The sequence below is a fragment of the Marmota flaviventris genome, chromosome 2 (genome assembly GCF_047511675.1).
Source record: "Marmota flaviventris isolate mMarFla1 chromosome 2, mMarFla1.hap1, whole genome shotgun sequence".
In the NCBI taxonomy this organism is placed as follows: Eukaryota; Metazoa; Chordata; class Mammalia; order Rodentia; family Sciuridae; genus Marmota; species Marmota flaviventris.
In genome coordinates this window covers 135,027,344-135,158,086 of record NC_092499.1, presented here as the reverse complement: position 1 = coordinate 135,158,086, position 130,743 = coordinate 135,027,344, and the positions used below count along the sequence as shown (strand labels likewise).

Sequence of the window (130,743 nt, the reverse complement as noted above, 5' to 3'; positions counted from 1 at the left end):
TGGATTTTTTTTTTTAAATAAAAGGAGATTACAAAAAATTTGAATTACCTACCTAGTAAGCTCTAGCAAACACTAGGCATGTCTATGTCATAGGATGCAATTTATTTCTTTGATCTTCTCTGCAATGCTGTTATGTATCAGTTTCCTTTTGACTAAATGCAATTTAATTCAATTCAACACTCATTGCAAGGTACTAGAGGTGAGACTACAAAGAAGACTGAAGAAGCCTATACTTCAGCAGGAGGGGGAAGCCTGTTGAGGCCTGCTCAGCTAGAAATAAAACTTGTTTTGCTATCTGCTGGATTTCTTTAAAAAAAAGACAGCAATTTCCCATACCCTAGACTAAATTCAGCTTTCTTATTGAACTCTTCTTTCTTTGCTTGTCATTGCTTCCTGGAATCCAGCCTAGGAAAGTAATATATGTCACCATGTGTGCTAGTTTATAATTAGAACAAATGTGAGGACTTATAAGAAAAAGATCTATTGGCAAAAAAAAAAAAAAAAATTAGTAAAACTCTAGAAAAGGAAGTTAGGAGAAAGGAGGAAGAGAAGATCTATTTTGGAAAATAATTCAGTGCCAAAAAAGAGAAGACATTTCAAAAGCAATTTTTAAGCCCTTATGATTTTTATATTTCAGGGAGTGCCTCAAAATATAGCTGCTATTGGATTACCCTCTCTTTGAAAGGATGAGTATCGTAGGTATAAATAGAAGCTAAGGTCAAGAAGCTAAAGGCAGAAAAAGACTCACGTGTTAGCTTGTGAAATAATACCCTCTACTCTTAAGGCTGCAATTATGCCTGTGACCCCAGTTGTGGCTCCAGAGAAGAGAGAGATAAAAGTGACAAGGGCCCAAGATTGCTCTTCCTTATAATCTTAAAGCAGTCCCAGCCTCCACCAAACTTCACGGTGATAACACAGAGGAGAGTTTTATTTCTAAGATCTCTGAGCCCATAGGGTCATTTTCTCTCACCTTTCACCTTTTTCTGAGAAGTAACACTTTGAGCTAGGCCCTGAAAAATCTACATTTCTCCATCTCCAGGGTCAAGAGTTTCTGAGAAGTCTTTTCCAGAGGCATGGCCCCAGGAATTAAAAACTTAAGAGGGTCACTCCATGCCCCCACTACACTGACCTCCCCCAACTCCCGCTCTGCTTCAGGGCTCAAGCAAAACTGAACTGCTCCATTTTCCTCTTCCCCCTTCCTTTCAGTTTTCCCATCTCCTCAGGCCACAGCCAGATGTGCTTCCTGAGAACCTCTCAGCCACTCCTGTCTGGACTATCCCCTGGACCACACCTGGATGCTCAGTGAACCTACTGCTTCTTCTTTGTCCTTCTCTGAAGGATTTTCTTCTCTCCATGTTACTCCCATCACTAGATAGTCAGAAGTTTCTTTAAGAAGAGGAGAAAGGAGGACCTCTTAGTAGACCATGTCCAGTGGAGTGCTCTCAGCCCATTAGCTCTTCTGAAATGTGCCTTATTTCCATGTTAGAATCTCTCTTCTGGCTCACTCAGAAGCCACTCTTTTGGGCTTGAATGAGAATTTATTTAACAATTAATTGATAAATAATTTTTGTCTGTGACCCATCAAAGTGTTGCAAATAGATTTCTGGAACCTTTTCTATGATGCATTTTAACTAGTGGGCAGGACCAGGAGGTACAGTCTATCTGTGCCTTTTACCTTTTTGGACTGGGGAAGCAAAAAATCCCTTATCTCATAGGTTCCCTCAGGCAAACAAGAATATTCCATCTGATCCCACTTTCTAGGGATGAATGGAGAAAGCTTCCAAACAGCCTTGGTTTCTTTCTTTCTTTTTTCTTTTAAATATTTACTTTTTAGTTGTAGTTGGACACAACATCTTTATTTTATTTATTTTTATGTGTTGTTGAGGATTGAACCCAGGGCCTCTCACGTGCTAAGCAAGAGCTCTACCGCTGAGCCACAATTCCAGCCCCCAGCCTTGGTTTCTTAACCCAAGTGTCTGTTGCACTGTCTGGCTCCAGGGCCCTGGCCATTGTTTACCTTTATTTCCCTCCCACTGTTTTTCTTGCAAACTCCAGATCCTACAAAATTGTCCTAGGATCCAGCAAATCTCCAACTTTCTTCTGATTCTATAAGAGTATGCATTCTTTTGAGCCAATAGAACTGAACTAAATGTTAGATTATTTAACTAGACCAAAGTATGTCCAGGGGCTTGTCAAATAAACAGAAGTGTGCAGGGGAGGCAGATTTGTTAATTAATTAGAAATAGGAGTCAGGGAACTCTGAGGACAGTTGATGATTCAGATGCCAGGATAATACCAATAAGCATAATCACTGAAGTACTGAAGTTATTATCTTTATCCATCACTTTCCTGCTCCTTCATTCTCTTTTCTCCTCCTCCTGCTCCTCTTCTTCCCATCAACTCATCATTTATTTTTGACAACTTCCTCATTCAAAAATTTCATTTTTAATTCACCTTGGTTTCACCTGACAAATTGCAGAGGCAGAATAACACACAGGACAAGATCACATGCTGTGAAGCCATGTTAATTAAGTTTGAATCCTGGTTCCACCCCTTATTGGTTGTGTGACTTTTGGCAAGTTGCTTGGCTTCCTCTTATGCCTCAGTTTTCTTATCTGTAAAATACAGATATGACATCTCCTTTATAGTGTTGTTATAAAGATGAAATACGATAGTATCGTAAAACCCTTAGAACAGTACCAGGCACACAGTAAGAACTTTAGCAAGGTGTTTTTAAAAAAATAGAGTATATGACTCAGAGATGTTAAAATGGGAACAAATTTATAGTTAGAACTGATGAACTATATTACATGTAAAGCATCATCCTTACCATAGGAGTTAAGGGATTTTTCTTGTTTTACTGTATATTTTTGGTAGGGTTTTCTCATGCACACAACATAATAATAATTTGAAGTCAAATTAGAAGTTTTATTAAGCAAGTTTTCTTGACTTTGCAGACCTAAAAATGTTTTGGCATGACTTCATTCTATGGATGTCAGCTTTGCTGAGACAATAGCCCTCTTCTGCCACCAAACCTTGTAGATGTTGTCCCATTGCCCCTGGGCTTCAATGGGTCCTGAGAAGAAGTAAGGGCAATTCTGATTTGGATTCTTAAAAGTAATCTGCTATTCCTGGTGGGAAACAGCAAAATGTTTGCAATTTGAAAAGATCAAGGTGTCAATCTCTGACTTAACTTTTTTTATTTGCTTTTTTTGAGACAGGGTCTCCCTATGTTGTCCAGGCTGGTCTCTGATTCCTGGACTCAAGAGGTCCTCCCACCTCAGCCTCCCAAGTAATTGAGACTACAGGCATGCACCATGGTGCCCAGTACTGATTTAAAGTCTTTGGTTTTACTTTTTTAGGGCATGGGGGATTGAGCCCAGGGGTACTTTACCACTGACCTAGTCCTTTTTATTTTTTATTTTGAGACAGGATCTTGCTAAGTTGCTAGGGCCTCCCTAAATTGCTGAGGTTGGTTTTGAACTTTTGATCCTCCTGCCTCAGCCTCCCAAGTAGCTGAGATTATTGGCATGTGCCACCAGTACTGGCTTGTTTTTACTTTTTATTGTGCAAAATTTCAAAATTAATTTAAAAAGGGGAGGATTTCCTTTAAATTAACAAAGTCTTAATTTATAGACCCATTTTCCCCCTCAACTTTTGTTATACCTTTAGTTAGGGACTGTTGAAAGTTGGGACAATGTTGAGAGCCACAGCGGAAGGGGCCACTGTGAGCCAATCATCAGCTGGCCGCTGGAAGTTTGCTGGGGCCCCTTCAGCTCTCAACAGGACAACCTGAGATCCAGAGTTCAGAGGCAGCACATATTGTGTAAGATCTCTGTTCTCCCCCGTAGTATGGTAAATGTGAAGAAGCCTGGGCTTGGATTCTGGCTTAATTATATTCTGGTTATGATTTTATTCATTTCTCTAAACGTGTTTCCTCATTTTTCAAACAAAGACAGTAATGTTCTCCTTTTTAGATAATTGTGTAGGTTAAATCATAAAATTTAGGACATCATTAAAAGATGTATCAATATTTTATATACCTGAGTGGTCAGGGACAAAAACAGACTTCCAAATAAACTAATATACAAAGCTTTTTAAAAGTGACCCAGGATTTTAATTTTATACTTACTGAAAGGATATTTTCAGATTTGTTTGTGTGTGCATGCATTTTTTTTCCCCAGTACTGGCAACTGAACTCAGGGACACTCTACCATTGAGCTACATAGCCTTTTTACTTTTTATATTGAGATAGGATCTCGCTAAATTGTCAAGACTGGCCTTGAATTTGGAGTCCCCCTGACTCAGCCTTCCACATGGCTGGGATTACAAGCCTGTGCCACTATGCCTGGCTAGAAATATATTTTCATCATCTATCCCTTTTGTAGAATTTCATTATTATTTTCCATCTTATTACTATAGCTATAGTTTTGCTCCTACCCCCACCCCCCCGTTGAATCACACATATCAATTGTAAGATGCATTTTGATTTCAGAGATGTTAAAATGGGAACAAACATACAGTTAAAATTGATGAAATTTACTATATTTAACTCAAGGCCTTACAGTAAGAAGTACAAGATTTTTCTCCTATTTTTCTTGTTTTACCACAAAGTTTTGGTTAGATTTTCTCATGCTCAGCATGTTTCTTGAGTTCAATCTGTTTTGCTGATTGATTTTCTACCATGCCAATTTTGATTTCCACTGCTTCTAGTGATGACATTAATTTCTTATGGATTTTTTTAATAAAACTTTAAAATCTTAAAGGCCTTGTATATACATCCCCTTTTATCTTTTTATAAGTGGTAAGCCTCAGAGGAAAGAAATCCATTCCAAATCTAAATGTAAAAGGTATTTTAAAAAATCTTAGAACATATTGGAGTAGGCAAAATTTTCTTTAAAAGAAAACATAAGCTTTAACTATAAAACAAAAAATGTTACATTAGGTGGCATTAAAATGAAGAATCTGTTATTAAAAGATGCCAACTAAGAAAAGGAAAAGAAAAACCATAGATTGGGCAAAGATACCAAAGATACTTGCAATGCATATTTAGGACAAAGGTCTAGCAGTCAGAATTTGAAAACTGATATAAAGGAAGCCAACCCACTAGAAAATGGACAAGAGACCTTGAACAGACACTTCATTAAAGAGATTGTACAAATGGCCAATAAGTGCACAAAAAGAAGTTCAATGTAATGAGTCATCAAGAAAATGCAAATTAAGATCAGAATTAGATAACACTATGACAGAATCACAAGGGATATCACTAGGGATATTCCTAATAGGAATATGTACAAGTGTTCACCAAAACACATCTGGGAATATTCATAATAATACTATTTGTAATAAACAAAAAAGTAGAAATTATTGAAGTGTTCATCCTTAGTCAAATAAAAATAGAAATCATTGTAGATTCACTCAATAGAATACCACTCAGACATGAAAAAAGAACTACTACAAAATAAATGGCTGACAATAACAAGTGCTGGCAAGGATGCAGAACAAGAAGAATGTTCATACTCTCTTGGTGGGAATGTAAATTGATGTAACCCTTTTGGAAAATTGCTTTTCATTATTGTCTAAAGATGAACATACATGGGCTGTGGCAGAATACTTGCCTAGATGTGTGAGGCACTGGGTTTGATCCTCAGCATCACACAAAAAATAAATAAAGGCATGCTGTCCATCTACAACTATAATTTTTTTTTTAAAAGATGAACATACACATAATCCATGACTTATAGATTCTACTACTAGGGATATTCCTAATAGGAATATGTACAAGTATTCACCAAAATACATCTGGGAATGTTCATAATAATACTATTTGTAATAAACAAAAAAGTAGAAACTATTGAAGTGTTCGTCCTCAGTAAAATAAAAATAGAAATCATTGTAGATTCACTCAATGGAATACCACTCAGCAATGAAAAAAGAACTACTACTTGGAACAGAATAGATGAATCTCACAAACATAATATTGAATAAAAGAAGCATAATTAAAAAGAATATGCACTATATAATTTCACATATTTAAAGTTCAAAAACAGAACTAGGGGTGTAGCTCAGTGGTAGAGCGCATGTTTAGCCTCTATAAACCAAAGCCCTGGTTTCAATGCCCAGCTCCAGAACAAACAAGCCAATCTAATCTATGTTAGAAATCAAGGTATGGAAATAATAAGAGGTGGGCTTCTGGACATGGTTAATGTTCTGTTTCTGGGTCTGGGTTTGCTGCTGGGGTGATGCCTCTCTATGTTGAACATCTTTGTGTACTTTTAAAAGCTATCTACTTCTTTAAAAGTTCACTGAACTATGTATTTAGGGTCCATTCACCCTTCTGTGTGTATGGATGAAGTCTAAAATATTAAATAATCCACAAAATAATGTTGGATATTTGTTCTCCAAATTCTTGCATTTTTTTTTCTGAATGATTTAGTCAAGAGGTTTTCCTTTGTTGCTTTTTACCATCATTGTCCTTAGATTATTTTTTGCTTGTTTGGGTAATGATGATAATAATTTTGTACATGATTAAACTAATGTATTTTATTTCCTTCTTAATGTTCCCTTGCAGGCTTCCCTCTTTAAGTTAGAAGGCTTGTCTTCCCAGAGCAAGAGGGAGTGAACATTTGGCCTCCTTCTCAAGGTGATTGGTATAAAATCAGGGTGACCAGGGTGGCACTCACTCCTGAGCCTCTTTTAGCTCCCAGGAATGCAGAATTGAGAGCTAGCAGCCCTGCCATGGATCTATTGGCTGGGGTAAGGTGATCCCATTGCCTGAACCTTCTAGTTAGGGGCCAGATGGACAATGTGGCAGTGATTCATTGGGGCTCCTGGGGTCAGTGAAAGCCAAAGTGAGGATGAGCCAGCTGGAGAGAAGCCCTCAGGCTCTGACTGAGAGAAATAAAACTGGGCTGCAGGTTAGACCAACTACAGAGGTCATCTGTGGACACCAGAGCACCAGGGACAGGAACAGTTGCGCCTCAGCCATCACCAGCCTGGATGTACCATGAGGACAAGGTATCCATCTTGTAGGACCATTTATCTCCTACCATTCCTGAGGTCACATGGGGCTCTCCCCAGCGTACCCAGCTGCCAACTGAGAGAGAAACTTGGGAAGAAAGGTGAACTCTGAGAGATTGGGCATTTTGTCCATGAAATAGCCTTGTTCAAAGGAATCAGTTACCTTCCTACCACACACTTACTGTACTAGAACAGATTAAAATACGTTTTTCCATATCGCCTAATGGATGGGACCATTTAAGGAAAAATAAAGGAGCTACATTTCTTCAGTATTTCTGAATATTTTGTGACCACGTTTATAGCTCTCTTTTGCCCTTTTGTTCCCCCTCGATTTTACCAAATTGTAGACCTCTATTGCTGTTTTTTGAAAGTAGTTCACTTAATGAGTTTTTCTAGATATTCTAATAGAGTTAAAAAGTATTTTTAGTTGTAGATGGACAAAATACCTTTACTTAATTTATTTATTTTTATGTGGTGCTGAGGATGGAACCCAGTGCCTCACGTTTGCTAAGCAAGTGCTCTACCACTGAGCCTCAACCCCAGCCCCTTCTAATGGAATTTGAGAAGAAAGCTCCTGGGATTGCCACTGTCCATGCTCCCCTTTGAATTATTAGTAAATCAGTTTGATCACTTTATGTTCGATTTCTCATCCAATCATCTATTCACCCACCCAAACAATCGTCATTTTGTTGAAACCATGTGCCAAGTATTGAGATAGAATATCAATAAGACATTCCTTGGCATCATGTTTCTATACCAAAAAAACCCAAACACTGCTCCATCTGCTCCATATTCATCTTCCCCACATCCACATGGGCTTGTGCTGACTCAGTGTCTAGGCATTTTAATTGCTAGACATTGTTCTAGGCCCTTGGTTTTTGAGTCTTTTGATACAATGACTGTTTGTCAGATTTCTGTCATTATAACAAATATCTGAGATAATCAACTTATGAAGAGAAAAAGTTTAATTTAGCTCACAGTCTTAGAGGTTCCAGTTCATGATCAATTGACCCTGTTGCTTTGGGACTGTGATGAAGCAGCATGTCATGGTGGAAGTGTGCGGTGGAGAAAATTACTCACCTCACGGTTAGGAAAAGAAAGAGAGGAAGAGGAAGGGGCCACAGTCCCACAGTCCCCTTCAAGGTTAATCCCACCATGATCTACCCTTTTAAATCTCACCTTTTAAATCCTCTATCACCTCCCAACAACATCCCTCTGAGGAGCAGTCCTGTTGCACATGAACATCTGGGCGACACTTTAGACCCAAACTATAGCATTTCTAGTCTTTGAGAGCTTCCTTGTTTTGTTCAAGAGGTATACCTTTCTGTCCCAGACTTAGAATAACCCTTTGTCTAGAAGCTTAGTTCCCTTATTGGGAAATGTATTTAGAATCCAGAAATTGGCCTTTAGAGAAATAAATTTCTTCCTCATTCACTATTGTTTCTAGGACTTTCCAATAGATAGAATGGAGGTAAAAAATATTAGGGGAAGAGCATATTTGGAGAAGTAAAGGAAAAACCAGCTTTTCATAATCATTTTTCCACTACTGCCAGTAGCAGTGTCCCCTTCTTTTCAGCAATCTGACCACTGCACCTGGCTGGGAAGGTGAGTCAGGGATCTCCTCTTCCCTTAGGCGGGCTGCTCAAGCCATGATGATGGTTGAACCCCAAGGGTATTGCAACCTTCATGCCAGCAAATGATAAGTACCTAGATTGTATCTGGTGGGAGGTTTGCCCCAAGAGTTATCTCCTGAATTGCTGCCTTGGCATTGGCTGTGTGGGGTGGGGTTGGCTGCCACCTTGCCTTCCCCTCAGTCACCATGGGGATGCACATGCCCAGTTCTGATCCTTCCCATGTCTATACCAAGGCCCACATCAAGAATAGAAGGTGACATTGATTGCTGACCTCAAGGAGGATTGGGAAAGGCAGGTGAAGCCCAAGGCATGGCAGGGAGGCAGGCAGGCAGCGAGTGGCTTGACTTTGCCCACCCCCCCACCCCACCCCCGCCAGGAGGTAGGGAAGCAGCAGGAGGTGGGATAGTTCCTGCCTTCTTGTCTCATTGGATTTTCTTACAAAACACACATTCAGTGATAAAATTATTAAGAATTTCAAAATGGGCAACCCAAGACCATTAAACCCCAAATATGGCTCCTTACAGCAGTGGGCCCTGTGTGACCATATTTGTCACATGTTCATGGAGCAGTTCCTGCTATGTAGTATATAGCAGAAGTTTTAAAACACGTTCAGAGCCTCTACAGTTCAAAGAGGCCCTTCAGGTAATGTGTGAGTTCAAAACTATGTTTATGTAACACCAAGACATTATTTGTCTTTTTTTTTCTCATTCTCTCAGGAATTTGTAGTGGGGTTTTCCAAAGGGTAGATTAGTTGTGATATTGCAGTGAATTGAATGCAAAAGCAAAGAATCCTGCTGTCTTCTATTGATCATCTTTTCATATGCTTATTGGTCATTTTAATATTTTCTTTGGAGAAATGTCTATTCAAGTCATTTGCTCATTTTTAAATTGGGTTGTTTGTCTTTTTATTGTGGAGTTGTAAGAGTTCTTTATATATTCTAGATACTAGAACCTTATCAGGCATATGATTTGTAAATATTTTCTCCCATCCTACAGGTTGTTTTCCTGCTTTTTTGTTAGTATCATTGACACATAGAAGTTTTTAATTTTGATGATGTTAATTGGTCTAGTGGAACTTTTTGTCAGTTAACTTTTGACATCCTTTTCATGAATCTCTTGCCAAAATCAAAGTCATAAAGATTTACCCTTGGCTGGGACTGTAGCTCAATGGTAGAGCACCTGCCTCACATGTGTGAGGCACTGGGTTCAATCCTTAGCACTACATAAAAATAAATAAAGATTTGTGTCCATCTACAACTAAAAAAAAATAAAAATAAAAAAGATTTACCCTTGTGTTTTTTTCCAAGAGTTTAATAGCTTTAGCTCTTAGATTTATGTCAATGATTCATTTTCAGGTAGTTTTTATATATAGTATGAGGCAGAGATTTTCATTCTTTTACAAATGGATATCTAGTTGTCCAGAACCATTTGTTTATTTTCCCCATTGAATGGTTGGGGCACCCTTGTTGAAAATCAATTGACCACAGATGTTTGGGTTAATTTCTGGACTTCTAATTCTATTCTATTGATCTATATGTTTATTTTTATGCCAGTACCACACTGGCTTGATTATTTTTTTAAAATTTACAGAATACTTTATTAATTTCTGTAATCAGACCCATGTAGGTAAGACCTTACATAATTAATATCATGTGTTATCCCTGTACAAATGGGAAAAAATTTGTTTAATGTTTCTAGACCTATGTGGCTATTGATTTCTGCATAATACCATCCTAATATGGTAAACTGGGACACTTTTTCCAAGGAGTGGAACAGCTAAAGTTTTCACAAATTCAAAGTTTATATAGATATGCATGTGTGTATACACACACACACACACACACACATAGACACACAAATTTATCTGCCTTGATTCTTAACTTCTATAGTTTCAAAATTGGGGAACGTGAATCCTCCAATGTTATTTTTCTTTTTCAAGATTGTTGCCTAAACAGGGCCGCTTGCCAATTCTAATCAATTTTACAATCAGCTTTTCAATTTCTGCAAAACATATCATTGGGATTTGTGAAGGAATTGCATTGAGGCTGTGGCTCATATTGAGTAGTATTGCCATCTGGACAATATTAATTCTTCCCATACATGAACCTAGGATATCTTTCCATTTATTTAGATATTTATTTTATCAATGTTTTATAGTTTTGTAAAAATGCTTTTATCAGTGCATTATATGTAACAGTGGGGCTCATTTTGACAGAATCATACATTCATGGAATTTAATTTGCTTCATTTCAGTCCCCGTGTTTCCTCTTTCTCTTCTGATTCATAATTTTCAGTGTATAAATTTTATGCCTCCTTCCCTAACTTTATTCTTAAGTATTTTATTCTCTTGATGCTACTTACAAATGGATTAAAAAATATTTTTAGATTGCTTACATTTCTGTACATGGACCTTATCTTCCAATTTTGCTGAATTCATTAATTACCTCTGATAGTTTCTTTGCATTCATTCTTTGGATTTTCTATATGTAGAATCATAACTGACCATAAAGATAATTTTACTTCCTTCTTTTCAACTTAGATGACTGATTTTCTCTTTGTCTTTTTTCTTTCTTTTCTTTTCCTCTAATTACCTTAGTCAGGAGTCCTAGTTAAGTGGTGGTGAAAGTAGATTTGTTTGGAAGCTGTAGCAGGGGAGTGCAGGACTCATATGACCTTGATGGAAGAATGGTCCTCCTCTCTCTCTGGGAAGTCCTCTTCAGCTAAGCCTGCAGATTTGGGAGGGACCCACATAGAATGATGAGGGAGAAAGGGGACACCAGCCTAGCCAGTCAGATCCCCTGAATCAACCCGGGTGATAATGGGACCACAGATGCTGTAGCCATATCACCCTCATTCTTATGTTCCTGACTTAAGGGGGAATTTTTTTGACTTTCATCATTATGTTGGCTCTGTTTTTTTAAAAAATGTTTTTATCATGTTGAGGATAGTTCCTTTCTATTTCTAGTTTGTTGAGTGATTGAGACCAGTTTGAGACTTGCTGGTAGAGAATTAGTTAAGAGAAAGGGCTTTGAAGTTAGTCTGCCTGGTTTTGAATTGCAACTGGGACATTAATTTGCTTCATGACCTTGACCAATTGACTTAACCTTTTCATGCCCTAGTTTCCTTATTTGGAAAATGAGGATGAGAATAATAACATGATCTATCTCAGAAGGTTAAATAAAAATTAGATTAATATATATCAGAAATGTAGAATAAATGCTCAATAAATTTTAGCAGTTACTCAAAAAACTAAACCGTATAGTTTAAGGTCTTAAACCAACTTAAATATTTTTAAAAAATTTTTTTTAGTTGTAGTTGGACACAATATCTTTATTTTATTTATTGTTATGTGGTGCTGAGGATTGAACCCAGCACCTCGCACGTGCTAGGCGAGTGCTCTACCGCTGAGCCACAACCCCAGCCCCCAACTTAAATATTAACTGGCAATTTTTGTATTACCATATTCCTAAGTTTTACCATATGTGGATTCAACAATTTGACTTTGCTTTTAATTATACAATATGGTGCCTCATTTTTCAAATTGATATTTCTGCAATTTCTGTTGTTCAAACTTTTGTCATTATTGTGATTTTTTCATTTTTAATCTATTTTAATTATTCAGTTGTTCGTTTGTTGTTAACTGTTGCATGATCTTGATGCAGTCAAATCTAAGATAAATAACTAAAATTAGTTCAATATACGTCACATTACAAAGCTGTTTTTGTGTTAGTAAAAATAATATTAGGGCTCCAAGGACATTAAGGAGCTGGAATTATCTGTTCCACATGTTCTAAATCTTTTAAATAAGCCATGCAGACTGAGCACAGTTGCTGGGATTCTGCTGCAGTGATATAAATATGACCTTCCACGAAAAACATGTCATGGCCAGAAACGAAATTCAAAGCATCAGACTGGGTTTCAGAAACTACATCATTAGAATATGCAACCTCTCTGGTTACAGGGAAGTAAATATAGACCAGGCCTGATTATGTGAACTCATTTCATTTAACTTTGTCCATCTCTACTCATTTCCCAGCCAACAGGAACTAGATCAGCTCAGCTATAAGTAGGTCTGCTTATCCTTCTCCTGCCAGCCTCAGAAACTCCCTTTTCTTTTCAAGGCTAGTTTTTCCACCTTTAGTCTATGAGTTTAGTTCCCTTGTTGTCTGACCATTTTCTTTCTAGTAATTTTTTTTTGTGTGTGTGTGGTGCTGGTATTGGGAATTAAACCCAGGGGTGCTCTATCACCAAGCTACACCCCAGCCTTTTTTGTTTTTTATTTTGAGTCAGGATCTCTCCAAGCTGCTTAGGGCCTAGCTAAGTTGCTGAGGCTGGCCTCCAACTTGTGATCCTCCTGCCTTAGCCTCCCAAGTCTCTGATGTTACAGGCCTGTGCCACCGCACCCAACAACATATGAGGTCTTTAAGTGATGCATGCAGGACATCATTTCTACAAAGGGATCAGGAAACACTTTTATATTACTCCAGTAATGACTAGCTGACATTAATGCTTTCCAATGGACTAGGTCCCTTAAACGCATACATTCCAGGTATGTTTACATTAATTATTTAAACAGACTGACTTAGAAAATGCTGTTTATAGAAAAGGACTTTTTGTTACTTTTCTTATCATAAATGCCATTAAGAAGTATTTAGGAGATTGACCTTGGTCTTCCTTTTTTTCTTTTTGTCTCTTCTCCTTGGATGTTACAGAGGTTGGGAATATGACTAATAAACATCACCTGACAGTTATTTCTTCTCATTTCTTAGTGTTTAGAACCTAATTTTATTTGGGAAGCAACATGCACAAGGAAGAAAGACCTCTCCCCACTTTCAAAGAAAAGCCTCAATTGGTCTAAGTCAATCCTGCTGCTCTGCTAGTGATTGGTTTTAAACTGAGTATGTGATCAGTTGTGGCCAATGAAATCTAAGAGTCTGGGAGTTGGCTTTTGGGAAAGATTTTGTAGTCCAGTTAAAGATAAAAGCCCAGAGAGGGGGAAAAAAAAAACTTTGTGTTAACAAATTTAAGGGTGAAAAACCAACATGCTCAAGATGGGGATTAGGAAAGTAGAAAGAGGCCATGTTCTTAATGACATCCTTGACTCGCTGCAGTTAAAAAGGAATCCTTCTCTAGGATTTTTTTTATGTCAGATTTTTAAAATGTCTTCTTGCTTAAAACAGCATGAGTTATGCATTCAGCTACTTGTTGTTCCCAGTGATGCAGCCATTACTTAACTCTGTGTGTTCTCAATTGAAACAGAACCTTGTAGAGTTGTTTGAGGATCAAGAGAAACATGGATTGTAATATTTTATCATCTTTATCTTACTACTGTCACTCAAAATTTTTTCTCCTTACCTTCATAGTTCATAAAACCTGCTTTTATTTGGGTAGCAACAAGCACAAGGAAGGAGGTCCCTGCTCCAGGTCTCAGAGAAAAACCCTAATACGTTTCCGTATATCTCAGATCTTGGTCCCTTTAGTTCGGGTTCCTGTTCTCTCTTCCAGCCAACTGTCATTCCTAAATTCTCTGCTCCATGGCTTGCACATTCAATTAATTAATCACCAAACTCTTGGATTCTGTTTCTTAACTGGCCTCTTCCACTCTCACTTAGCTACACTAGTTAAAGAGCCCTTCATTTTTTGCTTAGATGACTGTTCTTCTCATTGTTGTCTATTTCTTTCCTGCTTACTCATTCTCTGCACACCTGCCAGGGTAAGCTACTAAAATGGCCAATGGCCAACATGAATATGGCCCTCCTCTGCTTAAAGTTTTTACCAGCCTCCCTTCCTCAGGTGGGTGGCTGGAAGGTCCTAGGTTGTGATATAGTATTTTAACTTCTCTGTCATTTCATGTGGCCCTCTCTACTCTGGTCCTTCAGGGGTCACCTTCTCTGACTTGTTTGCCTTTCCAAGGGTTCAGGACATGCGATCTCCCTCAGATAGCATCTTGACATTTGAGGAAACAACAGAAGCAGGAAAGTCATTCTCATCTCCCCCTCACCCTGTTCCCCTGAAGCAGGTCATAAAAGCTTCATTCTAGAGATGCCCTCCCTGTAATAAGAGGAAATGAATGTCTTTGTTTTTAAAGACACAGAACTGCTGAGAAGAATCTGAGCAAACAAGTTCTGTTAAGTTCCTGCCAGCTGGTTACCACCAGATCATACTCCTTTTGTCCATTTATAGTTTCCCACAACTGCCCAATTTAAAAAATCAAATTTAGCATAAAACACATGAGTTTCCCTATTTTCTTGAGCCTTCATTTCTAAATACTCCCATGCTATGTAAAGCTTATGTTGAATAAATCCATATGCTTTTCTCTTGTTACTTTGTCTTTTGTTTTAGGTGCTTTGGCCATGAACCTAATAATGGGTGAGGAAAGATATTCCCTGACACACACTCCCCTGTACACATTGAATCTTATTCACACTTGCTTGTACTTTTCAGGTAAAACTGTGATTGTGATCATTTATCTACATGTCTGACTTCCTCTCCTGTAGATTGTGAATGAGTCAGTAACTTATTCATGCTTTCCTATTTTATATCCATCCTTCTTAGTACAGGAGGTAGCACATTGTATTTGCTCAATAAATAAATATCTGTGGAATGAATGAATTTTAAATTTGATGATTTGGGTGTGGATTCAGTTAGCTCTCCAGCACTTGGAGGCTGGTTAGGGTATATAGCTTATTTAATCCTCATCCTATGTCTCCTTTCCCACTTCTCTTTTCTACTTCCTGCTGTTAGGCCATATTGTGCCCACACTAGAGTCAAGGAAGTGGTGAACCAGCGAGAGAGGCACGGAGGTGACAGTCAATATTCTAATACACAAAACACTTTTTTGTCCATATTTTTATTGGTGCATTATAGTTATACATAATGGTGGGCTTTGTTATGTGTACATATAGGCACACAATATAACAGTATAATTTGGCCAACATTACTCCCCAGTATTTCCCCTTTCTCTTCCTACCCCCATCCTCCAGATCTCTTTACTCTGCTCTACTGATCTCCCTTCGATTTTCATGAGTTCTCCCCACCTTTCCTTTCATTTTTTCCTTTTGAGCTTCCACATATGACAGTAAACACATGGCCCTGTCCTTCTGAGTTTGACTTATTTCACTTCACATAATGTTCTCCAATTCCATAATTTCATTTTTCTTTATGGCTGAATAAAATTCCATTGCCATACATAGAATTCTTATTGTCTGATAACTCATTATTCAAGAGCCCACAGTTTAAGAAAAGTAAACTGATACAAAAAATAGCCACAGTCATCAACCCTCCAAAATAGAAGCTAATAAACTGGTCAATGATGAAATTAGTCCCCCTGGATCAGGCCCAAAGTCCATCCTGGCCCATTGATCTTTTTATATATAACTAGTATTATATATATATATATATATATTATATATATATATAATATATATAACTAATATATATTTATATTACAATGTTAATATATATATATATTTATATTTATTTGTCGATAGATATTTATTTTATTTATTTATATGTGGTACTGAGAATTGAACCCAGTGTCCCACACATGCCAGGCAAGTGAACTACCACTGAGCCACAGCCTCAGTCCCCAATGATCCATTGATATCAAATCATCCTCTTTGAAGCACTTATCATGTCTATGTCCTTGTCACTTTTCTCTTTATTTGTTATTTGGTTTGACAATCAAATTCTTTTTTTGTAAATAAGGCATTCTTTGATATCACTTTAGTCAACTTTATGAAATTCTGCCATTCAACAATGTAGGAAAGACTGACAATAAAGAAAAGAAGTCATTGACTCAATGGGTAGGTATGGACTCTGGAATTAGAGTGATTTGAGACAGAAAATATTAACAAATGTAAATTGTTATGTCATTTAAGTTGTTGGTCCAAAAAGATCCTTCCAGCATCCTAATATAATGAATCCTCTGAATTTTTTGTTGGATTCTTTCACTTTAGGAGAGGGATTGCAGTGTCTTATATCCCATGTTGTCTTCTTTCTTGGACCTTTTTAAAATTTTTGCTGGAAAATAAATGTGACTACTTTTATTTTCTGCTATAGAGCATGGATAATTAACATCCTGAGTTCTAGTATATCTGAAAATGCCCTATTATTACATTCATAAATAACTGGTAGTTTGGCAAGATTTAGAATTCTAGTTCCAAGATTTGTTTCTTTGTTAACTATGAAGATGTTTCTCTTAGTTTCCAGGATCCAATATTGCTAATGTTGGGTGTGACTATTCTGTATCTTGTTTTCTTTAATAGGAAATAGGAAAGACTTGAGGATTTCCTGTTTATGATTGGAATTTTGAAATTTTGCCAGGATGTGTCTAGATTTTAAATACAATTTGGAAAATATTTACTGATGATTACTGGGTACCAGGCACTGTTCAAAGTACTGGGTTTCAGCTGGGCACAGAGGTGAACACCTATAATCCCAGCGACTTCGGGGTCTGAGATAGGAGGATCACAAGTTTGAGGCCAGCCTTAGCAGTTTAGCAAGGCTTTAAGCAACTTAGTGATACCCTGTCTCAAAATAAAAAATAAAAAGGGATGGGGATGTCACTTAATGGTAAACTGCCCCTAGGTTCAATCCCCAGTACCCAAAACCAAAAAAAAAAAAAAAAAGTACTGGGCTTCATTAGTGAACAAATCAGACAAAGATTCCTGCCCTCATGGAGCTTACAGCATAGCAGAGATGACAGGTTATAATTAATATGCATAATACATAAAAAAATTATTAGTATGCTAGCAGGAGAAAAATGCTATGAAATAAAGAAATTAGTAGACTAAGGCAAGGGGAACTAGAAATGCTGGTTATCAAATTTTGAATTTTTTCTTTAATTATGTTCATTGGACCTTTTCAGTCTTGAAGATTCAAATTTCTTCAAATTTACAAAAATGTTGTTGCTGGGTGTGGTGGCGCATGCCTATAATCCTAGTGGCTTGGGAGGCTAAGGCGGGAGGATCATGAGTTCAAGGCTAGTCTCAGCAATTTAGTGAGGCCCTAAGCAACTCAATGAGACCCTGTCTCTAAATAAAATATAAAAAAGGGCTGGGGATGTGGCTAAGTGATTGAGTACCCCTGTGTTCAATCGCCAGTACAAAAAAAAAATCCTGTTATTTTCTTGGGTATTTTCTCTGTTTTTCCTAATGAGACAGATGCCATATTTCTGAGTCTCCCCACCGCCCCACTCTTTTATGTTTTCTACCTGTTAATTTTTTCATTTTATTTGTCTGTTTATTTATTTATTTATTTATTTATTGGTACTGGGGATTGAACCTAGGGGCACTTCACTGACTGAGCTATATCCCCAACCCCTTTCCTTTTTTTTTTTTTTTTTTTGAGATAGGATCTTGCTAAATTGCCCAGGCTGACTTCAAGCTTATGATCCTCAGCTTCCCTAGTCTCTAGGATTACAAGGGTGTGACACCAGGAAGCTTTTTTTGCTTCATGTGGTGTTAAGTGTTGGGATTTCTGGGAGGTTCAAAATAACCTCCCCTTATGGTTGATTATTGATGCTGGTGAATAGCTGGGAACTTCACTGAGGCTGTCAATGAGGCTGTTCTCCATATTGGTTTCTCTACATGGCTGCTTGAGCTTCCTCACGGCAGGAGCATTCCAAGAGAACAAACCCAAATGCACAAACACTTATAAGTTTCTGTTTAAATTTGGTAATATCTCATTGGTAAAAAACAAGTTATATGCCAAGTCTAAAGTCAAGTGATTGGGGAGGCATGGTTCCTTTGGGCTAACCAAAGTAAAACAGTTATCACAATATTCTGGATATCCTTCAAACTTTTTGGTCAACTAACAGTACCCTTTTCTTTTTCAATTATCATATTGTTTCTTCTTGAAGAGAAGGGGTGGGTAGAGAGAAAGTGTGTGTGTGTGTGTGTGTGTGTGTGTGTGTAGGAAGCCCTCACTCTGTCCTCTAATTTTTCTGTCTAATTCATCTGAATATATGAAATCCTCTTTTTTGTATGCCTCAGAGGCAATTTGAACATTATGGCAACCTTGGATTTTGATTTAATCCTTGTCCCAGCTCACACTTTTCATACAGAATGTGAAATTATTCTCCCATCTGTCTACTTCTCACATTATAATGTCTGTCCTTACTTATCAACATAGAACATTTCTTCTTTCTTGTCATCTGTCATAACCTCAAATTCTCTATTATCTCATTTGTATTGAAACTTTCTAACATGAAATAATATTCATAGAGCATTGCTTGAAGGATATTCATCAATTCCCTTTTATCAGAGTTGGCAGATAGGTTTAAGTTGGCATGTGAAAAGAAAATTTTTAGTGTTCCCTGTCAGAAAGGACTAGGAGATGATGCCTCAACAGGAGAAAGCCAGAATCACTTGGTGATGCTGCCCTGGGCTTGGACTGGAAGTGATGGTATGAGTGCCCAGAAGGTATCTTCCATTCCTGTCCAGATCTTATAAAATCACTGAACAAAGCCATATCTTCAGGGAGTTCTTTTCTCCATGAAACTATTTTGAGGAAGTGAGTGTACTGAGTGGCATTTGGCAATATGCCAGTCACCTGCATTGAAGATGTACTGGAGGACAACTGTTCAGAATTTAATTCTATATTTATGTAGGAATGTTGCTGAGGAAAGACTTTATGACACGGTGTTCCCTGTAAGAGGAGCCAGAGGAGAGTTTTCCCGAGCAACTGCTCTGTTTTTAATCTTATGGACACTATAAATGCTATAACTGATTATGTTTTCCTTCTAGCTTTGGTTGCTAGGTAACTCAGGACAAAATTGCAGACCTCCTCTGGCAACTGCACAGGACCTCTGAAAAACATTTTACGCATTAACTTTACTTTTTCTTTTGTTTTATTCTCTTATTACTCTTTTTTCCTGTAGCACTCCTTTCTTCCCCCTCCTTATTTTTCTTTCCCTCCTTTCTCCTTCTACTTGGTTTCCTCCTCTCTCGTTTTTCCCCCTGCAGTTAATATTAATTGCACATATCTTCTATGCCTGCATTGTGTTGGAGCTGCACACATAGTACATTTACCCCCCTACCCGCCCCCCCCCCCGCCCCCAGTATAAAATCTATGTTTATAATTGCAGCACAGGCTGGGGTTGTAGCTCAGTGGCAGGCTGCTTGCCTAGCATGTGTGAGGCACTGAGTTTGATTCTCAGCATTGTGTATCAATAAATAAAATAAAGGTCCATTGACAACTAAAAAATGTTTAAAAAAAAATAATTGCAGCCCATTCATGGTTAGTGAAAAGAGTCAGGAAGACCCATGCATGGAGAGATTCTTCCAGTAGCATTATTATTATTATTTTTGGTGGAGTGGGCTGGCCCTTCCCTGCTCCCTTCTCCAGACATGATACTAGTGACATACCATCAGTCATCCTTGGCCTGGTCACTCTCAAGTCATTTGTTTTGTCCCTATATACCCCCTTAGAACAGTCTGATTGCCTCTAGAACATTCATCCATAACATGTGGGCTTTCATATGAACACAGAACTTCTATCAGAAGGATAAAAAGTAGAAATGAATCATGTGAAGACAGGAAGAGAGAGAAGGCTCTAAGGCTGAGGGTATTAAAGAGGAAAAAGTGGGCTGACTTTTATTTTCCAGAAGACCACGCATCTGAGCTACTTTGTCCATACCCAGCAACACACTTTGTTAGTTCCTATTTCTCATATAACCAAGTTCTTCAAAGTTCTGCTTTCACTTTCCCTCCATGGAAGAAACAGGCACAGTGTGAGGGGGTTCTTTATAATTTAATTCCTCACTAATCAATTATTTTGAATTGATGCTACAGAAATGGTGGTGGGCAGTATACAGTTTCCTATGTTTCTGATTTTGCTTGGAGTTAAATTTGATGATTGTTTATGTTATAATATTAGACTTAATGGCATGTGAGATTGCTGTGCACACACACAAAAAAATCAAAAACCAAACATCTTCATTGTCTGAATGTCTTTATAAAAAAACATATATAAGCAGACCTCCAGACCTCCTGAGCAATGAGTCAAATAGGCAAATCTAAGACGTGAACCCATGGTCTTGTGCGTGCAAAGCAAGCACTCCACAACAAAGTCACATCCCCAGCCCCCACCCGCCATTTCCTAAGGTGCCAAGCACAGCAGTTGCTGGTCACAGTGGTACCATGAGTACAAGTGATTCCAAGTCAGGAGACTTGGATTCAAGTATTCCTTTTTTTTTTTTTTCTTAGCTCTTTGACCTTGAGCAAGTCAGTCAACTTCTTTTTTTAAAAAATATTTTTTATTTTTTTTAGTTGTAGGATGCAATACCTTTATTTTATTTATTTATTTTAGTGTGGTGCTGAGGCTAGAACCCAGGGCCTCTCACATGCTAGGCGAGCGCTCTACTGCTGAGCCACAGCCCCAGCCCCCCAGTCAACTTCTTTGAACACCAATTTCTTCATTCATTAAGGGGTCAGTATTCCTCAGGTGTTGTGAGGATTATAGGAGATAATGTCAATGGAATTGCTTTTTAATCTATAGTGTACTATACTGTTGTAGAAGGAGTTTATATTCACTGGATTTATGACCTATCCACAAACCCAAGGAACATTCCTATGAAACACTTTTCCCAATAACTACAAGGATTCTGGCCACTCATATTTTTAGCACTAAGAGAAGCCATCCAAAACAAAAGTCTCATAATTTCAATATGTATATCACAATATATGAAAAATTTGGGTCTCTAATAGGCTCTTAGGGAGCAACCCCAAGTGCTGGGATGTTGGATGTTTCTATCAGATACCGAGGGGCTACTTTACTGGTGGCAATGCTCACCAACCCCTCTCAAATGACTCCTGTTCATTCTCTTTGATCTATTTCTTTAAATCAAATCAAAGAAATGGGTAGATGTTGATCCCAAAACCTGTATCTGCAGCCTATGCCTCTCTTGGCGCCACAAACTAACACTCCCAATTGCCCATGGGACAGCTCCTCCTTGGAAGCTCCACGGATACTGAAAATTCAACATGTTCAAAACCAAACTCATCTCTAATGTCTTCTTCCCAATTTTCTCCAGTTCCTTTCAGATATTTCACATCTGTCTCCTTTCTTCTTACTCATTGCCATTGCTTTGGTTTAGGTCCTATCATATCTTCCAAGAACAACTGTAGTGGCTTCCTAATTTTTTTTCCTGCTTCTTGTCTTTCTTCCTTGTAGGCCATGGTTCATACCAGCTGCTCTAAAGGCAGAACTTGAAAGATGCTACTTTGATAAAATCAGCCTCTCGTCGCTCTTAGAAAATCTAAAATGGTTTCCTAAACTTAAGGTTCTCTGAGATGGAGCTCCTAATTGCCTCTCCATCCTCACCTCCTATCCCTTCCCACCCTATATGTCAGTATTTCCAACCAGACCAAACTACTTGCAGTCACAATGTGATTTGTTCTCTTGCACATTTTTTCTGCCTTTAACATATGCTGTCTCCATTGTCTGGAAAACCCATCTCTTCCTCATCTACTTGGCCAGCTTCTGCTTATTCTTCAAGTCTGGTTTTAAAAAGTCTCACCTCTTCTTTGAAGCTTTTCTGGGCTCATCCAGACAGAATTGGTTAATTCCTTTAGTAATCTGTACCTGTCTTTTGCTTTATTGTATGGCGAATATTCACATGTCTTTCTCTCACACTAGACTGTTATTTTCTTAGGCAATTTATAACTCATCTTTGTGTGTCCTCTTAGAACAGTGGAAACAGGATAGACTCTCAGAAGATGTCTGTTGAACAAATAAATTGATTAGTGATTTTTATCACTCCCACTTTTTTTGTACTGGGGATTGAACACAGGGGCCCCTTACCACTGAGCCACATCCCAGGCCCTTTTTTGTTTTGAGACAGAGTCTAAGTTGCTTAGGGCTTCACTAAGTTGCTGAGACTGTCCGTGAACTTATGATCATCTTGCCTCAGCTCCCTGAGTTGCTGGGTAATCAGGTGAATACCACCTTGCCCAGCTTGCATTCATTTAAAAAAAAAACTTTTTTAAAGTTATTGATGGACCTTTATTTTATTCATTTATTTATATGTGTTGCCGAATATTGAACCCAGTGCCTTACACATGTGAGGCAAATGCTCTATCACTGAGCCACAACCCCATCCCTCACACTTATCCTTACAGTAGCAGAGAGCATGATTAAAGTCAGGTCAATATGTTAGGAGGACATCTAGAACTGCAATGTCTAATAAAAAAGCCACTAGCCACTTGGTTGAGTACTTGAAATGTGGCTAGTCTGAACTGAGATGTGCTGTGTCAAATACACCAAGGAGTTCAAAGACATAGAATGAAAAAAATCTCATTAATCTCAATATATTTCATATTGATGACTTGTTGAAATGATCTTTTTGGATACATTGAGCAAAATAAAATATATTACTAAAATGGAATTCCATCTGATTCTTTTTATCTTTTTAATGTGGCTATTAGAGAATTTAAAGTATACATGGGGTTCACAGTTATGGCGTATATTTTCATTAGACAATGATGATCTAAAAAGATCATTCACTGAGGGTGATGTCCAGGTTACAGGTAAGGATATCTCTTGAAGAAAATGTGGATATGTCACAGTTTGGGCCAAGATTTTATCATTATGTGCTCAGAGTCGGAGAAGACTTTAAAAGGAGCTAAGTCGGGGGATGAGGAGAGCTGGCTTTTGAAAAGTTGAATAGCCCTGGAGTAGGTCATAACCTCTTTGTGACTCATTTTCCTCATGTCTAAAAAGAGCCAATTGGCCTCTTGAGTTCTCTATCAATTTTAAGGACATAAGACCTGCCATTATATCCTTCCATGGCTGAGATGTTCTCCCTCTAAAACTTGGTTCTTAACCCTTCCCCAGCCTCGGGTCAATCCAGGGTTAGCCCCTGGAGGCTTTCTGACCTACCACCATCTGCAGAAAGCAGTCAGTCAGAACAAAAGTATTCATTATTCTCCTTAATCAGTATATGTACTGATTAAGTACATATACTGATATACAGTATATGACAATATTCTGAGGAGAGACGTTGTCTTCCAGTCTTTATACCATGCAGGGCCTAGTGAAGGCTAGTTGGTCCTAACCTGGCTTCCAGGGACACTTACTAGATATATGCTGATCTAGTCTCTTACATTTTTTACAGGGTCAATTTTAATTAAAAAAAAAAAAAGGTGGTGGTGGGCGGGGGCAGGGGATTGCAGGAGAAGGGAGCACGCTGAGCAGTGCAGGGTAAGCACTTTACACATTTAACTCCGTTATTCCAAAAATCAAACCATGGAGCAGGTTATCGACATTTCACAGATAGGAAAAAGACACAGAGAGGTTAAGTAACTTGATAAAGGTCAACAGCTGATGAGTGGGCAGCCAGGATTTAAAGCAGGGATTCCACTCTGCACAGGAGCTGTGCTTGTGGCCGGCTGAAAGCTGTCGGGCAGAGTAGTTCCACGATTCTAGAGTATTTGCACCTCCGGGTCTCTGGGCCGTGGGCTTCCCCGTGGACTATCTCGCGGGCCCTGCCCTCTCTGACACCCTGGGGCCTGGCTCCACCCACCGCTGGCCCCCAGCTCAGTCCAGCGTCTCTCCAACTCGTAGATGACCAGCTCCCGCTGTGCACAGGGCTGGGGAAAGCGCCCCTAGCCCGGTCCGCTGCCTTCTCGCAGAGTGAGTGGCCCCACCAGGGTCACCTGTCCCCGGCGGCGGGTGTCGCTGCCCTCAACGCGGTCCCACTAGCCGCTGAGCCCTGGCAGGAGCATAGCGAAGACGCCTCCCCAGACTGCGCCGCAGCCCAGCACATCCCGGCCGGCGCTTCTGGGCGCCGGGTACACTGCAGGTCCGCGGAGGGGACCGCTGAGGGTGCGGTGGGGCAGGGCGCGGCGCCTGGCGCGGGGCGGGCGTCTACAAGGGCCGACGCCGAGGGGCGCGGGCGCCGCCGGAAGCCGGGGCGGGGCGCCTGGAGGGATGCGGTGAAGGGCGAGCGGCTCGGCGGCGGCGATGAGTGCCTCTGCGGCCACCGGGGTGTTCGTGCTGTCCCTCTCAGCCATCCCGGTCACCTACATCTTCAACCACCTGGCGGCCCACCAGGAGTAAGTGAGCGGACGCGGCTGGGGGCGCGTCGGGGGCGGCGAGAGTCAGGTACTTACGCGGGAGACTCGGCAACTTTTCGGATGGGTCTTGGACCACAGGCTGCTGGGCAGAGTTGCGCCCGCCCCAGGGGTTCTGCCCTCCGGAGTAGAGCGGGAGAAACCCCGCACTGGCGGGGCCCTTGCCCAGACCTGTGCAATTAGGGACCAAGTGCTGGGCGCCCGCTCCGTGTCACACCGTGCTGGGGTTATAGAGGTCAGTTGGGCAATTCTCCTGCCCTTAAGGAGCTCAGGGCCAGTGGTCAGCAGAACAAACACGGAAACTACGAGCTTGGCCATGGTATCTTGCGTGTGTCTTATTCCGTTCCCATTTCACAAAAATGTTTCCATGTAAGGACTTTCACATACTTACCATTTCTTAATTTTAGAAGCTGTTGTAAATGACTAGCAGAAATAGCCCTAGTTCTAGGACTGGCCTTGCCACTAATGGGGTAGCCTGGCCTCAGTGCTCTGGTCTGTCAAATGGACTAAATTTGCATCCTGTTGAGATCCGGTGAGAACTGTGAAGGGGCATTATGAATGGCAGATAAGATGGGGGCGGGGAGTAGAGGCAGGGCAGATCAATGCTAAGGATATGGGTGGGACTGAAGGAGGCAGCACAAGCTTTGGATCAAAGCTCTGCCTCCCACTTCTCTGAAGGGATTACTGACTAACCAACACCTTCCCCCATGGGCAGCTGAAGGCCTGGGAGGGCAATGGAAAGGAGCCAGCCTTCGTGCCTGATGGTTTTGGTTGCTGTGGGGAGGGGGGAGGAGGAAGTAACCTGCTCTATTTCTCACAGCAGTTGGTGCTAAGGAAATTGCATCAGTCTATACCCTGCGAACCCCCTCCAGACTTCCAGGTAGCAGACAAGTGTTTGCACACAGGGTAGTGACTTCTCTCTCGCTTCTGTGGGTACTGGTGGTGTCTGCCCTTGATTTGACCCAAGGCATCTTCTGGAAGAAGCAGCTCTGGGTTATGTGCCTCTCCATATAGTACACAGGGACCCTGTGCTTCTGAAATAGCCTATGGACAGTTCCAGTGCAGTGAATACCTGTGTGCTTTGTGCTGGGGACATAGCTATGAATAGGCAAGAAAAAGTTGGGTGGCATGTATTGAAAGAGACATCAACAAATACATAAACAGTAACATGTTATCATGACACTAAACTAGAATGGTTAAGAAGGGGGCTGCTGGTTAGGGAAGGCTTCTTGGAGAAGGTGACACTTTAGCTACAGCAAGATGTGGGGATAAATCCTTGCAGGCAGGGGAACAATGAGCAAAGTTGGGAAAGGAAGTGAATGGGTGTGGTGGAAATTCAGAGGGAGAGCTGCCTGCTGCAGAAGGATTGCATAGAAGTAAAGAGAGGATTTGAGGACAACCCTGAGGTTTGGGCCTCAGCCACAGGGAAAATGGAAATGGCACTTACTGAATACAGACTGAAACCACTGTGCATTATTGATCACATTGTTAAGTCCTACAGTGTTTTCAATAATAAGTTCCAACTATCCTTCTTTTCCTCTTGCAGGTTAAAATCCCATGGCCTTTGACCCCTGGCTCTTCTTTCTCCAATCCCTTTCTTCTATCTCCTTCCCCACAAGTTCAGGGCTAGTCTAGTGTTCATTCCCTCCTTTCAGTTCTCCTTGGGGCTGGCCGTCTATTACTGGACTGTGGCAAAGGCATCCTCCCCTCCCCCCAGCCCTCTGTATATCTCTGAGGCTCAGCCTTCACCTCCAGCTCACCTAGCTAGTGCTTCAGCCTCACCAGACTGTCTTTGCCCCTTGAACACCCTTATAACTTGCCCCTGCTCACGCTGTACCCTCTCTTTCCTCTCTATTGTTGAATGTTGAAGCACACCTGGGCTCTGTGGCCCAGAGTAAGATTCTGCTTCCTTTTGTAGTAGACCCTTCTTCCAAATGAAAGATTTTTCTCTGCTTTGAGCCCACCTGGTCCCTTAACTGCACCTTTCCCATAAGTGTTTCTTTCTTGTGGTCAGAGTTTACCTTCCCAGGGTACAGTTCACCTTAGTGTTGTCCTGCCCAGCTCAGCGTCTTGTGCACAGGAGCTTTACAGTGATGCTTGACTTCGTTAACTCGAGCTTCCTTCATTTCTGGTGGGAATGAAAGTCTGAGAAATAGAAAAAGGAAATAGTGAAGGTTCAGGAAAGAATTGGGGTCTCTCTCTTTCTCTCACACACACACTTTGCTCATTCTCATCCATACATCCCCCTCTCTGTAGACATCTATTCATAGATGGGTGTCATTGATCATCCTACCCTCAAGACTAACAACCCTTTCACCTTTGGGTTAGTTGCAGCTCTTAACCATCCCCCAGAGTTCCTTTTGGATCTGTTTCTGTCTGTTTTGAGCAGATACTGCATTTAGCTGTCAGAAGAGGGTCTTTGGGGACAGTGCTGCTAGGCAGAGATGATCTGCTGCCCCAGTTTCCTTTATTCTTTCCTCCTCCTCTAGAGGTGGAGAGTATGAGAGGATGCTGTGAACCAGTTACACTGCTTCTCATTCTCCAGAAGAGCACCAGCCATGTGATTATGCAGGCATTGAGTTTGGGCCCTTGGTCAGATCAGGGAAGAGGGTTGTCTGCTAATCACCTGCCTCAGGCTGCTCATTGTTAAAACACTTTGCAGCTTATATAGCACACCAGCCTTTTCCCTCTTCACTATCCAGCATCATGTTCTTGACCCACATCAGCTTCCTCCTCCTTCAACTCATACCTTTTGGAGGAACTTGGAGTATCCACTGATGTGCACCATCAGAAACCTCCTGTTTTTGTTTTTCACATGCATACTGGCACAGTCATCATTTTCTTTTCATAAAACTGTTATCTATTCATCCTTCAGTCTATCCATCCATTTCCCTCCCCTCTCTTCATAATCTTCTTCCTCTTTCCCAGGGGTATATGGTGAACGTTATCCGAAGGTTCTAATGTTGGGCTGTGGTGGTGTGGAGGGGTGTCAGCTGAGGAGTGGAGCTTGTAGCAGCTCTAAGGGATTGTAAGAGGGTTCTGGTGTAGCAGGCTATTGGAGTGGCTAGGTAGTTCTTTATCTATAACTGGAAGCACTGTCAGTGCTGGGGATGTAGGAGGGAGAGTGTCTCCTTAGAACTAGAGGTGACCTTGTTGGTCATGACTCAGATTCTATTGAGATGGGTCCCTGCACATAGATTAGGGCTTCTTTTGTTTTTATCCAGTACCCCCAGGACTGCAGCAGTACCTGCCACAAAGGAGTGCACAATATGCCTTGTCCCCCTGAAAGGTGTGTGTAGTCATAATGCCTGTATATTCCCTGGAGGTCAGTCTGAGGATTTCTGGCTGGCCCTGAGGGAGGTGGCTGATTTAGTGGTTAGGCCTGTCAGATGCCAGGGGAAAGGGTGGGAAGAATAGGAATCAGGGCAATAGCCATCTCAGGGACAGGGTAGAGTAGGGCAGAGGCAGCTCCAGATACATCTTGTGAAAGTGAGACAGGTGGGAAGAAAGGAGAATGAGGGCCTATGGGCTGTGTTCCCTGGAAGTCATAGGGCTTTGGCCCAGAGGCAAATAAACTCCATAGGGCCTGAGCTGTAGGCAGAGGCAGAATTATGTATGAATTATGTAGTGCTGGGAGCAATGCATTCAATGGGCAGGAAATTCCAGGCACAATTGTGTTTATTTTGATAAGTGACCACCTCCCTGTTCTGGTTGTTGCAGTTCCTGGACAATTGTAGGGGTTGCTGCCCTTATCCTGCTCCTGGTAGCCCTGTTGTCTCGTGTTCTCGTCAAAAGAAAACCGCCCCGGGACCCGCTGTTCTATGGTATGTCTCCATTGTGTCCACTTGATAATAATACTTTGCTCTCAAGTTACATGTTCTTCATTGGTTGTGAAAACTCTGGGCCTACTGGTAACAGTGGCTTAAAGTGCAAGGGTGTTTTAGGACAGACAGTGTCACCTTGCCTTTAAGCTATGGCCTCTCCCATAAGCTATGGCCTCCCTGGTAGAAAGATACTGCCAGGGCCAGACTTGCCTCTGTTCTTTACCCTCTGACCCCTCAATATGCTCCTACCTCTCACCTTGCTGGACCTTCTTCCTATCTTCAACCTGGTTCTTGTAGTCCCCTTTGCCTGGCGTGGAACTTAGCTATTCAGTGCCTCAGTCTGTACATTTGTATGAAAAAGAAAATAATAATACCTACCATGGGGGTATGTAAAACATTAAATAAGGTAATATTTGTAATGTGCTTAGATCAATGCCTGACAAACATACACATGTTAAATAAACAAAAATGCTATTGATTGAGCACCTACAGCATACCTGGGAAGGCTCAGAGCACAGTAGCAGTATTATTTTATTTAATCCTTACAACAAACATCCTTCCACTTGCAAATGAAGATGCTAGCTCAGAGATGTTTAGAAATATGGTCAGGGTCACATAGGCTAGTGAGAACTGCACTAACCCCAAAGCCCAGGCTCTTTCATTGTGGATGCTGCCTCAAGCAAAGCTGTTAGTGGCCTCTGAGTGCTTCCTGTGCTTGGCATCTTATTTGTTTAGTTTCTGCTTCAGTAATGCTGATATCAAACACTTCAGTCATGCTGATATCAAAACCAAATATCAGTGTCATACAACAACAAACCTTTTTTTTTCCTTGGTTACATGTCTGTGAGTTGGCTGGGGCCATTATGCTTCAGGCTGTGGGTTGAATTCAGGGTTTTTCCATGTGTCTCCTTTTTCTTGGATCAGTAGCTCCCCAGGCCGTGCCAGCCTCATGGCAGATATGGAGGCTGAGGGGGCTAGTAGAAAGAAAGTGATGTCCCTTAAGGCCTTGGCTTGGAGGTGACTACTGTCACTTCCATCCATATTCTGCTGGCCTAAGCAGGCCATATGGCTGAGCCCATCATCATAGGCATGGGGAGCATTCTCTGTCCACAGCAGGCCTTGGCAAAGGTGGGTCAGAAGAATTGTGAGTGATTTGTTTTCCCCAATTCATATATAAAAAACTCTGATGCTTAGAGAAATTATGTTAGTTGCCTAAGGTTTTATGGCTGGTTGGTAGATGAGCTAGGCCAGTCTGATATCAAAGTCCATGGCCTTTCCCTTGCACTGCTCCACTTGCTCTGATCTGTTCCCAGAGCTTCCCTTCCCAGACTAGACTCCTGCTGCTGTCTCCTCTCCATTCACACCCCATGGAGCCCACACTTAACTTACTGATATCTCCCCCATTCTCCTGTACTCTCTGCCTTCTCTTCTTGGCTCTTTACAGCTTGCAAGTTGGAGGCCAGCCTGTGCAACTTAGTGGGACCCTGTCTGAAAATGCAAATGATGTTAGGTGGTAGAGCACCCCTGGATTCCATCCCCAGTATTGAGGGAGGCAGCTTTTTTGACAGACTAAAACATGCTGCATTTGTCTCCTACTGTTTAAGAAGTACTATTCCTTGGCTTATTTGTTGCTTGTAGTTTTAAACCCATTTGGGAGTTTCATACAACTCATTATTAATAAGATTCTCTAAGATATGACAGCTCTCCTTCTTTCATGTTCAATTATACTGTCTCATAAGTATTCATTTTTTGAAATCACTGGCCTATTTTCTTAAAGATATTGTTATTTGCACATCAGCCACCTATCTCCTTGGCATCGCCATTATGAAATAGGCAAACACCTGGGACACACTGTGAGTTAGCCTGTGTGGTAATCATTGAGATGATTCACCTCTTCTGTTATTATCTTAAATCTGGCGGTCACTGGTTTGCTTCTTTAGCCACTCTGTTATTGCCTTTGTTCCTGCTGCATAGGTGGGATGAGTCAGTGGTAGCTTTGTCATTCTTCATCCCAATGACTCGTGCTCTGTCAGTGAGAGTTCTTGGGCGGGCATGGGGAGGTCATGAAAATAGACAGGTGTGGTCTGCTGGTCTGTGTTGACAAGTGTCCCCAGCATTTTCTGGAAAACATCAGAAACATTCCATTTATTCTTAGCAAATGCCAAGCTCTTAGTAATTATTTTCTGCACTACTGCTTTTTAAACTGCTGCTTTCTTTGACCTAGTGTATGCAGTTTTTGGATTTACCAGCGTGGTGAACCTCATCATAGGACTGGAACAAGATGGCATCATTGACGGGTTCATGACACATTACCTGCGAGAGGTACGGAATTGCTTAGTGATTGTGAGGCTTAAACCAAATGGTCAGCAACCTGGGCCACATCATTCAGTCCTCTCATTTACTGTAAACAGGTCTGATACATTGCATCATTTCCTATCATAGATTTAGGCTTTGCTCACACGGTAAGTGAAGCTGAAGGATAAGTTGAGATCATGGGAATTGGGAAGCAATTTCTTCAAATGTTCTGCTCTCATAACTCTTCCCTCATTCCTGACCCACCACATGACTTATCTTTTCCCTTTAAAAGAGGAACTGTAGATGAATTTAGTTTTTGTGTGTCTGTTAATATATTAATCTCAGAAAGTGCAAACTGGTCTCAAATTTGCAAGGTACCAAACACTGAGGCACTTAAGTGATTTGATTATGATGATTTACCCCACCTCCAACCAAATCATGGCACTTGAGGGAGCTAGTCCTATTTTATTTTATGGTGGATTAGATCCAGCCCCAGAGAGGGTAAGTGACTAACTCAAGGTCACACAGGAAATAAGCAGGGCCAAAAGCATAGTCTTCATCTGTTTCAAATAATGGGGGGCTTTGTATGCCACCTAAGGGGGTTTGGGTGTTATCCTGTTCATGAGGTGAAATTTTAAATTAGGGAAGAAGGCAGTCAGCTTTGGGAAGGATGGGATTATGGGGGGAAGGGTCAATGTTATGAGCTGGAACACCAGTAAGGTTTCTTTTGAGGCAACAAGACATGAAGGTGGTCAAACAAAGGCAGCACCTGGGAAATAGGGAGGGGGTGAGCTTCAGAGCATTTGGCTGGAATGAATAGGACTTGGTGACAAGTTGGGGGTGAAGTGGGGGTAAGGCCCAAGATGACTTCCTGGTTCCTGCTTTAGAATTTGGAAGAATGCTGGTGTTAGAAAATCAGAGGCATCTGTTGAAGTAGACTTGGGTCACAAGATCTGCTTCCTACTGTCCAGGGGCTCATTGGGTGGTGGGGATTGTCCTAGGTGCAGTGATAGAGGCTCATCTGAGGCACAGAGGACCTAACCATGGAAATAGCCAGGGAAGGCCTTATCAAGTTGGTGACATTGTTATACCTATTTTTAAAATGTCCATGGGAGAGGATGAGAAACTTCTGGATGGCCCAGAGAGATGGGAAGGCATTCCAAGGAGAAAGGACTACTTGGGTAAAGGCTTAGAGAGAAATACCATGTGTCTTCTCCTGGGTACAGGTTTGCAGGGATGGTGCTGAATTCATTGAGGACATGTGGAGTTTCAGGTACTTGAGGGACATCTTGGCAGATGTTCCAGTTAATAGAACTTTGTAAATTTTGAGCTCCAAGGAATGGTCCTGGCAGATTTGGGGGCTATCTGAATATAGTTGGTACCAGCAGATCTGAAAGGAGAGGAACTTATTTGGGAGATGTGGAGAGAAGGCAGCTAAGGTCAGAACTTTGGAAACTGGGGCCAGGAGAGGAGGAGCCTCTAAAGTGAATTGTGACAGGTAGAAAGAGACATAAGAGAAACCCAGAGAGCCAGGCCACTAAGTCCAGAAGAGGAAGGCTTCAGGAGGGAGGTGGCTGACCAAAAGGCTAGAGGTCAAGCTGATGAGGGTGGTAAGCATTGGGGCAGATGGGGCATGAGAAGAGGAATTTGGATGGAATAGTAGTAAGGTCATAGGCCAGATTCTGGAGACGTGGAAGCTGTATAGAGGGGATGGGGCTTTTCCTGTAGGCAGTAACACGCTTTGAACAGTTTTAGAGCAGAGTGACATGCCAAGAGTCAGGCTACATGACTCTTCATCCAACAGCAGTGTTGGCTGAGAAGGAGGGGAGAGACAGGGAGATCATTTGGAAATGTAGCAGTGGTTCAGGAAGGGACACTGAGGCTTGACTGGGCTGAAATGAAGAGAAAGGATTGCGTGGGATGACACCAGAGAGAGAAAACTGATAGGATTTGCCAAAAGACTGTAGGAGAGCAAGGAATTAGGAAAAGAAAAGATGGGGGGGGGAGGGGGGAGGGAGGGAGAGAATGAATGAATGAATGAATGAATGAATATTGAGATCCTGTTGTTTTGACCTGGGAACTTGAGTGGCATTGCTGTTAACATAGAGGTGAGGTGGGGTGCTGGTTGAGGGGAGAAGCTGATGAATTGGAGGAGTTCCAATGAATTTGAAGGGCTCATGAACCATTCTGCTAAAGATGTCCATCTAGCCACCAGGATAGGCCTGCACTGTCTCTGGGAGCCAGGTATGTATGTGTGAATGATTGAAACCATGAAATGAAATGGTATTAGTTATCTAGTCAGGGCATGATATAGAGAGAAATGATGTGGGCCAGGCAGTGGTGCAGAAGTATAATTTTGGTGATGTTTCCTCCTCTGATACGATTTTGATTTGTGGGGAAAGATGATAGAGCATTCCTTTGTCCCAGGGAAGCGTGAAGCTTGAGAGAATGCCTGGCTTGGTAGCTGACTGATCTGCACTCTTCTTATTGTAGAAAGGACTTAAGGTTCAGTGGCAGAACACTTGTCTGGCTTGTGTGAGATCCTGGGTTCAATTCCCAGCACCGCAAAAAAAATAAATAAATAAATAAATAAAATTATGAAAGACTTAAGGCATATTAGGGAAACATGAAACAAGCCATGAGAACATGCACATGGGAGAAGAAAGGAAAAAAAAGAAAGTGGAGGCAGAAAGACAGTAAAAACCAGGCATATTTGACAGTGATATTGTAGTAGCCACCTGGACAAGGGAAATGTGGTTTATTATATAATCTCATCTTTGTAAAATTCCTAAAATTAAAAATTTCTCAGAAGTATGAGTCTTCTTGAGAGTACAGTTTCTGCTGTATACTCACTTCATGACTATAGGCAAGTCTTGTAACCTCTTAAAGCCTGTTTCCCCCCTGTGAAATGGAATTAGTTGTGTCCATACCATAGGGCTCATGGGAGGGTTGAATGAAAGGTTGGTGGGAAGCTATGAGTTCAGTGTTGTCTCGCTGGAAGTAAGAGGGGCATGAGTTTCTCTATGACCATCCCAGCCAGCCATGGGATCAGTATGATAATGCCAGCCAGTAAGCAGGGTCTTGGCTACCCCTCTGGCCATAGTCAAATACCTCTGGCTTCAGTGAGTTGGCCATGCAGCCAGGATGGCTCACACTGCCATCTGCCTTTGTATTGATGTATGTTCATCTGTCATAGAACCTTTTTTTTTTTTTTAACTCTTGTGGCAGTCCCTAGTTTTGGCAGCTACAGGATAAAGTTATATTTTCAAGTTCCTACCAATTGAGTAGGAATAGTTTCATTCTAGAAGACTAATACCAAGTAGTTCTGCTGTTTTATTTTACTTGCAAAATAGGTCTGGGGTTCAGCATTTAACTGAGTATTTAAAATGGACTTTTTAATGTTTTCTTTAGGGTGAACCATATCTGAATACTGCCTATGGGCACATGATCTGCTACTGGGATGGATCTGCTCATTATCTGATGTACCTAGTGATGGTGGCAGCCATAGCTTGGGAGTAAGTCTGTTTGCCTGCTGTGTGTGCCTTTGCTCTCTTAGCAAAGATAAATAGGTATGTAAGGAACATGTATTTAGAGAGGCAAATACAGTCAGGTACATTTGGACCTGAATATAAGTTCTGCAGGTACATGTCCAATGTGGCTTTATTTTTCTTGCACCACTGCCTTTTTTAATGTGTCCTGGGATTGCTTCCCCACCCTAGTGAAGCTCAGGCAGTCTGACTTTTAGCTTTCTGATCATGTTTTCTAATAATAACAAGTCTCATTTTCAGGAATTCAAGCTCAGCACATTCTGATTCAAAACTTCAATCTCATTTTAAAGCTTTTCCCCATTGCCAGGTGTAGTTCTGTGATTTGGGGACCTTCACCCAGCCTTGGGAGAGTCTGTCATAGTCCTTTTCAACTCTCTATGGCCGTCTACTCTGGGAGTGTATGGATTAAAGTGTAGGATTAAAGAAAGAGGGGAAGTCTTATGTGACAGTTGCTGTTTTCTGGGTACTAGTGTTCTCTACCATGAAATGCTGTGTCTTGTGGGACACCTATATGGGCTCTTTGGAGACCACTATGGCAAGAACCTCTGCATCGTTCAAGTTCCTGAAGTAAGCAATGCTGTCTGGCTGAATTTGACTCTCCTGTCCGTGACAGTTTACCCATAGCTTCTTTCCATATCCCACAAGGCACACTCTTTGGGGAGGCTTCTTTCAAGATGGCTCCAGCTACCTTCCCAGGCTTTCCCTTGGCTCCAGGTTAGAGAAAGTCATGCATTTCTGCCCCATCTAAGGTTGAAGTGATGCTTGATTGGCTGTTCCCCCTTTCTCATCATACACTTGAGGATAGCTCCAGCTAATTCTTATTTGTTCCTTTATGGACAATACAAGTCATTGTGAAAGGTCCTCATGGGGTTGGCTGCATTTGGCTTGGGACTGGGATAGGGCAGAAAGCACATAGTGTTCTCCACTTCTGTACCCTTCAGAGAATCTTCTTTTGAGCTTTCCATAGCCTCCTTTATTGTATGAAGTTGAGTTATTGGGTTATCAGTTGAAGCAACATTTCAACCAATAATCCAACATTGAAGATTGTGGGTATATGTCTAGCAGCTCCTTTAAAACATGGAATATGTGTCATGTACTATCTCTACTTTTGGGGCTTTGGACAAAACTCTGTTGCCAAGGGAAAGTGCGTTTTATATTGTTACTCATACTTACAATGATTTAAAATATGGATCCAGTTTCTTTTCTTCTTTTAACTTTCTCTTCCTTTTCATGCTCTTTTACATCTAACAGGGAGTTCTGTGACAGTGATGAATACATTGTAATTTAACAGCAGATTGAGGTAGTAAGAATAATTTCTTATTCAAAGGGATACAAAGAAGGTTCTGTAGTGTATTACATATGGAGATGATGTTTGATTGCTAGGATTCCTTTTGTTTGATTTATTACTCTTAATTCATGCACTAGTTAGAATAAAACATAATATTGAGGATAGTCTTTTCTAATAATACTCTAAGACAAGTGTGCTAAGTCAAGATTTTTTTTTTTTTTTGTTACAGGGAAAATTATAGAACCATTGGCCTATATTGGGTAGGATCCATTATAATGAGTATTGTTGTTTTTGTGCCTGGAAACATTGTAGGTAAGAAACTTTATCTTAAAATTCACTTTCCTTTTCTGCAATAATGGGGATTTTTTTAAACAATATGTAGATTATTTTGGTTATTAGAGAACTAAGAGATTTCAAGATTATAAAAAACCTGTTCTGTAAAATTATTCCTGTTCCTTTCTGTAATCTTGACTTTTAAGAAGTGCCTTTAAGCAGATTTCAGAAGAGCGCATTGAACAATTATGACAGTTAAGTATCACAGATTCCTAACTTTTTGAAGGATAGAGAGGCTGACTCCAGCATTTGTGGCAACATTTAGTGTGCAAATACTTGTTACAACTCTTTGCTATATATATAAAACTCTTGACACACAATGAGAACTCAACAAATGTATTTGGAAATTGGTAAAAAGTTATTATGCATGCTGGAAACCAGGATGGTATATTACATATATTTTTTAATACTGTTGACAGGATATGCCCATTAATATCTACATTTTAAATTCACATTTTCTTCTTCATCTCTTTAAATATAATGTCTGATCCATAGAAAAATTTTAGATGATTTGAGATGGGGAGGTATCTGCAGGTATCCTAAATATTACTTGTGGTTAGATATGCTTTGGGTAAACATTTGAATTTCTCTTTCTTCTCTTTTAAATAGGGAAGTATGGAACAAGGATTTGCCCTGCATTTTTCTTAAGCATACCATATGCTTGTCTTCCTGTCTGGGCTGGTTTCAGAATCTATAATCAGCCATCGGAAAATTATAATTATCCCTCAAAGGTGATTTTATTAAGTTTAAACGTAACCTGTTTTCAAATGTCCACTGGTCACTGAATTGAGTTATACCTCTAAGGACTGGAGCATCTGAGGCGAGGCATCAATCAGTGTGACTCTGTTGATTGTGTAACATTTGTTTACATTTCCGTTGATGTGACCAGGCTGGTTGGCTTCTGTCTGAATACACCAACTTCTATTAGACAGGCCATACTTTTGGAACTTTATCAGATTCTGCATTAATGTGTTAAACAAGGTTCACATGTGTACTTTGTCTGAAGTTATTAATGGCTTGGGTTTGAGTACCTGGAAACTGTGCATATATTGGCCCACAAGGAGGTTGGAGAGCTACTGCTATTCAAGGTAGTCCACATAGCCATAGGGTCTGATTCCCAAGAAATCCAGGCACATGGAGATTGGCTAGAGGACCTCTTCTGAGATACCTCCCTTCTATTCACAGCCAAAGTGGGCAAGGTGAAATAATACTGACCTGGCAGGTACTCTGTTAAAAGTCTTAATATCTAACCTAGTGACATCTTTCTAAGTTTCTTTTCCATTTATAGGTATTAGATCTTTTTTTTAGGAAAATATTTTTTAGTTGGCAATGGACCCTTATTTTATTTATTTATATGTGGTGCTGAGAATCGAACCCAGTGCCTCACATATGCTAGGCAAGCACTCTGCCACTGAGCCACAACCCCAGCCCCAGGTATTAGATCTTTAGACAAGATCCTTTAAATAAAGCATATAAATGCAAATATAAATCATACGATAATATAATTATCAGAGTAATGGTTATTTATTTTACACCCCCCACCCTTTTTTAGGGATGGTACTGGAGGTTGAACCCAGGGGTGCTTACCTGCTGAGTCATATCCCAAACCCTTTTTGTTTTTTATTTTGAGACAGGGCCTTGCTAAGTTGCTGAGGCTGGCTTTGAACTTCTGATCCTCCTGCCTCAGCCACCTATGCCACTGGGATTACAGGATTGTACCACCACATCCGGCCTACAAAAACATTTATAATAGAACTCAATAAAATTATTATTTTTTTCCTTGATGCTGGGGATTGAACCTATAGTCTCCTGTATGCTAATTATCTTCTCTACCATTGAGCTAAACCCACAGTGTTAAAATATATTTAAACCTACACACACTTTATTTGTAAACATTTAGACACCTGCTGTGTTAAACTCAGGCTGGCACACTGTTGCTTTTACATCCCTTTGAGGAATGAGGTAGTTGTTAAAAAGAAAAAGTAAATAGCAATCCTGGCTTTAGCCCCGTCTTCCCTGCTTTCAGAGGCACCATGTCAGTATGCCATCAGAATAATCATAAGACCCACAGAACCTTTAATTATTATTTTTGATGCTAAAACACAGTGATGGACCAAATGCAACCATCATACAGTGCTAACAAGAACCTAAGTTTATAAACTTAACAATCCTTCAACCTAAAAATTGAATAGTCAGTGACCTATCCTAAGAAATTCATTAAAGAAATGCTGTCAAAGATTTTTATGTACAGCTGGGTATGCTGGTGCACACCTATATTTCCTGCTGCATAGGGGGCTAAGGCAGGAGGAGTGCAAGTTCAAGACCAGCCTGGGCAATGTAGTAAGACCCTGCCTCAAAATAAAAAATAAAAAAGCTGGATTTTATAGCTCAGTAGTGGAACACCCGTTCAATCCCTAGTGCTGCAAGCAAAAAAGATGACAAAGATTTATGTACAAAATTGTTCACCATCACATTAAATTTGACAGTGAAAAATATGTAAATGCCAACAGTGGGAGAATAGCTAAAGTGTGTTTCCATATAGTGTTAAGTTTTGGAACTTTTAATAATGCAGGAAAATGCTTATTATATAGGTAGTTGTTGAGTGAAAAGAGACTGCAAAATTGTTTATATATTATGTTCTAATTTTGTGAAAATACAGATTTTAGCTGTCCATGTCTGTAATCCCAGTGACTCGAGAGGCTGAGATAGGAGGATCAAAAGTTTGAGGCTAGCTTCAGCAACTTAGTGAAATCCTATCTCAAAATAAAAAAAATGTGCTGGGGTGCTGGGGTTGTAGCTCAGTGGTAGAGTGGTTTCCTGGCATATGTGAGGCACTGGGGTTGATCCTCAGCACCACATAAAAATAATAAAATAAAGGTATTATGTCCACCTACAACTAAAAAATATATTAAGAAGAAAAAGTGCTGGGGATTGATCTCAGTGGTAAAATGACCCTGGGTTAAATCCCATCTCCCCTGCCCCAAAATGGATTTTATATGAATATGTATATATACAAATGAATACAAATGTAAATATGTGACTAAAAAGTGATATGACTAGTTCATGGTTTATTTATTAATATTTTCTTAGTTTTCAAATGAATGTATCTTTTAAAATCATGAAAATGTCATTTCAAGAAAAAATCTGGGGGCTGGAGATGTGGCTCAAATGGTAGCGCACTGGCCTGGCATGCGCGAGGCACTGGGTTTGATCCTCAGCACCACATAAAAATAAAATAAAGATATTGTGTCCACCTAAAAACTAAAAAAAAAAAAAAAAAAAAAATCGGGGGGGCTGAGGCTGTAGCTCAGTGGCAGAGCACTTGCCTAGCATGTGTGAAGCACTGGGTTAGATCCTTAACACCACATAAAAATAAATAAGTGAAATAACGGGATTGTGTCCAACTACAACTAAAAAATAAATATTAAAAAAAGAAACAAAATAAAGGCATGCTGTCCATCTACAACTATAAAAAAAATAAAAAAAAAAAAAAAAGAAAAGAAAAAATCTGGACTAACAGAGCTGGAAAGGCCCTTCAAGATCACCTGGTCTCATCTCTTCATTTCACAGAAGGAGTGGGGATGACGCTCCTAAAGTTCCATGGCAAGTGGTATATGATATGAATTGTGAATCTTCAAAATTCTGTCATCCATCATCATGGCATTCAGTGTTTAAGGAGATCTGAGATTCTTCTTTGGCACTTTGGGCTTGCTGTTTAGATAAAACTCTATTTTAGGTTGTACAAGAAGCCCAAGCAAAGGACCTGCTGAGAAGACCACTGGATTTAATGTTGGTCATGTGTCTCCTCCTGGCAACTGTATTTTGCTTGTTCAGAGGCTTGGTAAGCATAAGAGATCAAAACAACATTATTATCCTATTAATGCTTCCAAAACTCCTGAAAATGTTTTTTTTTTTTTCAATCAGACTTCTTAGCAAACAAACAAACAATTTTTTCCTGTTAGAGCCTGGAATTCTGGACCTACTTCATGCTGGTCTCTCACCCTCAAGCCTCTGATCCCAAGGGGTGACTACATCTTGGGTTGTTTCATACCACCTCCTTTAGGTCCCTAGGTCAAGCTTCATCGAAAAGTATCTTCCTTACCTTATTTTAGCCATTAGAATTCAATTTTCTTGGATCCTTTGATGTTTCTGATTTAAATGTAAATATATTTGGCAAGGATGATATCCTAAGACTCATCTAGCTGTCACACAGAGCATCTCAAGAGAAGGGGCAATGGGACTGAGTAAGAATTCAAATTCAAAATAAACAATTCAAATCTATGTAGGGTCATGTGAATTTCTCACTGGTAAGAATAGTGTTGAGCAAACCAGCTCCAGGTTCAGAGTCTGGGTATTGATGTGCATGATAAACATTAAGGGCATGTGGACATTTCATTTTTTTCTACTTTCCCTTTATAATTTTTATAATATGAAGGATAAGAAAAAGACCTATAAGCTTTTGAGTTTGGAATCTTGGCCATTTACTATAGCTCTATGGCCTTAGAAAAATTTTCTTTGACCTCAATTTTTTCCTCTAAAATGAAACTACCTACCTTACAGTATTGTTTTGAATATTAAGTAAGATAATGCACATTAAACTCTTGGTAGAGTTACTATGTATAAAAAGTAAGCATCAATAAATGACTTCTCTGTTTTAATTGATCAGTGATCCTTCACAATGCTCTGTTTCATAATTTATTCTTAGCAGAAAAAAATTTAAGCAGCTCGGAATTAACTATATTCAGCTTAGAACAGTCAGGGAACAGAGCGGCAAGTGTAAACTGATGCAGCTTTTCCATTTTTTTGCGGTCCTTGGGCTAAAAGGGGCCTGTATGGCCACTGAGGATTCACAGTAAGAAGCTATTTTGAGTTGTCTCTGTTTATGGATTGTCAGAATCATCCTGGAGGATTTGGTTAAGAAGAGGAGAGAGACAGGGAAGGGAAACAAAGGCAAGGTCATAGGCCACTGAAAACTTTTCATACCACTGAAACTTTTCTTTGGTTAGTTTGCTGTATATTTCTCAAAGTAGAGACAAAAAGAAATAACATGACCCAGTTGTATTCTTGCAAAACCATATCCACTTCCCTCTGCATGTTAGAAAAATGCGTGGATGTGTATGTGTGGTAAGTGGGGGTTTTGCAGATGGGTTTTGGGTTGGGACCCATTTTGACCAGTTCTGACATTGGCTTGTGTTCTACATGTTGGGACATTTCATTTATGGCCAAGGATATGAGGAATGGTACCTGAGAGGGAAGGTGACTCAGCAGACTCAGTAGTATGCCAAAGAGACCTTTGTCTGTTCTGTGGCCTAGAGTTTTCTCTGCTGAGACTAAATCTTTTCTGATCTCTTTCAAAGTAGATACAGGAGGTGGCTTCAGACAAGAGGATCCTGCTTTTAAATCATTATCCTTTACTATACTCAAAGGCCATATATACTCTGTGAGGCACTGGAGAGAGGAGGATGCTATTTTTGAATCTTGGAGAGGATAGTAAGATGAATTTGGTATAGAAATCTACTTTTCTTCCTGTAGGGACTAGTTGGCTAGTTATTCCCAGGAGAAGTGAAACTAAATCTAAAGCAAGCTGTGCTTTGGCTAGCCAAACCTACATACTTAAACTATGAATATTTGAAAGATACCCAAGAATAGAGCATTTGTTTCCATTTCCTACTCCACTATTAACCTCTGTTTAATTTCCTTAGATAAATCTGCAGAATATTTCCTCTTTCTCTTTCATTGATGAACCTCTACAATGCAGTTTTTGTTAAATAGCAGCTTGTGACTAAACCTGGCACATTAGCCTTATCAGCAAACCTACAAACCAGAAGTGATTGTATTTTTATGATAAATTCATTTTTGTTCTTAGATTGCTTTGGATTGCCCAGCTGAACTCTGCCGATCGTATGCACAATTTCAAGAGCCCTACCTAAAGGATCCTGCTGCTTATCCTAAAATTCAGGTCAAGTAGTTATGAAGCCTAAGAATTTTTAAAAGTTTAAAAGTTAAATTCTTTTTTTTTTTTAATGGGAAAATGTGGCCCTAAAGAGAAAACTGAATTTAGGATTTTATCCTGAAAAATGTTATTTGTTTTTATACTTTTTGTTTAGGCTAAGCTATTAATTTGCTGATGTTATTTATTTCTCCATTCAATACAGATGCTGGCATATATGTTTTATTCTGTCCCTTACTTTGTGATTGCACTTTATGGCTTAGTGGTTCCTGGGTGTTCCTGGATGCCTGACATAACACTGATTCACGCTGGAGGCCTAGCTCAGGTACTAAGAATATTTTCTTCTGAGTGGTGATATAGCTATCATTATTGAATATATATAAAAACTATCTCTGTTCAGTGTTTAGAGTAAGAAATAGCTATGAGACATGTTGTCTTTTGTTTTACAATTCTTTGGAAGACATTTCTGTATATACATTTTACTTAAACAATAACTATCTAGTAGATTTGTCTAGTTATACAGATGAGGAACCTGAGGTTAAGTGACATTACATGATTTGCCCAAGTTCACATACCGAGCAAGTAGCGCTATTGTTTTTATAGGACTGTTTCCCAATCTCTGAATATCATGGCCACTGAAAAGGAATTGAGAGCTGTTATTTTCAAGATGTCTATCTAAATTTAATATTTCCAATTCTGCTATACTATGCTATATAGAACCAGGGAAACTGATCTTAAGAAAAGTTCTGCTCCTGGAAAGCTGGGCCTGTTGTTGAATTCCTCCTTCTGGCACCAAGCTAATTCTCTGACAGTGGGTGTTCAGTAAAAGTTTACTACATTAAACTGGAAATTATTTATGCAGTTATCATACAAAACATTTTTACAAGCATAACAAGTAGTGAAACAAAGCAATCTTCTGAACAAGGAAGAAAGTTAAGTAATTATTATAGTTTCTTACTGGAAATAAAAAAAAATGAACTCAGTTTTTTAAAAAACTTTGTCTTGTTCATTTCAAGAAGGCTTAAGAATGAAGTTCATCCAGAAACTCTAGGCATATACAGTTAAGTATGTACCCATGGTGTAGTAACCATATGGCAAAGACACTAGAATTCAGAATTAAAGAACAATTACAGTATTTTGGGGGTTACTGGGTTAAATCCTTCAAGCCTGAGGCATTTAATTATAAAATTGGAATATTCATAATAGAAAAGTCAATTCAGCACCCAAAAGAAAGGATTCCTATCCTGGAGGAGACCTCCATTTATCCCACTTTGTTGGTGGCTCCTCCTTTATAGACCCAACTCTTCAGGCCTTCAACTATAAGTAATGACTTCCAATTGCTTCATCCCAATTTGCTCCAAGACTCTTATATTTATAATTCCAGACTTGATCATTTCCCCTGGTTGTGTCATTCCCTTGTCAGATTTAGAGACTAAAATAGGACATGGGCAAATTATGCTAAATATTGTACTTACCTATTTGTGTAAGGATAGCTCTGTGTTCTGTTGCAGTAACAAATACTCAGTGGTTAAACAGTAAAATTTCATTTCTTGCTGTGCATAGATCATATGGAATATATTCAAGGGCCAGTTCTGGTATCAACTCAGCTGCAGGGGAGTCTGGTAAATGTGGTCTTCCTATGTGCCTCAGAAGAAAGAGTAACGTATGCATGACATTATCTTTGCAAAGATTTTTGTTTTTAAATTAAATTTCCATTTAAAGATGACGAAACTGAAGCTAGGGACAGCTTGAGTCACTTGGCCAAGGTCACTAGAGTTACTAAATGGCATAAAAAGGATATGAAATCCTGACTCCAAAGCCCATCTTCTTTTTCACTATCTTCCCCTGCCTCTGCAAACAGCTATGGCACAGGGTTCTTCTATGCAAGAAAGACTGTGTGCAGCATGGAGGAGTTGGAGAACCTTTGTGGGTGAGCATGAGTGTGGGAGGCAGTGACATCTAAAGGGGTTCTGAGGGCCAAGCAGGACTTTATTAGGTTGAGTCTCTTCAGGGAACAAAGAAGCATCTAGATGTCAGAGTGTGCAGCAGGTCAGTGGGCAGAGTAAACCTTGGCTTTTTTCGTGGCCTGGTTCCTCTCCATTATTTTCCTGTATCATCCAGGATACATATACATACTCACCATACTCTTGCCAGCCTTTTCTTTTCTCTCTTTTTTTGTACTGGGAATTGAATCCAGGGGCATTTTACCACTGAGCTACATCCCTAGCCCTTTTAATTTTTTTGAGACAGGCTCTGGCTAAGTTGCTGAGGCTGGCCTGGAACTTGAGATCCTCCTGCCTTAGCCTTCCAAATTGCTGGAATTACAGGCATGTGCTACAGTGTCCAACTTTTCTAGGATTAGATTATTCAGAGTCCAACAGCTACTCATTACCTGTGTGCTTTGATTCACTATTGGGCCTCCTCTGCACTCCATGTGCCTTGGTCTTCCCTGTGCCACCAGCTTGAGGCAGCACTCAGCTAGAAGTGTCCTCAGCTAGGAGGATGGCAGAGGAGGCCTGACGTGGGACCTGTAAAATCTCAGGAAACTAGAGAATTATGCAGAAAAACCTAAGCAAAGGCCCAGTCATGTGGAATGAGCCAGGAGTCAGGAGGCTTAGGAAGGTCATGGCTTTGGGAGCAACTGGATATCAGAGCCCAGAGCACTGAAACCAACCCAAAACACTACCTGTTGATGAAGCTCATCTTTCAAATGGGTACTTGTGACTCTACTATGATCATTCTAGGAAGGGCAGCAGCAGTGGCAGCTTCAGCCAAACTTTAGGACTTCCAGGAATCCTTGGGCTTATTCATCACTACCCAATGTGACAAGGTAGCCTGAAGTTCCTCTCTTGCTGATAAGCGCCCAGACCCAGAGTCTGAGGCTCAGGTCCTATAAATGTCAGAAGGACATTTCTCTTGACTAAGCAGGCAAAGACTGGCATAATTCAAGAATTGTGTGTTTCACCCTAGAGCTATTATTGGGCTTGGGTATCTATTATACATAGTGTTCAGCCTAAGGAAAAGTTAGAAATCATGCTGCAGCAAAACAATGCATATGATTAGGATGTTGAATTAGTTGTTATTTGTTTTACACCTAGAAAATACCTGTTTATGAAATAGCCTCTCATCTTAGGAGGGTATCAGATATATTCAACATAAAAATTACTTTGTAACCTTGACCAGTACCTGTTGTTGGCTAAAATTGCCATGTCTAATTTAGAAGCCTTATACCTTCATGATCCTACTGACATTACCAAAACATGCTCTTATTAAAAGATCTAGTGAACTCCCAACTGTATGGAATTTAATAAGAAAAAAAATCTTTGCAAAGTTCTATATCTGTTAGGTCAATGGAAGACAGTCCTTGATTTCTGACAATGTAGGAGTTTGGCAAATCTGTTGACTTCAGAAATCAAAAGTTCACTAGATAAGTAGAATAAAGTAAAACCAGGACACCTTTTAGGCCAAATAATTCCACTGGAACTTATTCATAGCCAATTATTTCTTCATACAAAATGCTTACTATAGGACTAAAGTTGCAAGCCTAACTTAAAAAGTATTACAGGCTGATTCAATCTGTTTACTAGCATTTTCTATCAACTTACATAGCTCTATGTGCAGATTCAACCATCAAAAATTTAGGCCTATTAAACATATAGACTTTTCCTTGTCATTATTCCCTAATAACTATTTACATAAAATGTATATTCTATTAGGTATTATTAAGTAACCTAGATTTTAAACCTATGGTTTAAAGTATATGGGAGGATGTGTGTATTATACCTGCAAATATATCATTTTATATAAGGGACTTGATTATCCACAGATTTCCTGGAACCAATTTCCCTTAGCATAAATGGATTACTTTATAATTGTTAAAATATCATATTGTTAAAAATATTGTTAAAATAACAATATTTTTATATTGTTAAAATATCACTAAAAATGAAAAAATTAAAAGAAAAAAACCCCTCAGAGCTAATAGTTAATGGTTAAGAGCAGGAGCTCTGGAAGAAGAATGATTTAGATCCAACCTGTCACTGATTAGCTCAATGACCTTGATCACCTCTCTGATCACATTTCCTCTTCTGTAAAGTGAGGATATTAACAGTACCTTTCTCATAGTGTTGCTGTGAGGATTAAATGAGGCAATATATTTGAAGGGCTAAGAATAGTTCATGCCACACAATAGCTATGTAAACTCTTGGTTGCTATTATTATTATTGGTATAATTCCCAGTAAGAGTTTGGAGAAATGCCTTATTTTATTGAGACACTAATTAATCTGTAGCCAGTTTAAGCAAGCTATGTGTATTGCATATAATTACCTAAAACTCAAAGAAACTGGGTGAAAGCTATGGGACAGATTCACAACAGGCTTTCTGCAGCCCTACAACCTTAGAAGCAGGCTCATTTCACTCTTACAAGGTGAAATCTCCTCCCACTGGTTGCCCTCCGCCTCTCCCACTCCTGACTGTGCAGGTGCCATGGACTTTCTCACAAAGGGGTCTGGAGGCTTATCTGTGGACAATCTGGTTATAAAGAGCTGACTCTACTGAAGTGAATTTAGTTTTTTCCTTTGTGGAAACCTTTAAGACGTATATGAAAATAAAGGTTTAGGAAAAGTATGGATAATTGTAATATTAATGCAAATCTCACTTTACTCATTTGCTTTTGGTATGATTCATTACCAGACATCTTTATTTAGTATTAAAATGAGACTTTGGGTTTAACATATTTATATTATCCTTTGATGGAGACAATGACAGCCAAAAGGTCAACAAGAGCCCAGATTTTCAACAAAGTACAGCACCAGATTATGAAAAAGTATTTGAGTTTTGAATCTGTCTACAGAACAGCCTCATGTGCTTGGCACCATCCTAAGCATGTCCCAGATATCATTGCACTGAACCTCTATGAGGTAGGTTCTATTATTACCCATTTTTACAGATGAGGAAGCCACAGGGTTACATACCTCACCCAAGGCCATCTTGCTGGTTTGTGGTGGAGCTGGAATTTGACTCTGGCCATCTGGTTCCAGAGTAAGTGTTCTGAATCACTATACTATGCTGCTCAGAAAACCCTAAGAAAAGATAACATGGTTCCGGATTAGCTATTTATATTGTATTGGCCAAATAACCAGGCTATTGTCCCAATGGTCACATAGTTTTTGCCTAGAACATTCGTGTGAGCACATAAAATTCAGTTCTTCCTTCTGGAGCCAGGACTGATTTTTAGTTGTCTTTTCCAGGTTGTATCTATGAATATAAGAAAAAAAAGCTATTAAAACTTAGCCTTTTGTTTACTTTCATTGCCTCGTTTTCCATTCCAATCATCCAATCTTAAAAAAATCAAAGTAAGCTGGGCACGGTGGTACATGCCTGTAATTACAATGACGTAGGAAGTTGAGGCAGGAGGAACACAAGTTCAAGATCAGTTTTAACAAGTTAGCAAGGCCCTAAGCAACTTAGAGAGACCCTGTCTCAAAATAAAAATAAATAAATAAATAAATAAATAAAAAGGTCTGGGGATGTGGCTCAGTGGTTAAGTGCCCTAGGTTCAATTCTCAATACAACAAACAAACAAACAAACTGTATCTCAATGATCTTTGTAAGTTAGAAAACAATCCAGAATGAAATAGAAAAATGATTAAGGACTTAATCTCACACCACTGCACTTTGATCCAGATCTTATACCCATAATCCTGGGCCCCAAGTCAGCTCAGCAGCAATGAGTTCATTCATTCTCCTGACCCTTGCAAAGTGCTCAGGCTGAACTCTTCAAGCCATCCTATGGAGTCCTGTGTGCTTAGGAGGGGAACCCTCAGGTGAGACTGAGGTTCCTCTGAAACTTGACTCTAGATACTTAACACTAGTATGCTTGGGAGGAAGCTATAGTTGGATGCCCACTCAGCTGGAGGTATGGCTGCCATAAATGCACCCATTAGAATTATGTGCAGAACTAGGAGCTGGCATTAGAGTTCTCTTCTCATATACAGACATCTCTTTTGATTAGGAAAGTTAAAATCTTCACCCTTATTTAATAATTCTGAATCGAATGGCTTACTATAGGTAGTTATAAAAATAAAGAAATGCTTTACAGATCCTTTTTGTATTTTGAGTCACAGACCATTGTTGTTGAATGTTTATTGAGCTCTAACAAAGCGATAGTGCCACACAAAACATTAGACATGGTACCTGCCCAGAGGGCTTACAATCTAATCTAAGGACATGAATCATTTTTTTAATGTTGCCATGGGTTTGCTGATCATGAAAATGAGGTATTAACTGCACTGATTAGTGCAGGAAAAGGGCCCACAGAAACACTGACTTTTTATGCAGGCTTCCCTATGCAAGTAAGCACAACTGCTCATATTACTTAATCTCTCAAAGTATGGTTGGCTTTTTCCAAATCTGGTGATTTAGTGGTGTGTAAAAGTGTCTATAAAGATAGAGCTACCAAACCCACATTTATGAGAAAACCAGGGTTCAAAACTGGCCTCCAGTCCAGAAGAAAAAGTTAAGTTATATATTCAAAAAAACACTTATTCAAAATAAGCGCTAGGAAAAACTAGTGACAGGAACCACTGTTCAGAGCTCCTAGAAATATCCACAACAGCAGCTCCTCAGGGCAGCACCCAAAGTGCTCTTTACTCTCAAGATCTTTTGTGTTTGTAGCCCAGGGATTAATACACTTGCTGGATTTGGGAATCTGCCCGAGGAAATGTATCTGAGGGCAGAGCCCGCTGGGTGCTTCATGGGTCACAATGCCGATAATCCACTTGGCCCTTGGCAACATACCAGAGTAATTAAAAAAAAATTACTATCTCCAGAGAGTAGCAAATATGTACCAGAGGTATCCAGAATATATCAATAATTTGTAAAATTATAGCCCATTAAAGTATCTGCTGATGATACAAATTCATAAACATGTTGCTTATAAAAGCTTGCCCTTTTCTTGTCATGGTAAAATTGGGTGTTAACATTTTTATTTGTTAACCACTTATCTGAATGTTGGTTTCACATGGATGGAAATGAATAACCTAAATGTACTTAAAGCAAATTATTTGAATAGTTTGTCATTTTAAAATTATTTGTCTTCTTTAGATTTCACTTTGACCCTGTTGATCTAATAATTTACTACTTGTTACACTTAAATTACCAATCCCTTGTTCATGAAAATAACAGACTTGAGGGTTGCATTCTAAAATGACACCAATTTCCTGAGGGAATCCTCTCTCAGGATCTTTTAATTTTGCTGCAGCCTGCATTTCCCTTTCTAATAGTTTCCCTCTGTGCTTATGAAAAGTATCAAAAATGACCAACTGGATGTGTGTTCTGAAGAAGTATGTAGGTATAGAAGGAGGCCCTTGCCTTTTTGTTTTGTGAACTCAAATTAAGCTGATAAGTCACACTTCTAAATAACTTACAATTTGATTTTAAAAGGTTGCCTGCACATATATTTGCCCTTTTATAAAGAACAATCATACCCGTACCCCTATCCAAGCTGTTAACAATCTTATCTTAAAACACAACCCTTCATATTTTTAAAGTTGCATAAAAAACAAACTTTATATATATACACAATGAAAAGGCTTTGAGCTCTTGCTCCAAAAAGTGGATGACTGATAAATGAAGCTGAGGTCCTCAGTGCTTCTCTTTCAATAGTTTATACTAAATATATCTATATATAATTTTTATTGGAATATAATTTGTAAGCATAGCTGAATCTCTGTAGGATTTCCAGAATGCAAATCAGAAAGAAATGGAGGATGGAGGTTTCATTCAGATTTTTTCATTGAATTGAGCCACTAATCAATGTTTATTATGGGGCACTGAATCAGTTAAAAAACACAATTGGCATGATAAAAACCACACTAAAGAAAGTATATTTTATTTGAACAGTATCAAGAATGACCCTAAACTTAATGAAAACTCATATTAAAAGACTGTGGTTTGTTTGAAGGTATTTTGTCTGTGAATAAGACTGGTTTCAAGGGCAGAGAAACATGGTCTAAATGAGCCATCCAGAACTCATCATTCATCCAATTGAACACAAATTTCATGCTTACCCACTTTTTTTTTTTTTTAATATAACAGGCTCAGTTTTCTCACATTGGTGCTTCTCTTCATGCCAGAACGGCTTATGTCTACAGAGTCCCTGAAGAAGCAAAAATCCTTTTTTTAGCATTGAACATAGCATATGGAGTTCTTCCTCAGCTCTTGGCTTATCGCTGTATCTACAAACCAGAGTTCTTCATAAAAACAAAGGCAGATGAAAAAGTGGAATAAAAATATCACTTGATGTTTTTCTTCTCTAGATTAGTGACTGCTATATTGGTACTGATATTTTGTTCCATTACTTTCTCATACATAATATGTAAGAAAACAAATTCTTGCTCTGTAGTTTACATGTGAGCTGTAATATGGTACTGTCACAAATTCTTGCTCTGTATTGTATGTATGAGCTATAATTATATGATATTGTGTGAGTAAATTTTTTTGAAGGAAAACTGAAGTTGTGGAGATACAGCTTGTTTAAACAAATTATCTGTTTAAACAAAAATTATCTGTGAATAAACCTGACCATCTAGCTCAATATTTTGTTTGCACATACTAAAATAAGTGTGAAAAATTACAATTCAGTGCCTATAATAGTAAGCATAAAAATGTAACTTCAGAGATGAATGTGGTCTATGCATATAAAAAAATTCAAAACAGCAATCACAGGTTGGAGAAATAACTTCTGCATTTAAGATGTATATGCTTTATTATCAACCTCAATATAAAATGCAGATTATCCGAATATTTTTAAATGTTTGAAAAATGTTTTTCAAGGAAAGTATATTACTTACTGCTATTTTAAAATTGCTTTTACTAAAACTTTTTGTGTGAATCTGAATAGCTAAAGTGAGACTGATTAACTTTATCTTTACCCTTAACGAACACTTGTCTTATTGGTGTCTGGAAATATTTCTATTGTATTTCTGTGTGTATTTTTAATAAAATTATTTTTGGTGTTTTATGAAGATAAATCTTGTTAAATTTGAGCCATTTTATATATACATATATATTTTCATGACAAGTTTTGGCTTTTTATTTTAGAATATCATTTATATGTTCCAATTGAAAATGTCATCTATCTGTGTTTTAGTGCAAGCATTCAAGAGATCTTTTGGTGAATTAATTAAATTTCATTAATTTTAAAATAAAATGTTCAAAATTAAAAGATAGCTCCTAAGGAAAAAGAACCAGATTGGCATCCCTATTTTTTATGAACTTTTCATATTTGGAATTGTGAGTACAATAGAAACAATTGATATTTTCTCAAACAGAAATAAACCCAAAACATAGCTGCCTCCTCAGTGTGCCTTGGGATTCAAAGTGAATTGGTGCTTTCATTATGGCCTCAGCTACCTCATGACCCCTATTATTTATTAATGGCCCTGGGATTTTAGGTTTCCTTATACTTTCTTTTCTCTTCATGTTCATTAGCTCTTCACCAAAATGAGAAAGCAAATGGGATACAGATCAACACATGGATAATGTCAAATGTGTGAATTTAGGGTTCACTGAGCTGGTAAATATTTTCTTAGGTGTACAAATCATGTTGTCACTCCCCCTACCTCCCAGTGTTTTCAAATTACCTAAGACCCAGAGAGTGTTTAAAAAAAAGAAAACCCTTGCCTACACTCTTGATTCTACTGTTAACCTGCTATTAACAATTTTTGCTTTAATAAATGAATTACATTACTACCTCACATTACATATATGAAGCCAAATGACACTACCTTAGTTGTTTACAACCTCAAAGCTTACTCCCAGTACACATTCCAATAAATTTATTCTGTAAAAACAATACATTTTTTTTTGTTTTTGATTTTTTCTTTTTTTACAGTAAACTCTTCAACTACAAACCTCGAATACGCAAAGATGTTCCAAGGACAAGCATAACAGGATTGATAAAACTCAAATTGACTAAATGTGTTTTCACAATATAAGCTGGCATAAAAATAAATAAAATTCTCTATTATCACAATAGCAACAATAATGTACACATAATAATGGTTTATGGGTGAATATTAACTATTCTAATTCTAGTTCCAAAAGAAAACAGTTCAATTTAAAAGTCTCTATTTAAAAGTCAATGCTTTGTCTGGTTTTCCACAGGGCTGCTGGTGATTCCAGCCTTAAAATGTAAAAGTATCCACCTTGAGTGATTAGCTCAAATTGTACTGGCATTGGGAAAAAATAAATCATTGCCTTTATTTTGGAGTAACACAAAAAGACTCACTAACTTCACATATAGAAACTCAATTTGTATACATAACAACATGAGTTTTGAGAAGTATAAGCTGTCAACTAGCTATTTCTAATACAGAATAGATATTGTACAATGTGGTTAAAACTTTACACAGGGCCTCAAAACTGAAGGACAATTTTAATTTCATCTTTGATATACCAACATTATATATCTAGGAATGTACTTCCTGGGTTCTGTCAAAAAGAGGAAATTCCATCCTTAAGCATTATGGAATGGTCATCTAAAATAATGCTAATTAATATGTAAGCAAATGTTTGGTGGTGGGGCGGGTAAAGGCAGGAAAATGATGAACATAACTGCCTTGGTAGAAGTATCCTAGACATGTAAAAGTCTGTGCAAAAATCTTGATAATTCTTAGTGGTTAAGGGCAACTTCATGCAACCAAATAACATGAAATTAAATCAATAACCTTTTAAAAAAGGTTAAAATGTCTCTTTTCCCAACAAAACAGAGAGGAATGTGAATAATGTACATACAAACTGGGGTTCTGTCAATGACAACAAGGACTATGTGTTGGTTCATATCAAATCCAAGAATATTAGACAACCAAACATTTAACCTTCTTGTGGTTTCTCTTAATATGCAGCATTCATTACGGTAGTTAGGTCTGTAAAAAAGAAAGAAAACAAGCCTTTAGATGATTTAGGATACTAATATTGAAAGCCATCCACACCCGTAGAGTATATAATTGGTTTTTCTGAGACTTTACTCTGCATTGTGGCACTAATACTCAGCAAGAATGGCTTCTGAGGTTTTGTTTTATACCTATCACAAAGCTGAAGGATATAATATTTTAGTGTTTCATTAAAAAAAAGCAAAAATGATAAACTTTTCCTACTGTCTACCCAGGCAGGAAGTGTAGTAAAGGGTACTTTGTACCACTTGAAAAAATGATTATTGTTGGAATATATAAATAAAGTCAATGGAGAAACTCATGTTAATTTGTCTTAGTGAGGATCGTGGTGTCAGAAATAAAGGTAAGCTGCCTAAAATTTAAAAATCACTTGGAGTATACACAAATTAGTCTTTAAAACACAAATTAATTATTTGTGACACATAAGTACAAGAGTTAACAAAATCTAAATGTATAGTCTCTGACTTCCTGCATTTGGAAAAATGTATATATACATTTTTTGATACTGGGGATTGAACCCAGGGGCACTTTACCACCAAGCCAAATCTTCAGTTCTTTTTCACTTTGAGATAGGGTCTTGGTAGATTGTTCAGGCTGGCCTTTAACTTGTGATCTTCCTACCTTAGCCTCCTGAGTCACTGGGATTACAGGTATGTGCCACCTATGCTGGCCTAGATTTCTTTTAAAAATTTAGATGTCATATGTATGACAGAGATAAGATTAAAATCTTTCTATGTTGTGAAAGAATCATGTTTCAATTTGTTTCCATTTTAAATTGTGTTAGGTTATATTGCTTCCAAGAGATGTTGTTTTTGTTTTCCTCACCATTAACCCAAATATAGTATCTCCCACCCCAAGTAATATTTTCATGGGATGGATGTAAAGGGGAAATCAGGTACCACATATTTTTTTCTAAAAACAGCCTATTTTAGTTCTTCATTTCACTAAGGAAATGAACTTGTTTGTAAGCACAGATGGGCATGTTCTCAGTTAAAATAGCCAAAACCTATATTGCATGTCAGTAATTACAGGACCCTCAAAGGAGGATAAGTTACCAAACCTACACTTAAAATCTGTGGATTTGGAAAATACAGTGCCAAGTAAGTTAATTTATTACATAAAAACACTAGATATAAGATGATACAGATACTCTGGAGGATTCTCCTCTCTTGTGAAGGAGGAAGACACCCATTAGAACAATGAAAAATGTTGATCAACCACAGAAACCTTTAACAATTTTTTGTATTAATGTCAATGTGAAAGGCGATAAATTCTTTGTTTACATTGGTAGAAAATTCATAGTTAGCAATTGCTCAGCTCATATTGAAGAGTATTTTGGGACAGATCCTATAGCAGCCCATTTTTTTAAAAAAATTGAGGCCCCCAAATAAAGGTGGTACCAGCATGTGACTACACTTTAAGGACAAGCTTTTTTGTTTATAAAAAAGGCTCTGACAAGGAAGTGCTTGTAAAAGTAAATTCTGAAATCTGAGATGTTTTAACTTAACTTTCCATAAAGTGATCATTCTATTCATATCTATGCCTTGAAAAATATATCTTGCTAATTCATAATGGTATATATTTTAAGACACGGTGCTCTCCGTGTTTGCCAGACCTACAGTCTCTGATATAGTCACTCGAAATAATTGTTTATTCATGGGCTGCCATCTCTGTGCCATGAACCTCTTTGTGCCATGGACCTTGGGTAATGGCTGGAGAATCCAATCAGAGTCTTTTTTTGAGGTATCTCAATGGGATGTACACCGAGAGAGGTTGTAGGTTGGCAGCAAAGGTAAAAGGATACTCAGAGCATAATAAACAAGAAGCTAGAAGGCACTGTAAGTCATAAGGATTCCTTTTTTTCCACAAAGCACCATTTTTTTTGAGAGAGAGAGAGAGAGAGAGAGATGTTTTAGTTTTTTCAGCAGACACAACATCTTTGTTTGTATGTGGTGCTGAGGATTGAACCTGGGCCGCACGCATGCCAGGCGAGAGCGCTACTGCTTGAGCCACATCCCCAGCCCAAAGCACCATTTTTTTTTTACATGAAAAAACTATTAATTAGGGCTGGGGATGTGGCTCAAGCGGTAGCGCGCTTGCCTGGCATGCACGGGGCGCTGGGTTCCATCCTCAGCACCACATAAAAATAAAAAAAAAAAAAGATGTGTGTCTGCCGAAAACTGAAAAATAAATATTAAAAAATTCTCTCTCTTAAAAAACAAACTGATAATTCAATATGGCTATGGGTATTTGGCACTTTGTAGAAATTACTTACTTAGAGGAAACGACTGAAAGTATTTGTTGCCAATAATAAAATGTGAGCATTTAGGTGAAAATAAGACTTTTGAATCCTCCAGGATTGACAGCTTCCCTACATTTAAAGGCTTTTTTGAAGAGGCAGTGAAATGTGATTAAAAATATAATGAAATGAGTCAATATTTGGAAGACCCAAATAACTCAGTCAATCAGTATTTTCCAAGCAGGTAAAAGCTAATAAAAGTGCCAGAGAGTCCAATGGACTTAATTTCAACTGAATATGAAAAGTTTAGATTCCACATTACAACTACCTTTTAAGAAATTATCACTTATACAATTGCTATAATGCCAAACAAGAATACCCACAATTATCTGACAAGATTATTAAAATACTTGTATTTTCACTTTTCAATTCCATATCTATGTGAAGCCTGATTTTCTTCAGATATACTTCACCCAAACTATGTATCACAAAAGACAGAATATAGAACCAGATAGGAAAATCTAGCTGTTTTTTTAATTAAAACTGACATTAAAGAGATTTTTTAAAAATGTAAAATGATATCCTTCATCATAAAACATTTTTTGAATAATAGAAGGTTTTTTTTTTTGTTTTGTTTTGTTTTTTGGTACAGGGGATTAAACCTAGAGGCACTTTACCAGTGAGCTATATCCCCAGCCCATTTTATTTTCTATTTTGAGACAGGGTCTTACAAAGTTGCTTTTGGCCTCGCAAAATTGCTGAGGCTGGTCTTGAATTTGTGATCCTCCTGCCTCACCCTCCTGAGTCACTGGGATTATAGGTATACACCACTATACACGACTGCATCCAGCAAGTAATTGTTATTTTTAATAAAAATGTTATATGGGAAATAATGGGTATTATTTTAAAATGAATTAATAAGTATTTAAAAAATTTCTGATATTTCTAATTAAGTAAATATTAATAGATATAACACATATAAATAAAAACTATTTTGGGCCCTCAGTAACTTCTAAGAGTATTAAAGAGGTCCTAAGACCAAGAATAAATTAGAGTAAATGGTGAGAGATCAGACTGGAAGGATAACTTGGGATCAGATTGTGAAGGGCAATATATGCTAGAATAAGGAATTTATACTTGATCAATGTTGTAGAAATAACACAGCTTCAGGGGCAGAAGAATGAAAGCAAGTACACTGGTGAATAGTGTGGCTGTCCACTTAACATTTACTCCATCCTCTGCACCTCCCCTCAATTATATGGCAGCCTTGAGATTTCAGGACTTGGTTCCAACTCTCCAGGGGTGGAAAGAACCTGACCAATCTAAGCTAGTACTAATCCTCTTGTATCTATAGTTGGGTCAGAGATGGGCAGCCTTTTGACATGGTCTTCAATTGTCCCTGCCACCTGGTATTCATGCCCATTGTGTAATACCCTTGCATATGGGCTGAACCTAATGACTTGCTTCTAATGAATAGAATGGAGCAAACAAATTGATGAGATGTCACTTCCAAGACTGAATTTAAAAAACTCACTTTTGTTTTGGTAGTATTCACTTGCTAGCAAGAGATTCTTACTCTGAGGAAGCCAGTTGCCATGCTGCAAGTTGCCTCATGGAGAGATCCATGTGCAAAGGAATCAAGGGAGGCTTCTGGTCAACAGCTTGTGAGAAACTGGGGACCTCAGTCCAACAAATGTAAGGAACTGAATCTTGCCAGCAACTATTTGAATTTAAAAGAGGATCCATTCCCAGTTAAACCTTAGGATGACTGGACCCCTAATACCTGACTGAAACTCTGAGAGATACCCAAATAGAGAATTCAGCAAGTTGCACCTCCCTGGATTCCTAGTCCACAGAAGAGACAAGATAATAAATGCTGCTTTAAACCACTAGGTTTGGGGGTAATTTGTTAGGTGGCAATAGATAACTATTACAGCAGGTCTAAGCCAATCAGTGCTTGGTGTTCTCCTGGCCAGAGATCAGAAACCTCTACTTTCTATCCAAGTAAGTTAAGAAGGGAAGCACCAAAGTGTTCTGGATAAGGGAGTCTGCCCCTTTCTGACTCATGCTTCCACTGACAGGAGGGAGAAGGCAGTCAAGAGAACCTTTTGGGGTAAAGAGGTATCCCTTGTAAGAAATTCTTTTCTCTTACCCATACCAAAATTCATAACCACCAACAACCACCTGTCTTGAGGCCATCAGGATTTTCATCCTTATATGCCTTTCATCCTCGCTTACTTCAGTTCCCACAGATGGGCTCCAGAGCATCCATCACTTTCTGGGCTCTTATTCCTAGTCAGCTATGTATGTATCCTTTTATGTCTTCATCTCTTAGAGGTTCTCTCCCCCCCCCCAAAATTCCTCAGTTTCTTCCATGGCATCCCCCGGAAATCAGTAAACCACTAGAAAATCTGTATTTAACATAATTTTCCAAAATATTCCACTCATAAACTTATTCTGAGACCTTGTTTCCCCTAAAGGCAGTGCTATTTCTTTCCCTGCAAGCCTCTCAAATGGCAATTCTTTCCTTTCCCATACCTTTGTTACTTACTACTATCCCTGGAGATGGGGACAGTGTCGTTCTTGTTTATAAGCCATTCTTCCTCTTTTCTGTTCTCCCCTCCCCTGAAAAAAAAAATCCTCCCAGCTTTCATTCCCACTGAATGACTATAAGTAATTCCTTGATACATAACTACAGAGTCCCTGGATTATTCATCCTTCACCTTGAAGTTTTAGCTTCAGCCCACTGTCATTCAATGTCATAACTCCTATAATTTCAATGGCCATGTAGATAATTTTTCAACACTCTGGTCTCTTGATTTCTTGGTGTCCTCCCTTCAAAGATCTCATCTTCCACCCTACCTCAGTGACTTCCATGGTTATTTCTTAGAAAGTGATTTGCAGCCACTGGGAGTTTTTATAAATATTCTATTAAAGCACTGTTTCGTGAACAAGGTTATAGAGGGACATTTCATGTTGAACTTAGGGGTTCCTACTAGCAATCAATGGATAGGAGTCAAGACTATAGGGGCTCTATGGTGTGGTTAGTGCTCACATGATAGATTGTCCCACTCATAAAATATCAACAGCACCCACACCGTCACCAGAAACTATTACAACCCTTCTATAATTTGACTCAAACATTTTATTCTTCTATTACCACCTATATTTCCAGCTCACTCCCTCTATCTGGTATTCTAACTCTAATACTTTGATACAAAAAAAATTGTTGATCTTATCTCTTCTTTATGTCCATATTCCCCACTTAACATAGTTTGAATCCAATGATTATAATCAATCTCCCTTGTACACACCCTCAACTCCCTGGCCTCTAACCTCTTTAATCTCTTGGCAAATTCCAATTCTAGTTAAATTCAATTCTCTGTTCTGTGCATAACTGAATACACCTGGAGAAAAACACACAATTATAATCACTGCTCTCACTTTAAACTCATGATCACTAGCCTCCAGTGGGCCCTTACCTCTGTCTGTCAGAACTTCATTTCTCAAGTCCATTCACTCTCCTATTCTTCTAAGTGACTATTTTACACCTTTTCCTTTCTCTTGAATCTTTCAACACTTTTCCTTGTTCTCACTCTCAAGTGCTGACCTTGCTTCTTCAGAATATAGAAGCAATCACATCAGAACTTGAATGACCTCTCACCCTGAATATCTACTTACCTGCATCTGTACTCAAATTCTCTGCCTTTTCCTCTTGTTTCAATAGATGACCTATGGCAACCCCTCCCTATGTGCACTAGATCTTATGTCTTTTTGCCTTCTAAATAGAGGACACTGCATCAACAATTATTTCTTACATTAACATTTTGTGGTAATTCCTCACTTTGATCATTCTTCTGGCACAGGTGCTGTAAATTCTACATTAGAAAAAGGTCCCTCTTGACATCCCAGACCATGACTATTAAGTATTCAAAAAATATTTAGTATTAGGCTAATAGCCCTAATATTACTATATTAGGGCCTCTTACTATAATGAAGAGAGTAGGTATTGACCAAAAGAACAGAATAGAGGAGAGAGAGAGTCCCATGGCTATATGACAGATGACAATGTATAGATCACAGAGGGAAAAAAAAGGACCATCAATAAATGATGCTGGCTTAAATGGTTAACCATGTTTAAACAAGACAGAAAAATAGTACCCATTAAAGAAAAGTTTGATACAGCTGACTACAATAAAATTAAGAAAGTATGTTTTGTAAAAGATCATAAAGAAGTTGAATAGACAAGACACAAACTTGGAGAAGATATCTGCGAGGTATATGACAATTCATGTTAGAATCTAGAATATGCAAAGCTCTATAAATCAATAAGAAAAAAAATCTAATGGGAAAATGGGAAAAAAATTAAAAAATGAACACTGCATAGAGAGGAAACATTGTGAATCAATAAACATGAAAATAAGCACAATCCTATTACTAATCAGAAAACTACAAATCAACACTATAATGACCATTTTATACCCACAGTATTGGCAAAAACCAAAGTCTGACAATGCCAAGTTAATTATGGTGAACTCTTATACACTGCTGATGGGAGTACAAATTGGCCCAGGGAAGGTAATTTGGTATTATCTTGTAAAGTTAAAAAACCATAAAGTTAGTACTTTCAGTTCCAGTTACCCACTGTAAGGAAGCTCTTATACATGTTTACTAGGAGACAAAATAAAAATGCTTATAGCAACATAGTTCTTATCTGCAAAAACCTGGAAACAACCCAAATGCCCATCAACACCAGAGTGCATAAATAAACTGTGGTGTGCTAACAAAACTAAATCTTTTTTTTAAAAATATTTTTTAGTTGTACATGGACACAGTGTCTTTATTTTGTTTATTTACTTTTTTTAATGTGGTGCTGAGGATCGAACCCAGTGCCTCATATGTGGGAGGCAAGCGCTTTACTGCTGAGCCACACCCCAGCCACCACAAAACTAAATCTTATACAACAATGAAAACTGAATCACCTCCTGCCACATATAATAACATGAAGGAATCTTAAAAGCACAGTGGTAAGTGTCTTTATTTTTTAAAAGTTCAAAACCAAGCAAAATTAATTGATTTTTAAAAGAATATATTGTTAAATATGTATGTACATGGTAGGTATGGACTAAAATTAAAAATAAAAAATCAATACAGTAGTGTTCTTTCTGGACAAGAAGATGGGACTGGAAAGAACACTTAAATATATACAAATTAACTCTAATGTTCTAGTTTTTGGGTTGAGTGATATGGTCACTGATATTTATTATAAAAATATTATGTTTTGTAACATATGTAATATATACATATATACACATAGACACAAACACACATATTCTTTTATGTAACAGCTATATTATTAAAAATGAGTTAAAAATAAAATGTTCTTTGGTTCTTACTAGCTATGAGACCCTTGGCTGATTCTTTCAGCTTTAGTTTCTCCAGCTAAAAAATTCAAGACAATGCTTACACACCTACCTCCTGGGGTTTGTATGAGGAATAAATAAAATAATACAAGTATGGCAGTTGGCACAGCATGTAGCACATAGGCTGCTATTGCTGTCAAGTAGCAACTAGTATTTTCTGAGGTGCTTTCAAGATATTCAAGTAGAAACAGCAGTTAGAAAAATATATCTACAATGCAGGAGGTACAGAGCAGAAAGTTATCAATAACACAACAACTGAAATCATGTCAGTGGGTAAGATGAATATGGGAGATCTTCAGTATACAAGTATGCTAAGACAGACTGAAGCAAGGAGCTCTAGAAAGACACTGAGAAGGAAGAGGGAGAGAAAGCAGAAGAGATTGGTTAACTGGAGGAAAAGTTAGGAGTAGAAAGTACTTAATGATATTAAATGCTGCAGAAGTAAAAATGAAGATTAATTTAAAGGGCATACTAGATTTGGCAAAGAGAGAACCACGAGAGACCTTTCCAACAGCAGCTTCAACAAACTGGTTAAAGAAGAAACAAGAGCCAGGCATGGTGGCGCACATCTGTAATGTCAGCAACCCAAGTTTGATGACAGTCTCAGCAATTTAGTGAAACACTCTTAAAAATAAAAAATAATAAGGACTGGGTATGAAGCTCTGTGGTAAAGTACCCCTGTGTTCAATCTTAGTATCGGTAGAGAGAAAAAAAAAAGAAGAAGAAACAAGAGTGCAATAGGTTTTCATGAGTAGGAGGTCATGAAATGGAGACTGGGAGAAAAAGAGAACTGTTTTTAAGAAGTTTAGAGATGAAAAGAGTACAATATTTGGTTGGTAGGAGCTATCTTCAAGATTAAGGGAGACCTGAGACTGCTTATATGCAGAGGGGAAGGAGCCAACAGAAATGAAGATGAAAGTATATAGGAGAGAAAGGGGACAATTTAGTACCTTGGAGGAAGGAAGATATGATATTCTGGACCCTGGAAAGGTGTGGATTAATGTTTCTCAAACTTTAATGTGTATATGAATTACTTGGAAAAGCTTTAGTTTAAATGCAGATTTTAATTCAGAGTTTGGGAGAATCTACATTTCTAATAAGTTCCCAGGTGATGTTGATGCTAATTGTTCAGAGACCATACTCTGAATAGTAAGGGAATAGAACAACCTTTCCCCTTTCACAATAAGTCCATTAAGTTCATCAAACTCAGAAATAAGTTTGGAAGGAAAGTGGGAGAGAAACTGTGTGTTTTTGCTACATGCATATTGAAGCTACCTGGGATGAAAAGAGCAGGTAGGATAAAAAGAAAATCAAGTGAGCCAGATATTCAAATTCTCAGTGATTGTTGGCAGGTGCATGCATCTGGAAAGGATGCAGGCAAAGGTAATGATAGGACTATTTACTAGAGAGACATCAAGAGAAGGAAGGCAGATAGAAAACAGAGGAAGGCTGAGCTGGGTGAAAGGAATAAGAGAACAATTAGAACCACAATACTTTTGAGAATAACTGTAGAAAACTGGATTGAAGAAGGAAAGTTGAGAGGTGAACAGGATTGACATGAATAGGCAAGAATTCAGCTGAAACCAGAGGAGTAATATTTTCAGTGGGTTACTATTTTAAAATAATTTGATACTGTCCAACTAGTCTGCATAGAGAAAATGCTCATGGAAAATATGTAGGTGCAAACTCTGCTTTTATTACCAATTTTACAAATGTGCATTTGCTTGTGATGATGAAGTTAAATATCAACATTCAAATACTGCTTGAATATTTAAATATTTAGAGTCCCTACTGGTACATTCAATTACTTATTGCTTCTAGCAAAGCAGCAATAATATGTAATATACTATTCTGAACATGTCACTTTAAAAAGACTCTGGGGGAGAAAAAAAAGACTCTGAATTTTCTATGTTAGTTTGAAAAAGAATAAATCTGTAAGGAATTCCAAACTGACAGGCAGGTGTAATTCACACTCGACTCTCATTCGCAGACTCTAAGCATCCCATCATTTATTCAGGATTTGTGAAAGGATGTATGTAGCAAGCTGAGAATAGCTCTCCATTTCCTAACACAATGTCTACTAATGCTGAGATACTAATTCTGAAGCAAAATGTCTTCTCTGTTAAAAGAAGAAATTACGTGTGTATCCATCCTTACCCCTTCACTGGTTTTCTGCAAGTCTGAAGTTGTGTTTCTTGTGTCATTGCCGGCATCTCCACCCTCAGAGCTGCTTTTGTTTTCTTCTTCTTTGCAGTCTTTATCATCTTCATCTCCTGGAGATTTCCGGGATTGTTTAGAGGATTTCTAAATGTTTAGACAAGTTAAAAATTATAGTCAAAAGCAGAAATCCAAATGCACAAGTGTACATAAAAGACACAAAGATAGTGGTGTTGTATGAGCTACAATATGTAGGGTGCCCAGGCTTAATAATACTGGACAAGTCATTTTACCTCAATTAACTAGTTGGAAAGGGAAGTAGAGGTGAGCTAGGAGATCTTAGTTCTTTACACAAGTGTGATATTAAAAGCGGATTTGTGTACACACAACAGTCAATGAATAAATATTGCTGGGTGGACACTACTTTAGGACGGCTACAGAACCTAAAGGAACCCTAAAGGCAATCTAGTTCTGCTCATCACTTTACAGTAGTGAAAATGAGGTCCAGAGAAGTGAGTGAACTTTTCAAAATAATATATGGACATTCATGTTAGAATATTTGTACCAATGAGTGATAGAAACAAACTTTAATTTTTTAAACCATGGTTAGTTATTTAGGAACCCAAGGCTGTAATGGTGAATCAGTCCTTTTTACATGTCATCTTGCATTTAAAGTCAGGATAACTGTAGACAAAAATAAAAATATAAATACAGTTTATAGCAAGTTTCTTAGTAGGATAAAATGATAAAAAGCTGGCTTCAATTGTGTGCCTTATTTAAGACAGTAAAATGTAGCATTTTTCTAACACTTCTTCTTCAAGAGATTTTAAGAATTGTCAAGCCCATTGAAATAAGAGCTTAGCAAAACTGATTTAGCCAAATCACTTTTGGTCTTCCAGAAGTGAACTGGCAAACTGGAGCATCCTCACACAATCAATTTTTTTTTAAAAATTTTTTATTGTTGGCTGTTCAAAACATTACATAGTTCTTGATATATCATATTTCACAATTTGATTCAAGTGGGTTATGAGCTCCCATTTTTACCCCATATACAGATTGCAGAATCACATCAGTTACACATCCATTGATTTACATATTGCCATACTAGTGTCTGTTGTATTCTGCTGCCTTTCCTATCCTCTACTATCCCCCCTCCCACAATCAATTTTTTAAAAAGCAATTTCTAAAGAGAAAATGCTTTCTAGTTATGTGACAAAATATATAATCAAATTGCTTCTATTTTTCTAAATTGGAACTACCAACCAAATCCAAATGTCAGTTAAAATGTGGTCATTTTTATTTTTTTATTAAGGGAAGGAGATTTAATAATACAAATGTGGACTGTCTAGACTTAAGGATTAAGTATAAAAACAGTAAACATAAAACACTTTTTGCTTTAATAAATATAGTATTGTTGAAATATGGTAACTGCTTCATACAGTAATTCTCAAATAATAACCTGCAATGCTTACAGATAAAAATGTACAACTCCTTGAAATCTGCAATACTTGTAGAGGATATTTATGAGTAACCTTATAAGTGAGTCTACTAGATTTTTACTACTGAGTCACAATATTCAGAAATCTGTTCTAAGAAATCTGGCTGCCAAACCAGCAAAGCTCTTTGGATCCCCAGAATTCCTGAAAATTTGTTTTTTTAAATCAGTGTTTATCATGTGTTTTATCAATGTGGTCTCGAACTGATCTTTTGTCCAACCGCTGCTATCTTTACTTGTTAACTAAAATTATTGGTGCTTTAGTCTTCATTAGTTTAGTTGCAGTTGATAAGCCCTAATGTATTCAGTAAATCATTTATATGCAAAATGTTTTTGACCTATAATTTTGTTATGGCCCAAATATGAAGCATCCATATTCTTACTGATAAAGATATATATATATATATATTATAACCCTCAAATCTATTACTTTTCATTATGATTACTGAGCTTCCCCCCAACCCCAAATGAAATTAGGTGAGGTAGAGATGTGGGCCCTTTCCCTATACCTAACTGGGATGTAATAAAAAAAGTTTTGAACTACTAGTTTTTAAAAAGGAACACTATAAAACATTAAGAGATAAATGTGTGGGGGGAAAACCCCCACCATATTAAGCAAAAAGAAAACCTTTGGGAAGCCAAAGAGAAAAATGGGATTATATTAGATAAATAGTTCTTTAAGTATGGCTCCTAGATTAGCAGCATCAGCCTCACATGGAAATTTGATTTCCAGTCCCTATCCTAGATTTCCGTAATAGAAATCTGGGATGTGTAAGATCTAATAATATCATTTTTAAAAGTCTTCCACGTGATTCTGATGTATGTGAAAATTTGAGAATCAAACCAAAAAGTAATAGTTCTGGGATGGAGATGCAGTTTAGTGGTAGACCACCTTCTTAACATGTGGAAGCCCTGGGTTAGATCCCCAGCACCACAAGGAAAAAAAAAAGTCATGGTTCTTAAGTGATCATGGAAATCATGTTCTTGAGGCAAAGCAAATTAAATGCTCCTTGAAAACAGGTAAGTCTTAGTAAGTAAAGTATGTATTTACCCCTACACTGTTTTAAACTGTAAATGTGTTCCAAGGATGAGCCCTTATATTACTTCTGGTCTTTGCAACAAGCAATTATGCAGTGGAATTTAAAAGCCACATATCCATAATGTTAAAAGTCTAGACAAACTTAGGTAACTAAGAGTTGTCACAATACATTACAAAGAGGCTCAGCAGTCAATCATAAATTAAATAAAATCAATTCAAGTAGGTGTTTTAAGTCCAAAATGCTGCATAGGTGCTGATAGGTGATTCTGCTAAGGCGCTCATGAGCCCAACGTGGGCTAGAACTTCGGGCTTTGGGTTTTGGGAGCCAGCCTCAAAAAAACAAATAAACAAACAAAAAAACAAAACTTGGGAATCAACTTAATGAAAGAGGTGAAAGATCTATACAATGAAAACTACAGAACCCTAAAGAAAGAAGTCAAAGAAGACCTTAGAAGATGGAAAGATCTACCTTGTTCTAATTCTATCAAAATGACCATACTACCAGATACAGATTTAATGAAATTAAACAATATACAGATTTAATGAAATTCCTATCAGAATACCAATGGCATTCCTTATAGAAATAGAAAAAGCAATCATGAAATTCATCTGGAAAAATAAGAGACCCAGAATAGCTAAAGCAATCGTTAGCAGGAAGAGTAAAGCAGGTGGTAACCCTATACCAGAACTTAAACTATACTACAGAGCAATAGTAACAAAACCGGCATGGTATTGGCACCAAAAAAGACTGCTAGACCAATGGTACAGAATAGAGGACACAGAGACTAACCCACAAAATTACAATTATCTGATATTACACAAAGGTGCCAAAAACATGCATTGGAGAAAAAATAGCTTCTTCAACAAATGGTACTGGGAAAACTGGAAATCCATAAGCAACAAAATGAAATTAAACCCCTATCTCTCACCATGCACAAAACTGAACTCAAAGTGGATCAAGGACCTAGGAATTAAACCAGAGAAACTGCGTCTAATAGAAGAAAAAGTAGGCCCTAATCTTCATCATGTGGGATTTAGGCCTCAACTTCCTTAATAAGACTCCTAATAGTGTAAGAATTTAAACCAAGAATCAATAAATGGGATGGATTCAAACTAAAAAGTTTCTTCTCAGCAAAACAACAACAACAAAAACAATCTGTGAGGTTAATAGAGAGCCTACATCTTGGGAGCAAATTTTTAACATTCACACATCAGATAGAGCACCAATCTCTAGAGTATATAAAGAACTCAAAAAGCTAATCAGCAAAAAACCAAATAAGCCAATCAATAAATGGACCAAGGACCTGAACAGACACTTCTCAGAAGAGGATATACAATCAATCAACAAATATATGAAAAAAGTTCATCATCTCTAGCAATTGGAGAAATGTAAATCAAAACTACTCTAAGATATCATCTCACTCCAGTCAGAATGGCAGCTACTATGAAGACAAATAATAAGTGTTGGCGAGTGTGGGGAAAAAGGTACACTTATACATTGCTGGTGGGACTACAAACTGGTGCAGCCAATATGGAAAGCAGTATGGAGATTCCTTGGAAAACTGGGAATGGAACCACCATTTGACCCAGCTATCCCTCTCCCCGGTCTATGCTCAAAAGACTTAAAAACAGCATTCTACAGGGACACAGCCATATCAATGATTATAGCAGCACAATTCATAAGAGCTAAACTGTGGAATTAACCTAGATGCCCTTCAGTAGATGGAAGGATAAAAAAATGTGGCATATATATGCAATGGAATATTACTCAGAAATAAAAGAGAATAAAATCATTGCATTTGCAGGTAAATGGATGGTGTTGGAGAAGATAATGCTATGTGAAGTTAGCCAATCCCCCAAAAACAAATGCTGAATGTTTTCTCTGATATAAGGAGGCTGATTCATAGTGGGGTAGGGAGGGGGAGAATGGGAGGAATAGATGAACTCTAGATAGGGCAGGGGAGTGGGAGGGGAATGGAGGGGGCAGGGGGTTAGCAAAGATGGTGTAATGTGATGGACATCATTATCTAAAGTATAGGTATGAAGACACAAATTGGTGTGACCATACTTTATATATAACCAGATATGAAAAATTGTGCTGTATAGGTGTAATAAGAAAATAAAAAGTCCAAAATGCTAAAAGAAATTCAGTTTAAAAATAACTGCAATGGAAGATATAGTCTGACAGGAACAGGGAAAATGCTAATTATTTTGTTGTCAGTTGCAAACATTACCCTCACTCAAAGCAACTGCATGTTTTTCACTAGGTTCACGGTAAGTAATGCTGAATTCACAAAATTTTACCTGTATGTCAATAGGGTAGATTTTAGGGACTGTCAAAATGAAATGTTAAGAGTCTGATTAACTCTTGGTACTTGTTTTTTCTTTTAATATTTTTAAAGTTATACATAAACACAACGTCTTTATTTTGTTTACTTATTTTTTTGTGGTGCTGAAGATTGAACCCTGTGCCTCATATGTGTGAGGCAAGTGCTCTCCCACTGAGCCACAACCCCAGCCCTCTTGATATTTGTTTTAAGGAGTTTCCTAAGTACAAGAATCTAAATGGAAGTAATTTTTCCAAGTATTTAGCTGTGTGACTAAAACCTGAACCAATCTTGGATCTTCAAGGATCCATTTATCTTGCTTTCAGTTTCTAAAATGTGTAGTTTTCACAGTTTTGGTTTTTTCAACTGCATTTCTGAATTACTGTGAAAAAACCTAGACTTTGAATTTGTAAATACATTATTATGCTACTGTTGTTTAAAATTTTCAATTATTATTATAATTGGAATAAAATCCATACTCCATAATATGGCTTACAAGTGGGCACTTTCCTATATAGTTATGATTCTCCAATAGCACTTGCCTTCTTTCAGTTTAGGAATACTGAATTCTTCCCTTCCTCAAAGTTTTGCTGCTCTGTTCCTTTCCCTCTGCCACATATGGCTCCTTTCTTCCTCCCATACCCTTCTTTTAGGTCTCAGCATAAACTTTACCTTTATAGAAGGACCTAAAGTAGATTTCCCTACTCTGTCACTCCTTGCAACCATTCATTTCTTTCATAACCTTTCACAGTTTATATTTACTATTAAGTTACATGAGGGCAGGGATGGAGTTGGATTTGCTCACCACTGTCCACTTAGTTCAGTGTCTGGAACAGACTAGGTGATCAGGAAATATAAGAACTGAATAAATAAAAAAGTCAAAGCATATTCTCTGAAACAGAAAGACAAATAAGAATATATCTTTATATTTACATATATAGTATTGAAACGTAATGTGTCTCTTATATTCTTAAATTGCTCAGATCTTGTTTCAAAGTCATTGTAGGAGGCATAGCTATTTATACACTATATCCTTAACTAAGGAACAGTTCTCCTCCAACTAAGGTGGTATTTTCAGGGCCAAGTGAGCCCTAAAGAGTCAATTGCCAGATTGCCTAACATCTAAAATTACCTGTCATAGTCCCTCTGCTCTATGTATATTGTCTCTAAAGGGAGAGGTTCCACAGAATCTAGAATATATATCTATGTGCCCAAGAAATGAATATAAAATAATCTAAAAACTTTTTAATGAATATATATGTAACAATAACAATGGGGAGTTTGTCAGTACCTTTGATGTGTATGACTTTTTCCGTTTTGAGCCTCCTTTTTCATTTTTTCTTTTGCCTTTTCCATCTTCTTCTACTCTATCACCTTCTTCCTCACTACTTGCATCTGCAGTGTTTCCTCCTTCTCCCTCAGTTTCTGAAGAGCTCTGTTGCTGAATTGCCTAAGGAAAAATATTAGCTAATTACATTTTTAAAAAATAGAAAGGAAGACAGACTGTGACAAAAATCACTCTATTTTAATCTGAAAGGGCTCAGTTTATTCATAAGATTTTCAAAAGAAAAGGCTATAAGAGCCAGGAGAATCTCTTGAACCCAGTAGTTGGAGGCCAGACTGGGCAACAAAGTGAGACCCTGCTTCCATCAAATAACCAATAAATGGCTGTCAAACTCAATTTTTCAGTAGTCCTCTGGATGAATTGTATTTAATCCAAAATACTACTAGAGCCAAAAAGAATTCTGACTTCAAATGGATGGGTAAATTAAAAAGATTTGAAAAGTATTAAAACCAAAGAAATGAGGTAAAGCAAGTGACAATTAAATAACCATTACCTGGTATCCAGTAAACTTGACTCCTGGGTTATTTTCTATTTCCCATAATCCTTCATTAAATCCTTTCCGTTTGTTTGACTTCCCAAACTTGTCTTTGTATTCCTTATATGGAAAAAGGTCTTTGGGACCTAGAAAAGCACTGCAGATACATATTAGAATCAACATGCTGACCTTCACATATAATATGTTAATTATCAACATAAACTCAGGTGTCAGAGCATATGATAGTAAACAAATTAACAGTCTATAGGAACTTTCAGTCAGGCACATATTACAAGATGTCTTAGACACATAGTTCAAAGTACAAAAAACGGATCTCTGACCATACAATTCAACAACCCTGGATTGTGCTACTTTGATTTTAATTTTAAATTACTAGTGTCTTCTTTGTTTTAACATTGATTTTCAGGTACACATCATCTCAAACTAAGATTTATTTGTGTGAATCTTATCACAGATATGGGTTTTGTGAAATTTACAATAAAAACATAAATACTGTAATTAAAAAATAGATCCATATTAGTAAATTTATTTACTAATATTTCTTTAAATTAAAAAAATCATATTTGTTTAATGAGGCACTAAGCAAGGAAAAAATCTGGAGTAGAAAAATAAATAATCTTACTCAGTTTAACCGTATCCAAAATTAACCATAACCATTAAAAAATGAGTTAGAGGGCTGGGGATGTGGCTCAAGCAGTAGCGCGCTTGCCTGGCATGCGTGCAGCCCGGGTTCGATCCTCAGTACCACATACAAACAAAGATGTTGTGTCCGCCGAAAACTAGAAAATAAATATTGAAAAATTCTCTCTCTCTCTCTTCTCCCTCTCTCTCTCACACTCTCTTTAAAAAAAAAATGAGTTAGAGTGGCTGGGGTTGTGGCTCAGCGGTAGAGCGCTTGTCTAGCATGTGTAAGGCCCTGTGTTACATCATTAGCAGCGCATAAAAAAAATAAAGGTATTGTGTCCATCTACAACTAAAAATATTTTTTAAAAATCTAAAAAAAGAACAAAAAACTCGAGTTAGAATAAATTCTGGGGCTAGCTAACAGATGTAAACATTCAAAACAGAGTCTTTAAAAAAAAAAACAACAACCCTTGGGAATCAATCTAACAAAAGAGGTAAAAGACCTCTACAAGGAAAACTATAGAACACTAAAAAAAGAAATTGAAGAAGTAGAAGTATGGAAAGATCTCCCATGTTCTTGGATAGGAAGAATTAATATTATCAAAATGGTCATACTGGGCTGGGGTTGTGGCTCAGTGGTAGAGCACTTGCCTTGCATGTATGAGGCACTGGGTTCAATTCTCAACACCACATATAAATAAATGAATAAAATAAAGGTCCATCAATAACTAAAAAAATAAAATAAAATAGATAGTCATACTACCAAAAGCATTATACAGATTTAATGCAATTCTAATTAAAATCCCAACAACATTCTTCATAGAAATAGAAAAAGCAATCATGAAATTAATTTGGAAAAATAAGAGATTCAGAATAGCCAAAGCAATCCTTAGCAAGAAGAGTGAAGTAGGAGGTATCACAATACCAGATCTTAAACTATACTATAGAGCTAGAGTAACAAGAATGGCATGCTATTGGCACCAAAACAAACATGTAGACCAATGGTACAGACTAGAAGACACAGAGACAAACCCACATAAATACAGTTATTTCATATTAGACAAAGGCACCAAAAACATACATTGGAGAAAAGATAGCCTCTTCAACAAATGGTGCTGGGAAAAATGGAAACCATATGCAGCAAAATGAAATTAAACCCCTATCCTTTACCCTGCACAAAACTCAACTCAAAGTGGATCAAGGACCTATAAATTAGACCAGAGACTCTGTGCCTAATAGAAGAAAAGTAGGCTCATATCTTCATCATGTCAGATTAGGTCCTGACTTCCTTAACCACACTCTTAAAACATAAGAAATAAAATCAAGAATCAATAAATGGGATGGATTCAAACTAAAAAGCTTCTTCTTAGCAAAGGAAACAATAATGTGAAGAGAGAGCCTACAGAGTGGGAGAAAACCTTTACCACATGCACATCAGATAGAGTACTAATCTCCAGGATATATAAAGAACTCAGAAACCATAATACCAAAAAAATAAATAACCCAATCAATAAATGGGCTAAGGAACTGAACAGACACTTCTCACAGAAGATATATAATCAATCAACAAATATATGAAAAATGTTCAACATTTCTAGTAATTAGAGAAATACAAATCAAAACTACCCTAAGATTTCATCTCAATCCATTCAGAATGGCAATTATCAAGAGTACAAGCAACAATATGTGTTAGTGAGGATTTGGGGAAAAAGGTGCACTCATACATTGCTAGTGGTACTGCAAATTGGTGTAACCACTCTGGAAAGCAGTATGAAGATTCCTTAGAAAACTTGGATGGAACCACCATTTGACCCAGCTATCCCACTCCCCGGTCTATACTCAAAGAACTTAAAATTATCATACTACAGTGGTGCAGCCACATTAATGTTTATAGCAGCTCAATTCACAATAGCTAAACTCGGGAACCAACCTAGATGCCCTTCAATAGATGACTGGATACAGAAACTGTGGTAGATATACACAATGGAATATTACTCAACAATAAAAGAGAATAAAATTATGGCATTGGCAGGTAAATGGATGGAGTTGGGGAATAAATACCATGCTAAGTGAAGTAAGCCAATCCCCAAAAACCAAAGGCTGCATGTTTTCTCTGAGAAGTGGATGCTGATCCATAATGGTGGGGGTGGGGCTTGAAAAGAATAGGGGAACTTTTGATTGAGAAGAAAGGAGTGAGGGGAGAGAAGGGGGCGGCTGGTAAAAAAGATGGTGGAATGAGATGGGTATCATTACCCCAGGTGCATGTATGATTGCACCAACGGTGTGACTGTACATTGTGTATAACCAGAGAAATAAAAATTTGTGCTCCATTTGTATACAATGAATCAAAATGCATTCTAGAAGAAGAAGGAGGAGGGGGAGGGGAGGGGGAGGGGGAGGGGGAGAAGGGGGAGGGGGAGACGGAGGAGAGGGAGAAGGAGGAGAAGGAGGAGAAGGAGAAGGAGGAGAAGGGGAAGGGGAAGGGGAAGGGGAAGGGGAAGGAGAAGGAGAAGGAGAAGGAGAAGAAGAAGAAGAAGAAAGAAGAAGAAGAAGAACAACAACAGAGTCTTTAGCATCAGTATCTATGACCTCACCTGATAAATGAGACTGTGGAGGCCCACATTTTGGTTGATGCACCTCAAACTAAGATTTATTTATTCATTCAACAAATATTAATTAAATATCTATAATGTGTAAGGCAGTATTCCAGAGGTGCTAGGGATTATACAGGGAACAAGAGAAAACATTTCTGGCCTCATGAAGCATATGTTCAAGTGGCAGAATAATAAAAGAAAAAATAAATAAAATATAGTCTATATGCTTAAAAAAAAAGGCAGAGAAGATGGACAAGAAGGCCTGGGGGTAATTTTCACAAATTTAGATATAAAGATCAGAGAAAGCCTTACCAAAAAGGAATATCTAAGTAAGGAACTATATGAGATGAAGGAAAACCAATGCAGTTACCTGGGAAAGAACAGAGAAAGCAGGTTGAAGCAAGAGCAAGTACAAAGGCTCAAAAGTGGAAGAAGGTTTAGTGTAGCTGAGAAACACAAGAGACTAAAGTGAAAAGAAACTAAAGTGAAATGAGTGACTAAAGACCAATGCGACGAGCTCAGAGAAGTAGGGACACAGAATATGTAGGGCCTTGGAGGTCCTTATAAATGCATTCAGTGAGATGGGAAGCTAAGCCATGAAAGGTTTCAATAAAAGAAGTGACTTTTCCCTCCCCTTTTTTCTTTTGCAGTCCCGAGGATGGAACCCCCAAAAGCTTTATCACTGAGCCTTTTAATTTTCTTATTGATTGTTGAGGTGGCCTTGAATTTGTGATCCTCCTGCCTGAGCCTCCCAAGTAGCTGGATTATATGTGTGTGCCACTGCATCTGGCCAATTTATATTTTAATGCCATCACTTTTTCTGCTGTGCTGGAAGCAGATGGAAAGGTTAAGTACTAGGGTGGAAATAGGGACACTAATTAGAAGGCTACTGAAATAAGTATGATGACTAGGACCAAGATGTAAATAGTATAATTGGTAAGAAGTTGCCAGATCCTGAATCTATTATCAAGAAAGATCCAGATAATTTGTTAATGAGCTGGATATGGCATGTGAGAGAAAGGACAGACTTGAGGATATTGCCAAAGTTTTTGAAACAACGAAATGAAAAGAATGGGGTCAACATTTATTAAAATGTAAATATTTCTTTGAAGGATAAGATTTGGGGATGAAAAGCTCAGTTGTGAATGTTGAGTTTGGTATCCTGGTTAGACATCCATGAAAAGATGTGATGTTAAATAGATATTTGGATGATTCTGGAGTTCAGGGGAAAATTCTGAGCTGGGGATAGTAATTTAGAAATTATCAGCAAAGAAATGACATTGAAAGCTTTCAGACAATAGGTTAACAGTTCATTCTTGAGTTTTGTAAATTTAATTTTCTGACTGGGTCTTAGAAATGATCTTTCACATTGTCATCTGATTAGAAAGTCGAGAAGGTGAAAGCTTTCTGACCCTAGGGCATAGTGCTCTTAAGAAGTGCTAAATCTTTTCCTGATTGTTCACCTTTAATTCCTCAGTCAGCATGATTCTGTATCATTGAACTCAGAGATAGTTTATATTGGGTATTTTAACTAAAAACATGTCAAAGTCATACTTGACAAACTAAACGTGAACACTAGAAAGAAGTGGACACTGAATATGACCACTTCACTTTCAGAGAAATTTGTCATGCATTATTACTCTGGCTTTTGACCTTTTCTAATCGTTGACTATGTATGGGGAATAACTGTGGATTAAGTTGTCTAATGTTCATACCAGCTATAGGTGCTAGCCAGAGCTTGTCTGTCCTTTAACAATGCCACAAGAGTCAAGGCTAATCTCTATTATTTTTTGATGTGTTAATTTCTGGCCTTCTTATTTTTACATTTTTTCCTTAATTCTACCTTTGTTTTTATGAGCTGCATGTCTTTCTGTTTAGAGAACAGAAAGCTTTCTCTTATGAATAAATAAGTTGTTATACTAATATTCCCCAGGAATGACTTTGACAACTGGCCATGTTACTTGTTGCCAGAAAGAGGAACACTGAATGAACTATTCTAAAACAAGTTCTTATTTTTGATACACGACTCTGTTTTTTCCTGGTTTATAGGTAATTTCACAAATCAACTCACCTATCAGTTGGTAAACTTTGTTATATGTATGTTTTATGAAGCTTACAGGGCAGGGCAGAAAACAAAATTGTTGAAAGCCGTGAGCTTTAAGGTTGAGGTTTTTTCTTGGCTAGGATCTTGAAAATCATCTAGACTGAAACTACTAGGGTTATGTTACATGGAGGAGAATTTGGATTTCCAATCACCTACCTGCTGGGCATTAGACCAGATTCAAAGCCATGTTTTGGGGAAAATTCTGGCCTGACCTGGGGGAACCCTTGGCTGAACTGAATACAGACTTTTGTTAAATTCCTCCTACTTCACATACTTCCCCCTCCTCATTTATTTCATTTAATTAATGTTAATTCATTCAATAGCTATTTTGTAGAATACCTACCACAGGCCACACAATGTGCTGAGTGAGCACTGTCATGTAGGGTAAGCAAACTGACATGATCTCTGCCTTTATAGAGAGGGTGAATATTAGTACCTACCAAGGCAAGTATAACCTCAGGCTCAGGGATACCCAATTCTTAGAAACAGTTCAACAGAAACAATGTTATGGCAAGTTTTTGGCAATTCATTCTCCTTCAGATATTTTAAAATCTACTTCTGGATGATCAAACCAGAAAAAAAAAATCACATGTGAATTATATTATACTGATCCTTGGTAGAACTTCTTTTACTGAAGTCAGTCTTAGAATGATGCCACTGAATTACATTAGAATACTACAAAACAGAGTGCTATACGATCCTTTACACTGTTCCCTAGAATAAGTCTGTTACATTCACGAATCACACGCCAGTTGGCAAGTTCAGCAGGGACAATTTTTATTTCCAGTGCTCCTTGAAAATAAATATTTACTAATGGAATAAAAGTAAACACACAATGTTTATAAATGATTGCTTTGGGTGTATACAATAGTAATGTGATAATTTTTTTTTTTTAAATCCTACCTGTCCCAGAAATACAACCATTACGTGGAGACAAGTTATCATAAAGAAAAAATTAAACCTTCACTTAAGAAACGTACATTATTAAGCCTGGTAACTTAAATAATTGATTACAATGACTTTAATAAAATATAAAATGTTATAGGTCACTTATAAACAAGGTAATCTAGCAGACCTAAATTAGAGCTACTGAAACTTTAAGTTATTCTGTTGACTTACGTTTCATGAGTGCCAAAAAAGAAGATAGGATACTTGTTTGCTGGAGGCTTCACAGCTCCCTCTGGGAGTTCATCAATCTATTAAAGATAAATTTAGTTATTAAATAGTTATCATAAACACAATATAAACATTTCTTTGATAATTTATTGCTAATTTTGAAATATAATTTATCAAAATCTCAAGTTTTTTTCTTAAGCTTTACAAAATGATTCTAAAGGTCATGGAAGTTAAAACAGTAAATTGATTATAGCCATTATGATAATTCATAGGCAGGAGCCAAAACTACTAAATTCCTTTGATCCAATAAAATTACTCCTGGGACTCTGTTCTAATGAAATAATCAAAAGTAACAACAAAGAAAAAAAAAGATGTACATATTTGAAGTCATAGTGAATATGTGTATATATTACATATACATGTTATGTGTGTATATATATGTATAACTTACATGTTGCAAGACAGGAGAATTGTAGAAAATTAAACTGATGAAATATTATGTAATCATTAGAAGACAACATTCTCTTGCCTAGACTACTAGCCTCTCTTCCCACCCCTTTAAGTTAGAATTAGCTTTTAAAATGCACATATGATGTTACTTCCTTGCTTCAAGTCTTTCTATTGCTTTTTATTGCTTATAACATTCCTAATTGTACATCTAAATTGCTTCTGGAGATTTTAAAAATAAGAAGTATGTTGGCCTTTCTCTAGACCTTGAGGCTGAGAACCCTGCATAGGATAAAGTCTAAACTCCTTAGAATATCATATAGTTACACATACATTATTACTTAAAATGTTTCAAAAAATAGTCTTTGACCAGTCTAAACTCAAATGGCTCTTTCTCCATGTCATGATTCAGCAATATGCAAATACATAGAACTGTTTATAAATATACAATTTCTTTCATAGCCTTCTCAGATAGTTGACCTTCTCATTTTTCAGACACACACACTGTTCATTTATAAAAATGAGTATTTATTTACAAAAAGAAAATAAGTTACAAGAAATAGCCAGCATGTTTCTTTTTAGACCTCTTTAAAAAGGTGAGGCCCCAGGAATGTTTTTCAGTTTTAATATGACTTCCCCTTTCCACCTTAAATACTACAACTACCACCATTCACAGAGGTCCTGACCATGAAATTCTGAATGTAGGAGCCATGTCTTATTAAAAATTCTATCCCTGGGCTGAGGATGTGACTCAAGGGGTAATGCGCTCGCCTGGCATGCGTGGGGTGCTGGGTTCAATCCTCAGCACCATATTAAAAAAAAAAATAAGAAATATGTTGTGTCCACCGAAAACTGAAAAATAAATATTAAAAAATTCTCACTCTCTCTCTTTAAAAAAAAAATTTCTATCCCTAATCCTAGTGACTCAGGAGGCTGAGGCAGGAGGATTACAAGTTTGAGGCAAATTAGTGAGGCCCTAAACAACTTGGACCCTATCTCAAAAAAATAAAAGGGCTCAGTGATAAAGTGCCTCTTGATTCAACCTCCAGTACCCAAAATACAACACAAAAAAGCTAACTCTCTACTTCTATAGTTTAGATATGGTTTAAATGTGTTCCTCAAAACTTATGCACTGGAAGCTTGGTCTGAAGAAGTAGCAGGATCTTTAAGGGTGGCGGGGGCTAGTGGGAGGTTGTTAGGTCATCAAAGGCATGCCCTTGGAAGGAACTAAGGTAGTTCTCATGGGGCTCATTAGTTCTTGAGAGATCAAATAGTTACATAAAAGCCAGAGCCTGAATTCCTCTCTGGTTCCATGTCTACCACGTAATCTCTTTTTATACATTCCCACCATTATGATACCATCTGCTATGATGAGACATAGCCAGAGCAGCCCTTGTGAGAACTGGAACCATGTTGTCTGGTCTCGAAAACTATGAGTTAAATAAACCTTCTTCCTTTACAAATTAGCCTCAGGTATTTCATTAGTCTTAGAAAACTGACTCATATACCTACAATCAAGCATAATTTCTGACACATAACATTGCTTTAAAAATTTCACTTATTTAAAAAAGTGATAGTATGGAAAAAGTTTTACGACACAATGTTAAAAAAATGAACATTTAATAATTTTATATACATATTTTTACAGGTAGAGACTGGACTGGAATATGAAAAATATAAACACAAGTGTGAGGTCAGGGTTATTAAGGTAGAACATTTTTCTCTCTTAAATTTCTTTTTTGTTGCCATAGTTATAATTTTGCAGGAAAACAAATTCTTTATATCAGAAGGTTACAATGACCATTCTGTCAATGCAAAATTTCTGGTATTTCTTTCCTGTTGTTAATTAATAATACACTTTAAAGATAAAGATAGATCATTTCAGTAATTAAGATTTTTGATTCAAAATATCTCTGATAATTTAAACTGTGAGCAGAATATCTGCTTCTGACTATGTTGTAACCAGTAACAAACTAGCAATCTCAGAACTAGTCAAAATATACTAATTGTTTTTGGGCTTTGGACAAGTGGCACAAGACTATAATTCCCAGGAAAAGATAAACTCCAAAGGGAAGACTCATAATTATCTCTATAATTATCCTTCTCCCCACAATAGCTTTTTAAAATTTATTTTTATGTGTTGCTGAGAATCAAACCCAGTGCCTCAAACATACTGGGCAAGCGCTCCACCACTGAGCCACAACCCCGGCCACCAGGGAACTAGATTCTAAGCAGAACTGATAAGAGCTGAGGAAGCAAAATCAGAGATTGGTGTAGCTGAACTGACTAGACTATACAGAATGGGCTCTGGAAAGGATGAAGTTGTGCAACTAGGCATCCCAGAAGTCTATGTGGAGAGTCCTTGTGAGTTTTTGACCAGAGACTGGGTAGATTTATGAAGACACATACCAAAGAATATTTGTCATGGAAATTATATTAGAGGTATTATAAATCAATTAGTTCAGAGGACTTTGAAAGTCCAGCTATAGTGTAGAAATCTTTTAATCACCTCTTTAAGACCTCAGGCATCTAGCTGAGACACAAGTTAAGTTTGCCCTAAGAGTAAGGTATATATGGAGACCTACTCCATAGCTGTCTTAACAGTTTAATATGAGGCCTTGATGAGAGAGGCTGAGTTCCAACAAGTTATCTGAGCTTGGGAAATACCTTGGGCTTTACACATATTCCTCTAAAGAAGTATAAAACCAATATGAGAGAGGTAACTTGAATCATGGTCTTTGACTGCCTGTGGGTTGTGACTGTTTTGATCTGGGAACTTTCTGTGCACAGGTGCAGGACAAGATTTCCCAGTTGCTATGGTGATGTCCTGCCTGAGGAAGTTCTGTGCAAAGCACAGAACTATCAGTCTTGGCCCTGAGTTCAGACTCCAGCTGCCAGGGATAGAGAATTATGAGTGTAACTAGATAATTATAATTGTTTGCAAGTGCTTTGACCTCCAAGCCTGCCTGCTCTAAAGAAATTTTTCCACAGAAACCACTTTTGATGATAATGACCTATATAATAAACACGCGGAGCTAGCTCTGGGTCATATTCCTCCATCAGAATATGGTGTCCCACCTGGTCCCAACTTTCTCTAAGTGTTTGTCTTTTTTATTTTTTATTTTTAGTTGGACCCAATACCCTTATTTTATTTATTTATTTTTATGTGGTACTGAGGATTGAACCTAGGACCTTGCACGTGCTAGGCAAGTGCTCTACTGATGAGCTGTAACCTCAGCCCTAAGTGTTTGTCTTTCTTAATCTCCCATTGCCCCTCACCAGTCTAAGGTTTGGCTGCTCAGGTCATGGCAACCAAATTATCCAAATAATTGTTTGCAAATTACTACCCTGAAGAAAAGAGGAAAATACAACCTATAATTAAGAGAATAAGAAGTCTATAGAAACTGATTCCCAAGATGTTACAGATGTTTTAGGAGATGAAGACTTGAAAACAGATCTATGTGAACTTAATGAGTGGACATACAGGGAACCTGAGCAGAAAAATAAAAAGAAAAAGAACCACATGAAAAGTATAGAACTGAAAGTATAATAACTGAAATAAAAAATGCAGAGTGGGCTTGACAGCGGAAGAATGAGTTAGTGAATCTGAAGATAACAGAAATTATCCAATCTGAAGACCACAGAGTAAAAACATAAATAAAATTTAAAGAAAGCCTCAAGAACTTGTTGGACATTATCAAATAATCTAATGTACATATTATAGGAGTTCCAGAAAGGGAATACAATGAGGCACAAAACATCTGAATAAATAATGGCCAGAAATCCTCCAATTTTTTTTGGTGGGGGCGGGATACTGAGGATTGAACCCAGGGGTGCTTAACCACTGAGCCACATCCCCGGTCCTTTACATATTTTATTCAGAGACAGGGTCTCTCTGAATTGCTAAGTGCCTTGCTAAGTTGCTGAGCTGGCTTTGAACTCACAATCCTCCTGCCTCAGTCTCCCTAGCTACTGTGATTACAGGCATGTGCCACAACACCTGCTAGAAATCCTCCAATTTTGATGAAAAACATTGACTTACACACCAAAGAAAATTCAGCAAATTTCAAGCAGAATAACTGCCAAGAAAACCATAACTAGGTGCATCATAATCAACCTACTGAAAACCAGAAAAAATAGAATTGTGAAAGTGGCTAGGGTAAAAAAAGAAATCAAGAAAAAAAAAGCAATGTTGAAAAAATTTCCAGATTCTTTATCAGAAATAGAGGAGACTAAAAGGAAATGACTATTTAAATTGTTGAAAGAAGGGCTGGGATTGTGGCTCAGTGGTAGAGAACTTGCCTACCACGTGCAAGGTCCTGGGTTTGATCCTCAGCACCACATAAAAATAAATAAATAAAATAAAGATATTGTAAAAAAATAAAAAATAAATTATTGAAAGAAAAAAAAATTATCTCAACCCCGAACTCTGAACCAATTACCTACATTTAAAAAATGAATATGAGGTAATGGCATTTTCAGGTAAACAAAGGTTGAAAGAATTTGTGAGAAGTAGACCTAACACTCTTCAGGTTAAGGGGAAAAGATACTATATGGAAATTTTGATCTACAGGACATAAAGAGAGAATCAGTAATAATAACTAGGTAAATATCAACTATTAGGCTTGGTCTTCACATTATTTCCTGAAAAGACAAATGACTGTTGAAAGTAAAAATAATAATAAGATAAAAGGATATAAGTACAGAGGATGAGAGGGTGAACAAATGAAATTATACTGTTGTAGGGTTCATGGCTGCCTTATTCCATTTGGGCTTCTAGAACAAAATAACATGAATGGGGTAATTTATAATAATATTTATTTTTTAAAAAAATCATAATTCTGGAGGCCAGGAAGTCCAAGATTAGGAAGCCAGCATGTTGGGTTCTGGTGAAGGTCCTCTTCTGGGTTGCAGACTGCCAACTTTTTTGTTGTGTCCTCACTTGGTAGAAGAGGCAAACAACCTCTTTCACCTCTTTCCTAATCCCATATGTGAAGATCCATTTTCATGACTTAGTTACCTCCTAAAAGCCCCATTGCTTTTAATGTCATCACAATGGGGATCAGGGTTCAACTCTGAATTTTGGGGTGATGACACACATTCAGATCATAGTCAATGGTAAACCTGGAAATGAGCAGTAGGAAGCAAAAGGGAAGTATACGTAATTAGGTTTAAAGTATAAAATGGCAAAATAGTGTCTCTAAATAGATAATGACATATTTAAGATACATATTGTTAACTCTTAAGCAATCACTAGAAAATAATAAAAGAATTATAGCAATATGTGTGAGACATATTGAAGATACTGGTATTAAAACTCAACATAAATATTTGGTTCAGGATGGCTAAGCAAATCATTCTTAAAACTGTTAAAGTCTGCTAGGGAGTGATATTGGCCAAATTATACTGTTACATTGCCTGCATGCATAAAAATGTAATAACAAATTCCATCATTATGTACAACTATCATGCACCAATAAAAACGTGTAAAGAAAAAAATGTTGAAGTCCTACATAAAACAATAACCAAAGATTATGTAACCCTTTCTCTAATAAGCTATTTTAAAGATTCATTAAGTTAGAGCAAAATCTCACCAATTTACAATTAAGAGAGGTTATAACCAATTATAATAAATACAAAGTATTATATGAAGAATTTAAAAAGCAACCAGTTGTACCACAGGCACTAAATAAGTACATTTTCTATACATATCAAAATTAATGTGAGTTAAATAAATAAAGTTTAAAAGTATTACTGAAAGGAGGTTTGGTTGCTTTCAAGTATTTGTTAAGAGGATGGCTGAATAAATGTAAAAGTAAAATGTTCATGTCTTATCCTCAAAATCTTCCCTTGACTTTGTCTTCGTATCAAACTATTCTTTTCATTATCCAAATTTCTTAAGCAAATAAGTGTACAGATATGATGGTTTCTACTTTACTACCCATTTTCTTCTCATCCATGACAATCTAACTCTATTACCACCACCATTATACTAAAGTAATTCTCTCAATAATATTCTCCTTCCCAGTCCCTACCTTCTTGCCCTCAACAGCCCTACTATGTTTTGGATGTGGCCAAAATTTAGGTGTTAATATAGGGATAATATTAAGATATAGGGCCTTGAAGAGGTGATTAGGCCTTAAGAACTCCTTCTGAGTGTAAGGGGCTAGGTGTCCTTATAAAGGAGTTTGATGAAGAGAGTTGGTTCTCTTTTGCCCTATTATTCCTGCCATGAGAGGATGCAGGAGAAAGGCTCTCACTAGATGCTGGTGCCTTGATATTGGACTTCCCAGCCTCCTAAACTATGAGACAATAATTTATGATCTTTATAAATTACCCAGACTCAAGTATTTTGCTATAGCAGTACAATCAGGCTAAGACAGGCCCTTATTATTATCAATAACCTCCTCAATCATCTCCTCCTTTTGCCTCTACAGTAGTACTCTTGACTACTTCTCTTCTAACTACTTTCACCATTCTGTTTCTATTATTTTTCTCCTATTCTCCTAGTAATTTTGGATGTTTCCTCTAAGGTTTTTTAAAAATATTTTTTTTTTAGTTGTAGATGGACACGCAGTACCTTTATTTTTATGTGGAGCTGAGGATCGAATCCAGTGCCACATACTTGCAAGGCAAGTGCTTTACCACTGAGCTGCAGCCCCAGCCCTGTTTCTTTAGGTTTTATTCCAAGAGTTTTATCCCCTCTCATTCTTCTTTCCAAGAAATCTCCTCTATTTAAAGAATTTCAATTTTGCCATTATTTTGATGATCTCCCCAATCTGCTATCTGCAACCCTAACTTTTCCTTTGAACTTCAGGCATGAAATTTCAAATGTCTACTTAACCATGTCCACTTGCAGGTTCTGTAAGCAGCTTAAACCCTCAGGAAGGGTCCATAGGAAAAGAGACACAGAAAGAAAAAGGGTCTGGTATTTTTCTTTTGAAGTCATCTGCAGGTCATCTTAACTAACATATAGCAACAGCCTATGGAGTACTGTGTCATCACAAATTCACCTTTGAACTGAATGAACTATGTGTCACAGAGCAAGATGCTCTGGCATACTGAGAAAAGATGGGCCTAGAAACTTGTAAATAAGTCCTGCTTTTGATTTAAATTTTGATACTAGAGGTATCATATAACCCCTTGGGGCCTTGATTTTCACACCTATAAAATGAGATGTTGGACTAGGTAACCTCTAGATTTCCTTCAAGTCCTAAAATTCCATGGGTTGGCTAAAACTGAACTGATTTCCTCTTAATCTGTTTTTGTTTCCTACTTTAATTATCGGCACACTCTACTACCAAGAAAGCTTAACCTTTTAATTCCTCAAGCCCCACATTCAGTTGTCCACTGAAACCTGTCAATTTAGCTTCTGAAATGTCTGTCCACGTGATCACCACTCCTATTACTTAATTTACTTCTCTAAATCAAGTTCTCATGATCTTTTGATGAGAACATTAGAGTAACCTTTCGAAACATCTTGTTTCCTAGATTTACTGTTACTTACTATAGAACTTCTGTAAAAACCTGGTACGTGTAACATTAAACACCATGCCACAAAAACAACTTGAAATGAGTACAGTTAATATAAAATATATAAGTTGTGGGTAAAAAACATAAAATTTACCACCATAACTATTTTTAAATGTACAGTTCAGTATATTTTTAATTGTTGTAAAACAGATATCCAGGAATATATTTTAAATGGACAAAAACAGAACTTAAAATGGGAATGCATATAGTTCTTTACATGGTAGGCACTGACTGAATTAACAGTGGCTAAAACACCACCATATCATATACTTTTTTGCTCCTGTGGGAAAATTAAAAGTGAAAGCTTTTTAAAAAACAATAAAAATCCTTTTAAAACTTGTAAGGAAAAACAGAATTTCTGGTTAATTTCTCTCTTTGCTTTAATGTTTTACAACTAGTATTGACAGCAGAATTTGCAAACTAGGGGTTTAGCTCATACACTGTTTTTTTTTTTTTTTTTTAAAAAAACAGAATTAGTTACAAATACTTAAAAAACTAGATGATTCATATTAAAATCCAGATTAATAGATTCTGTGAAAAAAGCATGAGAAAATCCAGCAACATACAGTTGGCCTTCTGACTCAGTAACAATGAGCTCTACAACAGTGTCCTGTAGTAGACCCACTTCAGACACAGTACCTGTTCTCAAGTTTGTTACACTTCCTACCACTCTCTGTAATGTTGTAAATGCCTTCTTTTCTTACTTCCACTGCTTGCCTGGCCTCTTTGAATATTTGAGTTTGTACCTCTTGCAATAAATATTAATTTAAAAAAACTGGTCTTAGCATTATGCTGGGTGCCTCATAAATTAAGTAATGTTTGGATACTGGGGCTGGAGTTGTAGCTCAGTGGTACAGCACTATTCTAGCATGTGTGAAGCACTGGGTTCATTCTCAGCACCACATAAATAAGAAAATAAATAAAGATATTGTGTCCATTTACAACTAAAAGAAATTTAAAAATGCTTGGACATGCATTCACTTTATATATGTATATATTATATAAGTCTGGCTTTTAACTTACTTGAAAATATTTGGCAATTTTGGTAGTACACCAATATGTTCAAGTAGAAACTTTTTCCTAAGCCAATTAGAGGATGCACTGCTCCAAAAGTGAATACCCAGTGGCAATAGATAATTACCTTCATTGAGCTTTTGTTTTTCTATTATTTCTATTTTCCTGATACAGTATTTTTATTTCTGTTTGGGTTCACAGCTATATTTGGTTGTGTTCTTATTCTGGTTCTGCACTGTTAATAAATTATTCCCACAATGGTGGCTTATTCCTTGTTGGGTGTGACATGACAGAATCTGATGTTAGTCTTATGGTTTATAAAGGAATATGTCTTGCTTCTCCTGAAAAAAGAAAAGCTCTTTAAAATCTAGATTGATATGTACATCCTGTTGTAGACCTGAAATTATTCTGTGACTATATTTGAGAAGGTCTTCACCCCTCCTCGTCAGTCTGAAACATTTTCCTACTTCTAGAAAGGATATTAACAAATAAAGGGTCTCTGTTTTTATTGGTTTATAGACACCAACAGGATTTACAAAAATCTGATATAAAGGAATATAATCCTCAGGACATTAAAAACTGAATTTTGAATACTTTAAATGTGGTGAGCTTTTTGCCGTTGTTGGTTGGATTTCTTTGCTCATTGTAGAGATGCTCAAGAGGTATCAGAAACTAAGGCTATGCCCCTTAGAGTTCACAAATCTCCAATCTAAGGACTGAGGCCTGGAGGGAGGCAGCCTCATTTTCCTTAGAAAACTTATTCTCAGTTTCAACCCTGGATTTTCTCTGTCGTGTTACTGGGATTCATTAGAAATGTCAATTCTCAGTCTAGCTCAAGATATATTAGCTCATACACTGTGGAGGTTAGACCCCAAAGTCAATGTTTTAAGAAAACTTAAAGTGATTTTTAAGGAAATATTCAAGACATTTCAACCTTTGGCTGTGGTTCCTGTGGATAGATTGCCTGTATTTCTTGTGATTAACACGAGACTCCTTTAATTCTGCAGGATTTTTGTACTGAGACTGAAATGCATCAGTGCAAGCTTGTTTTCCTAACACTTTAAGAAAATGTACAAAATATCAAATTTTCTTTTTCTTTTTTAATTAAAGAAATACTGTATTATTCTAAATATAAAAGCCTTTTAGGAAAAATACCCTCAGGGCTAGGGATGTAGCTCAGTGGTAGAATACTTGCCTATAATGAGCAAGGCCCTGGGTTCAATTCCCAGTACTAAGAAAACCCTTTTAATAGAAAACTGATAGTTCATAAACGTTTTATATAAGAAAACTCAAGTAATAAAAGTCAATTATTGAACAAATCAGACTTCTGATAATTTTGATCTAAAAACAGCTTGTCTTCAGATTTGATCATTGTGCAGTGCAATATAAGAAAATGTCTTAGTTTTAAAATAAGATTTGTTTTTTTTTTGTGATGACACTAATTATATTTGAACTTCTTAAACATCTTATACTGTCAATAGTACTTTCATATAATGCTTATAATTAATTGCAATTCTGACAGCTTTTTTTTGGTATCAACAGTAATTATATTTTGTGGTATATTAAACATAATTTCCAATATTGCTATTTAACTTTAAGCTCCTGTTCTGATGTTAAATTTAGTTAATCAATAATAATCTTTTCATATTCCAATAATTTTGAAGTAAGAGAGAATACTGAAATTCTGGCTACTTTGCCACTTTAAGAAGGTATAGAAAAGACATTATTATTACATGACAAAAATTTCTCAACTATTAAAGTCTTTGTGAAATGGAAGTTATTTTGGTAAAGCAATAATTAATATGGAGATTAAGATAAAATTAAAAACAATGGTGGCATAAAGTACTCCATATGCCAGGTGTTTTTATTAGTGAGAAAAAATTAGTTTTGTCTTTAAAGTATCCGGGTTTTTCCAAAATGTAAAAGAGGATAATGAAGGACAAAACTCAGATGAAAACTGAAAGTTATAGGTTTGTAGAAAGAGAAATTTATTTGGTTTGGACTATAATAACTGCATAATGCAATGAAATATTAAAATTTGCCAGAGCTGGCTAAGTTTTAAAGGATTTTTTCATAAGGAAAAAAAGGAAAAGTTTTGAATCCATTAATGTCAAATATTAGTATAAAATTAGAATTTGATTTTCTGTGTTAAAATAATTAATAAACAGGTTGGCTATAATTATGAGGTGTGGCAAATGGGTGAGGGAGGGCAGCAAACTTGTAATCTTATTATAAAAATGAACTCAGATAAAAACAAGTCTGCACATATGTCAACAGTGTAAGAGCAGAAAGGGAAAAAGCATACTAGAGAGATAGGGGTTTATTTTCATTTTGTTGCATATGGACTTCCAGTTTTCCCAGCACCATTTGTTGAAGAGGCTATCTTTTCTTCAATGTATGTTTTTGGCGCCTTTGTCTAATATAACTGTAATTACATGGGTTAGTCTCTGTGTCCTCTATTCTGTACCATTGGTCTACAAGCCTAGTTTGGTGCCAATATCATGCTGTTTTTGTTACTATTCTCTGGAGTACAGTTTAAGGTCTGGTATAGTGATGCCCCCCTGCTTCACTCTTCTTGCTAAGGATTGCTTTAGCTATTCTGCGTTAGGGAAAAGCATACAATGGAAAAAATGAAATGTGTGCAAAAGAAAGGGGAAATAATGTTTTTAAAAGTATGTTTAGTTTAAATATCAATTTAATATTTGAAAAGAACACTGTTGAAAGAATTGCAAATATGATGCTATGGAAACACCTTCCAACATGGCATTTTGCAAAAATGTCTGGAATATCAGTTCCTAGTTATCTTCAGTATACAAAAACTGCCATCTATTAATTGAGAGAAAATTCATAAAGACATTTTTTCATTTGATAAGATCTTGAAAAACACTGACATCTTTATCTTTAAAAGATTATAATTTTGAGAGGTCATGATATACTCAGAACTCAGTGCTTTTAACTCCTTATAGACTTTATGTAGGAAATAGGCCAGATGATTTACAGTCTTCCATTAGTATGTTACATGGCTACATTTTTATATCCAGTGCCCAGTTTTCTGGGTATTTCTGTTGACATTTTGTTATTGATCTGTAAAGGTCATTTTACTTATTTATATATACAGTTGTCCCTTGGTACCCAGCGGGGTTGGTTCTAGGATCTCACTTTTGATATCAAAATCTGTGGATGTTCATGTCCTTTACAAAAATGATTTAGCATTTGCATAACCCAAATACATCCTTTCTACATACTTTGAATCATCTCTAGGTTACTTATGATACCTAATACAATAGCTCTTATACTGTATTGTTTGGAGAATAACAAGGAAAAAAGTCTACATATTCAGTACAGATGAATTATTTTTCTGAATATTTTTGCAGAACCCATGGACACAAAGGGATGACTATATATGTACATATGCATGTATGTGTACATACACACACACACACACACACACACACCCCTATGCATTTCGTAATGATGAGAGATATGTTCTGAAAAAAGCATCTTTAGGTAAGTTCATCTTTATTCCAGTATCCAGGAAGATACTTAAATCTAGATGGTACAGTCTATTACATGCCTACCCTGTAAGATGTGTGTGTGTGTGTGTATGGTACAACCTAATGCTTCTAGGGCCATTATAAATAAAACAATAGATTAAATCAAGCATGAGAGAAAAATGATACAATCAAGAAATAGGCTAAACATGAAATATAGGAGGCTGCTGTTGGTGTAACACAGCATACTCTTAACAGTATACTTCTTTTTATAAGAATAGACTCTAATGATAAAATTATAATACATAAACCAGTAACACTGTTATCAAATATTATGTACTATACCTAATACTATGTGCTATACTTTTATACAACTGGCAGCTCCATAGGTTTTTTTTTTTTTTTTTTTTTTACATCAGCATCACCACAAATACATAATGCATTATACCATAGTATCACTAGGGGACAGGACTTTTTCAGCTTCCTTATAATCATATGGGACCATCATCGTGTATGTGGCCAGTTATTGACTAAAACATCATATAGCCTATGTTGAGTGCTCTCTATGTACATAAAATATACACTAGCCCCTCTTCTATTATGTTACAAATGTTTTTCAAAATTTATCATTTGTCTTGTTATATTTATTTTAAATGTTTTTTAGTTGTAGTTGGACAGAATACCTTTATTTTATTTATTTATTTTTATGTGTTGCTGAGGATCAAACCCAGGGCTCCGCATGTGCTTTGCAAGCACTCTACCGCTGAGCCCCAGCTCCAGCCCTATTATATTTATTTTAGCTAGCAGAAATTATTTTTAAGTAGTAAAATCTACTATTTTTTTTTCCTTTGTGGCTTATGGGTTTGTTCCTTGTTTAAAAGGCCCTTTCTATTTCAAGATTACCTGTTGGGAGCTGCCCTGGATGCAGACATCTTTAAGTCCTGATACACTGGTTCTGAATAATTATTGCATTTAGTCTGGCATGGTACTGCAAGGTCCCAGTAACTTGGGTGTTACCCAAGCTCAGATAACAAGGTGTGACTCCAGGAGTAGGCTGGTCCAGAAGTAGGTGTCACCCAGTGGGGTTGAGTTACACTCCCCTGTTCCTTTGTAATCCTATCCCTTTGCCCTTTTTGGGATAGAATATTCCACAGAACAGCCTCCCCCAATAAAACCCGGGTTCAAGGCATGCTCTCTTTCTTGCCTGCTTTGCCTCGTCTGTGGGAGCTGGGTCAGAGGAGCCATCACAGAACCCAAAGAAAAAGGTATTTCTTTGTCTCTGTGTGATTATTTTGTACCAGCCCAGGTCACCTGGGGTGACCCTGACTGGTTTAGTCATGTGTTGTGACAATTACCAAAAAATTCTCCCATATCTTCCCCCTAGTATTAATTTTGTGGTTTTGGTGAATTATTTTCTTAAACTAGAAATGTGCCTAATACTAGGTATAGAAAATGGATGCTTACATAGACAATTACTGGTAATATAAGTTGCTACAAATACTTAAGAAGTTGATATGACTGTTTATGTTATAAAATTTAAAACATACCACATGGCCTAAGAATTCCACTTCTAGGAAACAAAATATTTTGTGAAAATAAGAGGGCTGGGGTTGTGGCTCAGTGGTAGAGCGCTTGCCTAGCATGTGTGAGGCCCTGGGTTCGATTGTCAGCACCACATATAAATAAGGGTCCACCAACAACTAAAAAAATATTAAAAAAAAAGAGTATGTGAAGTAAACAAAACAAGATAAGAAGAAATAACTAAAGGGCCATCAGTGTAGGAATGGTTAACTAAATTATGGTGAATACTATTGCATACCACATAGTCAAGATCTACTGACTTGGAAAGTTAATGATAGAGTAAGGACAAGTGAAAAGGACAAACTTAAAACTGAAAAATGGTAATTCCATAAAATGCTATGGGTTCATATAAGCATAAAAAAAATAAAAGGAATGGGATTCACTGAACACCAGTTATCTCTGTGGCATAGGAGTGGTGGTGTTAAAAATCACATTTTTCTTATGAAATTAAAAATGTAATTTTTAAAAAGGCAAACTAATAAAAAAACAGATACATAGGGCATAACCCAGAAAAAAGTATGACACAAACAAGAATTTGCAGAAAGGGATTCATATTAAAGAATGACTAATTTTGTTATACCCTGTTGCCTATGTTTGCTGAGGACTTTTCCTTTAAATAGTCATGTCCTCTAAAGACCAAATCAATGAGATCTGGTCTCACTGGATTCAAAGAGCAATTTTTAAATATACAAACAGAGATATGATAAATTGTGGTATATATGTGTATTAAGAATTGTAATGCAAAAAAAAAAAAGAGAGTACATGTGTAATGGCATAATTTGGCATGAACATACTTTGTATACAGAGTTACAAAAAATTGTGCTGTAAATGGGTAATAATGAGTGTAATGCATTCCACTATTGTCATGTATGTAAAAAAAAAAGTGGGTTGGGGGGAGAAAGAGCACTTGCCCCCACCTTTTACAAAGATAGTTTGCTGGAAGTATCCAATTCTAAACTTGGTTTGAATTTCTAGGAAACTTTTGTTTACAGAACTTTAACCATTACTTTCCCATCTCCCCAGTAGGGATTCCTAGCTGGCCCTCCTCCAGTGAAATCTGCCTAATTACATGCAAGATTTACATAGTACATTTTAATGAGAGAATTTACTGCTTTATTCAGATCTTGCAACCCCTACCTCCTCCCCCACCAAAAAATTTAAAGCAAAAGGATTATGTAAAGCTAATTTCTGACACTTGTGAATCAAGTTCATAACACTTATGCACATCTATTTATTTTTTACATTAAAAATACAACACGATGGGCTGGGGTTGTGGCTCAGTGGTAGAGCACTCGCCTAGCACACGTGAGGCCCTGGGTTTGATCCTTAGCACCACTTAGAAATAAAATAAAGGCATTGTGACCAACTACAACTAAAATAAAAAAAAATATATATAAAAGACAAAAAAAAATATAACATGTTTACACAAAGACTGCCACCTCAGTTTTTGAACAGATCTTTTCAATTTGAGGTTATTTTTTGCTTTCTCTTCTATGTCAGTGTCTTATAAACATTATGTTGAAGTTTATTAAAATGAAAACCATTTAAAATATCTGGCTGTTTACTGCCTGTTTTCTCTCTTCATGTGTACAGTTTTGCTACAAATTATAACTCAAATGTTTCATCTAAAATTCTAGAAGCACTTTAAGTATTTCAAAAACACTATTAAAACAATATTTACGGGGCTGGGATGGTGGCTCAGCGGTAGAGTGCTCGCCTAGCACAGGCGGGACCCGGCTTCGATCCTCAGCACCACATAAAAAAAATAAAGACATTGTATTGTGTCCATGTACACCTAAAAATAAAAATATTAAAAAACCAATATTTACACAATATGAAGATCAAGATATTTAAATATGATCCTTTGTTCTGCTCTTCCCTTTTCCATTCTTTTTTTTTTTTTTTTTTTTTGGCGTGAGAGTACCAGGGATTAAACTCAGGGGCACTCAACCACTGAGCCACATCTTCATTCTTATTTCGTATTTTATTTAAAGACAGTGTCTCACTGAGTTGCTTAACCTCACTGTTGCTGAGGCTGGTTTTTGAACTCTCAATCCTCCTGCCTCATCTTCCTTAGCCACTGGGATTACAGGCAAGAGGCTTTCCATTCTTTATTAATCTTTACTTTGTTAGGTTGCACTGTTTGGTTTAAAAAATTAGTTAGTAATCACTTTTCTTCTTACAGTGACTTTAGGAAAGTGCCCAGGGCAAATGCCCTCAAATAAAGAATAGGAAGAAAGCAAGCAGCAGATGAGACAGGATGTTAATACAGAACTACTCCAGTGACAATTTTAGCTGAAGACCAAATTATAGATAATATGCTCCCCAAAGAGGTAAGCCCAGGCCAACCTGAAAATACTTCAGTTAAAACCCTATTAAACTAGCTCTAGCATAATAAACAGGTTTGAGAGGGCAAAAGAGTTGGGAATTATCAAGAGGATTTTTGATATGCTATGGGTCTCAACCTCCATTCCCTAAGGTTCTCAACTTACTGAAAGAAATTTCACTTTGGAGAGTTTAAGATATGTCTTCTAGAACTTCGAAGTCACAGAAGACTAGTGTTTTACTCAACCCTGAGAAATCTTGAGAAAGAGTATAGGATTTTCTGGTTAGGTGCTCTGATAGCAGAGTAAAATGGATGTTGACTGCCCTGAGTATGGCTTGCACTTCCAGTTTCTTGTAAAGAATCTGAGCCTTCATGGAGCATTAACTAGAGACTGTGGGGTTGTCTTAAGTCCAAGAGGGCCATCTAGAGCTGTGGCAACTGCAGCAGAAAAGAGCTGAAAATGTACCATGAGACGTCCAGGGAAGGGGGGGGGGTTAATAAGTGACCACTAAGAAGAGAGATGCATTTGCCTGTATCAAGAAAAGTGAAGGTGAGATAATCCCAAGAATGTTGTTTGTGGGGGTGTGGGAGGCTATTTCTAAAATGATTCTCCATTTCTAGCATTCATAGCTTTGTGTAAAATTCCCTCATAGTGTGGGTTGGACCTAGTTACTTACTCTTAATAAATGGAACATAGGAAAAGTTGATTGGATGTCACTTTTCTTTTTTGGTACTGGGGATTGAAACCAGAAGTGCTTAACCACTGAGTCCCAACCACAGCCCTTTTTATATTTTATTTTGAGACTTAGCGATGGTTTCACTAAGTTACTTAGGCTGGTTTTTAACTCTTGATGCTCTTGCCATAGCCTCTCGAGCCACTGGGATCACAGATGTGCACCACCACACCTGGCTCTGGATGTCATTTCTAAGGTTAGGTTTCAAAAGACCATGACTTCTATTTGCTGACTCTTGCTTGTTTACTCTAAGGAGGTGAGCTGCCATATTTTGAGTTGCTCTTTGCTCCATGAGGAAAGGAACCTAGGACAGGCTCTGGCTAACAGCTCATGAAGAAATGAAGTCAACAATCAATGAAGAACTGAATCCTTCCAACAACTACTTAAGTAAGCTTGAAGGTGGACCCATCCTCTTATCAAGCCTTAAAATGGTTGTGCTCCTATATAGATCCAGAGGCAAAGGATCCAGGTTGCATGATTCCAGAACCACAGTCAATTTAATAAGTGTGTTATTTTAAGCCACTAAGTTTTGAAGTAATTTGTTATTATAAATATACTAAATATGTATTAAAATAATACTATAACAAGTAATATTACAAAGATAATATTATAATTAACCTGGAGTAGTTTTGAAGAAACTACAGAAAGAATTAATGAGCAAAAGAACCGGCTCTAAACAGTTGCTAAGTCCAAACAGAATCAACATCAGCTCATACAGTGATTAGTCAAGTAAGGACTTTCCTGGGGCTGGGGATGTAGCTCAGTGGTAGAGTGTCTCCAAGGAGACAGGAGAAAGCTAATGTCACATAATGGGTTTGAACAGAGAAGAGACAAAACAAAGCTACAAAGGAGTAAAATGAGGAAAGAAAGAAGTCACAGCTTTTTCTCTCTAAATTATAGGGAGAAAGACTTAAGAGACAAAAGACTTAACAGAAAATCAGCTAGGCTAGACCTAACATTTTGTAAATGGTAGTGGGCAAGCCCACATGTCCCCAAGATGCTCTGAGAAATTTGCATTATTAATGACAGTTATCATGTTCATTTTCATTTCAATTTTAAAAAATCAATAAATACAATAAGTTAAACATGTTCTCTCTAAAATTTAATAGTTTGTGAATCTTTTTATGTGTACTGAGCAAAATATGTGTGGCAATAGTAGATATCATGTAGATGTATTCATTATTCAAATATTGTTATGGATTTATCACTCAACTGAGCACTGCTAGCTGCTTGTGGATTTGACCATAAAGCTGTTAACAGTTTTTTATTTTTAGTCTCATATTGTTTAATTTATACCCCAAACTGTCGGTTAAAGGTTGAAAGCTAAGCCAGCAAAGGGAACATAGAAATACAAGTGAATGAGGAGCATAAGATGATAATCCTGTATATTTATTTTTAAATTATTTTATTCTATCTGTGAAATAAATTTCTTCAATCAAGATTCTCCAACTGAACCAGCATTGAAAGGAGAAAAAAATGGTAACAAGTGCATCCCAAATTAGCATTTTATTTTTGAAAATTAATTATACTTTAATATTATCATTTTAGTGACAATCTTTTCACATTGCATACACAAATGCATAGACTTTTACATAAATGGGATATATTACAGCTGTTTTACCATGGAGATCCTTTTTCTTTTTAAAGACATGTTTGGTAATTGAGAAGTGGAGGCTCACTTCCTTATCTTCCCCCAAGAATTGCTCACCTCGGGTAATCACTATTCATAATCAAGTATGCTTTTTTCTCCAAACATAATCACAACCAAATGTTTTATACACAGACAGTTTTATTTTGGGGGGCTGGGGAGACCAGAGTCCACTATCTCTCTCACACATAAATACACATTTTATATTTTATAAAACTCTCTGCATCATGAAAAGTCCTTGAAAGCAACTGGCATAGATCTAATTAATTTGTTTTTAATGGCTGCATAATAATCCAATGATTGGATAAAATATAATTTAATCTTTCCCTGAGGGCTTGGCATTTACCTTGTTTACGGTGTTTTTGCCCTTAAAAAAAGGTTGCAGTAAACACACTTATATTTTTATGCACTGGTGCTTTAATTTCCATAAGATAGATTGCTAGGAGTAAGACCACTGAATCACAGATTAGGGGTATTTTTCATTTTAATAGATACTACCAGGCTGCTTTCAAAAAAGGCTGTAATAATTCACATTTCTACCAAGGTATGAATGACCTCGATTCCAATGTTGGAAGCATTAGGTGTGACTGCTCTTTTAAATTTGCATTTCCCTGATTAATAGCCAGGTTAAGCATCTTTTCATAGGTTTATTGGCCATTTGGATATGCCCTTCAGTGAATTGCCTGTTCGTATCATTTAAAACTTTCTCTACAGGGTTGCCTTTTTACTATTCATCTGCAATATATTAACCTGATATCTCTAATTTCCATTGCACATATATTTCCCCATTGTATTGTATGTCCACTGAAACATTTTCTTAAAGAGTTTCTAGACAGACACATAGACACAAGACACACAGACAGACAGACAAACACACACACACACACACATTTTTCTCCCCCATCGCATGATCTACCTCTTAGGAGCCTCCTTTCATAGCTCCTCTCCTCTACACTTACTCCCTTGGTGATCTCATATAAGACCATGGTTTTAAATGCCATCTGTATGTTAACAAGTCTCATATTTTTATCCCCAAACTTCAGACCCTTCTGAGCTTCAGATGCACATGGATGGGGTATCTCAATAGCATCTCAAATTTAAGAGTTCTAAAACAAACAAAATCCTGTGGCCTAATCTACTTATCTTTTGGAATTACTACGTGAGTAATGGCATCACTATATGTTTAGTTGTTCCTATCTGGAAAAACATGGAAGTCAGTACTGATTTTTCCTCACTGACATATCTCATCCATCACTGAGTCTTTTTAATTATTATCCCCAAATATATCACTCAACTAATTTCTCTCCTTATCTACTGCTGGCTCCCTCTCCCACAACTCTGTCCTCTTCTACTCTATCAACTAATGCCTAAACTTCTACAAAAGTCTCCTGAGCCCTTTGCATCAACCCCTGCCCCATCCCCAACTTTACTCCCAATAATCAATTCTTCAGTCCCTAAACATAAATCTAATCATGTCATTCACCTATGCCTAATTTTTTAAAGGCTTTCTATAGCATACATTAAAAACACTAAACTTGGGCTGGGGTTGTGGCTCAGTGGTAGAGCGCTCACCTAGCATGTGTGAGGCCCTGGGTTCGAGCCTCAGCATTACATATAAATAAAATAAAATAAAGGTATTGTGTCCACCTACAACTAAAACAAACTAACTAAACTCATTACTAAAACAATAAGACCCTACCTAATATGGCTTTTATCTGCCTTCCTGAACTTATCTTGTGCCCCATTTCCCCTAATGACTCCATATTATTAGCATCACTCGGCTTTTTTTTTTAATATTTATTTTTTTAATTGTAGCTGGACACAATACCTTTATTTTATTTATTTTTATGTGGTGCTGAGGATTGAACCCAGGGCCTCACATGTGCTAGGCGAGCGCTCTACCGCTGAGCCCCAGCCCCAGCCCCAGCCCAGTCGTCTTCTTGTTTTCCCTTGAACACATCAAGCTCATTCCCACATTTCCCTCATATTGTTGTGGTTGACTTCCTCCCATAGACCACTGAACTCTGCTGAAATGTCAAGTTTTTAGAAATGCCATCCTTGATCAATACATTACCCTATTACCTTGTCTCATCTTTTCCCACTGCTCTCATGGCTGCACTAAATTACACATAACTTTGTTTGCTTGCTTATTTAAACATTTCCCCTAAACTAACATGTAAGTTTCTTAAGGACAAAAAAATTTTCCATTGTCTTCAATCCCTAGCTCTCAGAACAGTGTCTAGTAGAGTACTAAATATTTTTTTTTAAAGAACAAGTAAATGTTGTCTTATCTTTTGACAATGAACATTGTAATGTTAGCTTAACTACATTAAAGGCAACTAATACATAGCCATAGATCATTCATTTTTTTATGCTGTATAATATTCTTTTATGTCAACGTACTCCAATTTAATTTTTCATCCTCCATCCCAGGACTTGGGTTGTTTCCATGTTATTTTGACATTATGAATCATGCTGGTCTGAACACTTCTATATGCATCTTCTAGTACATGTGTTAAGTTTTTCTAGGATGTACAACTAGAAATAGAGATGTTAAGTTAGAAAGCACACAAAATTCAAGTTCACAACATAAATTTAAACTGTTTTCCAAAGTGGGTGGAACAATATATATTCTTTCAGTGGTGTAAAAGACTGCCTCCTAATATATATCCTCTTCAACATACACTGTAAAACAAAGCATTTTGATTTTTGACAATCTCATAGTGATCTTAATTTGCATTTCCCTGATTTTTAATAAAGTTGAGCACCTTTTTATATATTTATAGGCATTATGTATTTATTCTATGAAATGGCTATTCATGTCTCTTTCTAATTGATTCATTGTGTATACCAAAGCTTTATTGATTCCATGTGTAGCAGGCATCCTTTCTGAGTCTATAGCTTATATTTTCATTATAGATTTTTTTAACTGAACAGAAGCACTGATTTTAAAGTATGCAAATTTATCAATCTTTCCTTTCATGGCAAATCTTTTCTGTGTTATTATCATGAAATTCTTCCCTATTCTCAGAACATAATGATGTACCTCACATGTTCTAAGAACTTTCATATACATGTAGAAATGATTTTTTAAAATAATTTTTTAGATGTAGATGGACAAAATACCTTTATTTATTTATTTTTATGTGGTGCTTAGGATTGAACCCAGTGCCTCACATGTACTAGGAAGTGCTCTACCACTGAGCCACAACCCCAGCCCCTAGATATAATTTTTGTATACATTTTGAAATAGGGACCTAATTTTATATAAATACTATGAGTAATTAATTCATGGATATTAAACCCATGTGGAAATCATGCCAATATTATTTAAAAACAGCACCCCTGTAATGTTACCCTTGGGCACCTATCATGGATTCTACATACCTGGGCATTAGATTCTGACTTCACTTTCTGTTCTACTAGTTAATATATCTCTTTCTGAACCAAATGCTATTTTAATTTACCACTAATTACTACTACTTGAACAATTCTATGTTTTGATATCTTGTAGGACAAATTCTATCATCTTATTCTTTTTGTTCAGAAATGCTATGTCTAGTTCATCTGCTCTTTTATATGTATTTTAAATAATAGCAACAAAAAACATAAAAACATTCATAACACCAACAAAAGTATAATGTACCTAAAGAATACATATAAAAATAGATGTACAGAAAATTGTAAAACAATTTTATAACATGTAGGAAGGCCTAAATATATGGAGAAGCAGACCATATTCATGGATTAAAATCAGCAATAATTCTCAAATAATCCATGCATATAATTCAAATCCAATCAAAAAATCCCAAGAGTTCACTGTGAATCTCAAAAAAGTGTTTGCCTCAATTCTTAATTGGAAACATACAAAATTCTTAAGTTTAAGATTTTAACAAAAGTATTACTTAGAATATAAAATTTGTTAAGTATTATCTTTTGCAACCTTAGTCTCTCTTTGAAGGTCTGGAAATTTTTCTTTTATTATACTTCTGATAATTGTGAACTAACTGCCCTGTCTTTTTAGTTCATGTTTTTGGCAAGCTGACTCTGAAATATACTTGGGGTTTTATTATCATTTCTCTCCTTCTTTTTGACTCTCACCTCTTCTTTTGTTTTCTAGCTATGTTCCTCAAAATCTAGCTTTTATTTCCCCAACTTATTTTCTGTAACACTGATTCTGCTTGTTATTTGGGATGTTTATATACTTGTTACTCTGACCTTTCTTATTTAACAGAGTCATTGTTCTCATCCTATTTTTCTTCATTTTGAGGAGCACAAATGTGAGGAAAATACCATAAACAAGAGCTTTGGTCAAGCATAAGGCATAATACAAAAGGCTAAAGAGACCTTGGAAGAGGAAAGAAACAGCAGAAGACTAAAAGGAAGAAATGCTCTGTATAGGTTCAAATTTAGGATTGGTGTAACAATCCAAAAAGAGGGACACGTGCCCTAGATTGATATTAGACAAAAGGCAAAAATTACTGAATTAAAGCACAAGTATGATAATGCCATCAAACACCTCAAAAATTTAATCTACAGCTGTCTTAATGACATTCTAAGGATTTAGAACCCTCTTAAATGCATCCCCTTGTAATGTTTCTCTTTTTAAGGATACAAATTAAGGATAGTTCTATTGCCTTTCAAAGTTTTAATCCAAAAATTAACATAAATCAAAATAAAAACACTTTGATGGACATACATTCCTGATAAGCTTGAAAAACAAACAATAACGGAAAGTAAAGAGTAGCAAGGTAATACAAATACATGCCACAGATAGAGGCGTGAACAATACTGAGTACTTTGATTAGGAAGCTGTTAATTAATGGTTCAATATAATTGTCAATTAAATAAGCAGCAGCACAATGAACTAACTGTAATATTTCCACAACTTACCCTTCAAATGGAGGGCAAGACTTGGTTCTTGGAACAAAAATGTTGAGACAAGACAGCACTTTTGGTTTGTCTCAGGGATGAAATTCACCCCTCCAAAATTTGAGTAATTTTAGACATAAAAGAAAATTATAAGCATGCCTATTTTTGTCACATAAAGGTAGTAGGTTCAGCTAATCCTTCTTGATCATCTTACAATTGATTACTCAATCATTTAATCACTCTCAGGCATTTCTGAACCCTTTCTTATTTTCTTTTGTTCTCAATCCTACTCAATTGCCTCATTTAAGGCCATGCCTGGGCACAGTTGTGAACTCTAACTTCAGTCTTTATTGCATCTTTTCATCACTTTCTCTTTTTTCCTATTCCATGAATTTGGACAGTCATGAAATATTGGTAATATCACAATGTTCCATTATATATATCACGGAATATTATTTGGTCTTAAAAAAAAAAGAAAGGAAATTCTGACAGACACTACAAAGAAAGCCTGAGGGCATTACGCTAAGTGAAATAAGCCAGTCACAAAAGTATATATGTTACATAATTCCACTTATATGAGGTACCTAGAGTTGTCACATTCATTAAGAGACAGAAGGTAGTTGCTGAGAACTAGAAGGTGGAGAATGGAAAGTTTAATAGGCACAAAGTTTCAATTTCCCAAGATGAAAACAATTCAGAGATGGATGGTTGTAATGGTTACCAAACAATGCAAATATACATTTACATGTTATATATTACTAATTGTACACTTAGGAATTGTTATTAAGATGGTAAATTTTTGGGCTGGGATTGTGGCTCAGTGGTAGAGCGCTCGCCTAGCATGTGCAAGGCCCTGGGTTCAATCCTCAGCACATAAAAAAATAAATAAATAAAATAAAGGTATTGTGTAAAACTAAAAGAATAAATATTTTAGAAGATGGTAAATTTTATGTTATATATATTTTACCACAATTTAAAAAATTTTAAGAAAAAATTTACAATGAACAAAAAATTTGTTCCAAGTCTGGCTTTTCTTGTATGAACTTTTTAATTTTCCAAATTATTTTAGAATTTCTATCTAATTGTCAAAATGGTTAGTGTAAGTTCCTTATTTCCTCACTTCCCGGAGGTAAATACAGAGAGAGCAATGAATTTCAGTGCGGCTCTTTCCACTAATTCACTCTTAACTCTGAGCAAGTTAGGTGGTCAAAAAGATTAACAAACACATCTTTTTTTTAAAGATTTTTAAAGTATTTTTTAAATTTTTATTTTTTTATTTGTAGTTGGACACATTACCTTTATTTTATTTATTTATTTTTATGTGGTGTTGAAAACTGAACCCAGCACTTCACATATGCTAGGCGAGCACTCTACCACTGAGCTACAACCCCAGCCCTAGATTAACACATTTTAATTTTCTCATCCTCTCCAAAATAACAACACTGGAAGTTATTTTAAATCTTATGTCTCAGAAGGTGCTAGCATTTAACTTTTCATTAAAGACTTCAAAATTGTAGGTAGAAAAGAAGCAATAGAACAAAATATAAAAGAAGCTTCAGTCAGGATTTAGTGTTCTAACAGTCTCTATTCAAATGCCATCTTATTAGAGAAGCTTTCCCTGAATATTCTATAAGACAGAAACATCCTCTCTATATTCCCTACTCCTGCTAGCATTCCTTATTCCCCAAATATTTTCCTCCTTAACAATTTATATCACCTGAAGGCATGTATATATCAGTGTGTATGTGTACACAACAAATAGCTGTTGAATTAGCGATGCTTAAACTTTCATTACCAGAGATAAAACACACAATGTACTTCAAGAGTTTATAGGCTTTGGAGATAGTTTCCAGTTGATCAATTACTATAATTGGACAAGCTTGGGGAAGATAAATAAAATCTCTATTTAAACTTCAGGGTTTTTTCCTTCTTTAAAAAGAGTAAAATATCTATAGCATAGGATTATTGTGCTGATTATTGATACAAAAATTCTCAATAATGCTAAAACTTTCTTAATTGCTCTTTGGTAGGATAAGCCAACTTAAATGGGTTCCTATGAATTTCTATCCTTTGACTCTATAGAGTTCTACCCATCTAACATCTACCACAGAAGAAAAGGACCAAACTATTTGTTTAACTTCAATTATACATTAGTAACTTTAACTAAGTTAATTCTTTTGGGTTTAACTAAGTTTTCCAAACAACCTAGAGTAGGTAATACTATCTCTATATTAGAGAAGGGGTAACTGAGGCTAATGGAGAGTAAGAAACTTTGCCCAGGGTTGTAATTAATGAGTGGCAGAGTTTAATTTGATCCATGCCTCTCTGATACCAAAGCATATGCTCTTTTTGCTACCCCACTTAGTATTTCTTTTTTTCACATAGGAGTCTTTCAACTATTTGAAGATCACTATCACATCCCTTACACCTCTTCTTTTCTGACTGAACAATCAAATCTCTGGATATCCCTCACTGTCAAGAATTCATTTTAGTTTGCTGAGGTCTCTTAAATTGTTACACCTTGATTAGCCATTTTTAAAAGCGAATAAAATACTGTGAAGCTCCATCTGTCATAAATTTTATCATTAATGTTTTTAAATATTCCAAATATAACAATAGGTATAAGCTCCTTATGCTATAGTATCACTATAATGATCCACTATAAAACCAAGATATATTCTATATATTAAATAATAACACCAATGAAATTCAAATTGATGGTACACATTTCTGCTAAAATCTTGTTTACATTAATGAATATATATCAGGTTCTTTTGAGTTAGTATCCTTACTGCTGAAATATATGATTAATCAAAGCTCATACCACTTTTCTCCAAAAGAACTACCACCAGGCCTTCATTTGTACAGCTCATCCTTATCATAAGGTGACCAATAAGATGTGGGAGATAAAAAAAAAAAAGGAACATCTAAGATGATTCAATGTCTTTGGTTTTGGGAGTTACTGGATGAATTTTTTACTAGAACAGGAATACTTGGGTGGAGAAAGATAGCTAGATTAGATTTGACAATGAATTTGTGGTAACTGAGAGGGCATTCAATGGGTTGTCCAGTATGAAAATGAATTTATGGATTTAAAATTCACGCTAGTGAGTCTGGGCATGAAATAAGAGGCTTAGAAGATATTATCCTGAAGAATTGTGGCTAGGGCTGGGGATGTGGCTCAAGCGGTGGCGCGCTCGCCTGGCATGCGTGCGGCCCGGGTTCGATCCTCAGCACCACAAACAAAGGTGTTGTGTCCGCCGAAAACTAAAAAAATAAATAAATAAATATTAAAATTCTCTCTCTCTGTCTTTCTTTTAAATTATTTTTTAGTATTTATTTTTTTTAGTTTTCGGCGGACACAACACCTTTGTTTGTGGTGCTGAGGATCGAACCCGGGCCGCACGCATGCCAGGCGAGCGCGCCACCGCTTGAGCCACATCCCCAGCCCCTCTCTCTCTCTTAAAAAAAAAAAAAAAGAATTGTGGCTAAAGTTAAATAAAACATCTGCAAAGGTACCAAAGGTGAAGTAGAAGAACCTTCCATGACAAGAAACATGAGGGAAGCCAAGGAGAAGAGAATTTTGAAGATGCAGTATTAAATTTCCACAGAGGCAAAAGTAAGGCTTTCTTGAAATATGTTCTTTGAATTGGCAGGTCACGGTGACCTCTAGGATAGGGTGAAAAAAAACCCAGTAAGGCCAGTTCTTAATGAAGGCTGCCTACTAAAGGAAGCATAGACAGCAGTATGTGAAAGATGACAGATGAAATATTTCCAGTCTGAAGAGAAAGAGCCAATAAAAGGGAAGAGGCTGATGACTTAAATTAGGAGAACAAAGATTTGTTGACGTCACTTTTCTACCCACAGCACTTATAGAGTGCCTGGAACATAGCAAACATTCAAAAATATTTGTTTAAAATTAAATGGAAGAAGAAAAAGGGTAGTGTAAAATAGGAGGAGGAGGATCTAAGTAGGGAGGATAAGAAAGGGGGAAGGAGGAAACATGTTTTGATCATACGTTAAACTCCAGCCTTTTTGTGTTCATAATTCTTGAAATGATCCTGAAAGGAAGACATTATTGTCTGTATTTTACTTGTGAGTCCACAGAGGCTAAGAGATCAGGTAATCTGTCCAAGGTCATTGATCTACTGAGGACTAAAGGCAATATGCAGAAATGGCTTCATCTGCCCACAGAAGTTTGCTCTTCTATTGCACCTTACTGCCTCCAGGGAAAAGAGCCACAACTATACTCCTCTATAGCCAAAAGAAAGAAAAAGAGAAGTAGGGGGGAAAGAGGGGAAAGGAGGAAAGAGGGGTGGGAGGACTTTAATTTCTAAGCAGACAGAAAGTTGTAGTTCAAATCTGTTGGCATAGACTTTTTTTTATGAAGTATGAAGGTAAAATAACTTGCTAAAAATAAAGGCAAAGGAGTTGGAAGACAGTGATAATGATATTTACTAATACTTGAGGAAGTTGTACAAGGAACTGACCCCAGACCAGCAAAAAGACTAATGAATTTAAATTCTGAAGCAGCCCACAGTCTACATGTCTGTGCTGGAGCAGAAGTATGACCCAAGAAGGGGTTAGTATGGTGAATACTTCAAAACAAAAAAAAAGAGACTGGGTGACAACTATTTGAGTTATCAAGTGGGATTTAATCTGGATATGAAGGAGTGAAGCCAGAAGGGAGCTGGTATACCAAAAGAAAATGGAGAGGTCAAGGGCTCACTTGTAGGTTACAATATTAAATAAGAGGCAACTTTAGTGGAGCAAAGGAGTCTTCAATCACTATCATCTCTGTTTCATGTCAACAAACCTCTCCAACCAAGAGCTCTTCTTAAGTTGCTCTACTTTTGTAACCTGTTTTTACAACACTATAAAAACAAGCAACACATTTGTTCTGAGTTACCTGATCCTTTGTAGTTAAATAAATCTTTGACCCAGATAAAGAACTTATTAAAAATGAAGAAAGAAGACCATCATATTTCATAATTCTCTCTTTTTTTTTCTTTTTGGTACTGGGGATTGAACTCAGGGGAAGTTGGCCACTGAGTCACATCTTCAGCCCTATTTTATATTTTATTTAGAGACAGGGTCTCACTGAGTTGCTTAGTGCCTCACTTTTGCTGAGGCTGGCTTTGTTCGCAATCCTCCTGGCTCAGCCTCCTGAGCCATTGGGATTATAGGCGTGTGCCACTGCACCCAGCCATATTTTATAATTCTTATCAAAGGTTTTGTCTTCTCCTCAGCACCCCTATAGCATGAGGTAGGGCCAGTAAACAACAGCAATAATCACAAAAGGCTGAGCTAGAGAACAAGCAGAATTCTTGAATACCTGGCTCACACAAAAACTAACCTAATCTTATTCATTTTGTTCTAAGATATTTCCATTTAGTATAGAGGAGCTATTTTGTAATTGTAATGCATTTATTTTGTGTGAGTCAATCGGCTAGCTAGAAGAAACAAAATTGAATTTACTATACTTTCCAGAAGTTGAAGAATGCCTTCCTATCAATACTAGGTTCTACTGAGACTGCTGTTATCTCATAGTACTAAGGAAATGTTTTTGGTTGGGCACAAAGTGATTTAAAAAGAAATACAGACATTATTAGAAATGTATAGTCCCAAAGACTTAATAATCACTTCAGAGTGTACCATAAACCTGCCTTATAGAACTATTAAGTTTTCTGAACATAAAAGCTCCTTATCCTTAGTTATGGATGGTCTGCCAGTTTAGTTCCACAAACTTAAGAAATCCCCAAAAACCTCAATACTACCTGCTAGGGAACATTATGTAGTCAGATTATGTATAACTAGATAGGTAGCAAATGCATGGAGCTTATTACCCTTAAGAAGGCATATATATGAAACTTTAATAGCTTCAAGATAGTTAAGTGTATATTTGCAGCTTAAAGACTACAAGAAATATGAGATTGAAAATGTTTGATCTGTACATTTAGACTTTTGAGATCAAGGGAAATTCTAACCTGGATGGTTAAATGATCTAATACAATATCACTTTCATTTCTTATATTCTGCAACTCTCATAAGATTGTGGCTACAATAGAATAAAAAGCCCAGGACTGTTGAAATCATCATCATCATCTGAAGAATTCCAACAACTGTTCTATATAAATGCATACACAAATTCCTTTGGCCTACTAGACCAAATCATGCTTTTTAAACTGTATGTAGTAAAAATTGACTTAGAGGGTTGTAACCTGATTTTTTATAAAGTGAAATACAAAATACCAGAATGCATTACATACAGTAAGTATAATTTGGTGAACTTTTTTTCTGGTGTATGTGTGCTGAGATAGGAATATTTATTCCTCACTTATGGGCAAAAATAGTCTGAAAGCAACTAGACTGCATTAGAATAAATCAAAAATGACTAATTTCCAAGATCCAAGTATTTATTTAAATTATTGACTTAATCTTCATGTAGCAGTCTAGTGAAGAAAAAAATTATTTTAAAACAGTTGATTTTATTTAAAAAGTGAAAGTTCTAGAGAAAATTCATTTCAGTTCATCCAACATATGCAACCTCAAAAACTTAAAAGAATTTATAATATTTCTCTCTCTAAAAGTGCATTTCCTCCAAAATTAAAGATGTCATTAGTACAAAGATTCTACTTCAGTGTCCAAAAAAGAAAGCTAAAGCTGAGCTTATTATCTGACATTCCTGCTTATGTAAAAAATTTTTAACCTTTTGTGAAATTCATTTTTATATGTGCAATAGAAACTGAGAAGTTACTATGCTATTGAGAACTTTCCTGCTAACACTAACTCTTCTGCCCTATGAAAACTGGACACCTCCACTTCTGGGCAGCCTTAGAGACTATAATCAGAATCAGCAGGGAGCTTGAGTCTCAGCAATTAAATAAGAAGAGTGGTTTATTCATAAATCCATTTGTATGCCAATTTATTTTGCTCCCAAGTCCTGAAACTATATGGAACCTCTAGAAAAGCCCCCATCAGACTTGGGAATCTTATAATGGTAAGTCCCCACAATTCCCAGAACCCAGGGTCAACCTCAATATTATAAAATCACAAGGAAATTGCTGAAAAACAAACTCACCAAGCCACACAAAGCATTTATGGAGACTTTACTAGATTCCATGAATTGTGTAAATTAGGAGTTTAGTATTCCTATGAGGGAATTATTAGGTACTTAATCAGCCAATAGTTCTTTCATGTGGATTTTAATATTGGATCCCTAGATAAAAAAGAAGGGAAGGAGAATAATTATCGTTTTCTCTATTTTACAAAGGTTGTAAAAAAGATGCCCAACCTAAAAAATTCAAACTAGTGGTTTTTTAGACCCTGGTCAGTTTTCTTGCTACACATTACAGGGCTTCCTCAAAAATCTCCAGGATGTCATTCTGAAAGTTTGAGCTCATCAATCATTAGTTTTTTTTTTTTTTTTTTTTAAACTTCTGTGTGGCTTTCTGTGGTATCATACAGATGGTATTTTACCAGATTAACTGTGGTAGTTGGACTGAAAAATTACCTACACAAATGGCAATGAAACACTGAAAAATGTTATCATGATCAGAAATGCTGTAAGTTGACAAAATCTACACAGGATATCGTCATTCTTATGATTTAGCTTCTAGGATCTACTGCATCAGAAACTCTCCTAACTGATGTTCAAAGTATATGTATGTGTTCTGTGACACATAAAGGTTTTGGAACCTATACCTAAGTCAATACCATGCTATTAATTTAGAATTGATTGTAGTGGTTCTCTACTTTCTCTAAATGTATAACTAATGACTTATTTTTTAATACATTCCCTTGCATCAGAGGGCTTTTAGAGAGATATAGAGAAAGATAATACAATCTTCTACAATGAAATGTTCTCTGACTCAACACTGCTAGCTTCACAGCACTTGTAGGTAACAAATATATATAGTCTTGTAGGTAACAAATATATATAGTCTTGTAGGTAACATATACATACATGTAGTCTTTCCATACACTGCCAAATACTTCCTCAGCCCTTTCATCTAATGTCACATCTGTTATGTTCTTGTGGCATTCTTAATAGTCATGGATTAAGATACTTATTAATTGTGTAACCTTGGGTGAATTTCTTAAGCTATGTCTTAGGGATAATATCCACCTCATGGTAGTGTTATATTTTTATTTTAACTTGTAATCAAGACATATATTACAACATATGATATTCTCATATATGATACATATATTCAATCTAACTTGTAACTAAAGAAATTGTTTTTATATTTATTAAGTCGACAGATTTTTTTTAAAAAAATTTGGATCATTTACTTCAATAAGTTTGTGAGAAAATGGTATTCTTTTATTCTATTAGTAGATGTATAAGCTAGTCAAAACTTTTCTGGAAGGCAATTTAGCAATATAAATCCAAGGCTATAAAATGTGCATATATCCCTTGACTCATAAATATAATTTCCACATTTATTCTGAGGAAATTAACTGTAAGTTAGCAAAAAGAATGTTTCTGAGTCTTATTTTATAGTTAAAAACTGGAAATAACCTAAATATCCTAAAATAAGAGGGTTATAATTTATAATAGGACTATATCACGAATTACCAGATAACTATTACAAATGATGTTACAGAAACATTGGTTGCCATTAAAACTCATTTAAGATATAGTATTTAAATGGAGAAAAGGTTGTAGAATTGTACATATTACAAAAATGACATACCTACGTATACAGATGGTTATTCATGTTTCTTGTAACTAGGTGAAGAGAGTAATTTCTTCAAATATTATTACTTGTGCAATAATTAACATTTGTAACATGAAAGTCAATCCATTCCCCTTTTCAAATATTTCAAACGATTCACAGTTATGAATCAGTTGTGTAGGTGCAAAGACCACTACTGACCTTTAAGGTTCCTCTTATTGTTAGTACTTCTACTTTATTTACAGTAAAGGACTAGATTTTGGCATTTAAATTTTTTTTAATTTTGTTGCAGACTGACATTTTTATATGATAAAAATGAATTACTAGATAAAATTAAAAGCTTCAAAAATTTTAATTATTAGATTCACAAAGTTACTCATCAAATTGATTTTTAAAAATTTCAATACTTTCAACTTCTTTACCTATTTTGTCACTGACAGGTAACAGTCTGCACAGCATACTAATTTGAAACAATTTTCCAAAAGAATCAAATAATGTCTTATAGTGGAGATTGTGTGGAGACCTGACTTTGAAGAATTAATATTTTCCAAATCATGGGAAATAGTAGTCATTATGGCATTCCAAAGGGGATGTTGTGGGAATATACATAGATTCATCTGGTTAAAATGGGAGCACTGGAAAATGTGTATTGCTCCAATTTAAGTCAAAGAAATGAAACAATCTACAGTTCCTTGGCAAAAATCAACACAGTCCCCGGGGAAAGGGCTGAGTGAGTGAGTCTATACCACTTTACCTGAAGACTGACCTTCTTTGGAATCAGGCCAAAGTAATGAAAACTATAAACATCTTACTTTATGGTGAGATTACAAAGAATTTAAATTCCAAGTGACTCCCTGGAAATATGTGGCCTACCCTCCAGAAATAAAGTCTCATATTCTAGTGTCTTACTGTCAAAGGCAAAGAACAAAAACAAAACCCTAAAAATGCTATGAACCAGAGACAAATATTTATTTTAACTAAGGGTATAAAATATTTATAATCATGTTTTAAAGCTACTGCAAATTTAATCTACTGGCGGAAAAATTAAAAACTGCAACTAGTGTAAACGCTTAATAAAAGTTCAATGAGTTCAGCTCGTCAAGCTGTATAGAACCGTAGAGCTATATTCCCAGCCTTAACTGAAGTTTCTAAAATAGTGAAAAGGGACAAGAAGATGCAATTTGGACAGAGGACTTGGAGGAAAAAAAAGCCCAATGAAAATAAAAATGGTGAAATCCAACCTACAGAGAAGCTTACAGTATTAGATTTTTCTTTCCTCTAGTCTTGTGTTTTTAAAATTAAGGCATAACTTACACAGTATAGTACACAAATTTTAAATATGCTGCTTGATAAGTTTTTACAAATGTACACACCCATACAACCACCATTCAGATCAAGATATAGTTCTAGTGCCTCCTGCCAGTCAGTAACTCCTCTCTATCCACTGATTACCATTGGTTAGTTTTGCTTGTTTCTGAATATCACATAAATAGAACCATATCAAATGTACTCTCTTGAATCTGACTTTTTTCACACAACCTTATATTTTGCAAGCATAAGTATTATATTCCTTTTTGCTGCAAAGAAGTATTCTATTGAATGAATATACTACCAACTTGTTTATTTATCCTCCTGATGGTGAACATGTGAATTGTTTCTAGACTTCTATTATTATGGGTAAAGTTGCTATGTATGCACACTCTTGTACAAGTCTTTTGGTGGATGTAAACACTCATTTTGTCTTGGGTGTATGCTAGAACAAACCATTAGGTCACAAAGTAGGATATGTGTTTAACTTCAGTAGATTAGGCCAGATTTTTAAAGTGATTATACCAATTTCCTAGTAGTAATGTCTGAGAGTTCTCATATAAAGTATTTATTGTTTTTTAAGAGACAAGGTTTCACTATGTTGCCAGGCTGGCCTTGAACTCTTGGGCTTAAGTGATCCTCTGTTTTAGCCTCCGGAGTAGCTGAGACAACAGGTGTGTGCCCAGTGATGACCATCTATCTAAATCACATCTCACAAGAAGCAGGCAAAAAACATTCCAAAAACTAAGACTTTTAAGAATATGGATGTAATCTATTACTGTTAGTGATATTTTTGCCAATAAAAAATTTAAAACACATGGGGCTGGGGTTGTGGCTCAGGGTTCGATCCTCAGCACCACATATAAATAAGTAAATAAAATAAAGATCCATGAACAACTAATAAAAAATAATTTTTTAAAAAATTTAAAACATGTAATATTACTTATACATTGCTTTCAGTTTCTTTTTTGTCTACTTTATAATGTATGTAACAGTATTACAAAGCACAGGTACACACAATTTTAAAATAACTTTACATATCTTAGAAACACAAGCTCAGCTTTTTTTTTTTTTTTAAACCAACTGGGTACACAATCAAGATTTCAGACACTCATGTTTTTAGTCTAAGTATTTTAGTATTAAACTAGCTAAATCTTAGACATAGGCAAATATCTAATTTTTAAATCTGTACATAATAAAGTATATTCCATAGAAATAGTCAACTTTTTATTTTAATGTTAAAATAACATACTTGAACAGTGGGGGAGGAAAAGGCAGGAGAACAAGAATTCACCAGGAAAGAGGCATGAGGGAACTTTCTTAAATACTGGCACTACTCTATACCAAGGTCACCAGAATGTACATCAGTCAAATTCACAGAATGGTACATTTAAGTATGTTTCATTTTACGTAAATTTTACCTCAGAAGAAAATGACCCATAAAAAATATTAACCTCTAGTTAATGACATGCATGTTGAAGTGTCCAGGAGTAAATTATAGAGATATATGCATCTTACTTTAAAATGTATTAAAACATAGACTAGTGCACGAATAGAGGGATGGGTATATGAATAGATGCTATAAAGCAAACAGAGTAAAAATTATAGCTGAAGATGTAGCTCAGTCATAGAGTACTTGCCTAGTATGCCCAAGGCTCTGGGTTCAATCTTCAGCATCACACACACACAAATAAATAAATAAATAATAATGGTTCACAGTTATATGGTTATTTAAAAAAAAAAAAAACAACCCTTAATTACAGAATCTAAATGATACATGGGGGCTTACTGTATATTTTTTCAACTTTTCTGTATGCTTACAATTTTCATAATAAAATGTGGAGAAAATAATAATATTTTAAAAATAGTGTAATAATACAAAAGCAAGTTAGAAATTCAAAAAGGAAAAAAAGAAACATTCCAGCACTATTACTTGGTGCTTTTTGATAATGGTCCTCTCTTAACCACATGGTTTCAAGACCTCCTGTGGATGCCTGAAATTGTGGATAGTATCAAATCCTAAATATACTGTTTTTTTTCCCTGTACAAATATAACTATGATTAAAGTCTAATTCATAAATTAGGCACAATAAGAAATTAACAACAATAATAAAATAGAACAACTATAACAGTACACTGCAATAAGTTATTTCAATGTGATCTCTCAAAATACTTTATGATACAGTACTGTATTCTTACACTGTGGAAAGTGAAACCACAGATAAGGGTGGGGGGACTACTTTACTATTTGTATGGTGAGAATTATTCTCATTTTAGACTAGTAAACTGAAACTCAGAAATGATTACAGAATATTTGTGCCCAGGGTCACAAAAGTGTGAGGCCCAGCCAAATTTGCCTGAATTAAATTTGCCTAAATTCTGAATCCTCTTGACCTATGTGCCTCACAAGGGGCTGCCCGGAACCAAACATCTTCCTTACAGCAAGGAAGTTGCTTTTTTATTCCTGCATGGACCAGCTCTGTTAGAAAGCTCTTCCCTACAGCATGAACTGAAATCTGTCTCCCCATGCTTTTCCTTCCAGGTTTGATTCCTAGGGGCCATAGAGAATCTGATTCCAACATGACTGACCACATCAAGAGAGTATTTGAAATCTGAAAACACAGGATTTCTTTCCAGTTAGTATTTTATAGACTCATTTACAAAGATAAAACTAAGTGTAAAATGGGGATAATGCCTCATAGTATTGAGATGAAAATAAGATGAGAACATTATGAAGCATCCTTTCTTTGAAAATTTTAACATGCCACTCATTATAAAATACTTTTAAAAAGTCTTAGGTTCTTGAGATGGTCATGGCAAATGTGAATAGACAGATTTTTTTTCCCTTTGTATCTATTTTATTTTATCTAAGAATTGGATGATGGGCTAGGATGTGGCTCAAGCGGTAGCGCGCTTGCCTGGCATGCGTGCGGCCCGGGTTCGATCCTCAGCACCACATACAAAGATGTTGTGTCCGCCGATAACGAAAAAATAAATATTAAAAAAAAAAAAAATCTTTAAAAAAAAAAAAAAAAAAAAAAATAAGAATTGGATGGAACCAGATCTGGTGGTGCAAGACTAATAATCCCAGTGACTCTGAGGATCAAAAGTTTGAAGCCAACCTCAGCAACTTAGCAAGGCCCTAAGTAACTTAACTTGACCCTGTCTCAAAATAAGAAATACAACACTCCAAAACCTGATGGATTTTGGTTCCCCACTTTGCCTTGATTTGGAATTATAACTTTTGGGAATCTTATGTACTATCAGATATACAGTTAGGAGCACTTCCTATAGCTCTTTTCTGTTTCACAAATTACTACAGGTGGCCAACCTGTGCAAGCAGCATGTTAATGAAAATTTTAGTCTATTTTCTTTTTGACCCTCAGAAGATATTTTTTCAAAGATAAGATTAAATAAAACCATTGAACTACAAGGAATGGCCAACTGATGATGACAACCTTTAGTTCACTTTTGAAGACGTACAATCATATAACATCTTAAAGCTGTATATTTCTTCTTTGACAGATTTATTCAGGGATTTCCTAAAGTACTCCTAAAGCCACAAATCTTGCTCCTTCTAGCAATATAGTACTAAACAATATTTTTAAATCCAAATAGCTCTACATTGAAAACTTTGCCTTATTTAAGAACCCACAGTTCAAACATGGATAAGTTATATCCAGAGCCTAATGGAACCTAAATATGATTGTTTTATCCTCCTGATTTCCAGGGTTGTTGGAAGGAATCCTAGAGATGATCATTTTATACTTGCAGAAATGGATATGCAGACAGTTGAAATGATTAATACATAACAGAGCCTGAGCCAGATACTAGGTCCCCCAATTCTTGGCCCAGTGTTTTTTTCCATTTACAATCATGCCAAACCAAATGTTTAAAAAAAGTGGTTATGTCCAACTACTGCCTCAACTTCACTACATTTCAGTGTGGCCACCCATGATGTCACTTCCTTTTGTGAATGGGTGTATTTTCCCCAGCTTGGTCTTGTTATCTTTACTTAACTACAAAACAACATTCTAGTGCTCACACTCTAGAATTAGGTCGTTTTTTCCTTCTTCCTCAAGAATACCAATACAGTCTCCAAAATGTCTTGCTTCTCCTTCTCACTGTATTTCTTATTTCAAGTATTCAGTTGCCAACTCTCACAAAATTGTTGTCCTTCTTCCTCAAAAAGCCTAATTAAAAAATGTTTAATTCTATATAATACATGCAGATGCTTTCTAGAGAAAGCCCAGAGACAACCTTGTTACACAGGAAGAGAGCTATTGTGGATTATAGCGGAGGCCAAGAATAAGGTTTGGGATCGACCTAAAACAAATATGGAGGTGAAATGGCACAAGGAGCCACCAGTCAGTGAAAGACTGCAAGCTCTCCTCTATTTGATGTCAGTTCAAGAGAACGGTAGGTTCCAGGGAGGCACGCATCCCGGACAATGCCAGGGCAGGCGGGCACCAGAATCGCGCTCAGGGGAAATTCAACAAGTCTGGAAGGCGCAGGATGCACCGAGATGCATGAACGCCTGCCAAGAGGCCCTACTAGCCTCTGGATGACCACTACCCCTTTCCAGGATTCGCTGCAGCGCTTGCTGGCTGGTGGACGGCCACTTGCTCTACGTTTCCCTGCCCGCCCGACGTCCGCCCGGACCCCGGCGTTGCCAATAGCACTTGCGGAGGCCGCCGCCTCTCCGGGCCCTCTACCCAGTCCCGCGGCTTTCCGGGAGGGCTGCCGCGCCAGGCCTGGGGACCGGACCCGCCTTCGAAGCGGGCGGAGGGATGGCGGCAGGCGGGCGCGGCCGGGAGTCCTCGCCTCGGTCTCGTCTTCCTCGAGCAGCGCCGCCTGCCTTTGCTGCCGCCGCGGCCGGCCCTGACCAGCAGCTCAGGCTGAGAGATGGAAGGGGCGGGCGCGCCATCATGAAGGGAAAATGGTGGGCGGCGGGCCGCGGTCACAGTACTTACCCGCGCCGGCCAGTGCGGGTAGCCCTTCATCTTGGCAAAGACTAGGTCGCCTGCTTTGTACTCGCGAGGCCGCGGACGCGCCATCCCGGAGGCTCCCCTCCCGGGTCGTCCTTGGTCGCCGCGAAGATGCCAGGAGGCCGCCCCCGCGGGCCGAGGGCTGCGCCGCGCTCCCGCGGGCCTCGAGCCGGGCGGGCGGCCGCGCCGACGAGGGGAAGCGCGAGGCGGCGGCCGAGGCGAGTGGGCGGGGGGCTCAGCGGGCCCGCAAATCACCGCCCGGCAGCGGGGGAGGGGAGCCCCGGCCGCTTGGTGCTCGCCCGCCGCCGCCGCGCGCTGCTCACAGGCGCCGCGCCGCTAGCCTCATGCCGCCGCCGGCCTGCCTCCCGGTTCCCGGGCGCCGCGCGAGCGCCGGGCCTCGCGCCGCCTCCGAATTCTTCCTCGGGCAGCGACCGCAAACACGATCTTATTATTGTTCTCGCGCGCGCTCAGCATCCCCCCCGCCCGCTCCGCTCCCTCCCGCGCCACCGGTTAATTCCTAGGTGCACGGCCGGCTTCTGCGGAGAAACCGAGCGCGCCGGCCCGGTGCTCGGCGGGCGCGCGGGCGGTGGGCGCGTCCTCCCAGCACGAAGCCGTGCTGGCGGGCGGGAGCACTACTCCACGGACGCCCGCCGCCAGCTCTCTTTTGTTCTCGGCCCTGAGCGGCCTGCAGCAGCCCAGCCAATCGCCACCCGCCGCCCCCTCCCCGCTGTTCCGCGGCTCGGGGCGCCAGCGCCCCGCCTCCGCCCCCGCTCGCCTTCGGCTGCTCAGCCCGACTGGCCACCTCCGCGGGGCTCGCTGAAGAGGGGGACAAAGGCGCTCCAGGAGGTTTGAGCACCCAGTCTGGGCTTCAAGCTGTAGGAAAGGGAGCACTGGTTGCGAGTTGGCGACCTTGTAAGGTTCTTGCTGCGGGTCTGCTCTTAACAATGCAGTATGGGCCACTCGGGGCAAACTGTTTCCCAAGCCTTGGGAGGTTTTCTCCTTCACCAAATGGGCATAGTCGGGTTTCGAACGTGGACCTTCAGGAGTCAAAGTCCATATGGTTATGCTTCCCTGTGTGGGTTTCATAGGCCAGCAGTTTCTGTGAAAAGGACTTAAGAGAGATCACTAGTTTTCAACACTGGCAACATTTTGGACAATGTTTTGTTTTGGTTTTCTTTCTTCTTCTTTTTTTAACTGGCATCTGGTTCTGGTAATTTCTGTATGCAGTTAATTAGGTCCAGAACAGCATGTGCCTTACCGTTATTTTACTGTGAACACCATAACTGACTGCCTTCAAAGTCATTTTGGGAGCAAGACTCTTCATTAACACTTCTCTTTGTAAGAAGTAAATAAAATAATTCAAGGAAATTTTTTGAGTCTGCTCAGTGAATGAATTCTGCTTCTTTCATCATCCCAAAGCCCACTTTCTTTAAGAGGTCGCCTGGTGCTCCTGAGTGCAGCTGACTTTTTGTGGCCTTCACTTTGTCACAAGGACAATTCTGGTTTGTAAACTACCCTCTTCTAGGCTTTCTTGCCGGTGCTCTCTCCTACAGAAGGTAGATTTTCCCCCAGCATTCATCTCCCTCCCTTGCCCTGTAGAATTGTGTTTTACCCTTGCTCTTGGTGCTGGGCTTCCAATAATGAGCTGTAATGTTTTAGACAACCTGTGGATTGTTTGTTAACTGTGGTTGGGCAGTACTTTAATGCATATCCTTACTATTTTCTCTTTAAGATTTGCCCTTTTTAGGCAGTTACCCTTCTCTGCCTGTCCCACAGCTTCACTTTTTCCTTTCTTCTCACTGTGGAAGATTGTTCTTGGTCCTTTTGCCTCCTATGATGGTCTGCTAATGTGTCTTTCACTTCTAGAACCTGCCTTGTGTAGCTGTTGTGTCACAACCTCCATATGAACTGGTAGGGTGGTTCCTATATTTTATATCAAAGCCAGACCCCTCTGACCAGCTGCCAAAGTCCTAGTTGTCCAATCCAAGTGGTCAGATCAAGGAACTGAAAGGGAAAAGATGGTTAGTTTGGAAGCTGTGGTGGTTGGAACCCGGGAGTGTCATGATCATAGTTTAGGTTTAGACAAATCACTCTGGTGGACAGTGTGGAGGTGGATTTGAGGGTGAGAGACTGGAGGCAGGATCCCAGTTGAGGGCCTTCATCAGGAGAGAGAAGTCAAGGATTGAGACTGTTTGCTGACTCATTGGGTGGTAGGTGGATAGGAAGAATAATACCGAGTCAATTATAACTCCCTGATTTCTGGCTTAAGCAACAGGATTATTAGTTTTGATATTCACCAAGGCGAGGAAATCCATGAAGAATGAATATGTTTGGAGAACATGACTGTATTTTGGATGTGTTGAGATTTCCATGGGACACCCAGGAAGATATTTAGTGAGTTGCTGAACATGCAGCTTAGAGAAAGGGGTCAAGGCAGAAGGTAGAGATTTGAGTGATGTCAATATACAAGTGGTGATTGAAACCATGACAGAGGATGCTCAGGAGACTGTAGAATAAGTCCAAAAGTAACTCCAACATTTTAGTATTAGGCAGGAGAAGGGAATGTTATCAGAGCCAAGGAGTTAAAGAATTTCTAGAAGGAAGGAAATATCTAGGTAGATGCCACAGGGAGGTCAAGTAACACACAACAAAGATGAATCCATTGAATATAGTGATTGAGAAGTCATTGGTGATCTTACCAGGAACTGTTTAACTAAACAGTAGTGGAAAGAAACCAGAGACTTGGTGACTTGAGATGTGAGAGGCAAAAATGTGGAGGCAAGAAGTATAGACAGCTCATTCCCAACAGTGCAGAAAGAGTAGTAAGAAAGCGTGAAGTGGGAATTGTTCTGTGGTGATTGGTTTTTGAAGATAGGAGAAATTTGAGTTTTTAATGAGGAGAAGGAGCCTGTAGAGTGGTTGAAGAAAGAGGCTAAAAATGGGGTAATTGTCAGAGTTTGGTTATTTTAGGAAGGTAGAAATTTCTCCCAGTTTTTGCTTTGGATTCATGTTTTCAATTGAGCCTTGTCTGACTGCTCAGCACATATAATTTGCCTGTCTCTCATGCCCTAACCAAGTTAGACTTTACACAATCACTTGAGATCCCCTCATGGGTACCCTTTGGCTGATTATCAGGAATCTTTTAGTGTGCCTGGCTAAAAGCCCATCTATCTCTGCAGCCAGGTTGGATACAGACCACCTTGTCAACACATTGCTGCTGAGGATGAAGCATTGTCCTGTGGCTTTCACTGTGGATAGAGCTTTCAGACTGGTTTCTGTGCTTTCTGCAAAAGACTGATGCTGTGGCTATTCCAGAACAATACTCTATTCAAATATTTAGCAGATAATGTGTATGTGTAACCCCTTAGAGATATTATTAGAATTGTTAAAAGAGCCTGATATGTTTTAGTTTAATCAGTGTGGCCCCAGGAACTGGTCTATTTGCTGGTATCAAAATAGAAAAAGTTAACTATATTCCTGAAACTTAGATGAAAATCCATTCACAAATGGAAATAATATCAACTACCTTTGATCACTTGATCCTTGTGAGCTAATACTTCTCCCTGATTTTGGCTCCTTGATATATATATTTTTTTTTTTTGGCCATCCTCTTCTTGCTCATACATATCCACATATATTGCTGATCTGCTCCTATTTTCACCTTCTCTTTTCATATCTTGACTTAATGACTTAATAGTTCCTTCAAATCCTGCCCCCAAATTCACCCATTCTGTGATGTTTCAATTGCCAAAAATCTATTCCTTTGCCCAGAATTATGTATGTAATGATACATATAGAGCCCTTAGAAGAGCACTCATCAAATATGTCAGTATTGTGTAAGCTGGGGTCATGGCTCAGCAGTAGAAGGCTTGCCTAGTACATGCGAGGCCCTGGGTTTGATCCTCAACACCAAATATAAATAAATAAAATAAAGGTATTGTGTCCAACTACAACTAAAAAAATAAATACATATTTTTAAATGTCAGGATTGTTATCTTTGTTGTAAACATGGTGAGATATAAAGAATTGTGGAAAGGGAGTCAGGAAAAGCTGATGTTGACCGAGCACATGCACACAGCATGTTATAAGAGAGCTACCTAGACTTTGCATCAGAATCCATTTCTATTACTTTCGCCACTTGCTGCTATGGCGAGGGAGTGGGGCACATGCAGAGAGACAGTTCCTGGAAAAAGAAATACTGGAGAGAGAAAGTGAAAAGGGAGAGGCCCAGATGGTTCCCAACTCTTTCAATCCCTTTAGTTGAGATGACAGACAAATGAATGAAGCCATGTTGGATTCTTTAATTCTAGTTCAATTACCCTAGACAATGCCATATGGAGCAGAGGCAATCTATTCCCACTGAACCTTACCAAATTACAGAATCTTGAACAAGGAAATAGTGGCAGTTATTTTAGGACACAAAATTTTGGGGTAGATGGTAATATAGCAAAAGAGAACAAAAACAGGATTTAATAGCAGATTAGATACAGCTAAAGAGAGCTAGTGACCTGAAAAATCAGAAGGAAAATAATTCCGACCCAGATAAGAGTGGGAGGGGAGCGGAGAATAGTATAGTCATATCAGCATTCTTTTCTAAGTTTTCTTTTTTTTTTAAAGTTGTTGATGGACTTTCATTTTATTTATCTGTGGTGTCAAGAATCAAACCCAGTGCCTCACACATGCTAGGCAAGTGCTCTACCACTGAGCTACAGCTACAGCCCCATATATCAGCATTCTTTTGGCTAATATTTGTAGGGTTTTTTTTTTAACCTATGCAATATAATTTTTTAAAAAGTCTACTATGGTACATTAGTCAGCCTTTCATTGTTGTGAACAAAATACCCAACAAGAACAATTTAGGGGAGGAAAAGTTTAATTTGGGGCTTGTGGTTTCAGAGGTTTGATCTATGGTCAGCTCACTCCATTGCTGTGGGCCCAGGATTAGGGAGATCATCATGGTGGAAGAGCATGGAGAAGGAAAGCTAGTCTACTCTTGGCAACCAGGAAGCAGAGAGAAAAAGCAAGGTGCTGGGACAAATATAAATCTCAGAGGCATGCTGTCAGTAACCAACTTCTAGCCACCCCCTATCTTTCTACAGTTATTAGCCAGTACAGTAATCCTTTCAAATTATTAAGCCATTAAAGGGACAAATTCATTGTTTGGGTTATGGCTCTCACAATCTAATCATTTCACTTCCTGTATTAACATTGGAGCTTTTGGGGGATACTGCATATCCAAACCATAAAATATGGAGTCCCAAATGATGAGAAAAAAGAGAATAGGGTAGAAGCAGTATTTGAAACAATGATGGCCAAGAATTTCCCAAACAGATGAAAGAGATTATTATGGATTAAATGTTTATGTCCCCCCTCCCCAAATGCATATGTTGAAACCTTAATCTTAAGTTTGATGGGGATTTGGAGATGGGAACTCTGGAGGACTATCCTCATGATGGGAGAAATGCAAGAGAACTTACTTCCTTTTCTTTTTCCACCATATGAGATACAATGAAAAGATGGCATCTGCAAACCAGGAAGAGGACACTCACCAGACTCTGGATTTGCTGGTGCATAGGTTTTGAACTTTTCAGCCTCCAGAACTGTGAAAATAAATATTTAAACCTCTTAGTCTATGGTATTTTTTGTTACAACAGCCAGAAGTAACAGACAGATATCAAACCATAGATTAAAAAGTATTTTGAATACCACACAAGATAAATACAAAGAAAATCACACTTAAGAACATTATGGTAAAATTAATGAAACCATAAACAAAGGGAACATGAAAAGAAGTAAAAAATCAGTAAGAATATAGATGACTCAAAACACATCATTTTCTTTTTTTTTTTTTTTTTATATTTATTTATTTTTTTAGTTATCGGCAGACACAACATCATTGTTGGTATGTGGTGCTGAGGATCGAACCCGGGCCGCACGCATGCCAGACGAGCGCGCTACCACTTGAGCCACATCCCCAGCCCAAAACACATCATTTTCAAACAAACAAAAAGGAGAGCTGATTTATCATCAGGAAGAAAAATACTATCAACCTAAAATTCTAAATTAAATAAACTATCTTTCAAATAAAGGAGAAATAAAGTCAAATTTTAGACAAATAAAAATATGTAGGCAAAAAATAGAAATAAAGTCAAATTATAGACAAACTTATGAACAGCTAACTTTCACTAAATAAAATACTAAATAGAGCTTGTCAGGCAAAAATAAAATGATCCAAATGGAAAGAGAAAGATGCAGGAAGAAAAGAAGAACAATTGAAAGAATATTTAAAAATTTTTTAAGTTGTAGTTAGACACAATATCTTTTATTTATTTAGTTTTATGGGGTGCTGAGGGTCAAACCCAGTGCCTCATACGTGCTAGGTGAGCGCTCTATCACTGAGCCCAGCCCCATCCCTGAAAAAATAAATATTTGAGTAAATCTAAATAAAAGTAAAAATTGACAGTATAAAATGAGGTAGTGACCACTTAACTGGGTTATATATGGTGATTTAGAAATTCGCAAAAGGCACGCACTGTATAAATGTATTGAAATATCACATGGTATAATATGTGCAATTTTTATGTACCAGTTTTAAAAAAATCACAAAAAGATTTGGGGTAAATAAAGTTAAAAAGTCTAAATTCTTAGGATAATACAGAAGTGACAAAAGTGCTAACAGTACATTTTAATAAGTTAAGGACATTAGTTGTGAATTCTAGGATGTCAATTTAGGTTAAATTAATGGGTGATAACAAAATAGTAAAATAATACATAATCTAAAATGGCAAGAAAAGATAAAGAACATATACTAAGACCACATTAAAATAAAAGGAACAAGTACTCCCATTACAATTAAAAGATTGTTGACTGAATCAAAAAGACAACTTTATACTGCTTACAAGAGATATTGTGTATATATACATATAAGCCAGTATATATGTATATTATGTAAAATATGTATATATATATATATAAAGTTAAAAGTAAAATGATAGAAAAAAGAGAAATTTGCAAGTACAGATAGAAAGTGGCTCTGCTGATATAGACAAAAGGCACAAAGCATTACTATAAACCAGTGACTTTAAGCCGGAAGTGATTTTGCCCCTTACCCAGTGGACATTTGATAAGGTCTAGGGGTATTTTTGTCACAACTGAAGGTGAAGATACCACTCCATCTAGTGGGTAGAGGACAAGGATGCTGCAAAATATTCTACAATGCACAGGACAGTACCTCCCACTCAACAAAAAATTATCCTGCCCAAAATGTCAATAGTACACTGATGAAAAATGCTGCTATAGATACATAAAAATAAAGCATCCATTCACAGGAAATAAATAAAATGCTTAATTTTTATATACTAATAACATAACCTCAAAATATATAAAGCAAAAATATTGACAAATCTAAAAATAAACAAAATAGACTAGATAAATTCACAATTATAGTGGAAGATTTCACTATAATTCCCTTAGGAAGTGATAGAATAAGTGAATAAAAAATCAGTAAGAATACAGATGACTCAAATAACACAAATTATCTTACTGATCTATTTAGAGCTATACCAAACATTTATAGAGTATACATTATTTTCAAATATGGAACATTTAACAAAATTGACCAGTAAGGATATCTGCTATCACTTCTAATCAGGCATCTTGACCTGTGAAATGAGGTGAAATAAGGTTTAAAAAAAAAATATAGGATTGGAAAATAATAACTACACTGTTATTTGCTGATAACATAATTATGTATGTAATAAGTTTTTAAAAATCTATAGATAAAATATTAGAATTAACAAGAGAATTCTGCTGTAAGCTAAGTTGCAAGAGCTTCCAAAGGATTAAAATTTAACTTGCTCTATACTCTGACCACAGAGAAATCAAGCTAGAAATCAATACCAAAAAGAAAACTAAAGGGCTGGGATTGTGGCTCAGTGGCAGAGTGCTTGCCTCGAATGTATGAGGTTGGGTTTGATCTTTAGCACCGCATAAAAATAAATAAATAAATAAAGGTATTGTGTCCATCTACAACTAAAAATATTTTTAAAAATAAAATAAAAAATTTCCAAATATTTGGAAATTAATATTTTTATTTCTAATTTTAAAGGAAGAAATAACAATGGAAATTAAACTACATTTTGAACTGAATAACATTAGAAACATGATATATCTAGACTTGTGAGTTGAAGTTAAAGTTGTTCACATAGTCTTAAATGCATATATTATAAGGTAAGAGCATAAAAAGCAATGATCTATGCATCTATCTTAAGAGTTAGAAAAAGAATGGAAAATCAAATCCCAAAAAGAGAAGGAAGGACATAAACAAATAACAGAAATTAATAAATTATACAAATATACCATAGGATTAACAAAGCCAAAGTTGTTTAAAAAAAAAAAACTAATAAAAATGGATAAGCCGCGGGCTGGGGATGTGGCTCAAGCGGTAGCCGCTCGCCTGGCATGCGTGCGGCCCGGGTTCGATCCTCAGCACCACATACGAACAAAGATGTTGTGTCCCCCGAAAACTAAAAAATAAATATTAAAAAAACTCTCTCTCTAAAAAAAAAAAAATGGATAAGCCTCTTTCAAATCTGACCAAAAGAAATATAGAAAGCACAAATAAAAATACAAGGGATGAAAAAGTGGACATCTTTTCAAAGCTACAGATATTTAAAATAATGAAATGAACATTGTGGACAACTTTATGCCAATACATCTGAAAATCTAAATGAAATGGAAAATATCCCAGAAAAACACATCTTACTAAAATTGACACAAGAAGGAAGGGAAATATAACATATATAATATAATATATGTTATATAATATAAATATAACATAACCCTATGTCAATAGAGAAATATATTTTACCTATAATTAAAAATCTTTCACCAAAGAAAATTCTATCCCAGATGGCTTCACTGGTGAGTAGTACCAAACATCTTTAAGAAGAAATAGTGCCAATATCATAAATTCAGAGAAGAGAAAAAGAGGGAACAGTTCCCCCACTTGTTTTCTAAGGGAGCACAATAAATATTAATGCCAAAGACTTGAAACATACAACACAAGAAAAGAAAGCTATACCAGTTTCTCTCATAACATAGATGAAGAAAATCTCAACTAAAATATCATTGGTATATATATATATGGTATATATAATAGTATACCACAACAAATTTGAATATAATCAAGAATGCAGGTTAACATTTGAAAGGCAATATATCATTACATCAATAGATGAAAGGGGAAAATCACATGATCTTCTCAAAAAATGGAGGGAAAGTGTTTGATTAAATTTAGCATACATCTGAAAAACCCCAGAAAAAAAACCCTATATAAAACATCATACTTTTTTTTTTTTTTTGGTACTGGGATTTGAACTCAGGGATGCTTAACCAAGAAACCACATCCCCAGCTCTTTTTATTTTTTATTTTGAGACAGAGCCTCACTGAGTAGCTAAGATTGGCTTCAAACTTATATCCTTCTGTCTCAGTTTCCTGAGTTGCTGGGATTATAGGCATGGACCACCGTGCTCCACCTAAAACATCATAATTAATGGTGAAATATTGAGAAATTTCCCTAGAATTGTAAATAAGACAAGGATGTCTATTATTAATTCTATTCAAGACTGTACTAGCATTCTTAGCCTATGAAATAAGTTAAGAAAAAAGTATAGAATTGGAAAATAATAAATACATTGTTATTTGCTGATAACATGATTATGTATGCAGCAAGTTTTTAAACATCTATAGATAAACAATTAGAATTAACAAGTTAATTCTGTAAGGTTATAAGTAAAAATGTCAGTGTAAGAAAAAATCAATTCTATTCCTGTATAACAGCAACAAACAATTAGTAAATGAAATTTTAGCTTTGTTAACATTTTGCAATATTATTAATAATATCCAGGAATAAGTCTAATGGAAGATTGTAAGGACTTTACACAGGAAAATGTAAGGTATTATTTAGAGAAATTAAAGATGACCTAAATGTAGGGATAGCTGTACCATTTACATAGCTTGGAAGATTCAATATTGTAAATGTGTTATCCTTCCCAAAACTGATCTATGGATTCCAATTAGACCACATTAAAATTCCAGTGTCTTTTTGGGGGGGTGTGGAAATTAATAAGCTGATTCTAAAACTTACATGAAATGTAAAGGACCAAGAACACATAAGATAATATTATAGGACTAGGAATGTGGCTCAGGGGTAGAGCGCTCGCCTTGCACATGCAAGATCGTGGGTTCCATCCTCAGCACCACATAAAAATAAATGAATAAAATAAATGTACTGTGTCCAACTACAACTAAAAAAATAAATTAAAAAAGATAATATTATAGAAAAACAAAACTGTAGAATTACCTTTATCAGGTATCAATATTTATAGATGGTACAATGATTAAGACAGTATGTTTTAACATGAAGATAAATGAACAAGCAATGAGAAAAAATTGCAAGAGCAATTTTGAAGAGCAATCACACATATATGAATATTTGACTTCTGACAAAGTTAGCACTTTGGGAAAAGTACCATTTTAAAAATAAATGTCTTTGGGTCAATAAGGTAAGGTATCCATATGTTCCCTGTCAAATCTTGATTTTTTTTTTTTTTTGTGTGTGTTACCTTTGATTGAACCCAGGAGTGCTTAACCACTGAGCCACATCCCTAGCCCTTTTAAATTTTTTAGTTAGAGACTATATCTCACTAAGTTGCTGAGGCTGGCTTTGAATTCATGATCCTCCTGCCTCAACTTCCTAAATCATTGGGATTACAGGCCTGTGTCTCCACGTCCAGTGTCAAATCTTGAATTTTATATCATAATATATACAAAAGTCAATTTCAGTTAGATTGTGTTTTTATTTTTTTAGGTATAGATGGACACAATATCTTTATTTATTTATTTATTTGACAGAGAGAGAGAGAGAGAGAGAGAGAGAGAGAGAGAGAGAGAGAGAATTTTAATATTTATTTTTTAGTTTTCGGTGGACATAACATCTTTGTTTGTGTGTGGTGCTGAGGATCGAACCCAGGCCTCACACATGCCAGGCGAGTGCACTAACGCTTGAGCCACATCCCCAGCCCCAATATCTTTATTTTTAGTTGTTTATTTTTATGTGGTGTTGAGGATTGAACCTAGGGCCTCACATGTGCAAGGCAAGAGCTCTACCGCTGAGCTACAACTCCAGCTCCTAGATTATTATTTTAAATGTGAAAAGCAGAACAAATAAATGAGCTTGAGGAAGGCAAACTTTTAAAAATAGGATATTTCCCTCCCCATTGAAATAAAAACCCACTAACCATAAAGGAAAGGATGGATAAAGTACATTAAAATTTACAAATTTAGATAGAAAGTAAAAAGACAAACCACAAAGTATGAGAAAATATCTTAAGATATATAAACAACAAGGGCTTATATGCAGACTATACAAAGAATTCCTACAGATCATTAAGAAAAAAGCATCAACTCCAAAGAAAGATGTATAAAGAATTTGAACAGGTACTTTACAAAAGATATTAAACATAAGGCAAGGAAACAACTGGAAAGGTTCTGAGATCATTATTGTTAGAATCATAATAAAGTACTACTATACTTTTCTAGAATGGCTAAAATTAAAAGCACTAATAATACAAAAATTGGTAAGGATGGGAAGCTACTGAAACTTTCAAATGCTGCTGGCAGAAAAATAAATCGGTACAGAAGGAACCTCTTATCCTCAGAGCATACAGTCCAAAACCTCCAATGAATATCTGAAATTGCAGATAACACCAAATGCTACATATACTATTTTTTACTATATATACATATCAGTGTTAAAAGTTTAATTTGTAAATTAGGTAAGTGAGGGATTAACAACAATAATTAATAATAGAATATTTGTAAAATATACTTAATAAAAGTTGTTTAAAACTCATGAATTATTTATTTCAGGAATCTCCAATTTCATATTTTCAGACCACAGTTGACCATAGGAAACTAAACCTTCAGAAAGTAAAATCACAGATAAGAAACGACTACTGCAAAATCAAATCCAGAGGGCAGGGGATGTGGCTCAAGCGGTAGCGTGCTCGCCTGGCATGCGTGTGGCCGGGGTTCGATCCTCAGCACCACATACAAACAAAGATGTTGTGTCCGCTGAAAACTAAAAAATAAATATTAAAATTCTCTCTCTCTCTCCTCTCTCTCTCTCTCTTTAAAAAAAAAAAATCAAATCCAGAGCAATTTGTCAGTATTTACTAAAACTGAAGACATTATTCACTAGAGTTGAAAATAAGGTGATTTGTTTATTAGGTTAACAATGTGAACACGTGAAACAAAAGTCACGCACAACAGTATTTTAGAAGAATTATTCATTTTTTTCTATTATTATCACCATTTTATTTTTTTATTATTGGTTGTTCAAAACATTGCAAAGCTCTTGACACATCATATTTCATACATTTGATTCAAGTGGGTTATGAACTCCCATTTTTACCCCATATACAGATTGCAGTATCACATCAGTTACACATCCACGTTTTCACATATTGCCATACTAGTGACTATTGTATTCTGCTGCCTTTCCTATCCTCTACTATCCCCCCTCCCCTCTCCTCCCCTCCCATCTTCTCTCTCTACCCCATCTACTGTAATTCATTTCTCTCCCTTGTTTTGTTTTGTTTTCCTTTCCCCTCACATCCTCTTATATGTAATTTTGTATAACAATGAGGGTCTCCTTCCATTTCCATGCAATTTCCCTTCTCTCTCCCTTTCCCTCCCACCTCTCGTCCCTGTTTAATGTTAATCTTTTTCTCATGCTCTTCCTCTCTGCTCTGTTCTTAGTTGCAGAGAAGACATTTGGTATTTGTTTTTTAGGGATTGGCTAGCTTCACTTAGCATAATCTGCTAAAATGCCATCCATTTCCCTGCAAATGCCATGATTTTGTCATTTTTTAGTGCTGAGTAATACTCCATTGTGTATAAATGCCACATTTTTTAAATCCATTCATCTATTGAAGGGCATCTAGGTTGGTTCCACAGTCTAGCTATTGTGAATTGTGCTGCTATGAACATTGATGTAGCAGTATCCCTATAGTACGCTATTTTAAGGTCTTCAGGGAATAGTCCAAGAAGGGCAATAGCTGGGTCAAATGGTGGTTCCATTCCCATCTTTCCCAGGAATCTCCATACTGCTTTCCAAATTGGCCGCACCAATTTGCAGTCCCACCAGCAATGTACAAGTGTACCCTTTTCTCCACATCCTCACCAGCACTTGTTGTTGTTTGACTTCATAATGGCTGCCATTCTTACTGGAGTGAGATAGTATCTTCGGGTGGTTTTGATTTGCATTTCTCTGACTGCTAGAGATGGTGAGCATTTTTTCATGTACTTGTTGAATGATTGTATGTCCTCCACTGAGAAGTGTCTGTTCAGGTCCTTGGCCCATTTGTTGATTGGGTTATTTGTTTTCTTATTGTTTAATTTGTTGAGTTCTTTGTATACTCTGGATATTAGGGCTTTATCTGAAGTGTGAGGAGTAAAGATTTGTTCCCAGGATGTAGGCTCCCTATTTACCTCTCTTATTGTTCCTCTTGCTGAGAAAAAACTTTTTAGTTTGAGTAAGTCCCATTTGTTGATTCTTGTTTTTAACTCTTGTGCTATGGGTGTCCTATTAAGGAATTTGGAGCCTGACCCCACAATATGTAGATTGGAGCCAACTTTTTCTTCTATCAGACGCAGAGTCTCTGATTTGATATCAAGCTCCTTGATCCATTTTGAGTTAACTTTTGTGCATGGTGAGAGAAAGGGATTCAGTTTCATTTTGTTGCATATGGATTTCCAGTTTTCCCAGCACCATTTGTTGAAGATGCTATCCTTCCTCCATTGCATGCTTTTAGCCCCTTTATCAAATATAAGATAGTTGTAATTTTGTGGATTGGTCTCTGTGTCCTCTATTCTGTACCATTGGTCCACCTGCCTGTTTTGGTACCAGTACCATGCTGTTTTTGTTACTATTGCTCTGTACTACAGTTTGAAATCTGGTATCACTATACCTCCTGATTCACACTTCCTGCTTAGAATTGCTTTTGCTATTCTGGGTCTTTTATTTTTCCATATGAATTTCATGATTGCTTTATCTATTTCTACAAGAAATGCCATTGGGATTTTGATTGGCATTGCATTGAACCTATAGAGAACTTTTGGTAATATCGCCATTTTGATGATGTTAGTTCTGCCTATCCATGAACAGGGTATATTTTTCCATCTTCTAAGATCTTCTTCTATTTCTCTCTTTAGGTTTCTGTAGTTTTCATTATATAAATCTTTCACCTCTTTTGTTAGGTTGATTCCCAAGTATTTTATTTTTTTTTTGAGGATATTATGAATGGGGTGGTTTTCCTCATTTCCATTTCAGAAGATTTGTTGCTGATATACAGGAATACCTTTGATTTATGCATGTTGATTTTATATCCTGCCACTTTGCTGAATTCATTTATTAGCTCTAGTAGTTTCTTTGTAGACCCTTTTGGGTCTTCTAGGTATAAGATCATATCATCCGCAAATAGTGATAATTTAAGTTCTTCTTTTCCTATCTTAATGCCTTTAATTTCTTTTGTCTGTCTAATTGCTCTGGCTAGTATTTCGAGAACTATATTGAATAGAAGTGGTGAGAGAGGGCATCCCTGTCTTGTTCCAGATTTTAGAGGGAATGCCTTCAGTTTTTCTCCATTTAGAATGATGCTAGCCTGAGGCTTAGCATAGATAGCTTTTACAATGTTGAGGTAAGTTCCTGTTATCCCTAGTTTTTCTAGTGTTTTGAACATAAAGAGATGCTGTACTTTGTCAAATGCTTTTTCTGCGTCTATCGAGGTGATCATATGGTTCTTATCTTTAAGTCTATTGATGTGGTGAATAACGTTTATTAATTTCTGTATATTGAACCAGCCTTGCATCCCAGGGATGAATCCCACTTTATCATGGTGCACAATTTTTTTGATATGGTTTTGTATCCGATTCACCAGAATTTTATTGAGGATTTTTGCATCTAGGTTCATTAGAGATATTGGTGTGTAGTTTTCTTTCTTTGAAGTGTCTTTGTCTGGTTTCGGGATCAGGGTGATGTTGGCCTCATAGAATGAATTTGGAAGAGCTCCTTCTTTTTGTATTTCCTGAAATAACTTGAAAAGTATTGGTATTAACTCTACTTTAAAGGTTTTGTAAAACTCCACTGTATACCCATCTGGTCCCGCCCTTTTCTTGGTTGGAAGTCTTTTGATGGCTTCTTCTATTTCCTCCTTTGTTATTGGTCTGTTTAAATTGTGTGTAATAGTCAAGACATGAAAACAATCCAGGTGTCCATTGACACTAGAATGGGTAAATTGTGAAATAATACATGAATTATTATTATAAATATAATGCTAAGCAAAGGAAACCAGGCACATTAAAGAATAAATTCTGTATGATTCTGTTTACACCAAGTTCAATACTTATCTATGGTATAGAAGTCAGAATAGTGGTTACTTTCAGAAAGGAAGATGAAATTGGAAAGGGTACAGGGGACTTTCAGGTGATAATAATGTTCTTTCTGGGGTTGGGGTTATACAGGTACATGTATTTTATGATAATTCAACAAGATGTACGTAAGATTTTCCACTTCTTTATAATTGCTCTCGAATAAAGTTCATTTCCAAATGAAAATATTGGATTTTGGATGTGACTTAAAAATTCTGAAGGGAGCCAGGAACAGTGTTACATGCCTGTAATTTCAGTGACTCTGGTGGGTGAGGCAGGAAGATTGCAAGTTCAAGGCCAGGTTCAGCAATTTAGCAAGGACCTAAGGAATTTAGAGACCCTGTCTAAATTAAAAAAAAAATTTAAAAGGATGGGGATGTAGCTCAATGGTTAAGCACCCCTGGGTTAAATCTCTGGTACCAAAAAAAAAAAATCTTAAGTGAATGACAGTTAAGTACATCTATGTTTAATGTTTCTTTTCTTAAACAATTTCCTAAAGGATAAAGGGGATTTATAGATTTCAAAGTGACTTCAAGAATGGCAGATAATTCTTAGAAGACATTCAGAATCTTATCCAGGTCATTAAAAGTACTTAACAATAACATTTGAACTTCTCAAAAATTTCATTCACATGTATGTCTAGCCTCTGTCATAAAACCTGACTCTGTTTTAAGTGAGAGGAGGCAAATAATTTTTTACCAATTGTGCCAGATCCAAACTTCCTAGAACACCATGTAGGGAATG

At 37.1% G+C, this 130,743-nt stretch overlaps 2 protein-coding genes across 3 annotated transcripts; one reads left to right on the top strand and one right to left on the bottom strand.

Moving 5' to 3' along the window:
- Nucleotides 1-24,620: 24,620 nt before the first annotated feature.
- Tm6sf1 (transmembrane 6 superfamily member 1) lies at nucleotides 24,621-51,001 on the top strand. Of its 2 annotated transcripts, none has more exons than XM_027920199.2 (10): nucleotides 24,621-24,712; nucleotides 28,451-28,554; nucleotides 30,779-30,876; nucleotides 34,261-34,364; nucleotides 35,915-35,997; nucleotides 36,628-36,749; nucleotides 39,755-39,859; nucleotides 41,885-41,977; nucleotides 42,174-42,293; nucleotides 50,067-51,001. In XM_027920199.2, the coding sequence occupies exons 1-10, from the start codon at nucleotides 24,621-24,623 to the stop codon at nucleotides 50,256-50,258; spliced, it is 1,113 nt and encodes a 370-aa protein (XP_027776000.1). In that variant the 3' UTR covers nucleotides 50,259-51,001. The 2 variants fall into 2 exon arrangements, with proteins under 2 accessions (XP_027776000.1, XP_027776006.1); XM_027920205.1 differs by lacking the exon at nucleotides 24,621-24,712 and adding an exon at nucleotides 28,003-28,019.
- On the bottom strand, nucleotides 48,074-114,678 carry Hdgfl3 (HDGF like 3). The gene is made up of 6 exons (XM_027920218.2): nucleotides 114,492-114,678; nucleotides 75,887-75,963; nucleotides 69,443-69,581; nucleotides 68,896-69,054; nucleotides 62,744-62,890; nucleotides 48,074-52,897 (listed from the first exon to the last, which is right to left on the bottom strand). Exons 1-6 carry the CDS (start codon nucleotides 114,573-114,575, stop codon nucleotides 52,892-52,894), a joined length of 612 nt encoding a protein of 203 aa, XP_027776019.1. The 5' UTR covers nucleotides 114,576-114,678; the 3' UTR covers nucleotides 48,074-52,891.
- Nucleotides 114,679-130,743: the final 16,065 nt, after the last annotated feature.

Excerpts from the sequence above, each read along its gene's own strand:
- Tm6sf1 (XM_027920199.2), top strand. The coding sequence starts at position 24,621 with ATGAGTGCCTCTGCGGCCACCGGGGTGTTCGTGCTGTCCCTCTCAGCC. Across the intron at positions 24,713-28,450 it reads CACCTGGCGGCCCACCAGGA|TTCCTGGACAATTGTAGGGG; the intron begins GTAAGTGAGCGG and ends TGGTTGTTGCAG. Across the intron at positions 34,365-35,914 it reads GTGGCAGCCATAGCTTGGGA|GGAAAATTATAGAACCATTG; the intron begins GTAAGTCTGTTT and ends TTTTTGTTACAG.
- Hdgfl3 (XM_027920218.2), bottom strand. The coding sequence starts at position 114,575 with ATGGCGCGTCCGCGGCCTCGCGAGTACAAAGCAGGCGACCTAGTCTTT. Across the intron at positions 69,582-75,886 it reads TTTTTTGGCACTCATGAAAC|TGCTTTTCTAGGTCCCAAAG; the intron begins GTAAGTCAACAG and ends ATGTATCTGCAG. Across the intron at positions 62,891-68,895 it reads AAAAGTCATACACATCAAAG|AAATCCTCTAAACAATCCCG; the intron begins GTACTGACAAAC and ends CTAAACATTTAG.